This window comes from Oryzias latipes, chromosome 14 (assembly GCF_053564925.1).
Source record: "Oryzias latipes strain Hd-rR chromosome 14, Olatipes_Hd-rR_3.1".
Classification (NCBI taxonomy): Eukaryota; Metazoa; Chordata; class Actinopteri; order Beloniformes; family Adrianichthyidae; genus Oryzias; species Oryzias latipes.
In genome coordinates this window covers 6456289-6600467 of record NC_136250.1, presented here as the reverse complement: position 1 = coordinate 6600467, position 144179 = coordinate 6456289, and the positions used below count along the sequence as shown (strand labels likewise).

The 144179-nt window shown below is 39.6% G+C and overlaps 4 protein-coding genes and 1 long non-coding RNA gene across 23 annotated transcripts in view; 2 read left to right on the top strand and 3 right to left on the bottom strand.

Moving 5' to 3' along the window:
* Positions 1-26620: 26620 nt before the first annotated feature.
* sh3pxd2b (SH3 and PX domains 2B) lies at positions 26621-70017 on the top strand. Of its 17 annotated transcripts, none has more exons than XM_078930987.1 (16): positions 26636-26762; positions 26910-27059; positions 30900-30980; positions 38717-38792; positions 46273-46349; positions 51891-51982; positions 55342-55367; positions 55699-55734; positions 57463-57594; positions 58111-58212; positions 63184-63324; positions 64682-64799; positions 66365-66552; positions 66635-66681; positions 66781-66906; positions 66990-70017. In XM_078930987.1, the coding sequence occupies exons 2-16, from the start codon at positions 26988-26990 to the stop codon at positions 68475-68477; spliced, it is 2802 nt and encodes a 933-aa protein (XP_078787113.1). In that variant the 5' UTR covers positions 26636-26762; positions 26910-26987; the 3' UTR covers positions 68478-70017. The 17 variants fall into 17 exon arrangements, with proteins under 17 accessions (XP_023818612.1, XP_078787113.1, XP_078787118.1 ...); XM_078930985.1 differs by having other exon boundaries at positions 26642-26832; XM_078930989.1 differs by having other exon boundaries at positions 26655-26762; positions 26975-27059.
* A 1672-nt stretch (positions 70018-71689) lies between these two features.
* On the bottom strand, positions 71690-108126 carry stk10 (serine/threonine kinase 10). Of its 2 annotated transcripts, none has more exons than XM_004084210.5 (19): positions 107593-108126; positions 96747-96911; positions 90782-90830; positions 90118-90267; positions 88310-88382; positions 84859-85053; positions 84381-84462; positions 81540-81674; positions 79776-80507; positions 78029-78156; positions 77090-77213; positions 76223-76402; positions 76023-76115; positions 75787-75916; positions 75574-75698; positions 75288-75476; positions 75084-75209; positions 74878-74991; positions 71690-73268 (listed from the first exon to the last, which is right to left on the bottom strand). In XM_004084210.5, exons 1-19 carry the CDS (start codon positions 107740-107742, stop codon positions 73137-73139), a joined length of 3072 nt encoding a protein of 1023 aa, XP_004084258.1. In that variant the 5' UTR covers positions 107743-108126; the 3' UTR covers positions 71690-73136. The 2 variants fall into 2 exon arrangements, with proteins under 2 accessions (XP_004084258.1, XP_011490673.1); XM_011492371.4 differs by having other exon boundaries at positions 78029-78153.
* Positions 108127-120553: 12427 nt separating this feature from the next.
* LOC144983745 (uncharacterized) lies at positions 120554-121510 on the bottom strand. Its single transcript, XR_013647536.1, has 3 exons — positions 121321-121510; positions 120879-121022; positions 120554-120742 (listed from the first exon to the last, which is right to left on the bottom strand). It is a non-coding gene; the product is annotated as an uncharacterized LOC144983745 (long non-coding RNA).
* A 320-nt stretch (positions 121511-121830) lies between these two features.
* On the bottom strand, positions 121831-123750 carry cytl1 (cytokine like 1). Its single transcript, XM_011492372.4, has 4 exons — positions 123541-123750; positions 123409-123453; positions 123094-123240; positions 121831-122262 (listed from the first exon to the last, which is right to left on the bottom strand). Exons 1-4 carry the CDS (start codon positions 123685-123687, stop codon positions 122218-122220), a joined length of 384 nt encoding a protein of 127 aa, XP_011490674.1. The 5' UTR covers positions 123688-123750; the 3' UTR covers positions 121831-122217.
* Positions 123751-128047: 4297 nt separating this feature from the next.
* stk32a (serine/threonine kinase 32A) overlaps positions 128048-144179 on the top strand; it is a 70354-nt gene continuing 54222 nt past the window's right edge. The window contains exons 1-5 of one of the 2 annotated variants that reach the window (XM_078930984.1): positions 128048-128405; positions 129022-129396; positions 132096-132171; positions 132509-132564; positions 135185-135336. In XM_078930984.1, coding sequence (XP_078787110.1) covers positions 129382-129396; positions 132096-132171; positions 132509-132564; positions 135185-135336 — 299 coding nt within the window. In that variant the 5' untranslated portion in view covers positions 128048-128405; positions 129022-129381. The remainder of the gene's footprint in view (positions 128406-129021; positions 129397-132095; positions 132172-132508; positions 132565-135184; positions 135337-144179) is intronic. The other variant, XM_004084211.5, reaches the window with a different exon arrangement.

Genomic DNA, 144179 nt, shown 5'->3' with positions numbered 1-144179 from the left:
CGACAAACAGGTTATCCATGTGTTTCTTCAAAAGGAGTGGCGTACAACTTCATTTATAAGTAAAAGTAAGCCAATAATAACAATTTTGGTGATCTTTTCATTTTTTTTCTATGCTAAAGTTTGTAAATGGAAGAAAATGTGGAAATGAAATTTTAAACAACACACTTCACCCTCCACATCACTGGGTATAACCACTGACAACATTCAACATCACACCTTCAACTTCCAGCTTCAGACTCATCCCCTTTTTTGATACTTCACCTGACCTGTTTTTTGTAAACAACCAAGTTGGGATGAAAGTTCTGTTCTTGATTTGCATGATTGATCTGGCTCTGGTTTTCTGTTGGATGTCTCTTCTAACACTTCCCTATGCATTTTTCAGACTTGGGATCAACACACGTAATCACTTAAGTGTGCCTCCTTGTGGTTGCATTTCTGTTTTAACATATAAAAAGGATATTTGGGATATTTATCAGTAATTTATATGTAGACCAGGGACCAGAGGCTTGTCTGTGTCCATGTCAATGATTTGAAGAGCTTCAGTTTCCAAGCTCTGTGATATCATCCTGTGGTTGTCAAGGGTGACAACATCTTGTGTCATCTTGGTGGTCCAGATCATAGTAACCACAGGAACAAGAGACTGCTTCTGGACTAAACTTTGATATAAGCTGATCGACATGTCTGTCTTTTTCTCTGAGTTGACCTTTCAGCTACTGCAGCTCTGTCTGGAAAAAAACAGCTCTATTTTGAAAGACTTTACTGTCACGGTGGTGATCTCCTGATCCCAGTTTTGAGAAATATATCCCACTCTGCTTTGAGGCTGTTGATGATCTGTTGTTCATTTGTTAATTCCTGCAAGCAAACAGATCTTTCTCTGTCCAGCTCTCGACACAAGATTTCCGACTCTTGTGTAGCAGAAATGGGAGCTTTGAATTTGGTGGTGGAGTCTTTTTTGGAAGCCTTCACACACTACAGCTCTTCCCTCAGGAGATTCTCCGTGTTGGAAGAGTCCTGCAGAGATGACACAAAGTTTTGAGGTGAGGTCTTTGTTTGAGGACTTCACATGTTCCAGCTTTTGCCTGAGGAGAGCCTCGAGTTGAACGTGTCCTGCAGATGTGACATGAAGGCTTCATTCTCCGGTATTAGCTAAGTAAAATGTGTGCCTTGGATTTGCAAATGTGATCTTGGTTAGAAGCCTTCATTTGTTCTAGCTCTTCCTTCTGGTGAGTCTTAGCTTGGAACGCATCTGTTTAAGACTTTCCAATTCTCTTTCAAGGTCTCATTCTGCCTTGAGATCTTTTACATTTTTTGTGCTCATTTTCAACATACGCTGCTTTTAAAAGTGTCTTTAAAATCTTTTTGCAGGTCTTTCTTCTTTCAATATTTACCAATATATTTTTCGACGCGTCTTCAGTTCTTGTTTTGTTACTTTGCCTTGATTAATGAATGTTTCATTCAGTTGTTTTTGTTTAGCCAATTTCTTTTTGGCTATGGCCTGTTTTAGCCTAGAGTAGCTGATTTCAATGCTGTTGTTCAGTTCCATGAAATTGCTTGTGATGGTGGATCGACATGGTACCTTACAAGTAGAAAATGTTTCTAGTAAAGAAATAACGCTGTGCTTGACTTTGAATAGCCAATTTAGAAAAGTATTTATGAAATAGTCAAAAAAATATAAACTAAAAATACAGAGCAGAGTTTGGAGACTCGTTGGGCCACTCCAGAACCTTGAAATGCTTTTTGTGTAGCCACTTCATCAATGACTGGGCAGTGTGCTTGGAATGATTATCGTACTGGAAGATTCAAAAATGCTTCATCCTCACCATTCCCACTGATGGAAGAAGGTTTTTGCCCAAAATCTCACCATACATGGCCCTAATCCTCCCGTAATACTGATCAGCCATCCAGTCTCCTTTGGAATAAAGTGGGCCCAAGGCATGATGTTTCCATCGCCGTGCCTTCCAGTGATAATAGTGTTATTCGAATGCAACTCAGCATTCTTCCCCCTCCCAACTCAATGAGGCATATATCAAATGGTTCCATGTTGGTCTCATGACAATCTCTGGATCACCCAGATGCTCTCTGGCAAACTTTAAGTAGGCCTGCTGGCTTAAGCAGGGGGAACTTTGGGGCACTGTAGGATTGTGGGTAAGGCATTCATGTTTAAATAAAATTATGTTTGCAGTTTTAAAGTTATTATTATTGATTTATAAGAAGATTTTTAGTAAACTAGGTCTTTTAGTCCAGCAAGCAAATTAACAGTCTATCAATTTTATTAAGACTGAATTTCTTAAAAAAAACTAAAATATATAAAGTAATGGCATGGAGAGAATACTTTCCATACTTGAAGTGAGGGATTTTTAAATTCTTCATAAATATACCTGGAGAGATTCTTTGTTTTGTGCTTATGAAGTCCATATCTTGCAGTGAAATGCTTTTTCTGTAAAAGGTTATGAAATGAACATGGAGATAGGTTTTAGGGTAAAAGAGTTTTGAGACAGCAAAAGCCAAAAGGTTTAACTAAAAGCAAAAACAAACACTAGCTTTTGAATAAATTGGTTTCGTCAAGTTTGGTGGAATGAAAAATGAATATCCCTACTCGCCCCTATTTCTACTTTTTCATTTTGACTTACACTGAATTCAAAAAGCAGATGATGGTGTACCGCCTCCACTTGCTTTACTTGCAAAACGTGATTCCATTACAGAGAATATATGAGGTACAAAACACAATGTGGAAAAGCTTTAATATATATATATGGAAACATGTATACATTAAATCTATGCCATAATATACTAAACAAGTTCTAAATTTTTGAGCACAAAGTCCAGACTTTGGTCATTGTAACTTTGGCTTTCAAGTTAGTCTTTTTCTTAATTACTCCCAAGAAGAGATCCCTAAAAGCATCTCTCCTTTAGCTATAAACTCTAGTGAAGAGAATAATTACTGTGCCTTTATCCAGTCATTTAACTGCACGAGCAACCCCCACCACCATCCCTGCCCACCCACCCACCCAAAAAGAAAAGCTTCTAACAAGGAACTGAGATCACATTGATTCAGCCCTAAACCAGCTTCCCAAGAGAAAACTAGACTTGTCTAATTGCTTAGATTAAAGGGTAGAAGCACACTTTTTCAAGTGTATTTACTTTAATTGTTGATTTTGTCCACACCGGTGCTGATGAGATCCTCTCTTTATCCTATTTTGGAACAAATGCCAAGGGGCTTAACCAGAGTCTTCCATATTTTAAAGTATTTTCTCGCTTCAGAGTAAGAAAGTTATATATTTTGAAATCTTCTCTTCCAAAAAATAGTCAAGTGATGTCAAATTACTCCTAAACCAACTGAGCTCCACGAGAGGTAAAAAAAAAAGCTTTTGTAAGGCAGTGGAAAAGTAGCAGAAGTGCAGTCCAAAGAGAAGATGGATTTATTAGCTTCATTTCTTTAGTCTCACATCGATAATTTCTCAGGCAAGATACTGAACACTCTTTTCTTTCGACTTTTTCACCAACTATGTTAATTGTTAAACACAGAACGTTTTGAGTTTCACCTTTTGTGCTTTGAGTAGTTGAACTTCCCAGGTAAAGATGTAAAGCTTTCAATGATCTTCTTCAACTGTTCAGCCCAGAGCCTTTGTCTGCACACCTCCTAAAGGGATGAATGTAGTTGCCTTTTCCTTCTTTTTTGCAGTATTTCTTTTCTTTGAACATATAATCCTTAAGTCAACTTCAAAGACAAACAGAGACTTTATGAATTTAATAATATTCCACCATAAATTAACTAAAAATACTTCATGCTGACTTCTGACATTAGAAGAAAAGGGATTTCAAGCTGTTTGACATCTGCTCCAAGTCACACTTCCCACAACTCTGCACTGTGATGAGCAAAGAGTGCAGTCCTGATCTGTATAATGAAATATGTCAATGCATGAACCAGTGTGATTTGGGGTTAAAAAAAAAGAGGGCACAGTGAATATTTAATCTTAATTACCACCCCCTGTTCCTTCTTAAAAATAGATGAGTGGGCTCTTGTTTTATTGCCTAGATTTGCCAGGTCTTGTAAGCAATCACAAGGATGCAAAAGGAAGCAGTGGAGAGGAACCAGCATATTGAGTGGAGGAAATATTAGCAGACAAACATAATGACATAAATATACAGTTGTTTCCTTTATGTTGTCTCTTTCATTTACTGTGTATCTCTTCCTGTGCTTCCATCCATTTGAATGATCATGTTCTTTTAAGAGTGCTTTGTTATTAACCTATGAGCTTCTTGCTGTTGCAATGTGCCTTCTGTCTGGTCTGGCGGACTTTTGGAGTGAATTATTACTGCCATCTGCTGTCCAAACACAAAAACGTTTAGTCTCTTATGCAAGAGCAAAGATGTGACAGATACAGGAGATGACATTTTTCACACCCAGAGATGATGGATTGTACTCCTGTCAAGAGCCTTCAGATGGTGACCAGACAAGATTCAGCTTTTTTACTTTGTGATAAATCTCATCTAAAGCAACCACAACATTAAGAATCTCTGAGTTATGTGTTTGTTTGTTTTTTGTTTGATTTAAAACTCGATAACAACAATAAATAGATGTGGGTGTCTAATTTTAAAATTTGTGAATTTATTGTTCTGTTGGTGCAATCATGAAAATCTGCTAAATTTTGTTTCTCAGAACAACTGCTGTTCCTCTTTTGTGAAAAAAAAGCCGTTACTAAGATTACCGGTAATTCTCTATGTTTTTACAAATTAAAAACATCTGTTCCAGATTATTGCCCAATCGCTGCCATTTAAAAATATGCTGTCCTCTTTCTGCCTCCTGAAGCTTCCTGTTTTCGCTGGTTTCAAACAAGCTTTGGGATTTGGCTGGCAAGTTGGTCAAAATGAAATGGGGATCATGCAGACTTTGCAGGTAGACTGGTACTGCTATGGATTTAGGGCTATGTAAAGCATTTTTTCTGAGTGCTGTGCTGTAGAATTACATAGTTGTGCCTCTGAGAGAACCTTTAATTTATTAAGACTGAATGATTTCCTGTCTGGCTTACTCATAATGTCTTTGGCTATTTTTATCCCATGAAAAGGTCAACATTTGAGGGTCTGACCTATCCGTTTGCTGTGGTTCACCTCGTGCCATCAATAAAGCCCTGTACGAAAATATTGTTTTCTGGATCAACGGGAAGATTACAAATTGTTTGAATGCTATTATACTATGGTCCGGGTGATTACTTAATTCTGATTGGCTGCTAGGTGTGGAGTAAAAAGTGATAATCCGCAGTGATAATGTACACCTAAAATAGAAGTTCCGATCACATAGCTTAAATGTTCTATTTCACTGCGCTGGCTTCATTAAAACAAACTTCTGGACAAAAAAAAGCATTGGGAGGGGAACTTTCTCTCTGAACTGATGTAACACACCGTGACAATCAGCAAATGTATTGCCTTCATTTGCTGCTGCAGTCGATGTTGGTCAGCACAACATAACAAATAGTCCGCTTTTGTGAAAAAAGCTAAATAAACTGAAAAAATAAGAAGAATAAAGTACTAAGAATTGATTGAATATTTATATATTTTGTAATTGACCATGGACTAAGCAGGATAATGGACTGCGAAGTATGCATTATCAGAAATTAACTCTGTTCGCGTCAGATGGTTCAGGCTTCTACGACGTGCGTTACTGTCTGTTAGTCCACACTCCGTGGTAACAGAAGTGGTAAAGACTGCGAGGAAACTTGCTGTCTTTACCAAAGAAACAAAAGAAGTGAGTCTGCTTTTCCCTTGCTTGGTGTCACCCCCAGCATTTATTTTGATGTCTCATTCACGTCTTCTTATAGAAAAAAATTATGTTGGACCTGCTCATTGTCCTCCTTAATTTGATTTTTCATTTCCATGTTGAAGAAATTGTGATGTTTCCACAATAATAAACTCTGGAGAATATTTTAGAAGATTAACTGTCTGTCCATGTGTATGCATTTGTTTTATCATGGACACCATTTTATGCTGCAAGTCTATTTGTTAAAGACCCACTCTGATAATCTCTTGAGTTTTTGTAAGAGCAATACCAACCTTAATTCTGATTATGATTTTTTTAGCTAAAATAGAAAACTAGTTCATTAGAAATTCACCTCTGAGCTGTGGCCAGGATCGTTGGGGTAAAGCAACCCCGCCCCCCTTCCCCTTCTTGAGGAGCAGTTAGCGTGTGACCTGCCCAGGGTACACACACACACACACAAATACGCTCTTTTTCTCATGGATTTTTTTTTCAGCTGCTCCTGATTTACAACAATTTGAATAAAGAAATGCAATTTTAAGCTTAATTGTCTTTATGTCTTTTTTATTGTCCTCCATCATCAGAAAAATGCCACGAGAACATGTTAAAAAACAACAAAAACACGTTTTTTTCATTGGAGTGTATCTTTAGGGCAAAATTCTTGCAGAACAATTGTGTTTGCTCTAGAGCAACAGATGTTGCACTGCAGGTATCAACATTTTTGAAAAAATAGTTTTTCAACAAGACAATGACAAATGCCTTTATATTCATAATATTCCATGACAGTATGTCTGGGTTAGGATTACGATTAGGCATAATTTCTTTTATCAACAATTATTTTTCCAATTTCTTATCATATGTAAGTGTTACAAACAATAACAGGTTTTGAAATGGTTTACGCCATGGAGATACTGGTTACTTCTTTTTTCTGCCTGCTAGATAGGTGAATTAGTGGGGCCTTCTTTTTAATTGTGTGTAGGATCAACAAAGCTAAGTTAAAGGAGTTTTATCTTGGAATTGTGAAAAGGTAATTATAGATAATGTGGGTGTAATTAGGTACTTCTTCATGAACAGACTTTAAATGAGACGTTCCATAGATGAGAAGGAGATAGATTGGAGCTCACTTGTAATGCATTGGCCTCACTTACCAAAGTCGATTCCTTCAGTGTGTGACTGTGGCAACAATATTGGGAGGGAAAATTGGGGACATCTGTTTTGTTTGCCTGTCAATGCAGCCTCACGGTGCAGACTAATCAATTTGTGCTCACCACATTTAAACCCGACAATTCGTCTTGTGATGAACGGGATGTCTGCATTCCAAATTTTATTTGGAAGCATAATTATGAGGTTTTTTTGGACAGATGTCCCTGTTTTCTCCACGAAAGATCACATCGACAGTTAAGCTTTCACTTTAAAGAAAAGTGGTTGCTTCTTATTCTAGCTGCTTTCGTGCATCTCTGACACTGATTAGGTCAATCACATTTATCCTCCAGTGCTTTTTTTTTAGCAGTGACTTTAGTTTTCTTCCAAAGCCACGGGATGAACTTTAGCCACCCTCCTTGTTGAGTTTGATTTTCTTACTTTCCTCTGGGCTGATCTATCAGTCATGAAGCCTCGCCTTGATCCATACATGATTGGGTCTGACACGCAAGACATTCATCGTCCTGGTCCATCACATTTACCACTCTATGTTCATTCATGCATAGTTCAAAGGCTTCCATCTTTAAAGTTAAAGCTCTCCCCATCTCTCTATGTCTCTCCAGTGAACCAGTTTTACTTTGTCATCTATGACTTCCTGGTTTTCCCTCTTTCTTATATCTAAACTGTGTCATGGCAGCCTTGAAAAGTCACATGAAATAAACATGACAGTTTAAAGCTTCTAAGAAGTTACCTGTTGACAAAAAAACCTTTTATTCCTGCATGAAAAACAGCAAGATTTTAACACGTCTGCTACATGCAGCTGCATTGTAAATTTCTTTTTTTTTATATATATATATATATTTGCAATAACAGTGCAACCCATCTGATGCTGCTGGGATGAAAGATTTCAGTTATACTCAGTGATCTTTTGCTGCCTGCTGCTTGGCTTGGCTTTTAACTTGTTCTGCAACTTCCTGGGAATTCTCCAGCGAGTTGAGGAACACGAACTGACATTTGTATAAGTTAAAGGATATTCTTGGCCTAAATGTTGTTTTGCTCCCTGCAGATGTATGGAAGGACGGAGACTTCTGGCGACTCTTCAGTCAACCCTCTAATGCCCTTTGAAAGTCCTCCCTTTGGCTCAAATGAAAATCCTTTTAAAGAGGCAAGAATTCACATGTATTTGGTGCCCCCTATCTGCAGGTACTCACATTGCTAGCTTTATCTGAAAAAGTTTCTCTCCCCAAGCTCCACACAAATCTATATTAATCGACACAGCCACACTGGAACAGACAAAGGTTTTTATTTTTACCTGGTAAACAATAAAGTGCAAGTCTGTTCCTAAAATCATAATGATGCTGATTTCCTTTTAATATTTCATTTATTTCATTCTTTTGTTGGGGTGTGCTAACCTTCTGAGGAGAGGACATTCCAGCTATTTTATATATTATATATTCCAGTGTTTTTCCTGCAGATATGGGTGTCATTTGTTGCAGTTCTGATGGTTTGCTAAAGCTAGAAAAGAAGAGAACGAGGCAAGCGAATTAGAATGTATTTCAGGTCTGAAGCAAGTGGTGCAGTGCTGCGACTTGTATCTCAGGGAAGGAGGGAGTGGGGGGTGGAGGAGAAGGGAGCTTTTGCAACGAACTGTTGCTAGGAAACACTTGTGGCATGTGTCTCTCTCCATGAAATGCCAGAATTAACCGATGGAGAAATGGCTGACTGAAATGTCACCTCTATCTGCCTAAGAGTTTGAAGAGTGTGGTTCATGTTTCTGTCTAAGAAGCCGTGTTTATCAAAGGGTTCATCAGACCTTTTTTTTGTGATGGAGGAGGAAGTGTTTAAGATGTAGACAGGCTTGCATCCGTGCCTCCTTCCCTCACTTCCCTCCGTCTGCCTCCCTAATTTCTCTTTTTCTGTCTCAGGATGATCGAACCTTTTTTTTGGCTTTTTTTCTCTTTTTCTTTTCCAAGTCACACTTGGTTCTTAAGTTAGTCCAATGTTAGAGTCATCCTGTTCTTTTGCTTTTTATTAGTCTACTTTGCTTCCTAATTTCCTCTCTTTCAAATTCCTACAGACTAACAAGGTAATCTTCCGCACTGAGATTTTAATTATCAAAGCTGTCTGGAAAAAATCAAAGGCTCTTCTCTGGCTGCTGCTGAATCTGTTGTCTACAATACAAAATTGTAATTCAAAGTGAGTATGCTGCTTTGAATTCAAATAAAATTCTAATTTTCCACTTATATCCTCTACAACATAACCTTTTTCCTCTTTACTTCTAGAATACTTTTGTTGGATGTCATGGGCTTTTCTATGCAAAGGAATAAAATATGTCAAAGCATTTAATCTCAAGTGCAGCTTCTTCTCTTCAGCAATATGAGCAAATAATGAACTTTTTGTAAATGTGTTTACTTCCAGCATCTTTTCAGCTCAGATTTGTATGTCAAGTCAAAGCTTAAGCATTCCAGCAGCATAGCACATTAAAGACCCACTCCAATGAAAATAATGTTTTGGGTGTTTTTAACATGTTCTTGCGGCAGTTTTCGGATAATGGAGGATATGTATAGAAGAAAATTGCATTTTGGAGTATTTCTTAATTTAAATAATTGTGAACCAGGAGCAGACGAAAAAAATGCTGTTTGAAAAGGAGCCTACTTAACCCTTGTGCTATCTTAGATGACCCCACCCTTGACGTGTTATCCCTACCATGACAGAAAAGGTGAAGAGGATTTCATGTAATCCATGGACACCAGTGAAGATCACAAATCATTGAAGGAAAAAGGTTCAGCGGACTGTCTAGTGGGTCTAGATGACCCAACTCCCAATGTTAAAGTGCCTAGGATAGCACAAGGGTTACAAATACGATGGACGGACCAATTTGAAGATGACTAGATCCATGTTCGTCTCGTTTTCCTCGTCTGAGCTGTCATCTGGCTCAAAATTGTAAGGCTGGATAGCTCCAGTATTGCTCACCATTTATGTTGCATCTCTAATGTTAGGTTGGGGGTGTGAAGCTAGCGGAACAGCACATAAACAGAGAACTCTCAGCAACAGGAAGAGGAAGGGGGAGCATGGTTGCTCCGCTAAAAGGGCCACACCCACAACTCAGAGGTGAATTTCAAATGAACTACTTTAAAGTTTCAGTACAGCAACCGCAGTCAACAAAAAAGCTCCTAAATTAAACTCTTAATCCACTTGCTTTGTGCATTTTGCACTTGTAGGAAGAGAGAATAACTCCTATTGATTTACTTCCACTGCTTTGTGTGAAACCTTAAAGATAATTATCTCATAACAAACACAAGACTCGCGTTGAATGTGGTGACTCCTCTTTTTTCATTGTTGTCTCATTAAGCTTGACACAACGTTCCTATGCCTGCTGACTGCACTGCACATACTAATGAGTGTATGTGGCGGGGGGTGTAATTGGAGCCGTGGGCTCAGCTCTTACTGCATGTTCACTGCAGCTGTGCATACCATGATTTGAGCCGCCGTTTTCCAACCCCAATGTAAATGGTGGCAAATAAGTGTTGTCCTTAAATGTCAAACTTTAATGTATGTATATTTAGTGTAATGTCTATACCATGTATGTATAGACAAAGATCTATACTGTATGCCTATAGTTTAAATAATAACATGTTTTTACCATTAAAAAAAAATGCCTTTCATTTTTTTGATACATTTCTAATTTTCATTCTTTGCACCTTGATGTTTGATCCCTGGAGATGTTGTAACATTTGAATTTCCCAATAGTTGGATTAATAAAAATGATCTAATTTTATCTTCATTGTAAATTCTGTAAAGACATCTAAAAGGTCCTGTATAAAGTACATTAATGTTGCAGTGTCAAATATCAATGAAAATATATATTTTTGGTTCAAATATCATTTCTAAAACTAACAATAAAGGGATGCATTTTTGTAAATAACTTCCCTGTGTAACTTTCAAAAAAGCATTACAATGCCACGATGGTTTTCCTTTTCCAGCCAGTGAATGTGTGCTTTCAACAGGCCAGTATCAATATTGACTGTGCAGGACATCCTGTGGCTTGGGCCTCAAGCTTCCACAGCAGACTGGCTTTCAAACAGCTTTTGCTTTGTATTACTGCTTGCTGCGCCTCCAGTGGTGCATGCGCTTTTTCTCCACAGCTGTACATGTACGTGTCTATCTGAGTTGTATTCTACATGGAGAGGTTGTCGCTTATCCTTTACCAGAGTGCAAGCAAAATGTTAATTTCATTCCCTAAGTGAGGTATTGTATGTGTTATTCAAACCTAAATACCTGTTTGCTTGCTGCTAAACTGATTTTCACTTTAATAAATTACTTTTCGTGATGTTTTACGCCTTAAGCTCTGATCTGTCTTTCAAGTGATGAGAATTCTAATGAGCATCTGCCTCACTGAAATGCTTTTGAAATGCTGCCTAAATATAAATTGTATTCTGTAATGCACCAACTGCAGACGTTGCACGCATAAGGACATATGCTGAGTGCCTGGAGTATGCATAAAAGTTATTCCAACGGTGACAAAGACACATGCATGCACATGTTTACGCTCAGTCGCTTACTGCTGTCTCACAAATCATGAATGCAGATACATGCACACAGAAACACATTAAGGTTTTCTATTCAGATGTCAACTCAAATAAGATTCTAATTCTGGTAACAATAAATGGAGTATAAATGTCTGCCTGCCTGTGTAAATCACTATGAACTGAACCCTATTAAGAGACTGTGAGCTCCTGTAAACACAAACCTTGGGGGGGGTTCAAAACCCATTGCTGCAGAGACTGTGTGTTGGCTCAAGTGGATGACACATTTAAAGCATGAATGAGTGCCTAATGTGTTATTGTATTATTGAGTCTCACTAAAAAAAAAAAGCTCAAGGCAGAAGTTGTCTCTGGGGGATTATTGAGTAGCATATAGGAAAAAAGATATTTTTCTTCCACACAGTGGACATAAGTGGATTTAATAGACCTATACTGGCTAATCGTTTATGACCATTAGTGTCCTTAATAACCTGATTTACAACAGCAATAGCTCTGACTACATTTATCCACACAGTGATATTCCAATCTTATTCTTATTAAGAGACTGCTGCGCAAATATACTTGACTAATTGGCCAAGCCAAAATAGGACCATATATGTTTTTGGGGTTATAGTAAGTGATGTGTAAATTTTCTTCTTTTACAACACTCTAGGATGTATTAATATTTTTTGTAGTTATGTGCATTAGAAGAGATTACCCATCATTTTACAGAGTTAAGTGTAAAAAAAACCGTTATCGCTGGTCTAATTTGAAAGCACGCACCCTACTGTCCCAAGTGCTTTTGCTTTATTTATTTACACTTCTAAAAAGCAACAGTAAAAATGTTACATCATATTTTCTCCAAAATAACTGATGGAAACGTTTTTTTATGGTCCAAATAAAGCTATTTTTGATTTAAACAATGGGTCATGTGAGAATGTCATAAGCAGTTTGTAATGCATATTATGATTTTATAAACAGTGTTTCTGCAACAGGTAAAATCATTCATAATACAATATTTTTGACAAAAGCAGCATGCAAGTACAGTCTGTTTTTGAGCTCAGTGCCCATTCATAGGCCAGCTAAATAAATGTCACAGATAAATGCAGGTTGTATAAAAAAAAAGATTTATATTCTCTTTGGGCAACTGTTCTTCAAACAGTTTAAAAAAGGTGGATTTAAAATCTCATATCTTAAGAAGCTGAATTCAAAGTGAAAGGTAAGCCAATATCAGTCTCTAGAAAGTTGGATTCAGCCTTTAAGACTAGAAAGCCTTCTCTCCTTTATGATCACCCATCTTTCACACTCCTAATTCTCTCGGTGCCTTTCATCTCATGCTTAGATGAGCTGTTGGGTTCAGGGAAATGACATGAAGGAAAGTGAAGAATTTCTCAGCTCTGGCATGAACACAGACAGTAACATGACAATGAGGAGAAATTACATGACTCTTCATGACAGGAAACCCAAACCAGTGGACATAAGAAAGACTGCAAGTGAAGGAGTTTCCATTGGATCACCATGTGACAGGCAGTTTCACCCTAATGGAGGGCGTCTACCACCCTTGATCAATGTTTTTGGGTTCAGGATGTGTCAGTGTTGAACACAAGCCACCAAGACTATATTAGATGCACCATTAAGATCTCAACCACTTTTGTTATTTTTTTTAGGAAAAGCTATTATGCAGCCACCAAGGAAACTTCTTTAGACCAACAACCTGAAATGCACTGCTGGTTTTTGCCAGGTCCGGATGAAAAGGTTTTTTTTTATTTTTTTATTTTGCTGCATTTGCTTTTTCCTTCTTATGAAAATCTTATTGTGCATGTGCAACTGTATCAGAGTCTGACACACCACTAACAGGGAAGACATAAGAAAAACTGCATTTCAATAGGGCCTTTCTGCTGTAATCTATCTAATTTCCACATGAATAGAACATGAGGTGACTCACTCAATGGATGCTAAAACATGCTTTTAAAAATATCCTTTACACACAGCCTTTTCAGAACTCTATGACACATCTTTTTAATGTGCTGTATTTGTGGAGAAATAAATGATAACACATTATGTCTGTTCTCTTCTCTTCATTGAGAGTGTGGAGTATACTTTGTGCTGGCTGGCTACAGTGATACAGTGATTCCTCACAATTTTGTTGAAGCTTAAAGGCCTGTTCACACCGGGACGAATTTCGCCGGCGATTTTCGCCGACGTTTAACGCCTCGTGACTAAACCAAGGGCCCCAATGAGAGTGTGCACACCGACGCGAAAAAACGCCAGGCGTTAAAGCGTCAAAAAAAAAAAAACGCCTCGGGTTCGTTTTTTTTTTTCGACGCGTCGCGTCGAAATCTACTCGACCAATGAGAACGGCGCTTTTGCTCACGTGTCTGGAGCTTCTGAAGTTACAGTAAAACACAACTTGGGGGCGCTCAAACACAAAACTGCATTGCTGAGCACACATACCAGCGAAGAAGTTAGACGCCAAGTAGCGTCTACACAGCCGCGAAGCAATAATGACGGACATTCTAAAACATCCCCGAACCAAGCACCAGTTGGAGCTACTGGTGCTTGAAATATTCATGTTTTCTTTGTTTGATTCTGACAAGCGTGTAAAAACTTGCTCTCTTCTTCTGAGTGAAAAGCGACTTTAAGAAGCGTAAAGTTGCGCAGCGCCACCTTGTGTACAGGAGTATTTCTGTTTTACATTAAGCGCCATCTAATGTCAGGGAATTAAATTGCATGTTCACTCCACTCATCGTCAGCGAAAATCGCCTGGGTGTGAACACAAAAAACGTGGCGAATAACGCCTGGCGAATATTCGTCCCGGTGTGTACGGGCCTTAAGTCTCAGAAGATGTGTTGATTTGCAACAAGACAATGTCATAGTATGACTGCTATCTTGTTGCTACAGACTTAACCTAAAGTGACTTGACAATGCTGTGTTATAAATGTAAAACCAGCATTTTTATTCTAGCACACATCAGGAAAGTATCAATCCAGTTTTAACATCCAAAAAATATCAATGGTTGGCTGATTCAGAATCAAGCTTTGCTTAGGTAGGAGGTAGGTTTGTTTCCCAACATCCAAATTGTACATCAGAACATATTTGGTGTGGGTGACATTTCCCTTGTCAAACTAAAACAAACTGCTTCATATATTGCAAAATCTACCAACTCCACTTATTAATGGATGTCTTCCAAATCGAATTATTGGAATGTAATGATTTATCTGAAAAAACGCTCATTTTGATTATTTCTAATACAAAACAGTCCTGAATTTTGAAGTTTTGCATCATTCAGTTTATGACAAAAATACTACATTATTGGAATGAGCCCAGATCAATTTAATGCATTATAGTGAGACTGAATATAGCATCAAAAGTATGTTCATCTGCTCATAGCTATTTTACCATTAAATACAATCCCAAACTTTTACACAATCTAAAAAAAAACCTAAAGGTTTGTGCCTAAAGACTGTTAATTTAGCATCAGTTACTTTATAATATGCAAAATGGAACACTGAAGAATATTAAAGGTTGTAATTCTGATGAAGTTAGTTTCTGTCTTTTAATCCAAAGGGAATGAACTCAGTAAAGTAAAGGATGTGGTGTGTGTGAATACTACAGTGCCAACAATGCTCCATTTTGGGTTTTTTCTTGAAATACCAAAGAGGTATTCAGTAAGATGGAGTTTAACTGGGATAGAAGCAAGCAAGCAAGCCCTAAAAAAAGCCAGGTAATTCTGATGAACACTTTATATGGGGACAAAAAGTAGAGTTTTAGAAGAATGAGTGTGTCGAGACGGGCTGTGACTCCATTGAACTCTTGGTTACTCCAAACACTGAGACCTATTTTTATATGAAACCCTATCAAAGGCTGCTGATGAGAAATGACCATCACTTTTGGGCCATCAGTACAGAACAAAGAGCTACAAATGGCTGTGTGATATAAATTTGTGCTTGTGCCGGTACTCAACAGGGTGGATGTGTTTTGAGAGCATCCTGTGCTGATAAGGCGCTCAGATGATAAGTAAACATCATTAGTCTTCATTCTGCTTATAGCCCTAATTGAACTGTATTATCTAAAGAACTCATGTTCTGTCAGCTCCTTTCATCTGCAAGTAAGGCACAGACATGATTAGACATCACAGAGACACATTACCTCAGCATGACATCCACATTAATGCTGAGACACCAATCATTAGGTGTCTGTTGGATTTAATTATGTTTGTAGCCTACTTTCAGGTTGTTTGTTCTTAGCAGCTCAGTGGTTTAGTTTTTAAAGAAATGAAGAGAAAAGGAAAACATTATGAGTTTAGTATTCTATGGAGATCCATTTTAGATAATGGAAACCTCTTTAACGTTTTGTTTTTGTACACGTTCCTCATGTTTAGATAATCAAAAAATTCCAAAAATAAATACAAAATGGTATTTTCACATTTGAAAAATGCCTTAATAGTATGGAAGCGATTCTGTAACATAATTTAAAATAAAAGTCAAAACCAGAATTGCTCTTTCATTTTCAAAATGTAACTGCATTTTTTGACTCAAAATTTAAATGAAAAAGCAATCCACCAAAATGCTTTTTCTGTTTTTCTTCAATACCGCTTATTCTGTCACTTAATTAAAATGATAATGAAAATGGTATTTGACATTTCATTTTCAAAAAGTTCTCTGGTAAATATGTAGTAAAATTAATTTAGAAATGTCTAATTTGACAATTAAAATGGATTAACAGAAATGCTTTTTCAGTTTCAAAATGTAACCGCATCAAATGACTCAAAATTAAAATGAAAAATCAATCCTTGAAAATGTTTTTTCAATTCTACTTAAAAACCGCTTATTCTGTGTCATAATTAAAACGAAAATGCAAAGAGGGGATTGCATTTTCATTTTAACATCCACCCTGCGAACATTGTCGCAATATTAAATTCGAATAAGCATTTCCAGCGGGGAGGCGGGGCGATGACGTCAGTGCCTTCTCCGTGTGTCCGGCTGCTAAGAGACAGATGCTAGGAGCAGTGTAGCTTTGTGTTAGCGTCATAATCATAACAGTAATGAAGCACATTTAGAAGATAGACTCCTGCAGCTTTGCGCTGATTTTGCTGTTCGATGACAGCTGGAGCCCCATCAACAGCTATAGCAGATTTCGCCATGCTAAACGTTTGCTGGTTAGACCAACCATCTATTTAAATGTGCTTTTATTGTTGTGATTATTATACAGGGGCTGCTCGCTCATATTTTTTTAAATCCGTGCAGTCAGTGCTTTTTTCTTCGCTGCAAGGAGGACCCGAAAGATGGGTTAGCATTAGGCTAATAATATGTGCTTAAAACATTAGCCGTGGAGGTACTTAAAACTCCGAACGGGTAATGAGCATCTTGGATGTAAATATGTGGGAATGACATCACCCTTTATTTTATTCTGGACACCACTGGAAACACAAATTCAGATGATGGTTTCTCAGATCGTAGCGGCACATCCGCTTTCGGCAATCGGGAGCTTCGGGTCGCAGGGCTTAACACTACGCTATGCAAAGGCAGCTGCCGGTCCGAAGAAAAAAAGCTTGTCGGTGGGGGGGGGTTTCAACGAACCGCGGTGCAACTGAATGAGGACCGCAGAAGGCGGAAATGCTGCTACGTAGTCCTGAGAAGCTGTGTAAAATCATCAGAAGTTCACAACCAACACAAAGCCCTCTTCTCTGCCGCTAACACAAAGCTACACTGCTCATAGCATGTGTCTCTTAGCAGCCGGACAGACGGAGATGGCACAGATGTCATCGCCCCGCCTCCCCTCTGGAAATGCTTATTGGAATTGACAATGTTCGCAGGGTAGATGTTAAAATGAAAATGCGATCCCCTCTTTGCATTTTCATTTTAATTATGACACAGAATAAGCGTTTTTTAAGTAGAAATGAAAAACCATATTGAAATATTGCTTCATTTTAATTTTGAGTCATTTGATGCAGCTTCATTTTCAAAATGAAAAAGCATTTCTGTTAATCCATTTTAATTGTCAAATTAAACATTTCTAGATGAATTTTGCTACACATTTACCAGAGAAATTTTTGAAAATGGAATGTCAAATACCATTTTCTTAAATGAAAAAGCATTTTGGTGGATTGCTTTTTCATTTAAATATTGAGTCAAAAAATGCAGCTGTCATGGCCTGTCAGCTACTCCCTCCTCCCCCCTCCTTCCTGTGTTGGATGCGACCAGCTGGATCCACTTACCTCATCTACACCTGCCTTCATAAGCTCCTCCAGGATCATCAGCCGGTGCCAGTTCGTTGTTCCTCCTATGGTGCATAGTCTGGTCAGCTCATGTTTATGTCTCACGTCTCATTGCCTCACGCTCATAGTGTTTTCTCGCTCTGCCTCGGGACTTAAACCTATTGGATCCTCACCTGGTCGCTGTCCTCCTACGCTGCTGTTTATCCGCCTCAAGAAACCTCCAGCCAGCCGCCTCTCCTCGCCATGGTTCAAGCCTCGCCCACGCCGCAGAACTCCCTCAAGGAAATTCCTCCTCAAGATTTCTCCAGCCAGCCACAGCTCTTTGCCTACAGATAAACCTGTCAAGACCTAGTTCAGATTAAACCTCTTGAAAGTTACCGTTGAGTCCTAGCCTCCTTCCAGGTTCCAGCATCTGGGTCATTCTGAACTCACGTCCGAATCATGACAGAACGAACTGGCCAAACCTCTGACCCAGCTGACCCGGAAGGGCTCCGCCATGCAGTTACCCAACAAGGTATTCTTCTGGAACTTCAGTTTAACTTACTCACTCGTATTACGTCTGTACAAGAGGATCTGGTTTCTCGCATCAAAGATATCACTCGGACTCTTAAAGAATTTTCTGGTCAAACTTCAAGGCCCACAGTCTCTGCTCCGCCTCCTATTTCCGGCAACAATGCTACTTCCGCTTCCACCCTCATCCCGGAAAATGTTCGACTACAGCCGGAACCTTTTTTCGGGGATGTTTCTGCCTGCGGAGGGTTCCTTCTGCAATGTGAACTGATTTTCCAACAAGCCCCCAGGTATTATCAAGCCGATCACACTCGTATCTCACTAATCGTGAACTCTCTCCGTAGTAAGGCGCTGCAATGGGCTCAAGCTTTCCTGGCCTCCCATCCTATCTCGCATCTCCCTTTCGAACGCTTCCTGGGAGAGTTCCGCCTCGTCTTCGACCGGCCTCGAAAGCAGGAGGAGGCCACCCGACGGTTGCTAGGTCTCAGGCAGGGTAACCGTCCGGTGAGTGAACATCCCATTGACTTCCGGATTTTTGCTGTCGAGGCTGGATGGCCAGATCCCGCACTCAAGGGGATTTTTTACCAGTCACTGAATGAGCGCATTAAGGATCATCTTTGCACCCAGCCCGAAGCAGGCACTTTCGAAGAACTTGTCACGGCCGCCCTGAGGTCGGACATCCGCCTCCGGGAACGCCTCGCTGAGCAGAAATGTAAGCCACCTCCATCCCTTGACTATCCCGTTCGCGACTTACCCCTGGTGGCTCCAGCGAGCCAAGCTTCGCCCCCCGTTAAAACTGATGAACCCATGCAAATAGGCCACTCCAAGCTCTCTCTAGAGGAGAGAAAGAAGCGTCGTGATGGGGGGTTATGTTTTTACTGTGGGCAGGCGGGCCATCAGGTCTCTCAATGCACCGCTCGTTTGGACTCCAGAAGCCCCGCGTTTAGGGACGGGCCACGGGGGGGTGACCCTGAACCTTCCCACGTTTCCAAGTTTTTACTCGTTCCTGTCAAGATCTGCAATAAGAACCAAGTTTTTGAATTTAAAGCTCTTGTTGACTCTGGGGCCGAACATAATTTAATGGATCAAAGTCTCGTTCATGAACTCTCTCTCCCGGTTGAAGTCCTTGATAACGCTGTTAATGCTGTGGGTCTGGGGGGAAAACAACTTTCACGCATTACCAAACGCACCGGTCCGGTTCTCGTTATTACCTCCGGTAACCACAGGGAATACCATCATTTCTTTATCACTCAATGTCCGCAGACGCCGTTAATTCTCGGGTTTTCTTGGCTTCAGAAGCACAATCCCAGTATTGACTGGAGTTCGTCTCGCATTTCCAACTAGAGCACTTTCTGTATGGCAAACTGCCTGCAGTCTGCTGTTCCCCTCACCAAATTACCTGACTCAGGACCCGATAAAGAAATAGATCTGTCTAACATACCCTCCTGTTATCATGACCTACGTTCCGTATTCAGTAAATCTAGGGTTAGTGCTTTACCGCCACATCGACCATACGACTGCGCTATCGAATTGCTAAATGGAGCTCCTCTTCCGAAGAGTAAATTGTACAATCTTTCCGGTCCTGAAAAGAGCTCCATGGAGGCCTATATTCAGGAGGCTCTTTCCCTGGGTCACATACGTCCTTCCTCTTCCCCAGTCGCTGCCGGGTTTTTTTTTGTGGAGAAGAAGGATAAGACGTTGCGACCATGCATTGATTTTCGAGAGTTGAATCAGATCACGGTCAAGGATAAATACACCCTACCGTTATTAGAATCTGTTTTCGACTCTGTCCAACATGCTAAAATCTTCTCGAAACTTGATCTCAGGAACGCTTACCACCTTGTACGCATGCGCGAAGGTGACGAGTGGAAAACGGCTTTCAACACCCCGTTCGGCCATTTCGAGTACCTTGTGATGCCCTTTGGGCTTACCAACGCCCCCGCAGTGTTCCAGCGTTTGGTAAATGATGTCCTCAGGGACTTTCTTAATCGTTTTGTCTTCGTGTATCTTGACGATATTCTTGTTTTTTCCTCCAATGAAACACAACACGAACATCATGTCCGTCTCGTTCTAGAACGGCTTCTCGCCAATCAGTTGTATGTCAAGGCTGAGAAGTGTGCGTTTCATGTGTCCTCCGTCCCGTTCTTGGGTTATATTATCGAAGCTGGCAATATCCGTCCTGACCCCGCTAAGATCGAGGCTGTCGCTCAGTGGGAGACTCCACAAACCCGCAAGAAGCTCCAACAATTCCTGGGGTTTTCCAACTTCTATCGCCGTTTCATTCATGATTACAGCAGTATTGCAGCCCCTCTCACGCAACTCACCTCCATCAATCGCCCTTTCGTCTGGAACGCTGCCGCTGATGCCGCTTTCAAACGTTTAAAGTCCCTGTTTGTTTCCGCACCCATCCTCATCCAACCCGACGTGGCTAAGCAATTCATTGTGGAAGTCGACGCCTCTGACTCGGGGGTGGGCGCTGTTTTGTCCCAGCGCGAGGACGGCACGGGGAAACTTAAGCCCTGTGCGTTTTTTTCCCGCAAATTAAGTCCGGCTGAGCGGAACTACGATGTGGGCAATCGTGAGTTGCTAGCCATCAAGCTCGCGTTGGAAGAATGGCGTCACTGGCTGGAGGGGGCGGAACAACAATTTATAGTTTGAACAGACCACAAGAACTTGGCATATTTACGCAGTGCAAAACGGCTCAACTCCCGTCAAGCCAGGTGGTGCTTATTTTTTGATCGATTCAACTTCGCCATCACATATCGCCCAGGCAGCCGTAATGTCAAGCCAGACGCCCTCTCATGCAAATACTCCAGTTCTGACGACAACTCTGTCTCCACCATTCTACCAACGTCCTGTTTTATAGGCAATCTCACGTGGGAGATTGAGAGCAAGGTCCAGCAGGCCCAGAGCGAGATCCCCGCCAGTATCACAAACCCTCCTGGCACCCTCTATGTTCCAGACTCCCTCAGGTCCGAGGTCCTCACCTGGGGTCACACCTCACATCTCGCCTGCCACGGAGGGGTTTTTCGGACTATTCGACTCCTTAAGCGTCGCTTTTTCTGGCCCACCTTGGAACGTGACGTCAAGGAGTACATAGCTGCTTGTAGTACTTGCGCTCGCTCCAAGACGTCTAACCGGCCTCCATCTGGTCTCCTGCTGCCGCTGCCCATCCCTAGCCGTCCCTGGTCCCACATTGCTGTGGACTTTGTCACAGGACTCCCACCTTCACAGGGCCATACGGTCATACTAACCGTCATAGACCGATTCTCCAAAGCCGCCCAGTTTGTTCCACTCCCTCAACTTCCCACTGCCACTGAGACCGCCGACGCCCTCTTCAACCACGTCTTCCGACATCATGGGATCCCTTGTGACATCGTGTCTGATCGTGGCCCCCAGTTTACATCCCAAGTTTGGAAAGCATTCTGCTCCGCCCTGGGGGCCATGGTCAGTTTGACTTCGGGGTACCATCCTCAGGCTAACGGTCAAGCGGAGCGGGCGAACCAGGAGCTGGAGGCCGCCCTCAGATGCTTGGCAGCTCAGAACCATGCTGACTGGTCCAAGTACCTGATTTGGGCAGAATATGCCCTTAATTCCCACACCTCTACTGCCACGGGACTGTCACCTTTTGAAGCCTCGCTGGGTTACTCACCACCCTTGTTTCCTTCCCAGGAATTGGATCTGGCGGTTCCCTCTATCCAGCTCCATCTGCAGTGCTGTCAGGAGATCTGGCTGCAGACCAAGGCCGCTCTTGTCCGCACCGCTGAGAATAACCGCCAGATTGCCAACCGTCACAGGGGGGTGAGTCCCGAATACCAACCGGGTCAGAAGGTGTGGCTGTCCTCCCGTAATGTTCCTCTCCAGGCGTCCTCTCGCAAGCTGTCTCCCAGGTTTATTGGTCCATACACTATAGACCGGGTCATTAATCCGACCTGTGTCCGACTTAGTCTGCCGGCGGCTCTGCAAATACACCCCACGTTCCATGTGTCGCAGATCAAGCCTGTTTCTGAGAGCCCTTTGTGCCCGCCGGCCACTTCCCCGCCACCCGCCCGTACCATCGATGGGGCCCCTGCCTTCACTGTATCCAAGATCTTGGACGTTCGGCGTCAGGGTCGCGGGGTCCAGTTCTTGGTGGATTGGGAGGGGTATGGTCCAGAGGAACGCTCGTGGATCTCGCGTTCGCTCATCCTGGACCATACCCTCATTGACGACTTTTATGCTGCTCATCCTGATCGTCGCCTTGGACCGCCTGGTGGCGGTCGTTGAGGGGGGGTACTGTCAAGGCCTGTCAGCTACTCCCTCCTCCCCCCTCCTTCCTGTGTTGGATGCGACCAGCTGGATCCACTTACCTCATCTACACCTGCCTTCATAAGCTCCTCCAGGATCATCAGCCGGTGCCAGTTCGTTGTTCCTCCTATGGTGCATAGTCTGGTCAGCTCATGTTTATGTCTCACATCTCATTGCCTCACGCTCATAGTGTTTTCTCGCTCTGCCTCAGGACTTAAACCTATTGGATCCTCACCTGGTCGCTGTCCTCCTACGCTGCTGTTTATCCGCCTCAAGAAACCTCCAGCCAGCTGCCTCTCCTCGCCATGGTTCAAGCCTCGCCCACGCCGCAGAACTCCCTCAAGGAAATTCCTCCTCAAGATTTCTCCAGCCAGCCACAGCTCTTTGCCTAGAGATAAACCTGTCAAGACCTAGTTCAGATTAAACCTCTTGAAACTTACCGTTGAGTCCTAGCCTCCTTCCGGGTTCCAGCATCTGGGTCATTCTGAAATCACCTCCGAATCATGACAGCAGCTTCATTTTGAAAAAGAAAAAGCATTTCTGGTTTTGACTTTTATTTTTATTATGCTACAGAATTGCTTCCATATAAGAGACATACAAAATAAAACATTTCCTCTTAAAGCTAAAATCCTTTGTTGTGTTATTCTTAGCAGGGAATAATTTTGATCAGGAAATTTTCAACATTAATATGAAGGAAGTTTGGGCTTTACTAGTTCGAATTCTTTTAAAAGCTGGAACTGATCCCTAGTTTGAATCACTTCTTTAAGGTCCTGCTATAGCATCTCAATCTCTTTGTCTGGAATCTGATCTTATCACAATTGCTTGAGAAACTTTCAAGGTGAACTACATTAGCTTAATCTTGATATAACCAAAGGCCTGACATTCTTCTACTACATGATATTCTGCTTCTGGGTGCAGGCTCCACAGTTCCAACAATTATGACAAGTTATTTCGGTATTAAAATTTTAAAGCAGGCCATCATATAACTCCCAACCATGAATCTTGGTCTGATGTTTTTATACAATCCTGCTTTGGTTTACTTCCCCAAAAGGGATTCATTGGGTGCTGATAATGGATGGATGGTTTACATCAGATGTAAAGGTATGCACACATTCCCTAAAGCTTTTTTTCCCCCTCAGTTCAGAAAAATCATGTTGTTCTGACTTCTTTTTGACGTTCTGGATGAGTCGTTATTTCTCCTTGGAGCCATTTTGGTCAGTGAGTCGTTTCTGTAAATATTCACCGCTGCTGATAATTCCTCTCAGTATAATGCTCAAAAATCTTGAGGGCTTAGACATGACCTTTAATTCCAGCCTGATCATTTGAATTATTTTGTTTATCTTCTGATTATGAATTTTCATAGAATTATGTTGCTTTCTGAGATCTGTTATTGTGCTTTCTTTAGACATACTCTACTAATGAGAAAAGTCATGCTTGATCAGATCTAGAAAATGTGAGGCTATACAGAGGCACTAAAATAAGGTTTCCTAAAATGTGATAGATTGTGTGAAAAATGTGTTAAGGGGGTGATTACTTTTTGTGAATATTATACTTAGACCATGTTCTAAACGTCATTTTACATTTATTTGTGTTGTCCTGGTGTTTGATGTAGAAACAGTGATATATCGTTACAAACATTTGAAGTTTTCTATTTCTTGGTTTTGAACCGACTTTCTACCAAGGTTCGTTCTGCAGTGAACAAAGATCTAAGCAAAAAGCATTTTAAAATGATCAGTTCCTTAGAGTAACTGAAGTATAGGGAGTTAGTTTCTTTGCAAAATTTAGATATAGTATGTCATTGGCTGTCCTAGCCATGCACTGTTGTAAGAAAAATTATAATCTCTAAATGTGTTTAGGCTACAAAATACAAAGACAGACGACAGGAAAAACATACTAGAATATCTGTTGACCTTTTACTGAGACATTTAAAGGAAAATAACAATATCAATGTTATTTGGAGCATCTAAGAAACAGAATTTTTATTCATGATTTGATTTGTCTCCTTCAGAACACGATTAAGATTTTGGACATTCACTGTACTGTTAATCAGGTCTGGTGGTTGAGGGCGAAGCCTTCGGTTATCTGCTTCCACTGTAGCACTTCTCTGGTATAACATGACACATGGAGCTGCATGTGTTAACTCATTGTCTAAACTCTTATTATTACACTTTTATATACATTTGTCTTTTCTTGTTGAACATTTCTTTATCCAAATAAGAAGCTGCAGTGAACTTAATCAGCTGGTTAGGTAGCTATCTTTTATATGCACTCTTTGCTTAAAATTTCTGTTTTATATAATAATTCCTACTTTAGATTTTTATTCCTTGTGTTTTTTTCTGTTCTTTTTTAAATAGGGTCTGATTTTTTTCTCCCCTTTAGTATTCAGTCACAATAACCTTTTTTTAAAAATAATTTCAAATATTATAGTTCAAACTTAAATTCAAACTGGACAGGAAAACATTTGCTAAGTCAAAAATCCACGTTTAATACTGTTTCATAACCTTTTAACATTGAAATTAGGGAGTAAGTTCATTTTTCTTTCTGCCTAATTTTTGGTCTTGCAACACAAAATATGAATGTAACGTCTTTTATACTATTTGCAAAAGCATGAATTGTTCAACGTATTGAGAGTAAGAGTTATTTTAATGAGCCTTGGGGAAGAACAGCCACATATGCAGTAATATTGTAATACAGGCAGCACACCAATAGATGGTGCTATGTTACAACAAAGGTATGATGCAAGGTGACAAATGTCCAAAATCTGTCAACATCTAATCTTTCCTTTTAAAGTAAAAAAAACTGAACAAACAGAAGACATGTGAGGAGGTTAAAAAAAACTATTTTTTTCAACATTTTTACATAGAAGGAAAAATACAAAAAAGAGGTGAAGAAGACAGCAAAAAGGGGAAGTCGTTCTTGTAACAATCTCCCACTTTTTAAAACCACTGAAGGCAATATCACATTATAAAAGTCTTGAGAGAAAAAATGCAACTTTTAACAGGAAGTTTGATGCAAATTTATAAATATTAAGAGGGAAAAGTAGCCTTGAGTACTTTTTTTTGGAAACTTTCTTTTTTGGAGGTTGGAATCAGTGGATAAAAGTGCCAGGCGTTATGACAAAATAGTGTCAGCAAGAATGAAAGAAAGGATGAACGGTGGAATGACCACGGATGTTGTGGCACTGATGAAAAGACTGGAAGCAGCAAAACTGAAGATAAGTTTCTCTTCAGGAGGAAAGAGCAGGGATAGAAATGTCCACATCAGAGGAACAGCTCATGTTTGATGTTTTTAAGACAAAGTCAGGGAAACAAGGTTGTGACGGTTAAGACGTGTTTGGAAGAAGGTCTCGTATTTTGTTGAATACATTTCTCCCAAAAGAGCGACTTATACTCCAGTGCAACTAAAATATGATTTTTTTCTTCTTTATTACGTATTTTTTGGCATCTGCAACCTATGCTTTGAAGCGACTGACAGACCAAAAACATGTTAATTGTAATTATAAATAAACAAGTGTTTCTGTTCATATGTATCGCATACAGTTCAGGAGAAAAATGTATCACTCCAATCATCTTTTTATCTATTGTAAATTTGTTGTGGTCTTAAATTAGTGCAGTTCTAAGGCAAAAGTAAAACAAACAAAAAAAATGTGTTGTTTTCTAGGAAACAGTTTCTGCAGAGCGGCAGGAATCCATCCGAATTTCCCTTGTGAGTTGTGGCTAGGACCATTGGTGTAGAGTAAGCCTACTGTCCCTTCATCCCTGTGTTTACACTAGCTCCTACTGTCTCACAGCCCCACACAACCCCATCCTAACATCAGCAGTGCAACAAAAATGACGAGAAATATCAGAGCTATCCAGCCCAACATTTCTGAACCAAATGCTAGCTCCGACGAACACAAACAAAGACGTCCATAGATCTATCCGTCTGCAAGTGGATGCATCGGAATGAAGCAGCCTGCTGATTGCAGAATTTGCCAAAGCTACAAGCTTATTCAAATGGGATTTTTCATCTGCTCCTGATTCACAATGATTTGAATCATGAGAAAAATGCTTGAAGAACATGTTAAAAACACGACACACACAATTTCATTGGAGCGAGTCAACAGTCGTCCTGTGTTGACGGATTTCTTTTTTGTATTTAGTCACTTTCAGTTCTCCATACCCCTCAGCTCCCAGCAGCCTGTGGGTCTCTGACGCGGGGGGGTTGGTCCGTGGTGCTTTCCAGCTGCTCGAATGGGAGTGGGCGAGCTAGGATAGGCTGGGAGTTTGGTCGAAGCCGTCAGCGGGTCTGACTCCGCGCAAGGCTAAAGAAAGTGGAAAAGAGGGGCCGACTGGTTGGTAACTTCTAATCCTCTCGGAGGTTGGGCGGAAAAGAAACGTAACAGATTTGCAGATATTTGGAAAGTGAGAGCTTTCGGGTTTGAACGCCGCGTAGAAGAAGAACGTCGTTGGTTGGAAAACTTTTTATTCTATTTTTCCAGGCGGGTTTGCTCGTTCTTCAAACCCCTCTGTCTGAGGAATCTGCCTTTTCGCTGTAACCCCGCAGAGAGGACATCATCATGCCGCGGCGTACCGTCCAGGAGGTGACCGTGCAGGATGTGCAGAAACGACGGACTCCCAACAAACACTACGTAAGCCCTTAACGATCGATCTTTGGTCGAAACGGAACGAGCTCATTCTGTAGTTCTGCCCGGTTTTTTCTCTCCTATTCTTGGGAAAGTAAAAACAAAGAGAGTGTCAAGTTACAGTTTACTCAGCCAGCCTTAATGGACCGAAAGGCTTTTACAGGACAGGGATTTCCAAAACCATGGCACACGTTTTGTAGCTTTTAGAACTTCGATTTAATAGTGAAGCTACTGCTGGAGGCCAAACCGATTCCGGCGATTACATTTGTAAACCCAAGAAGGACAATAGACGTTGATCAGGGGGCACTGTTGTGTTCATGATGTTCAGGTTTGACTTCAACAATAAGTTAGTGTCGAGATTTTGACCATCCTTCTCTTGTTTTGGTACATTTTGAAGCTTTAACACAGTACAGACTCATGTGACCTACATCCCTCCCTGTATAATCAGATGCATACATTTTGTCAATACAACTTTTGGTGCTTCCTTAGTACTGATGGAGGTCATGTTAAGTCTTAATTCCACGCCTTTCTATTTATGTTCTTGCTTGTGTTTCTTCTAACTATCCAAACTGATCCCAGATAACTAGTATCAATCTTGGACCAGTTAGGCTTCTGTGTCGTCAAATATTTCAGCACACTTAAAGTGGAATTGACATGTTCTCATGATGGAACACATATGAAGAAAATGGAGCTTAAAATTTCGCTTCTGAGTATTTAATTATTAAAATCGTTGTGAATCAGGTGCAGATGAAGAAATACAGTTGGAAAAAGACTGTCAGACATAGGTGCTAAAGTCGGCAGGCCACAAGCTTCCTGCTCCGCTCCTTTCTGAGGAGTCCACTTGCACACAAATAGATCCATGTACTTCTTGTTTTCGTTTCGCCTTTTTTGTTGCACCGGTAGTGTTCTGTTGGGGTTGTAAGAGCCTGAGAGTATAAACGAAGGGATGATGGGAAGGGAGGCTTACTACGCGCCAACAGTTCCGCCCACAACTCAGAGGCGAATTGGTAATGAACTCCTGCTGCTCAACAGAAACTATGTCCTAGAAAACAACACAGGTGTTTTTTATTAAAGCCAAAAAACTTCTTAGCATAGTTAAAAAACAAGAACAAACACTGAATGCTTTCACAAGTAGTCACAGATGACTGGAGTGGCACTTCAAGATAACTATTTTAAACTTTCAAGTGGACAGAATAAGTAAACTGATCCACACAAAAAACAGTTGTGTTGTTTTTTATTTCCTTTCAAGTGAACCTTTCTGTCTGAATGCAGATGGACTACTTAGCAAAAAAACCAAAACAAAAAAACAGAGAGAATTCTAGGTGTCTGAAATAAAAGGAGAGGTCTTATAGACAAAATCTGGGACTCTATCTTCACATAGCAAGTTAGCTGTCTGTATATTGCTATTGCTTGTGGCTTTGTGCACAGGCTAGCGATTTTTGTTTTTGATTCTGATCAATCAAATAAGCTGTTTTTTCGTACGTTTGTCTTTCTGGTCCAAGCTTGTTTTTGGCAGTACCATTCTCAAACAAGCAGCAGATGAACCAGTTTATGGTTGTTCAGTCAGTTTAATCCACTCTCAAAACTTTAATGCCATTGTAGACCAAACTAAATGGACATTTGAACATTTTCAGCATTTCTCCTTCCTTTTAACCAAGTATGTTGGAGTGGGAACTACACAGGAAACTCATTGTACAATATATTCTTACAGAAAGAAGTCTGTGATCACCAATATATATCTGGTTGAACTTTTCTTTTGGCAAGAAAAACTTGGCTGGAATATCTTTGAGTTTTGTACGGTAAATTCAATTTATGCAATTTATTTTTAAGTTTTAAGCCTGAGTCCAACTGTTCTTGTAATATTTTTGTATTGTATATATATATATATATATATATTGTAATATATTTTTTTCTTTCACTCGTTGAGTTCTCTCAAATTAAATTTGTTGATTTCTTAAGCACTTCTGTCAAGAAAGGCTTTAACAGAGAAAAAAATATGTTTCTTTTGTTTTTTTAAAATGTAGATATTTGGTTCAAGGGTTTTCATATTTTATCACACAAAGAGCGACTTATTTAAAGAAAAAAAAATATTTGTACAGATTTCTTGGTACTGTAGCCAAGTGGTTTGCAAAATGCTGCTGTTTATGTGTAGGCCTTCTTAATAAACTGCATAAAGAATGCATTGACATGTTTTTTTCACTCAGCAAAGACCACAGTTTGTGTGGGAGACAAGAATGTCAGAAATAACAAAGTACCATTTCAAGCTTATCAGCAACTGATAAACAGGGTGGTTTTTGTCATAAGGTAAGCAGCTTGAATATGTAAATATTGTTGGCTTTGCCTGCAAACACATAGAGGTCGAGGATAATAGTAAACATGGGACATGAAATCATTGGAACAAGAAGTGCATTTTCAAAAGAGTGGCAGCCAAAGACCCAGCAGGTGTTTGTTAGTGTGGGCATGCATGAAGTGTGACTGTAAATATAAGTTGGTTTGAATTCATATACTGTACGTGTGAAAACTGAAGCTGAGACCACCAGACCTTATACTACTGTGTTCCTGGCCAAGGACACAGGGTTCTTGCAGCCCTGTGTCTTCTCCATCTGTCCACTTACTTTCTTGTGCAACCAACTTTATTTGGTGCTTTTTGTGTGTTTTCTATGCATACAGCCATGATAGCTTCCAGTTGCTAGAGATTTAATTGGCTTAATATAAGGCATATTTAAGCTCATACACATTATTTCAATCAAATATATCTATATACCCAACACAGAGATGTTCATGCGCTAATTGCAGCAAATTTCAAGCTTATTGTAGAGTGTTGACATGTTGCTGCATTCTTTGTTCAAATTTTCTATCAGTCATGCAATTCTATTTGATTAAGACAACTGAAAACATTTTTTATGGCTTGATTACAGCCATATCAGAATCCGGTGCTCTGGATCAGAGCCTGAGACCAGTTGGCCTGAGAGTGGGCCAGCAGCAGTCAGGCACACACACCAAGACACAAGAGAATTTCAAATGACTGGCCTTTTCTCCACTCTTCTTATTACTGACTCAAAAACCACGTCTGTTACCTCAGTAATTATATTAGATGTTTTGTGTTACTTCATGATAGCTTTGGGTGGAGCTTATTCACTCCCAGCTTCGCCGGGATGGTGTCTATTTAGGACAACACAGCCATATAATATGTAATACCTACCATTGCAGTACATCATCATTAATCATTATGTTTAAAGGGATATGGACATACATTTTTAAGCATAATTCCTTTAGCAGGACGTAATTTAAATATCTTGGTTAATAAAATGTTGGAATAAACTTTTTACTGGAAATGGATGATAAAACTGGCTAATGGTGACCAGGGGAAATGAGGGTAGTTTGTCTCTCCTGTTCTGATTCCAATATTTTCTGACATTCATTAAAGCACAATCAATATTCATTAAACATAAACTGATTTAACAAATTAAAATAAATTTAATTTACAGTATTAAATCTTACAGGTAATTGCATTTTAGAATTCTCAGCATAGATTGAGTATTTTTATTGATATTTTTCTACAGCCCAAAAAACAAACAAGAGTGAGTGTAATCATGTAAGGTTGCACGTTTTGTACTGAATGTGACCCTGTGAACGACTGGAGGGTCTGTCCATGTTAAACCCCACCTAAAAAAGCTAGAATCAAACACAGTAATCCCAGCATGGACATAGCATGGACAAAAACGGGAGGGATTGGTAAAATAAGGCTACTGCAACTTTTTAGTGTATACTTAAAATACAAATTCAGGTTAAAAATTGAAACACAATGAAGGGCTTTTCTAAATTATATGTGTATTTTTTTTGCAGGTTTATATAATCAAGGTCTGTTGGAGTGATGGCAGCACTGAAACAATTTACAGACGCTACAGCAAGTTCTTTGACCTTCAGGTGAGCAAGAGTGTTTGTGTTTTTTCATTTCTCTTCATGCAGTAAGTGCACACAGCTGCTGTGATTGAGGAGCTGTGACAGGTACAAAATATCTCCCCAGCAGGAAAAGAGCGCAATGACTGTTATCAGTCTTAGTATACCTAGCACTTTTTGGCCTCATCCATATGATGTGGGTAATTGCATTATTCCAGAAGAAGATAGTAAATGTTCATGTGGACCTAAACAAGACCAGTGACAAATGTGATGACTGCTCTATTGACTACAGAAATGCCTGAGTCATTTTTGAACACAATGTTGCTGGTTTATGTTGAACAAGACAGGAATTTCATTAGTGGCCTGGTTTCCTCTTCTGTTTTTTTAAAATAGATTTAGGGGACGAGCTGTATCTTGAGAGCTTAGACTCCAGAAAACCTAGTGCAGCGGCGCTTTTAATGAGCTTGTAATCAAATAAGGCAAAGCATACAGTCAACTCTAATTGAATTTACTTGTAAAAAAAAATTGATTGGAATGGTCGAGGCATAATCCAGGAAGTAAAGAACTGAAATGGCTCACCAGTGCTGCCAATGAAACCCCTGACAATAGACTGCAAAGTGTTTTAACGTTTAAATGATTTGGTTTGAGCCTTTCAGGGTTGCCAGTAGATCATCAGTCATTACTTTATTCTAGACTTGTCTGATAGGTTTCTTAAAATAGTATCTATTTTAATATAGCCACAATATTATGTGGTTATGTTGTCACAGGTTTACTGAGCTGTTCTATGCTTTTTTTTCCCTGATTTGCTTTGTGTACATTTTACAATTTTTGTGGATATGCTAATATTCCTAGGTTCTACATATCTGAATTGTGAAAAAAAAGAAAAATAATCAATAAATATAATATGTATAACCTTAGAAAACAAACAAAGCATGCTAAAGGTTTTACATTCTTTGTTGCTGGGTGAAAATTATAACATAGGAACTAAGGAGACAACTCAGGAAAACAACTAATTTTTAATATGAAATGTGTTCTTTTGTGTGCCAAAGGTAATATATCGTCATATACATGGATATTGTGTATTATAAAAGGCTTAATAGCATGATATACGGTAGTCCCTTTAAGGTTTGACTTCCATGACACAGTGCAACATAAAAAGTAATGTTTGCCTTTTTTTAACTGTCTGTTATTGGTAGATTATTGCCTGATACACTAATTAAGAGAAAGAAAGAAAAAGAGAATGAAGTGAAAGAGCATTGATAAATGCTCTGGTAATTAAATGTTGACTTAATAAAAATAAAAATAGAAACCGATTAAGTAACTTTACCTACAGTATTATAATTCCTAAAATAAGCTTCTGAGTTTTAACATTCTTTGTTCTGATTACATTTTCTTTTCACCCTGCCAAATATACACCTAATACCATAACTGGCATTAAGTCTGGAAATGGTTGCTGTATTTTTATTCAGGGCATTTCCCAGGGTGCCCTTCAAGGAAATATCGTCAGTCTGCTTCCTGGTGCTAAGAGCTTGTTGGACGGTTTTCTTTAGTGATGAAGTGCACAAACGATAAGTTTTACTGGGAGATTCCAACTGCTTTCTTAGCTCCTGTTAGGTTTGGCACTGTTACTAAGTACTGTGAGCCAACCTAAGCAGCTAAAGTTGAAATAGACAAAACTTTATCAAAATGAAGTTCATACCAAATTCTTTTGCTGTATTTGTGTCAATGTTATTAGTACCCTTTTCCATATGTTCTTTAACATTTTGAATACTCCTAAGTTTTTTGAGACTGACTGTTTTTTCATCACGATGAAATAAAGAACAGTCACATTTTCCTGTGTCCAGCCTTGATTGTGACACAGGGCTGAAAAAGTTTGATTCTTTTCTTTAACCACAACTTCTTTACTTGTCATCTACCTTTGCTTCCTATTTCCTCATCCCGTCGTTGTCTTTTTATTGTCCAATGCAACCTAAAACAGATGAAAATGCAAATATATATATATATATATATATATTTTATATCTAAAAATAAATATGGTTTATATAAATAGAACGTAAGATCCTTTGGTGTTTCCATGGTCTCATAGCCAAACACCATGTGTCATTAACTACATCCTGTCAGCAGACGGGACAAGGCAGCTAATACTTAAGCAGAAACCACAGAAACATGTTTTCTGTGTGACCACTGACGTTGACTTTGATGGTTTGATGCTTAACGTTTCAGATGGAAAAAGGGAACATGTATACTATTCAAAAATAATGCTATCCTTTTGAATATATAAAACATTTCCCTAAAAATCATTGGAATTTAGGCAAGAGTAGTGAAACTCCGATGCTATTGGAACTCTTTATGCTTAAATGCATAAAAAAGACTGGTGGTTTTTTTGTACATATTTTTTAAGTTTGCTTTATAGAACTGTACTGTCAAACAGACATGTTTCTTATTTATTTTTAACTGTGATCAATAAGATTAAGTTTTCCTTCCTTTTTCTTTACTTTTGAAGTTGCAATATCTCTGGAAGCAATACATGTTTTTCAGGTATGCTGAATTATTTTCCCTTTACACATTTTTGGTGTTATTCACTGTTTGGGCAGTGTCAACAGACAGTTTGCACTTGTTTTTCATTTACAAGTTAGGGGAATCTTAGACTCCTTTCCTTAAAAATGCCAAGCTTTGCTTCTTATTTTTTGACGAAACTGTAGATTTTTATAGAATTGTATTATTTAGCAGCTCTTTCCTTAAGTAATACTAGTGATAAGTTCCTCCCACTTTTAATTCTCTGTCATTTGAGCCAATTTTCCATTCTAAACATGTGTTATACCCATTTTTAGATTTGGGCTGAAACCATTGCTTCTTTTTTGATGGAGGACACAGTTGTACTGAACAGCTGTAGGAAAGAGGAGAGTTTTTTTTCCTATTCAGAGTTGCATATCTGTCACATATTTTCCGTCTGCAGTAAAGGACAGACACTGCACTAGACATTTCACTATGACCTCAAAAAGTTTCACATTACAATATATCTTAGTGATTGTACATCCATTTAAAGTTTTTTTTGAGTGTTTTTTTTTTTGTTTTCTTCCATAGCTAAACATTAAAACATTCATTTTATATACTGTATTACTGGAAATCATGAAAGTTAGAAAGTCATGTTTATCTAACAAAATCAAAGACCATAGGCTTTGAAACTATCCTCTTGGTTCTTTTTTTGTAACAGTAGAATATTTTTGAGAAAAACAAACTTTAAAAAGAGCAGACTTACAACACACTCTTAATTTGATAGGCTACACATTTGTATTAAAGTTGATGGTGTCAAAGTGAATTTAGACCTAAGACATTAGAATGAGACAAGTTGTGTTCATTTCCATATCAGCTGGAAAAAATGTTAAAAGCTTCCAAAAAAAATGTTTTTTTGCAATCTGAATTGATGTTTTGTTTTTACTTTACCTTGTGCAAGGTTTGGCAGTGCAAATTTAGTAGTAAGCAGTTATGATGCCTTGCTGTTACTAAGCATGTTGCTAAATTGTACACAATAGTTCCTTCATAAATACAGCAACTTACTGTGTGAAAGACAGTAGTTGGATGCCAAAAGATCACCAGTTAGAATATTCCACCAGTAGTGGAATATATGTTCATTTGTCAGTTTTGTAGTTATTTCGTCTGCTTTCTGTCTATCTCTCCCTGATACAGCATCAACTAATTAATGTCGAGTGCATTTAAAAGCTAGTGTTAAGATAACTTCACTCTTCCCTGTTTTGCTATCGCTGTTTACAGAGTCATTGTACGGTTTAAGAGGAGACTCAGTGACTAGGGTGTGTCTACACTCACTGTCAGACATATGGGAACAATTACACTGTGTGGGGTATTGTGTCATCATTGTTTGTCTCAGTCTGGTGTTCTGTCTTTGTGTTTATGCCTTTTTTAAGGTGGTAGTGTGTCATTGTCCAAGTATCTGTCTGCTCAGCAGCTAGGTGCCTGTTGAGCTAAGTACCCCTCAACCCCCTATTTGAAATTCCTTTTTTCTTTTTTGGTCTCTGTTGTGTCGTAAAAAGTAGGCTCTAAAAGTGTATGAACCTTACTCTTTTGCTCGTCTAAACCATGGTTGTTCCAACAAGGATATGCATAATTTCAGCTCATCTGGATAGACAACTAAACAAAACAGAACATTTAAAGATCACTAAGCAAAATCTGGCTCTGACATACCTTTCAAATGTTTACCCAATTATTCATTTCCAAGATGAGGCACCATCTAAGTTCCTAGCAGGGAGTTGGTTCAAGACAACTAAGCTTTGTCACAACTATACCTCCTGGTCAGCATAGCACAGTTTACTAAACCCTCTCCTAATGTACTGGTAACTGATTGATAAAAATAGCACATCTGCGGCAGCAGCAACCCAATGGCTATGTTTTCATTATCTTTGTCTAGGGATGTCATTAACAATTATTTCAGTAGACAATTAGTCAACGATTATTTTTTGATTAGTCGATTAGTCAACGATTATTGCTAACATAAGGTGATCTGCAATTTTTCTAAATAAAACGTGATAGTGCTGGTAATCAGTCCGTGAAGGTTTGCGTCATGTATGGGACATGCTAATGCTTGGCGTATGATGCATTCACAAAAATTCCAATTTTCCATGTATAGTTCTTGAATTTCAATTTCAACTTATAAAGATAAAAAGGTCCCAGGTGAGCTATATGCTTGCACAAAAAAAGACATAATTGACTCACAAGCTCTACGGTTCCTGATCCCTGCACTAAATCATTGTCCAAACGTACCATGGAAATAGTAAGCCAAACATATCTTATCAAAATAAATTTTACTTTTGCAATTAGTGAACAGTAAGATATTCTACAATAATTTTTCCTCCATTAGTTTGCAAAAGTTCCTTAGTTGGTAGTCAGGGTGCAACACCCCAATCATGTCAAGTCCATCCTCTTCAACCACTGACAGAGGTCTCATTCCTTTTAGAAACATGTTAAGGATGCTCCGTGTAAGTATTGCAGCCATTTCTGGTGTGCACTGGCTCCTCCCCAGTCCACAGTGGCCCAGACCAGAATTTCGGGCACCGCTTTGACCCTGCGCATTAAACCCTCTTCGTATTGTAGGTGGCGGATGGGCGCTAGTAATCTGTACATACACAAAAGAAGAAGAATCTTTTCCCTGTTGCTACCTGCTTATCTGGCATCGATTTGGTGTGTCCAACACTGGCTTGATGTGCGTTCATAAAACCGCAAAGAGGGCGGTGTGAATGCATCACATGCTGCCGGTGTGAATGAAGCATGAAACATAAGTTTGCGTCTGTTTTTTTTATGGTTGAGGAAGGGCTGTACCCCCAGCAAAAGTCGCTGTTTTGTTTTGCGATCCCAATGACTTTATGGCTGGTGGTTATTATAATCTTTTAAAATGACACTTTTAAAAAAAGCAACTTGTCGACAATACCAAAATAGTGTTGGCAATTTTTTTATAGTCAGAATAATTGTTTACAGCGCTATCTTAGTCACTACCATCAGCTTGGGCTCTTTTTTCCTTTTTAATGATCTGTTTGTAATTGGGCCTTCCTTGATATTTTTCATTCATTTAAATGTTCATATCTATCAATTTCTGCATATTCCAACCAAATTATAGATGGGCAGTACTTTTATTCATAGCAAATGTTATTGTAAACTTTTTTTAAATTGTCGTGTACTTCTGCCTTGTGCCATGAAGGGATTTAATGCCATAAAAATGTGTTTTTCCAGCATTCATGATTCTCAAAAGACAATACCCAGTATTTTGGTTTCTTCTGCTAAAGTTTATTCATATATATTTTTAAATGTCTTGAAAGCAACTCAGACGCAACAAAATGGCTTTTTTTTCTAAAGAATTACCAAACTCTCAAAGCTACGAAGTAAACAGACTGCAGTCTGATCTAGAATAAAATACTGTGATATAGATTAGTTGAAAAATAGATGGATATTTACAGTCATCATTCCAGTTACAACGGAAATTAAAAGGTCCCGTTTGGTCAGAGGTTCACTAACTAATTAAAAACAAAGTATACATTTATCAAAACAACAATAGATAAGAATGAATATACCTAAAAACATCTTATGACCACGCACACATTATGAATCAATACACAGTCAAATCTTAGATGCCATGATTTTTTTATATACTTCCTTGAATTTTAAGTTTTCAAACTTTGTTGTTTTATTTAAATGTCTGATTCACAGCTTAGCATATGAAGTTTTTAGCAGCTACTTGTGTACATAAATAAACAGTGCTGACGTAATTGCTTTTTTGATTTACATTTTGTGAGAGTTAGGATGTTTGCACCAATTTTGGAAGAAGCTCTTTTTTTTTGTTGATGTTCTGAAATCCGTACGGAGTAGTTTCACATTTCACAGTTGCCATCAGTATCAAACAATTATACATTTGAAACAATGATTCCAAATAAGCTTGGTCAAACTCTCCATAATATTGCCGTAGTTACCCTGCTGAACTGACAACAGCAAACATTTCTGTTGTAGCTCCCGGTCCTAGATTTGAGCTCATATTCAGTTTTCTAGGAATTTATTTAAGGATTAGGCTCTTCGTTTTGAATATGTCTGATACCCAGTTTTTCTCTTTAAACAGCTTTTTTTAAGAACTTGTTTTACAAAAATCCAGCCAGCAAATCTGCATAATAATGTGAAGTGTCACAGCGTATAATTTTTACTCCCTTCATTCAATGCTGACTGCACAGGTGAAAACATATGTCACATAGATCATAAATGGACTAAAATGTTCATCGCAACCTGTAACAGTTGGGCAACAACAGCATGAATGGTTAGATTTTAGCTGTTTGTTTTTTTTTGTCTCAACCCTTAGCCTAAATGTTAAGGACAAAGTAGTACAGCACATATCTTGGTTGGGATATTTCTGTTGGGATTTTTTGGATTGTTTTTGAATTTTACTTCATCAAGTACTATTTATGTCAAATTTTCCTTGTAGTTTTTTGTAAAGAATGTATAGCCGTCCAAGTGTTGTTTTGTTAGTCTCAGAACACACAGAGCACTATGGGATGCCACAAACCATATGTTACAGCATTAAACTGAATCATGAGCAAGGGGAATTTTTTGCATCCCTACTGCATACCAGTATGTTTACATTAAAAATATCAAACAGTTGTTGTGCTAAATTAAAGAAGGATTTAGTATTTATTGTTATATTACATACATTAGACTTAGCATTAGCTAACTGAACAGTTTTTCCTCATTGTTACTTGCTTATTAGCAAATTCAAAAAAGGATTTTTCCAAATTTTTTTGTTGTTGTTTTGTAATGAAAGTTGAGCATTGAACTGAATCATAGGGGAATTAAGTCCATAAAATGATAGAAAAACTATTTGTCAGACAGGAAAAAGAAAGAAAATACGCAAAAGAAAACCTGGATAAATTCGGAGAAATGAGGAATTACTTTTCAGCCTTTAAATAATGGAAAACAAAATGTTCCACTGTCTCAGTGCTGCCCTGCTGCTAACAGTCCTTTAGTTTCCTCAACATGAGGTTGAGAGGAATGCCATGCCATCTGGTCAGAAGGTTTTTAATCACTGGCAGACCCAAACATTGTTGGTCAAATTCCATCTAGGAAATGCTGATTTGTTAGAATCAGCAGTAACTTCCTAACCACCCGCAGCTGTCCAGTTTTATTTTTATTTTTTCCAAAATGTGTTAGTGTGCACAACATGTGTAAATGTACATGCTTTTTCTGCTGGTAACATTTAGTTAAATGTGGACTTACAGATGGAATTGCTGGATAAATTCCCAGTGGAAGGAGGGCAGAAAGACCCAAAACGCCGCATCATTCCATTCCTTCCAGGTGAGTAAACACAGTGTCACTCAAGTGCTTTTAAACACAAACGTATAACATTGTTCTTAACATCAATAGAAATCCAAAAAGTATTGATCATTTGCACACATTTTATAAAACCTTCTATGGTATTTTTTTAATGTTTGGAATTTTTGGTAACTTAATGACAGATTAAGTCCAAATAACACCACTGAATATTTTCTTATTCAAAGTACACAGAAGACATGACAAGGACCACGTGTGCTACTGTTAGTGTTTCTTCCTGGTTTTGCTTTGTTAGTTATTAACTGACAGTGGGCAGCAAGAGCTCACATGCATAACCTTTAAATGATCTGGAGGAAAGCAGATTCATTTGTTTCACTTAATGCAATCACAGAGGATCCAGACATCCTGATTGTAGAATTAACTTTTAGAGAGAAGAAAAACTGTAACATAGTATATTCTTTTAAACAGTTTGAGGTTTGTTTTTGCTTTCTGTTTTGTTGTTTAGTAAAAAAATGAAAATAAAAGAAATTATTATCAATTCTGAATATTAGAGATGCACTACAGCTACATTAGGAGTGATTTCCAATCTCTTTGACCTCATTTAGAACCTCTTTTCTGGTGGAGACATTAGGAAAGATGAGGAAATGGCCAGATGGAAAAGCTTTTAGGACTTGAATTTTTGAAGAGCTTTCATTTTAGGGAATAGTGTAATTTGTTTGGAGTGAGGGATTTTGGTGTATTTGGCTAACTCCTTCACTGTGTTCCTTTTCTTGATAGAAAGAAGTAAAGTCTTACACATAGACTACACCCAGTTTTCCCCCCACCAGGCCTGCGAAGGGTTGGGTGTTGAATTCTTTTTCTATACCCATGCAGGTCTGGAACTCATTCAGAGCTGCAGTAAAAAAAAAAGAAAGACAGAGTAGCACACACTCAGATTTCTTTGATGAACGCTGAGTAGGAGGAAGGGAAGGACATAGAAAAATATTGCCTTCAACACTGTCCCTTTTTACAGCTGTACAGACCTTTACTGATATGCCTAATCTGTATTTAATTCTCATATACTGTATTGTTGCTCCTTTTATTTTATTTATTAAAAAAACATTAAGTACATGCTTTACTATAGGTTTTTGTCATTTTTTATGCCATTTTTATTTTCAGTAGATATTCTACTGAGTTTCAGTTTTAGTAAGATCTCCATTGCATGTAGGAGTCTGACTTTTACTTTTGATATTTGATTCAATTCTTATATTTGGACTATCCTGGTGGACTAACAGCCATCCTTAAAAAGATGCATCGCTAAGACCTGTTTTTGTGCTTCAAAATAAAAATAATAAAGTTACAGATTCCTCTGATGATTTCATGAACCCTCCTGAAGGTTTGTAATTCAAACCTCATCAAATTATTATTTTACAGCCTAAATATAGATTGACACTAATCTTACTTAACACCAACGTCGTTCTTTCCTTTTTCATATTTTTTTCAAGGCTGTAGCATGTTAGCTTTTCCTTGGAAAGTCCACTACCTTATAATAATAATAATGAATTGGATTCATCTGCGCTTTTCAAGACACCCAAAGCGCTTACATTGTGTCCATTATTCATTCACTCCTCATTCATACTTGGTGACGGTAAGCTACTGTTGTAGCTGTGGCTACTGTTGTAGCCACAGCTGCCCTGTGGCCAGGGCAGCTGTGGCTACACACTGGCCACACCTGACAGAGGTGTGGCCAGTTCACGCCTACGGCCCCTCTGACCATCACCGGGTCATTCATGCACATTCACACACCAGTGGAGCCACACTGGAGGCAAGGAGGGTGAAGTGTCTTGCCCAAGGACACAACGACAATTGGCTGGGGGGAGCGGGGATCGAACCGCCAACCCTTCGGTCATTGGACGACCCGCTCAACCGCCTGAGCCACTGCCGCCCACCTTAGATAGTATTAACCCTTTAATATTCTTTTGACTACTGTAACTCTTCAAACATTTATGCAATAAACCTAGCTGGTCTTGTCAGAATCAGCTGATTCCCGTTGATTGTGTAAACGGTCAAAGAGTTAAGGTATGTCAAAGAGGGCGTTATTAAGGTGTCGCTGGCAATATCTCTGTGTTTAAGGTTTTTTTTCCAAACACCTTGCGTCCTGTTTCCTGCTTTAAAACTAATTAGTTGTATTCAGTCATCATTTCATGAGAAATTACACATCTCAGCATTCCAAGACAGTCTGGTAATGTGCCCTCAACATGACTGCACTGATGATTGGACAATTCTCCTCTAATGCCACATTTCCCATTTTTCATGAGTATAAGACATAGTGTGACATTTTCTCATCCCAATGTGAAACACACCACATCGCCACCATTTATGTGGTCAAATAAATCCACTTCAAGTTAAATCATGTGTTTCATGAACAAAAACACCCGACAAGGATGCAAAAAATCTTTGGGAAACATGAGTGTTCAAACCACATGGGTTGGGTCAAGAACTCGGGAGAGGAAAGAATCACCAAGTCAATGTTTAGAAAAGACTGTAATGGCATTACAGTTCAATACTTTGCTGACAAATACAATAATTGTGACATAAATCCTGTCTTAGACTTACATTGCATGTTACCATCATTCATCTGCTTTATTTCCTTTTGACAATGCCGCATACAGAAAAAGTGCTTTCTTTAACCGAAAGGTCACCAATCAGATTTGATGGCTGCTGGTTTTCAAATGTTCATGTACTAGTGCTACATTTTTTTAAGTTTGTTTACCATCATTATGATTTAGTCTAAACATCATAGGACTGCAAATTCTTCTAGAGGCATTGCCTGCAGATTAGCCTTTTGAGATAAACCATGCTCAAGGTGGAATGTGGGTCAGGCTGTCAACAGGCCCCTTGGTGATAGCAGATCATTGTCTCCCAGAAGTAGACAAAGACTGTCATTTTCTCAGAGATTTTTTGTTGCTGGAACTTGAAACTGTAAAAGAAGTTTTTTTTTTTCTTTGCTTAAACTTCTTAATTTGGCAGGAGACTTTTCTGCCTAGGAAAGCAGGAGTCACAGCATGATGAAAAGGTCAAGTATAATTCTGTGGAGCTGAATAGCGAGCTTTCTCCTGACGGGATCTCAGTTAAGGGCAACAGAACCAGAATTATTTAAAAAATCAGAAAGACCTCGTTTCTAAAGCTTCATTTAGATCATAGACATCTTCACTCTGCAGGAGGGAGAGAGAGATAACTGTCTATTTATTTTAATGAGACGTACCAGTCTCAAACCTATAATACACAGGAAATCAAGCTGCGTCTGCTCTTTTGCAAACCTGCCCAATAACCCAGTCATTACATCCACCAAAATTACTATTCAATACTCCTAACCTGCCGATTTATAATGTAGTGAAACCAGTTAAGGTGCATTATTTTATACAAAATGTCAAGTCCAAGAGTTATTCTTCATTCATGTAGTCAGTTTAAGACTTGGTGATTTGACACAGGCTTAGTCTTGAGTTTATTTGAAATTTAAAAAAAATTTTTCAGGGATGTGGATTATACCAAATGATACATTCCAGACCAAATACAAAGCAGAGATTTGAAACATGTTTGTGTTCTTGATTGTGTTCTTCAAGGCAACTTGACTTGAAAGGTCGATCTGGAAGAGGTTTTGCTGCTAGTTCGTATTAGTTTCTTCAGTTCAGAACTTAAGGATCTCAAAACTCTTTACCTGCCAAATTAAAAAGTTAAAAAGAATAGTAATATGAGCTACTCAATTTTTAGGATGAAAAGCACTCAAGTAACTTCTTACGTTCTGAACTGAAGAAGCTACATAGATAAGCAACAACAAATTACTTAGGTTAATCTTTAAAGCCCATTTAAAAGATAAAGATTTAAAGAACAAAATGAAAACACGTCCTGGGAGGCTGAGGTTTACCCCACTGTAAATGTTGTGCCTTATTTTGAAATAAGTGAATATTCTCTTTTAGAACGGATTAAACAAGAGTTCCTCGTCTGTCCTTGCAGGTTATGAATACTTGAGAAAAATGACCCAAACCTTAAATATAAATTTCGTTTTTGATCTTACAAAACTATATTAAAACGTCATTCTAATCTGCTTTTAACCTTTTTTCTTCTTTTTTGTCTTGCTTTCCTCTTCTGGGATAAACCCTCTCTGTTTGGCTTTTCCCTTCATTTTCTGCTAGCTGAGATTTGCCTTAAAGTCTAGCCTGCTTTAGCCATGGCTCCAGGGCAGAGACAGTCCCTCCCTCCTCCCTGCCCAAACAAGCTCTTTTCATCGGCTGCATCCGTAAGCTGCCATGCATACAAAGTGGGTACTGTTGAGTAAATGCTTTTCTCTTGACCTTAGACTGCTTCGGGAAACCTTCAAGAGCGCTCTCAGTTTGAGAAGTGATGAAGGGAAGAGGGGCAGACAAGAAAGGAAGAGAGAAGTTGGCATTTGAGGCGCTGACCTTCAAATCTCTTTTGCTTTCTAGAGCTGTCCAGACAGTTTATCCTTTTGGCTGGTCTGTCAAGCTTTAGCCAACACTTCAGAGATGTCTTCTCTCTTTTTTATACAGTGGACCTCCCTTTTCTAGTCACACATCTCTTCATCTTTTCAAAATTCTTTGAGGGGAAAAAAGTCTAGTATCAGAATGTGCATCTGAACTTAGACCCTTTTTAAGGAAAGCAAACAGGTTCACCACCAAAACACGTCAGTCAGGCTGTTTGCTCTTTTCCGAGTTATTAATATTGATTTTAATCATCAGTAAAACAACATAAACATGACCTTTTTGTCTTTTTTGCTTTATCTTGTTTTTCCCTGTTTTACATTGACAATTTTATGACAAACGTTTCATTTATCACTTGTGCTATCCTATGGGGTCAAGATGACCATTGAGTGTTCTCCCTACCATGACAAAGATAGTTAAAGTTGGAGAGGATTTCATGTAATCCATTGAAACCTGAAGATCACAAATCATTGAAGAAAAAAGTTCAGCGCACTGTCTAGTGGGTCTAGATCAGTGTTTTTCAACCTTTTCTGAGCCACGGCACACTTTAACCTTAAAAAGAAAATCCCGCGGCACACCAGCATCCAAAAATTTAAAAAAAGAAGGAGAAACTCATAGTCTGTATTGATCTACAGCCCCTCCACAATCTCACATGCATTTTTGAGATTATTGTTGCAGAAAAAGCTGGAAACTGCAGCTGTTTTTTTCTCTAAAAGATTCAATAAAAGTTAAGTTAGAAGATTTAAAAATAGTTTGATGTGTGTTCGTTGGTTTCAAGACGTTTAACGACAGATCTCCTTGTGCCCTGTCACTCTCACAACCCAATGCATCATGGGAGATGTAGTGCATAAAACGGCCGGAGATCGGTTTTCGGAACTTCATTGTTTTGTTCACTTGTTCCACGGTCTGATACCGGATTCTGTGGAAAGCTACAGCGCAAAAGACGAGCTTTAGCTGGTATTTTTGTTAGAACTGAGCGACTTTACGAGCTAAATCGGGACAAGGAAGTGAAGACTTTAAGCACTTCTGATTGGTCAGACTGATGACATGTGATTAAGCCCCTCAAGAATGATTGGTGGAGACAGTCAAAGGGACGGGACTTTTCCCAAATACAGCCGGAGCTGCAGCTGAATCGCGGTACGGTCATTCTTATCAAAATGTCTTTAATAAAATAAAATAAACGCAAAGAAAAAGTATTTTACGATCTTTTATATTCCTAACTCCTCAGTGTTTTATCAGGGCCTGTTTGGATGAACACAGAGCTGAAATCCTGGAGATGGGAAATGTTTTTAGATCAGATAATGAGGGCAATTTCCCACGGCACACTTGACCATCTCCCACGGCACACTAGTGTGCCGCGGCACACTGGTTGAAAAACACTGGTCTAGATGACCCAACTCCCAATGTCAAAATCCCTAGGATAGCACAAGGGTTAAACTATTATTAGGGAATACTACCTATCCCCTAAAAGAAAAACATTATGGCATTCCTGCCTGTCATCAACAGATTTATCTTTATCTGTGGCAAAGCCGTGTTTATGAAGCTGAAATTAGTGTATTTGAAGAAATGGCAAAAAACCAACTAACATTGATAATCAGACAGAAAATCATAGCGCTGAAAAATGAAGGGCTTGCTTGCAGAGAATTTGCAAAGAAAGTCAAGATGTCAGTGAGTAGTTTCAATTACCAACAGACGCTCAGAAACTTGAGGAAACTCTAACAGGAAGAGGTCTGGCAGACCCAAAATAACACATGGTTCAGGAGAACTGTTTGCATCACCTAACAGTTTGTTTTCTGCCCACATAGATAAAACTGTTTAAAACCTCAATTATATCAAAATTTTAGATTGCTGGTAGAAAGGTACTATCTACATGCCCTCATTATGTTTTTTGGTTGCCATTTGACATGAATTCACTTGTTTGTTTTTTAATAACATAGTCTGAAAGCATGACCTAACCACTTGAAGAAACTTAGAAGTGATGGCAATGAGTTAAAAGCGTAACACTGCTGCTGTTGTCTTACCCTCTTAGTGACATGATTTCCTGTGGTTGGGGCTCTTTTTTGTCAACTGTACTGACTCAACTAGATAAGTTAAATCAGATTAGGTTTGTTTTGATTAAATTTAAAGGTAAGGTCTTTGTGTGCTGGTGGTCTGGTTTGTGGTCTGTTTTTATTGAAAATATATTCAGTCAGCAGTCCAAACTTCTTCTTGCATTCCCATTAATCTCCAAAGCTGACTATAAATAAGTAACAGCCAATAAATAGTTGATATTTTAATCAGGGTTTTAATGTTTATCAATGGTTACTCCATATCTCTGTGGCTAACACCAACATATTTGTAGTTTTGAGTTGTAGATGAAAAGTAACACAGACAATGACTTCTTTTCAGAGTTGTTTTCACGGTTTGATGGTTCAGCATTATCTGCTCTGAGACATTTTCAAGTTTCAGCTAGTCTGCAGTTTTCTCCTTAAGAAAACACCATTGCTTCTTGATGGTGAGATTCAGTAACTTCTAAAAAACAATCCTATTCTACTTTAAAGATCTTATTGCAGACTGTTTTTTTATATATTTGTGTGTGTTCAGTTTGGGTGAGTTTTATGAATTTGGGGAAACTTCTGTAGTCTTACTCAGGCACAACATAGGAGTTGCCAACTGAAGTCACATTTTTTTTAAGGTCTGACTATGGCTATTCGTGTTGTTATGACAAGCCATCTTGTCTAAGCATTTAATTATGTATGTATAGTTTGCAATTCCAAAATAATGTATTAATCGCTTACATTTTTTAAATAGCTTTTTGGTTACTTCATTGTGCTCTCATTGTTATTTATGACATAACTGTATTGTGTTTGCATGCTAATTAAAGAACTGTGTTTTGTAAAATCCATTGTGTTCTTACACATCTCATTGTTTTCTTACACCTCCTCAGCATCAGTGTGTACAGGCAAATTATACTGATATCTTAAATGGGTTGAGTTTGGCTTGTCTTTTGTTTTTTTTCAAAGTCAACATTTCCTGTTTTGTTTCAGGGAAGATTCTGTTCAGACGGAGCCATATAAGAGATGTGGCAATGAAGAGGCTGAGGCCCATCAACGAATATTGCCGGGTAAGTCTGCTGACTGATTTAAGCATCATATTCGTATTCATTTTAAGTGTTTCTTGAAATAAATGTCAAGGAAAATATTTCTTTATAGTTGATGTGTGACAAGTAGAACAACAGGCATTTCAATAAGTTTGATGAGGGTCGACTCACATTGGATAGACCACTGGGTCAGGGCAGCTTCAAAACTACAGCTCTTCTGGAGTGTTTCCAATCTGCCATGCTCACGTCTAATAAAATGTGATCTCTGGAAGGAACAAAAATTGACATGTTATTGTAATTCCTGTGGAAAACCAGCAACAAATCATTGGTGGCCAAAGGACAAAGGTTGGCTTAGCTAGTGCAGCTCACAGTGCAGAAAGGTTTGTGTTGGATTTAATAAAAATCTCATAGTTTGTGGAGGGTACGTGAATTTGGGGCACTGACTGCTTTTGGACCAATGAAAGAGTTAAAAAATGGAAAGTTAGCTTCAAAGCTGGAACATGGGGCAAAAGAAGAGAGTGGCCCAGTCCAATGCCTGTTTCTTTGTGGGGTTTTTGTTCCCAATAGTTATCTGGATTACCTGGTAGACACATGGGGCGATTACTGACCATGAGGAGAAGACGAGCCTGTCGTGACTGTTTGAATAAATTGTTTACTGGGAAACCTTGGGTTCAGCCATCGCCATGGAGAATACTTTGATATTTACCCCATATCAAGCATTCTTGTACACTAAATAGTAGTGATGGGTATGAAGCCTTGTGAAGCGTTTCGGCACATTGCCCAAACTGTATTGATACTGTGTCACAGTGCAGGCAACAAGTTAAGAAACTCCACTAATATACTGATTAAATAAACTAGTGTGAACACAATATTTGTCATTGTAGATGTGGCTTCCTCATTCCCATGTCTCGCTCTATAACGATGCAAAACCTGCCCAAAGCAAATTTTCTCCACAATATCAAAATCAAAACCCCCCCAATTGGGCGGAAAACCGCAGAATCTGGCAACACTGCTGGTAGATGCGCTTCCTTGTTTGGCTCCTCTGTGACACATCGACACATAGGCTGTATTGGTCACATGAATTTTCCTGATGCGATATGCGCACCGACACAGGGTTTCACTTCATGAGCTTAACACTTGAGCCGACGCATCAGTGTTACCGGACCCATCACTACTAAATAGCAATTTATTTGGAACAGATTTTAAAATATGTTAAAGGCTTGCAGTACCACACATTCTCATTAGTTGCTAAAACACAATCATAAAATATCTTTTCAATGAAAGATGATGCACAATGGTGTTTGCCAACAGTCCCTGAGGGCTCAAAAAACAGGTTGCTGATCTTGAGAAGGTTAAATAATGACTGCATGAAAATGTCCTCCACCCTCAGACTTTTTATCTGCAGGTACTTTTATGATCATAATATGAAACTGACAGCAAATCTTTATTGTAGCCTGCAATCACCAAAGTCAACAGTTGGGTGGTACCAAGTAGACTTATTTAGGATACCTTTTCCAAGCCTTTTAAAACAGTAATACTATTAAGATGATCCTGGACAGTGAAATATTATTCTGGACAACAAAACTGAGCACAAAACACGGATGCATCTTAATGTTTATGAATGAGTACGGAAACATGAATAGTTTAGGAAGCACAGCAACACGGTTAAATCTGGCCTCCTGATTTTATAGCTTCTTAACTGGAATGAGTTTTTGATGTGCTGGACATGGACGTTTGATTAATGGAGACCCATTAAACTGTTAACGGGGCTAAAAAAAAAATTGATATGTAGTCTAGTGGGGTCAGTACCTGATTAAGGCTGTTTTGTCAGGAAAAGGTGGAATATTACCACTGATTATAGGGTTATATCTGCTCTGTATATCATTCATATTACATGGTAGTGAAAGCTTGGATGAAAAAAATGTGGAATCAATTAGCAAGACTCCTAGGTAAACTGGTTTTTGGTTTTAGACAAAAAAAACTTGTTAGAAAGATGTACAGTTATAAATATACTGTAGCTTTTTCTTTATTTTGGACAGCTGACAAACCCTTGACTTTTGTATTCCACCCAAATGAGTTTGAATACAATTTTTGGTATTATTGTTGGGATTTTTTTGTTCTAACCTTATATTTGGAAACCAGCAAGAGAAAGGGGATTTAAAGCTTGAATTAAAGGGTGTTAAATTTAATTGATGGGTGTGTTTAAGTGTAAGCATAACTTTTAATTACCAGTCTGTGATTTGTGACTCAGAAAATTCTTTGAAAATTCTGAAAAAAGTCAAACTTCTGCATTTTAAGACTCATTGCCTTTAACTAGAGAGAATAATCACATAATCAGGTAAAGGTGTTGGATGTAACTTAAAATGTTATTGCATCACTGAAGCAGTAGTACATCCATTAAAGAACTAACTACAATCAATTATCAGCTAAATTAACACATAACAATTCCCCACAAACCCAATGAATTTTGATAAAACAAAATGTCTCTCAAAAATTTCAAATATGTATAGTTCATAAGCTCACCTTTATGGTAATCAAGTATCTATGACAGTTTCGTCTAGCCTGAAACTGTTTCCCCTCAGAACTGCTATGGAGGGTTCTGCTCTATGTTTTGCTGTGGTGGTTACAATCAGCACAGTTGAGGTAAAGACATAAAAACATACCAGTGCTTAGCTTGCTCCAGTCAGCATCCACACAACACAAATGCTGGCTTTTAGTACATTTTTTAGACTTGCCCAAAAAAACATTTGTATCTTGCACTTTTCTAATGAAAAATAAGATGAATTGGTTTGTAAGCGGTAACATTAATTCTTTTTTTTTTTTTTACTTTGACTAAAATGAACTCAATAATATTTAAACTACTTGTTTATAAGATGGTCATCTTGAGATGAAATGAGTTGTTTAGGTTTTTGTTAGTGTAAAGTCTGTTTTGCTCGTAAGGATACTGTTTTAGAAATCTATAATAAACTGTTATGTTATATTTCTTTTTTATTCCTCTTAGTTTAGCTTTTGGAATAATACAAATAAAAAGAGAGAGAAAAGAAAAGGCGTTCTCACATATTACCACATGTATTCAGGTAAAACCCAATGTTTTTCTTCTGGAACAGCTGAGTCAGCCCTTGTGCTTTACAGCTGAGGCTGTGTCCTGACTCATATGGAATTTCCTTGGTTGAGCAGTCCTTCAACATTTTTATTCATGTTGGGAAACTCTTGTATAAAAGAAATAAGGGGGGAAAAGCAGGGATTGTTTGCTTTACCCAAACGTGTAAATGCTGAGATGGTACCACTAGGTTAGTAACACAATGCAATAAAATGTAAGACAGTAATTATGTCAAGAGTGTGATACTGTAGCTGTTGCATTGTGCATTAAAAAATAATAGCTGCTAAAGAAAAAAAGGCATAAAGTCATTAGACAATAAAAATTGAAATTATATTTCTTTGTGGAGCCTTTTTTTCACTTTAATTTTTCTTTGTAAACGATCAAACACGTAGGAACACATGGAACTAGATTTTCAGTACAGATGCTGTTACTGGATCCAGCTATGATGCCGTCCCTGATTAGGAGCAAATCAGCCTTATTTTGTGCACCCCCCCCCCCCCCACCCACACACACACACACACACACACACAAAACATGCAGACATAATTACCTTAATGCCCCCTTTGAACTGCCTTAGCAGAGAACATCTATAAAGTCCATTTGATGTAATTCACCCTGAGCCTCCCTCTTGTCTCTTCCCTGTGGAGAATTGTAATGAGGGTAGAGACTACAGGCTGTCACAAGGAGTGAAATAAATCTAAAGAGTGGACACCAGGATGACCCGCCTCTCTTTAGGCACAACCTTCTGGTTGGCAGCACTTAAGGATGGTGATACCCTTTGGTGACACACACACAAACTCACACTCTCACACTCACACTCACTCACCTTCCCATTCATTTGAATGAGAAGGTGTGTCCAAACATTTGGTCTGTACTGTATGTGTGTGTAAGTGCGTGTGCGTGCATGTCTGTGTGTGCGTGCGTGTAGTGCTTTACACATCTCAGTTCTGTTGCTTTTTTGCTGAAGCACAGCCAAGCCCCCGACGTCATCATAGCTATGACGACATCAATTCGGGACATACAACAAGGACATCTGGGGACATCATCTTTGGAATGTCTGTCAAAGTGTGACAGACTTTGAGAGAGAATGACTGTGCTCAGTGAAAGGACAAAACACAAAACTGGAACACTTAGGAGTATTAAAATTCGAGGTAGAGTCCAAGAGAAGATGCTTGATGGATGGCAGAAAGCTTTGCTTGCCAAGCAAATGGAGGAGTGGCCTAGCTTCATTGAGAGTAAGAAATAGACTTCACTGGGTCACTTTTGGCAGGTATTTTGACTTTTTCCCCAACATATGTTTTGGATATAAAAAACAAGGAAAAAAATAAAAAAGGAAAAAAAGTGCACTAACTGTATTTGTGTACCTGTAGATGTAAATGTAAATTATGTAAATTATCTTGTAAATAACAAACTGAAAGTGTCTGTTTCAATTTTATATTAAGGTTTTGTTTTAAACATTTGTTTTTAAATTCTGCTCTAAGAATTAAAAAAAGGAAGACAAGTAAACAAGACTTAAACTTGACCTGGAACACAAATTAATATGATTAAGAAACTGTGAAAAATACATTTTATGAATACACTGAGGGGTTTTTAAAAAATGGCTACTTTTGAGAAAATATGTTTTGATAGGTAGAATATTTGCTAGTTCCTTTATACAATTAAAGAAAAAAATCAACTAAAAGCCTTTGTACCTGTCATGGTTTTGATATCTTTTAGACCAAAACAATCTAATTATAACTATTAAGTTTGTTTAAAAACAGTCCAATAAATTAAGTTTCTCTTCACATCGTGAAGATTTTCTTCCTTGTAACAGTTCTGAATAACATTTTTAACATAGAAACACATCCTGTAAATGCATTTCACATTAGTTACATTTACTTAACCTGATCAGATTAGCACCAACTCAAAACTAAAGTATTGACTTAGGAGCGATAACTTTTAGAGCACTTAAGTGTTCAGTTAAGCACAACACAAAATGCTTCAAGTAATGCTATCCAAAGGTAACATCTCTTCACTCAAAGTCTCCAGTAAATGGCGTATACATGTATATGGCTTTCTACCTTCCTCAAAGAATGCTTTACAGTCACAAACCCATTCACACACACATTACCAATATCAGCTTACCAAACAGAGTCAGGGGACTGGTTTCAAAAATGATAATTGTAAGCTTCTCCTCATAGTTCACTTTAAAAAAAATCCTCGAACAACATGTAATCTTGTTGTTCAAGAATGAGGAATAACAAGGGATTCATAAATCTTTCAGGCTTCTATTAGTTGTCAACTAGTAAATGCATGATCTCTACACCATTTTGAGACAGGATATGCCTGATTTTATCGTATGTGAAAAAAAGCAGTTTGTAAAAATTAGATGTATGTGAGTCAACAAATTTGGTTTACTCCATGTGCTTAATTGACTGCCCGTTTGTGTGACTAATGAAGTTTCTTGCCCTATTTTGTGTCTGTAGGCTCTAATTCAGCTGCCAGTCTACATTTCTCAGTGTGAGGAGGTCAGAATATTCTTCGAGACCAGACCCGAGGACCTCAACCCCCCGAAAGAGTAAGCACAATGCTACGCAAGACCATGCATGCACACAATTCTCCAGACTACAAACGAAATGGTTCATAAAAGTGACTTTGTATCCTGACTCGTCTTTTTTTTTTCTTTCCTGATTCTTGTCATGTCAAATCTTGCCAGGATTTACGATCAAATTTTGGTTCTAATGAGCATTCATTATTTGTGCTTTTATAATTTTACACAGTTTCCTTTTGCTTTGGGAAGCAGAATTATTGTTAATGGTTCCTTTTTTTAAACTGCTGAGGTAGCATTTTTGCGTGTAGCTGCAAACAGCGAAGTTGCTCTGAACAGTTACAGGCTTGCTCTTGGGTCTTGTGTTTAAAATGTATTCAACACATTAATGTCATGCTCAGGATTTACAAGAAAGATTTCTCAAAACTAAACTGTTAGTGGGGATGAAGTACCAGCCTCCAATACAATTAGATAAATGCTGACATGATTTCATACACAAGCATGATCTTCAAACAAGTTGTTAAGGTTAAGGGTCTTTTTTTACTAGCGGCTGTCAGCTGTGTCATTACCCCCTGTTAGTTACCACATATCAAGATGTTGAGTTGCTAATCAGTAAGCATTAAAATGACTGGAGAATTTACAGGACCTCGTTGGAACACCAATTCAAATTTGCTATGAGGAGTTGGTCTGCTAGTCTATACTTTGGTTCTAAGATGAGGATTTAGAAACTACTACTGTACTTTTCACATTGTCAATCAGTGTTGTAATGATTAATCAAGTAATCAATATATACATTTCTATTCCAAATCGATCTGTATCAAATTAATCTGAAGCAAGTTGTTAATCAAATCAAATTGAATTGACTCATATTGTTAAAAAATAGTTTCACAGCTAAATAAATCCATAATAGATGTTGGAAAATACCATCTGGATTGAGACTAGGTAGGTTTATTTCACTATAACATAAACATGACCAAGTGCCATCACAGTGGACAACACACATGATGGCAGCAAAACAAACCATTATTATTTTCCAGTGTGTCTAAATAATTTTGAATTTTGCAAAGACGTGTGACAGTGTGGAAGAATGTTCTAATTATCTTTCGTTTGTATTATTTTAATGTAGAAAAACAACAGTGGGATAAACTTTATGAAACTAAAATGTTAATGGATTTGCCATTAATTCTTGTTTAGTTGTTTGTTTGTTTGTAAACATATCTAATTTACAATTGATTATCTTGAAAGAAATACCAGGAATCTGGAAAACTTCACCTTCACTGTTCAGATGATCAAATCGGATCACTCAAAAAGAACCAATATCCACTATGATTCGATCAGCAACCACAAATTATGATATGAATCAAATTAATAAAAAGGAAAATGAATCTTTACACCCCTATTGTCAATATATTTGCATCAAATGTCTTTTTTTTAACATCCCAAAGATTTGAAGACGTCATATTTGATTGATTACTATGTTATCAGAAGCATTGACTTTGGGGATCTGCTCTGCAGACCCTGACTGCACACATGCACAAACACCCCTCCATCAGCTTGACTGATGGAGATCCAGGTTTCTCTGCCATCGTGCCCACTCTATCCTGAACCAAAGACTTGTGGTCATAAAATGTAGCTAGCCTGACTTTAGTGAGTACATATTTGGCTGGCAGCCAGAACTATATGCAATCCCTGTGGTACTGATAGTGAATTGGAGGAGGTGTCTCTCTTAGAGTTGACCAATCACAGAAGACTGGGCTTCTAAATTATGATATATTGCCATACATTAAATAAAAAGAAGTAACCAACAAAAAGATTTAAGGGCACTAGGAACTATTATTTTTCCTATCTATTGCACAGACGTCTTACATTTTGGGTTTTTGCATTTGTTCATCTGTATCAGTTTATTTTAATGACTACAACTAGACATACAACTGTAAAACACCAAAATTGTGTGTACCATTCCAGTTAGGCAATACAAAAGAAAGAGGCACAACCCCAACCACAAACTTTCTAGTACTCAAATGTCATTCAGTGTTTTTTGTTGTTGCTCACTCACCTTTCTGTGCCCAACTTGCCCAAGTTGAAAAAACTTTGTCACTTAAGAGGGATAAATATAGAAAAGACCTTGGTTTGTCTTTATTGAAATTGAATTACTGCTTTCTATTAGCAGAGTCTGTTGTTTGGCTAACTGACAACAAGCCTTGTGTTCAGACACAGCAGCCAAGATTTATCATGGTCTATAAATCTGCCACACGGAGAGGATATTTTCCAGCCTTTTCTTTCAGAGAACTTAGGTGGGAAGCAGAAAAAGATCAAAAGGATTAAAAAAAAGAGTGAGAAAAAGAATGGGTCCTGGAATGAGACATGTAAAGGAAAAGTCAACAGTTTTATGGATTATAAAAGGAAAATGGATGTAGATAGTAGCCCAAAACTGAATATGATTGATGAGAAGACAGATCAGGCTGAACTACTTCACACAGCTTGCATTAAAAAGGGGATGAGAGTTTATGAGATTTTATTTTTTTATTTGACAAAGCAGCTGCTAACCACAAATGTTCTTACTACACCCAGTGAGAGGATGGCTATACTTTTACCTTAACCAGTAACCATATTGATATTAGCAAAGATCCTTGTTATTTCTACTGGCATAATCATTAGAAAAAATAAGGTTAGGTTGGCTTGCCTTCATGTTTCTTTTTATATTATACTTAGTGGGAACTCTTGTGTGTACAAGTGCATGTAGACCTTAGTCTAGACTCTAGACAGTCGCAATTTCTTCCGATCAAACTCTACTTCATGAGACTGAGAGCATTAGCATGGATGCAGGGAAACAGACAAGGAGCAGCTGCCAAGAAAAAAAACACCAGGGCAGATAAGGCAAAAGCTTAGCCATGGAAGATAGGAGAAGTAAAAAAAAATAAAAAAGGTGCCGATGCAAGGCTGTTAAGTTGAGGAACTGTAAGGGAATGCAAATGAAGAAGTACAAAGAGTGTGAGAGAAATCCTTGAATTGTCTCTTCTCAGGATTTTTTTTTTTTACCATCTGGATGTTGAATACGCTCCTGACTGCTGCTTTAGAGGGTTGGTTTAAATATCTGTCTTATACATCTACCAGAACGACACAGCAGATGTTGCACTGAATTTAGCATTTGTGTTCAAAATTTACTGTTAAAATATTTAAAGTTATCTTGTACATAAAAACTGGATTAATGGACCAAGTCAAATCCTGATTTTAGGTTTATTAGGTTAAGATATTTCAACTTTTTTTCTTTATTCTTGGTAGAACTACAGCTTACAGTGTGTCTGATTGATTTTATGTCTTTGATATTAATTTAAAAAATTGAGTGTTTAATGTTCTGGGCATTAAGAGGATGTTTCTTTTCCCAACAGGGAACTGATGGTGAAGAAGAAACCAGGTAGGGAAGATCTTGTAATATTGTTGCCATGTATTCTTCCTTTAAGAATGAAAAAAATAAAGTTACAATTAGAAACCTGCTGAAAATACCTACGCATTATTGCCATCTACTGGTAGAGTTCCATACATGTTATTAAAATTATTTAATCCACTTTCGTTTTTCCCGATCAACATTTCACACAACTACATATTCTAGATACGCAGCACATTTAAAGGATGTTTTATACATATCTTTTACTGTTGCTATTCCTCTCTGTTCATTGACTATCCTTAAGTTGCATCCATGTTTATTTTTTTCAGTTTTCTTCTTCATTCATTTTCCTTTTCATCAGGGTTTGTGGAGAGAGCGACTACTTTCCTAAAGCGAGGTAGTAAACGCACTGTCATGCATCGTCATGCTGTGTGTGCAATCCAGTGATTGGCTAGCGGCGGACAGGTGGCAGGTGTCTCTGTTAAAGGCTTGGGGGCTTGCATTTAAATTGTTAGAACATCTAAATGTAGGGTGGTGATTTTTGCCTTAAGTTTAGTTTTGGGAATCCATTAATCTCAGCTTATCTGTTTATTTGGTATTGATGTAAAAGAGTGAAAAAGTGCAGAAAAAATTACAATGTACTAACACTCCAAAAATCTTATTTGCACTGCTAATGCATTAAAATAATGTGAAGTAAACCTACTACCCTGTACGCATTAAATTAAATGAAGTTTTTGTCTCATGGAAGTCTTGATTTATCAGCTCTAAAACATAAATGTTACTATGTGTCACTAAAAACATTTAACTTAAAACATTTTTAAGTGATATTAATATGTTTCAAGATGACATTTTTTAATTAAAATATATATTATTGTCTCATTTATGCAATATTTTTAATGTAAACTTGAAGGGCAATCAAAAATAATATTGGATTTCAACAAGAAAAATGATATAATTTCTACAAATACAGCATGAATACACCCACAACTTAAGTCAGTATTGGAATGAGAAATGTAAAAAAAAATAAACAACAATAAAAAAAAACATCCCATTATGTTTTAATATTTTGCAATATAGCTCTGATCAGACTGACGACTCTAGATCAGATTGGGGTGAAAAAAATCACGCATACCCATTTATATTTTAGGATACACCAAAACTAGAAATGACAGTTAAAATATAAGGGTTGAACTAACTGCCGTATGTGTTTTACTGGCGTTATATGAGCTTGTTTTTTTTTTTACTACCGAAAAGCTCATATATGTGCACGTCTGAAGGTTACATCTTCAAATATGTAGAAACCGGGTGAAGAGCCTGGAAAATTGTGCCAAAAAGTGTACATAATAATATGAAACATTATTGAACAGTAATAGTCTTGAACTGCTTCTGTGTTGAAACTTTAAATTGTTGGAATTTTTGGAAGATAGTTTTTTAAACTATGCTTTACTTTTGGTTAAAAGGTCAGAGGCTTCATCCAGAGAGCATATTTCTTTTTATTAATAGTTCATAGTTAACTAATTAATACAGTAGTTTCATTTGTCAGTTAAACATCAGAATGCCATTTTTAGCCCTCGACCTATAGAAGCTTTCTCACGCTACTTCGTTGCTAACGGTGTTGTTGGGGCTTTCTGATTTGTTTTAATCGATTTTCTGAAACAAAATCTTATTAACATCAATTATTCATTTAATCATGTTCACTTCTTCACTGCTTTTTTTTATCTATTTATCTTTTATCTCACTGTCCTTTTTTGATTTGGCTACATTTACATTTGCAAAGGTTCACTGCTGCCTCAAATGTTTGGGAGTCTCCATAATGCAGATCAATGCATTCAGCTTTTGAACTCAACGTTTCCTCAAAATGATCCAAATCATTTACTTTGGGGGAAAAAAAACACAAAAAAATCTCTACAGTTTAACCAAAAATTTCATGTTGTTTTTCACTGCTTTTTTTAAAATTACTAGAACAGCTAATGGAACCAAAAATCATCAATCATGCAAAGTGGAGGCTCCACCTACATTATTGAGACTTCAGTGTCAAGTCCCTCCAAAATATTTCAGAAAGAGTAGAAATAAAAGATAATTAAATATGACTTCTGTTATTTTCCTTTTCTTTTTCTTATGACAGGAGACTCCACCTCTGGTGACGCTCTTCTACTTGACCAGTATGTGGCAGTAACAGACTATGAGAAGCAGGAGAGCTCTGAGATCAGCCTCCGTGTGGGTCAAGTGGTGGAGGTCATTGAGAAAAATGAATCTGGCAAGTGCAGTACATTTTTAAAATTTTTATTTAGCTTACTAACATTATTTTGTCATATTTACTGAATTACCAGTATCATTGCTCAGCGTGGTCTTTACATTGGAAAAAAACCGAAGTAAATATTAGTATGGATAAGTATAGATTAGCAGACTTTTATCCTTTGCTGGATTCCCCCTGAGCCTATTCTGACACAACGGTCTGTTTATTGAACTGCTACCAGAGCACAACTGTTTTCTTTGTTCTCAAAGCCTTTTACATTAATATCATTGATTGTAAATTCATTCATTAATATACGTGATATGATCAGAACAACTGCTTGAGTCTTCTGGGACTTAAGTTGTTATTACTACTATAAAATTCAGATTTTTTTTTTAACTTATTACTTTTAACACCAAATGTAAATAAATGTTCTTAAATGCTTTACAGCTTGTGTTAATCTTAAACAAGTTTTCTATTTTGACAGGAGAGAATTTATCCCCTTTGATGAATCTTTGCGTTTGATTTTTTCTCTTGTAGGATGGTGGTTTGTGAGTTCTGAAGATGCACAGGGCTGGGTCCCTGCCACCTGCCTTGAGGTGCAGGATGACCCTGATGACTTCACACTACCAGGGGAAGAAGGTATGTAAAACTTAACATAGATGTGCTAGGATTTAGCCTAGTGATGCACGATGTTGACTTTTTACAACCGATACCAGATATTTTCCTGCCTCATGTAACCGATACCGATAGTCAACCAATATTTTTTTTAAATAAGAAAAAAATATTAGTAAGTTCATGGTTGCTCATAGAAATAAAACTTTTTAAAAACATAGGCATTCCAGCATTTTACAAACCAAAATGAAAAGACATAAACCACCACTGTAACATTTCGTTTTTTGTTTTTTACTGTGGTTGGATTAATGGGAGATTTGTCATAACAACAAGTAGCATCTCTGCTCTCTGACAGGTTAGCTGTTAGTTTTTTTATCCAGCACATTTGCAGCAGAAGAAAAAAATGCTCACTATCAATCCTATTGCAGGGCGCTGACAGCTATTTCCATGCAAGCTCGCAGTTTTTTTTTTCCAGAATAAGTGCTAACGCTAGCAATGACTAGAGCTTCATATTGCTCCAACATTTCGTGGTGGAGAATTTTTAAATAGCTTGTGAGATTTGTGGTGTTAACCCTTGTGCTATCTTAGATGACCCCACCCTTCCATTGACGTGTTCTCCCTACCATGACAAAGGTGGATAAAGGTGGAAAGATTTCATGTAATCCATGGACACCAGGGAGATTGACAAGGGTTACAGCTGACCTATTTCCCTCTTTGTGACACTTCTGTCGAACAAATTTTGCAAACAGCGAATGAGTCGTTGGTCTCAGGCACAGCACAATAAGCCCACATGGGTGAGAGCTGCGCCATGTTGCAGACAGAGCTCTGTAGTGCTGGCGCTGAGAGATGACGTCACTTACATGAGACAGAAGCCTGCAGGATGGGAGGGATGAGCAGCCCAATGAGTTAATGACTTATATCGCTAGAGGAGACACGCCCGCTTGGGAAGCCTGGCCATTAGGGGCAGAGCTGGACGCCATCTTGGTGAGGTCGTCGGTGCCCTGATGACAATGCTTTCTATAGCCTTTGGTGGCATCCAAGTAGTTTTTATGTAATTTATATATATACAAATATATATATACGTATATATACATACATACATAAATATATATATAGATATATATTTCTATATATACACACACACCCCCACACACACACACACACACACACACACACACATCATTTGTTGCTGTTAGATAAGAGAAACAGTCAGCCTTAAAAGCTCAAACTTTAATGAAAAACGCATAGTTGCAGGACTTCTTACAAATAAAACCTTTTTTACAAATAATTTCTAAACATTTAGAGGTTTTAGATCTCTTTGGCATGTAATTTAAATTATTTAGAAAAGCCCAACAATAAGTAAATAACAAGTTAATAATAAATAATAACAATAATAATAAATCAATAAGTCAATAAATAATAAATCAATAATAAGTCAATAAATAATAATAATAATAGTAAATAACAAATCAATAATAAGTCCAAAAGTCAACAATAGATTTACCCTAAAAAATACAAAAACAAAGAAAAACAATAGATCTACTGATTGGTATGGTGCCAGGTTTAAAGCGAAGAGTCTGGCCAGTCTTATCAAAATCTGTTTCCACAAATGTTTTGAACATAGCCAGACTGTATTGCTAGTTGTTAACCACAGTGATCCATCTGGGTCAGCTCTTTTTATTGCTAAGGCCCACTTTTTCCTTAAGTTGAATCCATTGGAAACCTGCAAGAAAACTTCAGTCACTGAGTCAGAAACGTATAAATCTACATTACTATAATAGCCTAGTCCTAGTATACTGGATATGGGTTTAACACAATAAAGTTTACATTTATGTCAACAGCAAGTTTTACGTACATCATCCCTAAATGTTGATAATAGCCCCACAGCATCATGTATGTCAATATGTGTACTATTAATGAAGCCCCTGCAGCATTAAAAGGAAAAAATGATAGTACTTACCTGTGAAATGTTATGCCTTCCTCCTTCGTGGACACATTTCTCAGATTTTGGCAGTTGAAACCCACACAATGAACTGGCATTTTGCAAAAAATGTGTTCACATGCATGCAATGCAACAGTGACTTGACCTCACCAAGATGGCTGTGCTCTCCTCCCATGAGGAATCACGTGACGTCTCCTCTAGCGATATAACTCATTGGAGAAGACACCTTGGTGGCCCAACTAAATACAGAGTGGTGAGTGAGGAAGCGACGACAGTTTAAGATTTTAGTTATCGGTCCATTTTATCGGAATTATCAGCATGACGTCATAATGTCCAATATCAGCCGAAAGTTATCAGTATCGTGCAACCCTAATTTAGGCATACCGTCTCACAGAGGCGGCGGTGTGGGTACCGGATCGACTCGGGCTGCCAGATCGTCTCGGGGTCCTTCGGGGTCCTTCGAATAATGATGACGTCACACTACTTGATTGGCTATAAGTTGGCACGATGACGTATATGATAGTGATTGGTCAATTTATTCCTTTTGATTATAGTATAATGTCAATATGACAATGTTTTTTTTCTGAGATAAAATAAAAGAAACTGACATTTGGGAGAATTAAACCAGACCAGACACCATAAATAAATATTGTTTTTATACAGTCATACATTTGCTGAAATTGGAACAATAAGTTTATATTCCCAATGGTTCTCCCTTTACAACATAAACAAAACATATTTGTTCTGTTTTTGTATAAAACTACAGTTTGCATTTGGTGTAACAAATAATAATGTCAGACATAACAAACAATTATGTCAGACACCTTAAAATTAAAAATGGCATTTTTAGTTATGAGTGAGAAAAACTTTACAAATGAAACATAAAATCGCTAAGTAGTTTGTCCAATTGGTGTTACCGTAGGGTAACGTCGCTAAGTAGTAAAATCGCTAAGTAGTTTGAGTAGTTTGTCCAACTGGTGTTACCGTAGGGCAGGGGTCGGGAACCTATGGCTCGCGAGCCATATATGGCTCTTTTGATGGTCACATGTGGCTCGCAGACAAATCTTTAATTATGCTTTTTTTATCATTAGTCCAGTCCTTCTCGGGCGCGATGCGATGCCAGAGGCGCGCAGTAGTAGCGGTGCTTAGAGAGAGAAATCTGCGCCAGCGCTATCAGTTACTATTATCTATTATTTCACAGAGTTTGTACCAGCTGGAAACCTGTGAATTGCCGTGCCTAAAACTACGCGCTCCCGTCTCTGAGAAAGAGCGCGCAGTTGCGGGGACGTGTGAGGGAGAAAGCAGAGGGTGGGGGTGGGGGGGACCGGCAGCAGGTGAATCGCGCAGGGATTGTAAATACGTAAAACCCGCTGCCCGTCACTCACTGCAGTGTGTGAGTGTGTGTTTGTCTCCCCGTCTGCATGTGAGCGTCTGCCTCACATCTAAAGAACATTCAGACCTACGATCACGTTTAAAGTCTCAATGCCTGCATGAAGCAGAAACTCACCACGTATCAACCAGACTAGACCATCAGCAAAACTACCACGAGAAATACTCATCATTTATTAGAAACAGAATAACAATGTTATTAAAAAGAATCCACAGACTTATTGTACTTTAAAAATGTTGAAATTACATCAAATGCACACATTCACTTGTATTTTTAGTTTCAAACATATCGTTGCGGTCTGAGTTGGACTGGGTGGCTGTTGGGCCGCGTTATAAGTTCTGGAGTTCATGAAACGCATCAAGCAGAGATCTGATTGGCTCTCAGTTCTGTCGCTCAGCCTGTTGTTAGGTAGTTTGGACCAATGGGGTTCAGCTATGGGCCGAATAAGGGAAATGGGAGGGCTGGAGCGGGAGCAGGTGAATATAAAGTTGGGAGACGCGCTCTCGTCTCGTGTCGACAGGAGAGATTCAGGAGTTGCTGAATTAATTTTACGGCGTTTGTTGTGGTCTACAGTAACCAGAATAAAGAACCTTAAAAGAGGTTAAGTCTCCGTGCCTCAGTGTGGGAAAGGGACGCTACATTATTGTATGGCTCTTTTTAAATTACATTTAAAAATATGTGGCGTTTTATGGCTCTCTTGGCCAAAAAGGTTCCCGACCCCTGCCGTAGGGTGACGTCAACCTTGGTCGAAGGACCCGGAGAAGATCTGGCAGCCCGAGTCGATCCGGTACCCACACCGGCTAATCCCTTCTCTAATGCAAAAGCAGGTGTATGAGATGGGGAAGGAAAGAATGTTTGCTTTATTGTTTATTTGATTTGAAATGGTTTATTGAAAGCAATCAAAGCAAGAATAATCCACAAAACAATCTAATCAGAATTTATACATTCATACAAAGACGTATCAAATTTAGGATTTAGACATTAAATCAAAGATTGCTTGAAAGGGAGAGGAACAAAGCGAAATGATATAATCCCACCCCTGTTCTTATTTTTTTATATTAGACATATAAAAATAAATAAGATATAACTGTTTCAGAAATCTTCATGGCATATATTGATCAAGTATAAAAAAATGTGCAGATTATTTTTTCATTAGAACGATCATGAACATAATTAGACATAACACTATTTTTGAAATCATCATAGCATATGCAGATCAAGTATCAAAAGAACAAGAAGTATCTTAGCAGCGAGTGGTTTTGTTTGCCTTGATACCAAAAGAATGTGTGTTCAAATCCACTGTTTGATCATGAAAATGGGGCTCATTGACTGTTTGACACTTATTTTAGTGTTAAATCCCAAATGCTCCCAAAGCATTGCTCTTAGGCATTAAATAAACTTGGGGAAAAATACATTTTCCACACATATGTTTGTTACAACAAATGGGATTTTAGCCTTAATTTGCTTACTATAATATTTAAAACATCTTTATCATAAAAAGAAGAACAAAGTCCAGATAAACTTCTTTGAAAAAGATCTAACATACATACATACATGCATACATACATAATTTCTTTTTCTCAAGCCATTTTTGGCAAACTTTGTATAAATCTTGAAAAGAGAACATCTATCCATCCTTTAATATACAATAAAAATCATCTTCCAGTTGGCAAACATAAAACTCACTTCCCATTTTGCCCCACCTGCGGTGCCGGGATGTCAGTTCCACGGAGATTCTGGTCATTTCCCAGACATGTGGGTCGACGCAGAACTTTAGGGGATCTATTCAGCACAGGCTTTGGGCAAGGTGGAGCGCACGCCTTTCTTTCTCCCTCTTTATCAAATGTGTGTTTGCTCGCATACATAAACAACTATGTGCATGTTTGCTTGTGTTTACACGTGCATGTAGCAGCATGTTTCTTGCTAATAAATGTAACGTCCTCTCTTCTAATCATGTCGTTTTTTTGTGAGTGTAAAAAAAACAAACATTGATTGCATCTTGTATTAGTGCTTGTTAAATCCCTTTTAAGTCCAATCCTGTAATTTTTTTTCCTGCATTACATAATTTATTTCTGAGGAATGAAGCCTAAAATTGAAGGATATGTAAATACTGATTTGCCTTCATGATTCTGTAGCTTGTGGATTCATCTCTAGCCTGCACCAATAGTTGGGCAACTCCAGAACCTTGATAGTTGTTTTTTAAGCCAATCTGACCCAACATGTACTCATCTCTGACAGATTAGTGTATGAACGTTGACAGATTCTAAAATAGCTTTACTTGGGACCTTAGCATTTAAAATACCATGGAAAACAAAGACATTTGTGGTTAACTGAATTGCTGGAAGGTGTCACAAACGTCATTTAACATTCTCAATGTACCATGTATAATCTTAGAAACTGATGCAACATTTGCACTTTTCCCCCTTCATTTTACTTGTTGGGATGTTTTTTTTTTTTGTTTTGTTTTAGGTTGTAGCATGTACAAAAAATATATAATCATAAGACCAAAAGAAAGCACTCAAAACTGAGATCATCAGATTTTTTTGGTTGACTTTACATTAACAGATTGTAGTAAAAGAAGAAGTGAACAGTCTTGCATAAATGGCATAGTTATGTATTTGTATGTGTCTACATGAAATATTTAATGGGTAAACAAAGCATTTAAATTTACAACTAATAACGTACATTATTTTTTGAAAAAACAACACCTATTTTTTAATGTATACACCACAGAGGTATTACAAATAAACTTATAATCTATCTTTTCTGTATTTGTCTGCCTTTCGTTTATATTGTGTCATCTCATTCTATTTCACCTTGCCTCTATTAGTATCTATCATATATCAAAAACCTTTGTTTGTGGCACTTTTAATAATACATCCTTCGAGTCATTAGTCAAGTATTTTTGCTCTTTAATTCAAACAGTTATGTCAGTGGTAAAGGACTTTGCACCGTGTTCAACTTTGTTTGAATGTAAGGAGGATTTCAGGTAGCAGCTGTAGACAATTTGCAAACATGACATTCATCATTATCCAAGTTTGTGTCCTTCCCTTTCCCCAGCTTTCTCCCTGTATGTGCAATTATTTAAACATTTGGAATCTGCCCACATTTCACTGAAAAAATATAATTGCATGTGACAATGTGTGCCTTTTTTGATCGTCTAGAAGAGAAGTATTCCGTGATTTACCCATACTCAGCCCGGGATCAGGATGAAATTGACCTGGAGAGAGGCATGATTGTGGAGGTTATTCAGAAGAATTTGGAAGGGTGGTGGAAGATAAGGTAATTCATACTATCAATACCTTGCAAGGTATTATTTCTATTAAAAGAATCCATGCAAGCTGTCGTGAAGTGGCTCCAAATGTTAACATTTTAGCGCAAATGTTGTGTCTTTAAAGGTGTATAGATGCAATAATTTTATTTAATTATTTATTTTGCTTCAATGGACATAAGATGACCAACTAAAACACTTATTGTACACTTATGTACCTTTTTAGTGCCCCTAACTGTCGGATGTCATGAAAAGAGTAAATGTTCTCCTGGCAAAAAATCATGAAGCATATTCTTTGATTACCTTAAAGTCCCACGACAACCATATTTTGATCTATTTTAAAAATATTCCCAGTGGTCTTTTCAGTTATGATTATGCCATTTCTATGCTAAATTTAAAAAAAAGTGTTGTTTTCTTGGACAAAGTTTGTGCTACGCAACAGTTTCTCAAAATCAGCCAAATATGTTAAACTTTAATACCATATCAAACTCTTAAAATATCCCTGCTGCTAGAGACTAGAAAACAATTAAAGGACCATTCTCTTTGTAAGAACAATAACATTGAACCTATGTGCAAAAAGGAAACAAAAGGTTGTGTTAATGGCTGCACTGTGCCAGCTTTGTGTTACACATCTTTTCAAAACGAGGTTGCAGGTTTGTTACTGCAACTCTCAAGTCATGCTCAAAACGGAGCTTAGCTCTGTTGTTTGTTTACAAAGTGGATCTCACAGAGATACGACGTAGAATGGAAGAAGAATGCCCACACCCTTCTGCCCCATGAGTGGATGCTCCCTCTCCACACTCAGCCAGAATTCAGGGAGTGTCTGTGCTGTAAACTTCCTCCTCAGGTGGTGGAGTCTGACAGGATTTTAATGAACTGATCCTCCTCAGCAGAACTTAAATCAGCAGGTGCTGCTGCGTTAAATGGATCTCTCAGCCAGTCCTATTGAGAAATATTTGAGAAAGAATCCTTGCAGGGAAGACGTGTACAAAGTGAATGATCCTTTATACAAAGTTTAAAAAATGAAATTAAGGATCATTGACCATGTATCTTCTCAACCTGTAAGGCATTCCCCCCTGGGGGAGCGTGGTTGCACTACATCCTCTTTTTACATCCATTCAGTTTTTTCACGGAGGGGGGGGAATATTTTTCCTTTTTCAAAGGGGGGAAACAAGAGAAAAAGTTTGAGAACCACTGCATTTATATATCCATTTGTGTGCAGGTTGTCTGCAACTGCAATTTTTTAAACACGATTTAGTATCTGCTCCTGATCCATCACAATTTGAATAAAGAAATACTCAGGAATGCAGTTTTAATCTTAAATTCTTTTATACCAGTCCTCCATCATGAGAACATGCAACAGAAATATATTAAAATCATCAAAAGCACTATTTTCATTGGAGTGGGTCTTTAGGTATTTTCAACACCAAAGATTTATATTTTGTCAATTTATTTTTAGTTTACAGAATCTTCAGAGTCATATATTTATATATATATATATATATATGTTTGTCATTTATATGTGCATTTTATATATGTTGTGTCAAATACATACAACAGTATTTTTTTTTTTTAGGTACCAGGGTCGTGAGGGCTGGGCCCCTGCCTCCTACCTGAAGAAATCAGACATTCAAAGCCAGAGACAGTCAGCAGGTGCTGCTGCTCATGCCAGTGCAAATGACTTGGAAGGAATTTCTAAACAAAGCCCACAAAACAATGCAAAGGAAAACAGACTTTCACTTTTCTCAGATAACAACAAAAGTAGTAAGTAAATTTACCGTCTTGTGAGTTTGATCTATTTGGCACTTTTTATTTGTTTCTACCATCCACTTTTGTCCTCACCCAGAAGTGGGATCACGGCACAGACCACCTCCTCGCAGGGATCTTACCATTGTAAGAGACAGCCCAGTTGGGATTCTTTCTCAGACACTGAGTCATGCTATTTGTTCTTTTTTTATGTACCATTTATCTTCCTAAACTTCCTTTCCACAGCCAAGAGGAACAAACTTGCCAAAGCCACCTGTTCCTCCTCTAGTGGAAGAAGAATTCTACACTATAGCAGACTTTCAGACCACCATTCCTGATGGAATTAGCTTCCAAGCTGGAGTGAAAGTTGAGGTTAGTTGGGCCCAGCCTGAAGTTGGTCTACAGCAAAATATCCAAAAATATGAACTAATAGTGTGCTTTTGTTCATTTAAAAGGTGATAGAGAAGAATGGAAGTGGTTGGTGGTACATTCAGATAGAGGAAAAAGAGGGCTGGGCACCTGCCAACTTTATTGACAAGTACAAGAAGACCAGCAACGCGCTGAGACCCAATTTCCTGGCCCCACTGCCCAACGAGATGGAGAAGCTGTGCCTTGAGGATGGTGGTTCTTCAAATGTCACAGACACAGATGACACCTGGTCCAAGCCATTACCAGATGAACCAACCACAGCCCAGGACACACACACCCGGCCTAAACTGAGAGATTGGAAGTCTGGTTTCTCCGGGCCTTTGCCCCCAGCTCCGGCAGCACCTCCTATTGAGGAGAAGCCAGCTTTGCCGCCACGAAGGGAATCTATCAATAAAAGCTTTGAGTTTGAGGGGGTTGAGAAGCCAAGATCAGATCATCCCAAGCCTTTGCCCCCAAAACCACCAGCACCTGGGGTTATAGTGCCCCTTGTGACACCCAAGACAGCACCCTTTAAACCAGACAAACCACCGGAGGCCAAAAAAGAAGATAAGAGCAAAGCACTCTACCTGAAGAATGAAATGGGTTTGGAATGTGGTCATAAGGTCTCTGCCAAAGAGGTTAAGAAGTTTAACCTTAAACCTGTACCCAAACAGCCTCCCAAACCCAAGTCAGATGTGCAGGAAGAAAAACCAGAGGTGGCTGGACCTGCAGTGTTAATGAAAGCCAAGCCAGTAATCAGACCTAAACCTGCCCCAGCTGCTAAGCCAGAAGCCCTGGCTGAGAAAAAAGTAGACATTACCAACCTGAGAAGTAAGTTAAGACCATCAAAACCTTTGGATCAGGGCTCTGCAGAAGGGAACCATCAGAATGAAACAGTAGAACCAGGAAATGGATCCTCCCCAATTCAGATCCCAACTCTTAATTCTGATAAGTCCTCTGATGAGTCCAAAATCACCTCAAAACACAGAAATGCCCTTAGGAAGGACAGCTCATCACCTCCTTCAAAACCAGGAGTCCCCCCCCACAAGGAACCCCCTCAGAGACCCACCATGGGCCCACGCAGACCACCTCCTCCAAAGAAAGCTGAACAATTGGGCCACACTGAAACCAAACCACAGGTTATGAAAGAACCCCAGGAAATCCCCAAGAATGGACTGCCGCAACTCAGCAGACCCCCGCCACCAAAACCCAAGGGATTTCCTCAGCCACCTGCAAGCAAAGAGAAGGATGAGTGCAAGGGGAATAAACTCCCAATTCCACCTAAGCCCCAGTTAAAGAGTGAGAAGCCTGGACCTCCCAAAGACAAGCTTCCACCTTTGCTCAAGGACAGCAGTAAGGAAGAGCTGTATCTAGCTGTGGCGGACTTTGAAGGGGATGAGCAAACGTCCAGCTTCAAGGTTGGCACAGTATTTGAGGTTCTGGAAAAGAACAGCAGTGGTTGGTGGTTCTGCAAAAATGTTGGAGAAGATAGTGAGGGCTGGATCCCTTCAAATTACCTGAGCAAGAAACCCTAAGTAGGAAACATGCTCTTAAAAACACAAAACACAATATTTTCCTGCCATGTAGTAGTTCTTATTTATAGGTACCTTTTTCTAAACTTGATTCAACATAATAATACATTCTACTAACTGAACCAGCAATACCACATGACCTCTTTTGGTTGTTGTGAGCTTTACTTCTCTTTATTTCATTGATTTTCTTGGCTTGTCAGTCATACTCTCTCTTGTATGTCTTTGCTCAGGCCAGACACTAAAGGAGCAGTAACACACTTGCCTTTTCTGACGCAGTGCCTCAATGCTATGCTCAAAGTGCTTCAGTGTTCGGTATGCAGCCGTAGCTTTAGTGATTCTTAGAATTAGTTGACTGCAAAGTTGGAAAAAAAAAGGGGAAAAAGATTCAGCCAAAGATTCAAAACTAATACCAAATCCCTAAAGGTTGAACTCAAAAAGTTCTCCTTGATTTTCTAGTATTAGTAGAAATGTCATCAAATACTCTTTAGCCAAGTAGATGTGTGCCGTCTGATGAACAAGCAAGACACATATTCATTATAAATAATTTACAATTGCTTTCTTTTCCCTGTACTGACTTAATATTCAATATTGCAATGATTTGTAACAGATGTGCACTTTTCTTGAGGTCAGTTCAGGTGAGTTAAGAGGGCACTTTGCAGAGCGTACAGGTGTACTAAGAAAGTACAGACTGCATTTAAGTCTCTTGCAAGCCATTTCCTTTGGCAAGGTTTTAATATTTTTTTATAAATTTTACTTTCTTGTAATTAATTATCCATATTAGTCCTTTGTTACAAGAGGAGGGAAATAGGTGAGAAATAGTTAACAGGTTAAGGAGAAGGAGTTTGTCAAAGTATTTTCAAATGTTCCACATCTTGAAATGAAATCTGTAAAATGTGAATTGCAGAGCACATCTAGCCATAAAAACAGGATTTTCACTTATGTGTGCAATCATTTACAGTATTGTAAGTGTACAGGCTGTTAACTCAAGTTTGGTGCTGGGATTACGGTATACAAAGTTGTGACCATTGTCAAAAGATGTTTTACATGAATGCTTGACTGGTTTCAAGCATGGTCAGTATGACAAATGTTTTTTTTATTGTACAGTTCAAGTCATATCTTAACTGATTTTTTTAAATATTATCCATGTAGTATTTTCTTTTTAGGACTAAATAAACAAAAGCTGAAATGTGGTCATTATTGAGCTAAACAAAACATCTCATCACTTAAGAATTTGGTCAAACAGGCTTTTATCTCAAGTAGTTCAATATGTATTGGTTCAAATTACAGACAAGGCTAGAAGCTGTAGCGGATACAGTTGTGCAACTAGTTGCTATAATTTTCTACATTTTATACAGATGACTAGAAATGGGAAACAAGGAATCTATAATACCATCTGAACAAAATCTTTGGAATGGATTAGAACATTAAAATACAATAAATGTGTATGCATTGTCATTTCAGTATTGTAACTGATTGTTCTTTTTTATATAATTTTCATTTCCAGTCTCCGTTTTGAGTCAATAAATAAATGAGATTTTCCACATGCCATGTTTCTATTTCTTCTTATTTGATGCCATATATTAAAAATGTTGAAAAATGAGAGATTTAAAGGTTTCCGCAGTGCAAATAAAGAACATCAAACATTTTCAGATTTACTTTTTAAGTGTTTCTTTGACAAAAAGAAAACAAATGAAACAAAATGACCCCACTGCTATTTATTAGTGAAGCCCTTTGCTGCTGCCTGTGATTTAGAGGAAACATTCTTGCTATGATGGCTTTAAATTTACAAAAAACATTACATTTTTATTAAAAAAAAAATCCTTGAGATTAGAGATTAAGTTGCTACAATTATGGCAAAAATCACATCATATATAATGTAGCAACACAGTTCAAAATGTTTTAGCTCAGGCTGCTCTAACATTTTTAAAAAATAATTTAATTAGCTTAAACAAAGTGAGTTTTTGCTTTGAAATCATTTTATGGAAGCAGATTTTCTTAACATGATCAATCGAGAAAAGAAATCATCCTAAAAATTGACAAATAGCTACATGTTCCATGCTAGCACTATAGCTGGCCTAAAAAAATATTTTTTTTTATATATAGCAAACATTAAGTATTTTCTCTTAAAAATAGCAATTCTACTCCGCAAATTATGTTTACCTTTTCAGTTTTTCCGTTCCTCGTGATTTTTTAATAAATGGTGTGCTTGTATCTTGTTTGAAATTTTGGCGGGACTCCGTGACTAGCTTAGTCGTTTTTACCATTTTTACAAAATGACCCCACTGCTATTTCTTAGTGAAGCCCTTTGTTGCTGCCTGTGATTTAGAGGAAACATTCTTGCTATGATGGCTTTAAATTTACAAAAAACATTACATTTTTATTAAAAAAAAGAATCCTTGAGATTAGAGATTAAGTTGCTACAATTATGGCAAAAATCACATCATATATAATGTAGCAACACAGTTCAAAATGTTTTAGCTCACGCTGCTCTTCTAACATTTTTAAAAAATAATTTAATTAGCTTTAAAAAAGTGAGCTTTTGCTTTGAAATCATTTTATGGAAGCAGATTTTCTTAACATGATCAATCGAGAAAAGAAATCATCCTAAAAATTGACAAATAGCTACATGTTCCATGCTAGCACTATGGCTGGCCTAAAAAATATTTTTTTATATATATAGCAACCATTAAGTATTTTCTCTTAAAAATAGCAATTCTACTCCGCAAATTTTGATTACCTTTTCAGTTTTTCCGTTCCTCTTGATTTTTTAATAAATGGTGTGCTTGTATCTTGTTTGAAATTTTGGCGGGACTCCGTGACTAGCTTAGTCGTTTTTACCTGCATTGTGGGATATGTAGTCACAATAAATTTCACAATAGACATGCGCGCGCAACTTATATACGGAAGTAAAGGACAATCGTGCAACCAACATGGTTTTAAAACATTTTTCCGTTCCCGAAATGTCAGTTGGTTGCGTGTGCAGTTGTCATAGATGTTTGAAAAGAAGCCTCAAGTTTGAAAGAATTCCGAAAGGATTACAACTTTTTCAGCGCAGCTGGCAGTGTCTGTGGCTGCAAGCAATTAAAGGAGGATTAGACGAAGAAAATGACCTGATACTAAATTACACATACGGCCGCGTGACCTCACAAAACATATTTATTAAAAACGAAAAAAAACGTCATTTTTACTTCAACGGACTAGCTCATCAAAACAAGTATTAGAAAATTTGAATTTTATTATGTCTTATTTACATCAGTGGTTCCTTCCAATACAGTTTCATTTATACAATTCATCCACTCAGAAGATATGTAAACTGAGGTAAAGAAGAGAGATGAAGCCATTAAAATGGCCCAAAACTATATGTTCATCATAAACTTAAATAATCCTTAGAAAGGGAAAAGCAGTTAAACTTCACCCAGTTCAGTGTAAATCTGTATCTTTTTCCTTACTCGAAAATGCAAGAGGTTTGTTAAAGATTCAACCACCAGAGGCACATTACAGCAGACTAAATTAATAAATCTCAAAAAGAATTATTTTCCATTATCCATTTCCATGGTTTTTAGGTTCTAAAATTAAAAAAAAAAAAGATTCCTCCAATAAATCCCTGTAATCTAACACTTCAATATATTCCCCTCTATCAGTGCAAAGAAAAAGTAAAGTTTAGGGAAAAGAACCTCCAAGCTTAGCAGAATATATGTAATATTGCACATTAGTTAGCCAGCAGTTCATTTACTGCGCTTCCTATACTTGTTGTACGTGTGATACGTAATAAACCTCCATACAACATACTTTAAACAACAACAAAAAAGCTGATTTTTTTGTTTGGCTTTGTCAGTTCCCATCCAGTGTGACAAATTTTACAGTAAAACACCACAGGTGGATTCAACTACACAAAAAAAAACACTTTGGAAAAGAGTCATCCTTTGGTTGATAAAAATGTAATTTGTAAATAATTTAAAAAAAATCTTAAATTCTAACATTTGTTTAGTCTCATCCTAAAAACTAAAAGCAAAACAGCACTTGTACCATCAACAAAGCAAGGAATTGTCTAGGTTAGATATGGATGATGTTGGCAGCACTGTGGCAATAAGAATGATTTAACTTTAAAAAAAAAAACTGAAAGAACAGCCAAACTAAACCTTAAAAATTGAGCCAGCTTCAATTTTTGTTTTTGGAAAAGTATATGTTAATTACTTGGATTTTATTATAGGAAAACAAAAAAGTGCTTGACGGGTCAACAATACTTATTATATTATCTGAAAAAAAATAAAATAAATCCCTGTCTAGATATTTTGGACAACATTGCACCACCCATAAGGCACATATTTACCCTCAATATTACCCATTTAAATTCTACACCCTAACTTATCTATAAAAAAATCGCTGTGTTCTAATGTTTTTCATCAATCACTGGTGGGGAATAAGATGCAAACATGAGCAGAAAAAAACAAGGCAATAATTAGGAGATGTTCAAACAGGCACATCTAACCAAAAAGGCCAATCATGTTAAAACATGAGTTAAAACATAAATACTTTCTTAAAATAATAAAGAAACTTAATGAAGGGAGAGCAATTACAGATAAACCAAACAACAACTGAGGCAGCAAAAAAGTGTAACACACATGTTTCACTACAGATATTGGGCATCATTTCGGCACATGTTCATGTGGTTGAAGAGTCTTGGTAAGGCACAAACTTGGAAAGTCTGTGGGGAGAGCTAAAATCCATACTATCACTTATCCCAAAGAAAGCCTCCTGTTCCTTTTTCTTGGCGTCGAGTTCATCTTCAAGGGCCTAGGAGTGAGAAGAAGAGGAGAAACATTCAAATTTAGAATTTGAAGACACACTTTTGAAACTATGCATGCGTGTGTAATTGTAGGCGCAATATGACCTGGAAACCCTAAGGGTCCAAGTAGGAAACACTTCTAAAAGTGGTAGAGAATGAAAGAGCAAGAATCTTGCTTGTGTCCGAATTCCCTCACCTGATTCCCACTCCAATCATCTTTTGATCTAGTTTCAGAGTGTTCCCAGTGGTCTCTTAACCCTTGTGCTATCCTAGACACTTTAACATTGGGAGTTGGGTCATCTAGACCCACTAGACAGTGCTCTGAACCTTTGTTCTTCAATGATTTGTGATCTTCACTGGTGTCCATGGATTACATGAAATCTTTCCACCTTTATCCACCTTTGTCATGGTAGGGAGAACACATCAATGTAAAGGCCCGTACACACCTGGACGAATATTCGCCAGGCGTTATTCGCCAGCGTTTTTCGCCACGTCTTTTGTGTTCACACCCAGGCGATTTTCGCTGACGATGAGCCGAGCGAACATGCAATTTCCTTCCCTGACATTAGATGGGGCTTAATGTAAACAGAAATACTCCTGTACACAAGGTGGCGCTGCGCAACTTTACGCTTCTTAAAGTCGCTTTTCACTCAGAAGAAGAGAGTAAGAATTTTCGCGATTGTCAGAATCAGACAAAGAAAACCTGAATATTTCAAGCACCAGTAGCTCCAACTGGTGCTTGGTTCGGGGATATTTAAGAATGTCCGTCATTATTTCTTCGCGGCAGTGTAGACGCTACTTGGCGCCTGTCTTCTTCGCTGGTATGTGTGCTCAGCAAGGCAGTTTTGTGTTTGAGCACCCCCAAGTTGTGTTTTACTGTAACTTCAGAAGCTCCAGACACGTGTGCAATAGCGCCATTCTCATTGGTCGAATAGATTTCGACGCAACGCGTCGAAAAAAAAAAACGAACCCGAGGCGTTTTTTTTTTTTTGACGCTTTGACGCGTGGCGTTTTTTCGCGTCGGTGTGCACACTCACATTGGTGCCCTTTGTTTAGTCAGGAGGCGTTAAACGTCGGCGAAAATCGCCGACGAAATTCGTCCCGGTGTGAACGGGCCTTAAGGGTGGGGTCATCTAAGATAGCACAAGGGTTAATCATGATTAGGTTCTTTTCAGCCGATAAAACAAAACCTGGGTTGTTTTCTAGGACATGGCAGGAGATCATTCCAAATTTGTATCTGAGTTGTGTGGGGGACTGTAGGCATGGAGCAAGCCCGTCCCCCTTTCCCATCGCTCAGCTCTTTACAAGCTGTTGCAGTTGCTTGCAGCCACTCACACCCCCAACCTAACATTTTCGGTACGACTAGAATATTGGGCAACATCAGAGCTAGCCAGATGCCGGCTCGGACAAGGAAAACAAAAATGGACACGGATCTATTTGTCTGCAAGTGGTTTTTGTTTTTGGAGAGACTTCTCGGAAATTTCCAGGGCACTGGAAATTTTTATTTTAATTTCAGCATTGTAGCTTCAGATTCTTTGTGGGAGTCTTACGGGAGAAAGTGTTTGAATGATCATTTTTCTTTTTTAATTTGTAGAAGTTGTCCTAAGAAAAACACACCTTCTTTCTGGGCCTAAGCTTATCCTTCCACTCCTTCAACAGCTGGTTTTGCTGCTCATCCAGATGCTTGAGCCTCTGAGTCTCATTCTCTACCAGCAGGTGGCACTTCTCATTCTGGACAAAAAGGAAAAATAAAACCAGTCAGTGTTTTTTGTAGAACCCGTCTTCGTTTCAACAACAGTTTTCAAAATAGGTAAAATCCTCACCTGCAACTGCTGCAGCTCTCTCATGTTTCCGTCACACTGAGCAATCATCTCCCTCATCTGGTTCTCGTGTTTCTGCTGCTGATATTGCCTTTCAGCCTTCTGCCGTTTGTCCTCCTGCTGAGCAAACTTCAGAGCCAAACGGGAAACAAGTTAGAGAAGGCTCAAGCGGGAGGTGAGGGACGCAGCTGAAGCTGGCCGCTCTACCTGTTTGACTTTCTCTCTGTCTTCTGCAGGACTGCCTGTTGAGTTAATGCGAAGGCTCTTCTTAAACATGGCCATGCGAGTTTTTGCCTCCCCGCGCTGAATCTTCGGCAGGCGGCTCTTCTCCTGTTGTTGACGCGCTTTGAGGATCTCAATCATTCGCTGGTTGTAGCACTGCATGTGGTTCTGCTCCTGCAAAGGGCCACAACAGACAATGGAACTGGGACAAAAAAAAGCTGCACACTAAAACATTTTGCTGAACCAAAGAGGCCGATTTTTATTTCGTTACCATCTCGTGCTTTTTCAAAAGTTGATGCCTCTGGAGGAAGTACTGGTCTTTCAACTGTTGCTTAAGCAACTGGTGTCTTTCATGATGAAATTTCTCCTCCATGCCCCAAATCGTACCTTCGCCCTCTAAATCATTTAAAATAACACAAAGCAAGTTTATCCCACGAAGCAAAACCAGTGCAACAAAGCGACTAGCTGTAGGGATCCATTCTACCTCTGATTAGTTCTTGCTTCTTGTTGAGGCATTCCCTCTCCATCTCTGCAATCTCTCGCTTGTTGTTGTTAATGATCTCCTTCACCGTTTTGTCCAGAAATTCTTTCTGCTTTGCCAAAAATTCTTCTTCCTGAACCACAACAAAGAAGACACAAATACATCACAAAACATTGTCCAATTGAAATGCGGGGCAGCGCATGTTGTTCTCCTCCTAAGCTAGTTTGTGAATTACATACCTCCGTCTTCTTCTTTACTTGGAATTCAGACATGCTCTGCCTCAAGGATTCTTTTCGGGTGTTTCTCGGCAAAGTAAGTACAGATTGTTTAACCTGAAAAAGCCACGCTCAAGGTCAGAAGTCAAAAAAACCTTCACTGGTAAAGCTAGACAAAAACTACAAAAACTAAAATCCCTATTCTAGGAGTGACTCAACGGTACCTCCTTTTTTTTATGCTTCATCTGCTCCTGGAACTTGCGGTACTCTCGTTCTTGCTCAGATTTGATGCGTTTGGTCTCTTCCTTGAGTTTAACATTGTGGTCCGATTCCATTTTCTCAATAGTTTGTTTGTGATGCTTCTCCATGTTCTCCAGCTCAGTATCAAAGAACCTCTTCTTGGTCTGTGAAGATAGAAATGACAAAGATTCTGGTTTATAAGACCAAAGTTCCCAAAGTAACAAGCCTAACAGAGCTATGCCTTAGTTACAACCGTGGGTGTGGGCTGTCTGCAGCCGAAAAATGGGTAAACCTGTAAGGGGCAGTGCTTGAAATGTCAAGACCATAGACCACTCTGAGGGATAACGTTCATGGACATTTGTTGTTTTTCCCCAGCGGACATGCTGCAGGGTCAAAGGTTGTAGCAAACACTTTTTTAACCCCTTTAAATCTGGGCACTGTGCAGCGAGCTCGTCAATGCTGTTCAAGTGACAGAAGCACGCTGGTTGCACGCTCCATGATTGCAGCCCGACTGTTAGAAATAAGCAAATTAGACAACCAGTGGAGTTTGTGTGAGGATCCTATGGGGGGTAACACCAGCACAAACCGTGCAGCATTTGAGCGCAGTCAGTAAAAGGGTGTGGCGTAAAGGCACCGTACGACAGCATCACCCATACACCCATACATGTGACCATGCATTTTCCGTGACGTCCCTTTAAAAAAGGTGGCCGCACTAGCCACAAGGGAACTGCAAGACACACCTGTGCTCCCTCTAAGGCCCTCCATGGGCCCAGACACCCCAGAACAGATCAACGCCCACACAGGTGCATGGGTCTAAGGCATGAATAGTAAAAAGAACTGTCCAAACTCACATTCATCTCCTGGTCATAGCGCTTTTGCACGTGTTCTTTCTGGGCTTCCAGCTTGACGTTCAGTTCAGCTAGAGCGCGCTGCTCTTCCTTCTGCAGCAAACGGAGCTCGCGCAGCTCCTGTCGTCTAAACACAACAACAGGGCATCCAGATGTAAGCGCCAAAAACTCAAAATAACAAAAAAATAATGCTCCCACATTCCCTCTTGATTATTGAGATAGTCACTAATTGTTTAATGAAAAACAAGGTGTTTCTTCTAGAGATTTTGTTTTCTAATGTAAACATCCAGGATTTAGATGGTTTTAGCCAGGTCCTGTTGAGTGTGACTGCAATTTCTGACACACTTGTTTAACCTAAGCCTACCTATTTAGACTTAGTTTTTTATTGTTGTACTCCAAAATGTAAAAGTCTTATTTACTCATCTAAAAATGTGCTCAATAATCAGATGAAGCATGTTTTATATTTGAGTTTTTCTGCAGTAAGTCAAGCTAGACAAAAAACATATACGGCAATAGATGCAGTGTCAGATCCATACCACTGGGTGGCAGTAGTGGAACAGCTCATTTCAAACAGCTATAACAGAAAGAGCAGCTTTTACTAGCAATGTGGGATCTCTTCATCAGACCAAGGACCTCACCGTCTCATCTTCACCCTGACCTTTGATACACTAAAACGTCAAATATTTCTTCAAACTCATCGGCCAAATTAGTCCTGTTCCCACAAGAGTTTATGCTCCAAGTCTCCTGGGACTAAAAGCATCATGGAACAGGCTTTATAAATAGTAGGCATAACAGAAAGCAACAACAAAATACCAGCTTTCACAGTGCAGTCAGCAGTGTATCCCCATGACTACACAGATGGAACAGTCCTAATGTACAGATAAATGCCATAATCTTCAGGAAACAGAGAGGAGTTGTAAATGTATTCATCCATCCACATACCTCAAGAACCTCATCTCCTCTTCTTTCTTCTCATCCTCTCGGATGACCTTGGAGGTGGTCACACTGACCTCCACACCGTCAACCACAAACTTCCTGGTTCGTTTCAGAGTCTTATTGGAAAAGTTCTGCTGGCAAAGAAGAGATGAAACAAGTTTGAAGGTCTTCTAACAAAAAGTCAAAAGAAAAACAAGAATTCTTGTAAAGTTCTGGAAATTCTATTGACCGACAGAATGAGGCTTAAGTATTTTTTAAATACTTGCTTGTCCATGACGTTTACATTTTTAGGAAAGAACTGACGTCTCCACAATCTCTTCTAAAAGCGCATATCTTTGACAAATGTATATCTAAATAAGCGTCTTTTTTATTTAAGTGCAGTTAAAGGCAGATATGAGTGTGCATCTTCCCGTTTCAGGTTCTTCCATAAGAAAATATACACCAAAATAGATTTTCCATTTTTTAACAGAATTTAGATAAAAGATGACCTCCATCTGAAGAGTCATTTCAGAATCAGACTGTTTCCTCATTTCTGATCAAAGATACTCATATAAAATATACCAAATGATTTTATTTATGTGAAATGGGAAAAAAAAAACATTTTTTAACTTCAGAATTGAGAAAAAGCAGAAGACAATTTTAAGAAATAAGTGACCTTGTGATTCTTGAGTCATTAAAGCTCAAATTTAAAAAGAGAAGCTGGAATAAAGCTGCCCTCATGTAATACCTGCTCACATACAGGCCTACATTTTCACATTAGTCATTTATTTTTGCCATGAATCGACAACTATTACCCCCCCCCCACCACACACACACACACACAAAAAAGGCAAGATCAGAGTAGTCACATCTGTTGAGTAATTCTTTCTAGAAAAGTCTAGCGGGAAGAAGTTGTGTGCAGAGTCAATAGGATTTGAATGACTGCTGGTCAATCAGCCTCCAGAAGCAACGCAGTGACAAAGAGCAGCATTGAAGCTGACCTTCACACAACACTGAATGTTGGACTGTACTCTCACAAAGAGCGGCGGGGTGAATGGAACGTGCTGCATGTGTTGCTTCTCATCCAGCTGCTGCTTTCTATATTTCATGATGATATTCCATCAGCTCAGATAAAGATTCAAACTTTATACTCCATCTTTATCTGTCCACCTCATTTTAAATAAAATAATAAAAACAACTCACAATTCAAGCACAAAGATCTTCAATGGGTGCAGGAATCGGTTTTATGTTTTTGTTATTAAATAGAGGATTCTACCCATTTTTGGATTATAGTGAATCTTGATGACTTAAAGACCCACTCTGATGGAAATTGTGTTTTTGGTGTTGTTAACAGGTTCTTCTGGCATTTTTCGGATCTTGAAGGACATGTATAAAAGAAAATGGAGCTCAAAATGACATTATTCAAATCGCTGTGAATCAGGAGCAGATGAAAAAATGTTGTTTTTGTGACTAAGAAAAAACGCTAGCCGGGCCACAAGCTCCCTGCTCTGAGCTCTTGGGGTCAGAAGGAGGGAAGGGGTGTTTTAACAAAAAAACTACTACCACCTTGCAGAAACTACCATGTCCAAATAAAATGAAACAGGTTTTTGATTTTGCCTAAAAATGACATAATGATGATTAAAAGACCACTGAGAAAGCTTTGAAAATCGATCAAAAGATGATCAGAATGGGAGTTTAACTTCCGCATCAGGTGCTTTTTATCAAACGCAGAGACATTCATTCAGTGGAGCTTTCATTGTTGTAGAAGACTCACCCTTGAGGACAGTGGCTTGAGCTCCCTTTGTGCTGACATGTCCATGTTTTCCGATGCTATGCTGTCTGAAAATGAGTGCTGCTTACTGACTACTCCTCTGGCCAGGTCAGAACTTCCTTCCAACATCAGCGGGTCTTTGGTACCTCTGCTTATGCTGCCGTTTGGATGGGACATGGGTTCTGGGCTAACAGGACGGGAGGACGTGTCCCGGGGCTCAGACGGGGGGCTTGTTTTTGGGGTTTGCTTTGGCGATCCCCCCTTTTCCAAGGTGGAGTTCTGTTCCCTGATCATCTCGATGCTGGAGCTGATGTTCTCCTGGCCTGAGAGCGAAGGCCGCTTTTCCGTCTCCGGTGTCCCCAGAGCAACCTTGTCTTCATCTGGTGTGGGCGTACTCTTCCCATCTTCAATACCCGAGTCAGAGCTGGAGGTCTTGGAAGAGGATTCACTCTCGGATTTGTGTGAACTTAGTTTGAGCTCCTCAGCAAGTTTACTGGCCAACTCCTGCGGATCTTTTGGAGGATTCTGTCGCGGCAGAGGAACAGGGGTCACCGTGACTGTGCCCGCCAGCATCCCTGTTGGTGAATTTGACCGGAGCCCTGTCCTTGGTAGAGGGGACGGGTGCGGCTGGTACGCTGGGGGCGATGGAGACGGTGTGGTGGGACTCGGGGTGTCTGGAGAGGGCTCTACCTCCAAACTGGTCTGACTCGTCTGGCACGGCTCCTTACCTGGGGACTGTGGGAACAGAGAGGCGTTGTTATGCACTTGTGTGAAAGCATTTGATGATTTCAGGCTTTAGGTTGCTGGAGAACTACCAAATGTTAATGCGTTCAACCTTTACTTTCATCCAAATGCTAATGGATGAAGCCGTCCAGTGGAGTAACTTTAACCTTTAGCTGAAGGGAAGCCAGTCATTCTTGTCCAGCTGCTTTTAGCAGCAGCTGAGATGGCCACCTGAACTGTGACGGATCAAACTAACAGCAACACAGCTGAAGAAAAACCAAAAAACTCTACCTTTACTCCAACTCTTTGAAAATAAAACTGAGGTGACATGTTACATGTCGGGCCAACACGTAAACACATATAAATATTTGTTTTATTAATGTATTTAGCTAAATGCAAACAAGTTCTTTAACATTCAAGCTCTAAAATTACATAAATGATCTTTATAGTCTATATAAATGTATGGAAAGCCCCTTTTTCTGATCCTTTGGATCTCAGGCGAAATTAAGAACAATAAACCACTTCAAATATTTCCCTCTTTAGACGTTTTCAGACAAAAGTTTTTGTTTTTTTCCTCTTCATAAAGCAGCAAGGCTAAAAGCAGCACCTTGATGCAAGCGTGCGGTGGATGAATGCCAGTATTCCGGCTTCTGTTCCTGCGTTTGTGTTGACTGCACCAGTAGTGCGACTTTCTAATCTTATACCCTCTCTGAGTGTTGCAGAATGATGATGAAACATTAGCAGGAAGGCAACAAGAAAAAAACTACAAATGCTTCTGGCTGAGATCAACAATCCGCCAAGGACATTGATTGTAAAGTAGGGAGGAGGTGGTCGAACTTTTTTGTGACTTTTTGCATTTACCTTAATGTAATAAAAATTTTTTAACTGCAATAAGCTTGAATGAAGGTTGTCTTCATAACTAAGTGTTTAACTACAAATTTGGCTGCTAAAAGTTTTGAAGACTTGGATAAAGCTGGATTTCTCGGTCGTCTGTCAGTGGAAAAACAACAAATGAAAAAAGTCAGACAGATCCACGTTTGGTACCTCAATGAGCTCCATTGTGTCTTCGTCCTCTCCTTCCTCCCTATTGTCTTCGATTTCATCCATGACCTCCGCCTTGGCCTCCGCCACCAGCTCCTTCAGTGGTCGGTTGGAGGTCACGGATTTCACAAAAGGGTGCTGTGGACACAAAAGGAGGGAGCAGTTTATGAGTTCAACTTTTCAACAAACTGGAAAACATTTCACACAAAGAGAATTAATTCACTGTTTGCTTGTTGTTGTTTCTGAGAGACTCAAGGGTTTTATGCTGATAGACAAAAACTATCCCAATCAATAATCATAACTGTTTTGCAGGAACAGACATTAAACATGGAGAGGAAACGCATCAGATTTAGAATTTAATGGGTGGTAATGCTCTTACTATTCATTTTAACCACTTCCTACAGTAGTTGGGACAATCTCTCCAAAATTCTGTTAAAGGAAAATTCAAAAGCAAAATAAGAGCAACTCTAGAAAACCAGAACATTTTGAGTGCTGGAAAATAATGTGACAGAAATGTGGAAAGGAGAAGTGAATTCTGAGCAAAACCGTAGAAAGAGAAGCAACCGTCGCATTTTCATACATTCGAGCTTGAAAAACGAAAGATTTTATCATCTTCAGTTTTTTACAATATCTAACAAAGCAATGCAAATGTGAACACAATGAAAAACACACTTAAATGAATTGCTGATGTGATGTCATAAAAGGCTGATCATTTATTATGGGAGTGCTTTGGACTACACAGCATTTTCGTTGGAACAGCTGACCAAGGGGAAAACGGCTGCAGGTGGCACTGAAGCGTGAAGAGCTTCCAGGTCCGACTGCGTGTTTGTGTGCAGCAGAACATCCTTAAGGACTGCATTAGGCTTCAGCTTTTAACTTCTCAAATGACAAACAAGAGTCAGCTACTGCGTGATCAGACATGTTCAAGCTGAGCCCTTCAATTCCAGATGACCTGCTGTATTACAGGTTAATGACGATTATTTGAAATAGTTGGATTTAAAGATGCAGAATTAGCATTTCTGCTAAGTAAATATAGGTCTGTTTATGTAGCACCAATCATGTTTTGTTAGAATCAAAATAAAAATGTTTGTAGAAGTAAAACTGACATCTGCAAACTAAAGTTACTATAAATAAAAGTATTAAAAATAAGGCTTTAGAAAAGAATAAGCTTAATGTGGGATATAAAATGGTTTTGACCATTTTCTTAACCTTGCTGCTGCCTTTCTAAAATGAAAGAATGTGTTTTACATTCAAATGTGACAAATTATCTAAAGCTTACAAGCTCATCTTTATACGTTTTGGGGCTTAAGGAGGTTTTATTGTTGTATCCTGTAAATGACAAACGAATGCAAACATTATTGTAGGAACACCGAAAGCAGTTCTGAACTTGTTTGAATAAATCAGTTTAGGACCTAGAGAAGAAAAGGGTTCAAAGAGTAACAGGATGGATCTGACTTTAAGGTTTGTTTTAAGATGTGAGGTTCTTGATAACTTTAGCTAGTGGAGAGGAAAGAGACGAGAACGTTTGGATTTGAATGGTCACACATCTACCATTGCAGGATCCCTTTAAAATGTAAAATGGAGATTAAAATGAAAGACTATTAGAAGTGATGTGGGGCTTGAAACTGAATTTACACGATCAATTCAGGCTTGTTCTGTTGGCAGCTGCCTGCTGAACGACTTCAGACTAGAAATTCCTCACAGATGAAGATGAGGGAAAGAGGGCGAGAGGTGAAACTGAATGTTTGAAAACTCAAAGACCTGGTTTTTAGGCACAATGACAATCTCAAAGTTTACACAACCTTGAACACTCACGGATTCTCTCTCATCCATCGCATCACCGTCTGCTTTCCACAAAGAGTCTGAGAAACGAAAGGCTGCAGACGTTTGTAATTTGAGATCGTCTAATCAAGAGTGCACGGCAGAGTATAATGCTTTTATTACACACAATCTCCAGGCCCCATCAGTGGGAATGGTAACCATCTAAAACTCTCAGCACAGAATTAAATGGGCCACACCCATGCCCCCCCACCGATGGAGCACAAGAACAGAATTCCCAATAGCCCAGTATCCGATTTTTTTTTTTTTTACCACCCTTCCAAATTGGACAGAAGTAACAAACTAAGTACGGAAAACAGCAGGAATGTAAAACGCTACTGTTCCTCTCAGGCGTCAGAAACTGTGGGTCAGGATTTTATATTAGATGCTTAACTCCTTCTTTAATCTACTCTCTTGTGTTTTTTTTCTTTGATATTACAAACCAGATTCTCAGGCACCGGCTTCAGGTTTAACAAACACATCCGGACGGGGGGGGCTACCCGTTTTCAGGTTTTCCGGGTCCATGGAAGGTCATCGACAGGTGCGACCACATCTTGCTGTTCACTTGAGGCTCGTGTGTCAAGAAAATGGAAGGTACCACTGTCGTGTGTGTGTGGTATAAACTACGCTCCAATTGTCCAATTTTCCTCATTTTTATCAGTCAGGCTGCACGCAAGCAGAGGGCAAAGGGCACACAAGGAGCACGCCCTTATCGCTCTCCGTACCACGTTGTATTTTCAATTATTCCATTTGGAATTGGAACTGAAATACCAGCCGGGTTTTTGAGTAAAACGATTTTATTTTTCAACACAATTTCTTCTGCTGACTCCTTTATTGTCCTCCTTTGCCTTCACACCCACACACCTGTGCCCTCCACCCGGGCTCTGATCACTACACACCTCTGCAATCACATCTTAAAATAAGATATTAATGGGTTATCTTTAAGTCCGCTAAAGATAAGACAGCATTTCATCATGTGTCAGAAGGACATGTTGCATAACATGTAGATATTATGTCAGGACCCACCTCCAGAAGTTGGGCTGCAGTTGGACGAGTCTCTTGATTTTTATCCAGCGCGGTCCTCAAGAAATTGTTAAAATCGTTTGACCTTTGATAACGTGAAAAAACAGCTTTAATGAGGATGAATGAAAACGGTGACGAGCAGGGATGAAGAAACACTAATAAATATGCTGCTTTGACACATTACATCATGCAATCCCTACCAATCTGCCAAAAAAGTTGCCTTTTCTTTCGGGAATCGTGAGAAAGGGAGGACATTTTAAAAAAAATAAAATGACTTGGCAAAAAAAGAGACAGGAAAACATAAGAGACTTTTGACGTTGCCTGCCGTACAGTATCCTCTAACCATGAGTCATGGGATCGTGCAAGGCAGCAGCGAGTACTCAACGTCTCCCTGGGGAATAATTCCATCTGTGGTTTCATCTGTTTTCTGCTATCTTGACAGAATCTTGTCATCCTACGTGCAAACATATGGGCTCCTCACCATTTGTATGGCTCGTCGAGAGTTGGGGGTTCCGATTTGGCGATCTTCAGCATCACCCTCATGGGATTGAGCTCATGGTGTGGGGGCTCAATCTGAGCCAGTTCAATCAGAGTGATTCCAAGAGACCAGATGTCAGCTTTGTAGTCATATGGCGTGTCCTTCATCGTCTCGCACATCACCACCTCGGGAGCCATCCTGGAAAAGGCCCAAAAAAAAAAAAGTTCTAACCTTAACAACAAGACCTCAAAAATATGTCTGTTCTGCATGTAAACAACCTACATTTCCCACGTATGCATTTCAAGTCTACAGTCATTTTTATTCATAAGAATACACAAATTAATTATGTGTGTTGTGTTAAGTTTCTACACCAACTTTGCCCATTTTTGTGTTAAGATCTGATCATATCAAATTTGGTTTCATGTGTACTTTTTATAGAAACTGGCAGAGACCCACTTTGTGTTAAAGACTCCATCCAATGACAATTGTGCTTTTAAACATGTCCTTGTGGCTTTTCTTTTTCCCATGATGGAGGGTAAATATAAAGAAAATAAGCATAAAATTGCATTTCTGAATATTTTATTGAAATTGCTGTGAATCAGGAGCAGATGATAAAATAGAGTCAGAAAAAGCGTGTAGGTGTGAGGTAGAGTCTACAACAGCAAGCCTCAAGCTCCCTGCTCTGCTCTATTCTGATGCATCCAGATCCATGAAAGTCTTGGTTTTCCTCATCCAAATCAAATTTAAAGATCAAGGGGAACACTTTTCTAATTAATTATAAGATGTTCGGAGTGGCACTTCAACAAATAAAATAAAGAAAAATGTTTTTCAAAGAAAAAACAAACAGCACAAACATCACATCTCTTCCTTATTTCACCAATTCTCAATGCCATAATGAGAATTGGTGAAATAAGGAATTTATTAGAGTTAAGTGACATGTTTCACCCTAATTCCTACATTTGATTAAATGTTGGCAATTTTGATAGATAAGCAACTGTTTAAATCAACGGTTAACTATTTTAATCCATATTTTCACAGGAGCTTACAATGTGGTAAATTTTTATTTATTTTACAGGTTTTTACATGCAACTTTTTTTTTTCATGTTACTGTTACGTACTTAAGTTAGTTTCCAAGTGCTTTGAAAAGGTGAGAAAAGACATTTCTTTTGATGTCTTTAGTGATATAGTGATTATGAGTGATTTATATAGCTAATGTGCTTATTGTTTTGGCTTTTGAGTGCATGAAAGCTGAGAAGACATCATTTAGAAGAGTGTCGAGTGACAAAGGGCTGAAGGACCAGAATGTCTTCCTCTACCAAGATTAATGTAAAACACATGTTTTAATGCTACAAGCGAATCTGAGACAATATGAGATCCTTAAGAATTAGCAGATTTTTGCTTTATTTTTTTTAACTTCCAAAAAAAAAGTATGTGGTGTTACGCTATTAAATTGAACTTTTTCAAGTACCATGAATCTTTCAATATCTGACTTTTTTTTTTGTCGTGGTCATTGCATGGATTATATTTTGCTCTACCACAACAAAAGCTGACTTGAATGTTTACGTTACTTTTGCGACATTTCCCTTCTTTTAGGCATGCTGCTTTTGATAGTGCTTGACAACATTTTCTTGCTCATTATGGAGTTATGCGTTCTTACATTTTGCATCTTGTTCAATGGAATCTTAACAATAAAACCTTTGGGTTATTTAAATCTTCTAATTGGAGCAAAAGAGAGTGAGATTTCTATTTTTGTAACAAAAACTGGTTTGTATGTGTTTTTGGAAAAAAATAAGGAATTTTTCGAATCTTTTCAACAAAATGACTTTCCTACCAAAAGTGCATACAGAAGTAGCAGTTTTATTTTTCTGCTACTGTTTTAAGGAAGTGTTTTTTCAACCTTTTTTGAGCCAAGACACACTTTATCCTTTACAAAAATCCCGCGGCACACCAGCATCCAAAAACTGAAAAAAGGAGAAACTCTCCTGTATTTATAGCCCCTCTGCAATCTCACATGCATTTTTGTGATAATTGTGGCAGAAAAAGCTGGAAGCTGCAGCTGTTTTTTCTAAAAGATGTAATAAAAGTTAAGTTAGTTTTCTGTAATAATTTTCAACTAAATTGTTTGAAATTTTACCCTGGTAGTTTTCCCTTCAGTTTATTAACATGCAATTGTATGTTACCTCACAAAAAAACAAACGTTTCCTTTCTAAGTAGTGATTAATTTTTTAAATATTTTTTGTAATGTTGGTGCAAAGGCATTTGTAATTTTTGAACAATTGTTTGATAAAATCTACACAAATAGACCAACATTATTTTTATGTTTTCTGTAGCTATACAAAAAGTGAACATGTTGAAGTTTTATTAGTTTTATTAGTTTTTCTCTTGTCGTAATCAAAGATAAAGTCTTTAAAAACTTGATCAAAAATGTTTTATTTCTTCTTAGATTATTAAATTGTTTCAATTTAGTTTAATTGTGCCTGTTGGCCACTTCACCTTAATCCTGTTTCTTAAATGTTGTTATTACTTCTTCTTAAATTTAACATATAAAATAATCCAGACGTTATTAGAAAAGTGTTTCAGTTAGAAAGATGATTTGGACCAAACTCTGGGATGTTTGGATGTAAATAAACACAAACCTTGAAGGAGAACTAAACTGTTGACCTCTGATTTCAGCAAGCAAATTTAAAAACTGTGTGTGTGTTTGTTGTGGTGGTATCATGGGAGATGTAGTGTGAAAACTGCGGCCGATGGCAGAAGACTGGCTTCTCTGAGCTTCATTGTTTTGTTCCCTTGTTCCACGGTCTGACACCAGATTCTGTGGAAAGCTACACCGCTGAAGACGAGCTTTAGCTGGTATTTTTATTGGAACTGAGAGACTTTACGAGCAGAATCAGAACAAGGAAGTGAAGACTTTAAGCACTTCTGATTGGTCAGACTGATGACATGTGATTAAGCCTTCAAGAATGATTGGTGGAGACAGTTAAAGGGGCGGGACTTTTCCTAACAGAGCTGAAGCTGCGCCTAATCGCGGTACCGTCATTCTTATCAAAATGTCTTTAATAGAATCAAATAAACACAAAGAAAAAAGTATTTTACGATCTTTCATATTCCTAACTACTCAGTGTTTTATTTGGCCTGTTTGGATGAACACAGAGCTGATTTCCTGGAGATGGGAATGTCTTTAGATCAGTGAATGAGGGTAAATTCTCACGGCACACCTGACCATCTCCAACCAGTGTGCCGCGGGATGCTCACATTTTTTGTGGATGTTCCTTTCCTGATGTTTCCAGATTCTCATATGAATAAGATGTGTGGTCGAATAATGTAAAAAAGAAAACTAAGTCAAACTTGGACTCAAAAACAATTTAAAATATCAACCCAATAAAAGCCGTGCTGTTATAGATGCACTCGCATCACCATTTAAAAGCTACATGTATCATTACGTTTCACTCACCAGTATGGAGTTCCAATGAAAGAATCTCTTCTCTGCAAGGTTTTGGTGTTTTTTGCAGACACGCCAAAGTCAGCTGCAAGATGATGCACAGAAAGGAAGGAAAAGGCATAAATGAAATACATTTCCCACAGATGTTTAGCAGCAGCGTGTAAATCTGAATCTGGATTTGGGTTGGGTGGAGATCTTGAATTTACAGCCATGTTTTTGTTCCCAGGTTTGAAACTGTCAGAACCATCCAGTCATTTGTGTTTCATTCACACGTTGTCTATTATTCCATTTTATTTATTTTTTAATCAAATGTTCAAGGTGATCAGAAAGTGCACACAGCTTTAAGCGGGATGACATCACAGATTTTATTATTTTCTTCACACATCATGATCGGGCCTTAAAAACCCAAATCAATAGAAAACATGGTTTAATTTGAATAATTAATCCTCTTAAAATTGATCTCAAAAGCATTCTACCAGGAAAAAACAAAATAAAACATTATTTAATTTATTAGATAAATATTTGCTCTGATATTAGAAGAAAAAAACGCCTTCCTTTTTATCCTTTATGATTTAAAGTTTTGATAAAGATAAATCAGGAAATGCAACACTAACATTGTTTAAGATCCTGCATTCAGTGGAGACCAATAGTCTCTAAAGACCTTCATAAACATGTTCCAAGAACCTGAAAAAAGACTTTGCATCCAAACAAGCATTCATATTTGTGCCTCACTGGCAGATTTGAGGCTTTGGGCTGACCTCAAAGTCGCCTAATTGCAGCTTTGTTTGAATTAACATGCAGTTAGATCAGTTTGGGGACTGCAAATGAGTTTCTGTCGTGACATAATGAGTCTAAGGAGGCAACTCCCAGTGATTATATCTGACTGTGGTGTGTTTGGGAAGAATGTAGGGCAGAAAAGATCCTTGCCTAGTGCGAGTCCAGCCTAGACTGAAGCATCTGAAAAGATTGGATTTACAACAACCGTCAGTGAAGCCCGACTGCAGCTCTGATTCCTCAAAGTGAAAACCAAAACATTCATTGTGCAAAGAAGAGAAACTGCCAAGAGAAATCTGAACTTTCTGATCTGACACTTGGAGCAAGCACATTAAAGGCGATGTTTCTCTCTTTTCGGGAAGCTCTTTAATGAAAAACACACTGGCCTTTGGGTTGGGTCCACAGCTTCAGCTGTGTAATGTGAAGAATGTGGAGAACCCTTGAAAAAGCCAATAAAAGAAAATATGCAACATTCCCAGAATGCAGTTTCCCCACACAATGATTGTCTATGATCCTCTGACAGCACCATGGGCCCTCTATCTGTGTGTGTGTGTGTCTGTGCGTGTGTGCGTGTGGCATGCATAAACACCAAAGAAACAATTAAGCAGAGGTCTGGAGATAACCTCCAGAGCACACAGAGAGGTCAGCCTTCTCTAGGAGTGGTTTCAATTGTTTTTTGCGATTAAAAATGCTAAAACACATCATTTTATGTTCCCATTGGTGGGAGATTTGTTGTTTAAGGTCAACAATCTGTGCACAAACTACCCAAACAACACACTTTCTATTACATCTAGCATGTCTCTATAAATCAGGCATCGTGGTTCTAAAAATAAAAAACAAGTTTAATCCTTTTGGAAGCCAAGAATAAAACTCACTTAACATCTTAGAGTTCATCCATATTGCCTACGTTGGACATATTGTTGTTGTCCATGCAGCACTACTTTAGCTATCAATTTCCTTGGTTTTGTCTTTTTGAAATCATCTGAGGCCTTTGTACTCTGAGAGGATTAAAAAAAAAAAAACGTCCCAACGCCATCCGCCCTTACCGAGTTTGATCGTTCCGTCCAGTGTGAGGAGGATGTTCCCGGCCTTCAGGTCTCTGTGGATGATCTTCATGCTGTGAAGGTAGACCAAGGCCTCCAACATCTGGCGACACACCACCCTAATCTGCGGCTCCGTCAGCCCCCGATCCAGCTCTGATAAGAGTGAGGAACACGATATAAAGGCTTGGTATAATTTTAAGCTAAATAAAAAGCCTCATTATAAAGGCATAAACAACATATCTGCTGCATCTTTTACAGCCTCGTAACAAAATAGTGGTGGAAGTGACACTGCTGTGAAAAAATGTGTGTGATCAGTTTAGATTGCGTCTCCAGATAAATCCTCCCAGATTAGGAAAACTTTCACACATCTAATCTTGTCAAGGCTCATAGACTTTACACGACTTTGTCTGTGTTTAGTTTGCTGCAGAAGGGGTGCGAGCAGATATGAAGCAGTGGGATTATGCAATGAAAACAGGCCAGGGGTGTTTCCCACACCCGCAGCTTCCACCATGTCTGAGAGTGTTTCAATGTTCAAGGCCGTGTTGGAAAAGATGTAGAACAATACCATGTTCTCCTGAACCAGCACGGTTCTTCTGCAGCAGGATGGTTAAGACAGCTGAAATAGAAAGCTGCAGAAACGGAAAACGGTAAACGGAAAAGTACCAACCTAGCATGTTGGCATCCATTGCACCTCCGGGACAGAACTCGATCATGATCTGGGGTAAATGAGATAAGAGGAAAGGTCAACACTCAGCAAGAAATAAACACAAAAAACAGGCAAAAGAAAAAAAAAAGAAAAAAAGAATTTGAACAAAACATTACAAATCTGAATCAAGCTCAGATGCTGGATCACCAAGTTTCAAACATCAGTACTTTCAGAGCCTTACAGACGGCCCACCTTCTGGTATTTCACAATTTTCCCTGGTTAAAGCTGTGGCAGACAGGTTTCCATTCGGGGACACACACACACACACACACACACACACGCTTGTCCTGCTATGAGCAGTAGCACATTCAAAAAACGGAAGGCGAATCATTTGAGGTTGTTTTATTTTTTTGTAATTGTACCAAACTCAGTTTAAAATGCAACAGTTAGACTCCCATCAGATTAAAGATAATGGTTTTTATTGAGATGAAAAATCCTAGACTGTGATCATGTAGACCTAAGTCTACCTGCTGCTGAAAACATGAGCATGAATTCATGACTGGAGGAGGCATTAAAATATCTGCATGATGTTTGTCTTGATTCAAAAGCAACTTCTAGCAGTTGTCTTTACTTTAAAGGGCCGATTTCAGGCTTTTCTTAAGAGTAAACTATATCCATATATTAGATATGAGATATTACTTTTGGAACACTAAAGAGCGATTTTGTGGTATTTTTTCAGGCATTTTCTTATCCGGAAGCAAAACAACTGGATCTCTGAGGCTCCGGCTTTCGCTCCTTGTGGGTGCCGCCCATTTCATGACGTCATCCTAGCGTGTCTGCGTTTCGCCCATCAAAACAAACAACATCCAAACTTTAGCAAAAGGTGGATGTGCATATAGTGGAGCCTTCCAAAAATGTTTTGCCAATCACCGCCAGCTTCACAGAGAAAGTGTGTGTGTTTGCCTGGGGGCGTCACAATGTGGGAACCCTCTCTTTTTGTGGGTTGGAAGGGGCTGGTGATCAGAGCCCAGGTTTTTAAAAGAATGCTCAGAAATGCTTGAATGGATCAAAATACCGCTTTAAGTTGTTTTTCGTGAGGAATTAACATAATAATAAACTTCAAAACTCAAAAAAGTTGATTTTGCATGATTCTAGGCCTTTTAGCCTGTGATGCTGTCAAATGTTTTACTTTCTGAGCGCATCAAACAAAGTGCCGTGGATAATAATCTACAGAAGTTTAACTATGATCATCACACAGCCCGAGATATGATGGAAACTTTTTGTTTGTTTTTTTGAAGGGCCAGAGTTCACTCCTAGTTGGTGTGCAGCATGATCTCACTCACAAACAATCCCAGTTTCCTCCTGCTGTCAAAACACTGTCAAAGTCTCAGACTGACACCTGACAGGGAGTGGCGTTTCAGTCAATGCAAAAGGCTGAAAAACAAAAAAAAAAGCTCCTACCTTAAATTCATACAGATAAACATAAGGTCTGTGTACAGACACTCAAAAACACAGACTTGCCTTAGAAAACAAAACAAAATGGATCTGACAGTAATTCAGAAATGTCCAGCTATCTGGATTGTGACATTTGTGATGTGGCGTTCTTATAATAGGAGGAATTCAAAAGAACAGGAGGTGAGTCACAGTTTCCGATCAGATTCAGGGCTGCTGGAGGTGAATGTGAATATCATCAGCTGATGCTGCCACATCAAGGAACCCATGTAAAAATGAACACGATGACTTGAGTTTTTAGCAGACAACCACATCAGCCAGGAGATGCCAGCGGCAAGATGACAAGAAGAGGAGGACTTAAGGTAACAAATGTGGCAAGGAGCCATTCCAGTTCAAAAGATACCAATTTGTTTAATTCATCATTTAGAACTGATCCCATAAGGATGCATTTCCCCGCCCGCTTTCCTTTACGCGCTTTATTCTGCAACAAAAGCTGAATTAAAAACACTAACTTGTCAGAGGGTGTTTAAAAAAAGGAATGAAAGCACACTCTTCATGTTTCATTAATGCCACAGTGTGTGGGTAATCACCAAAAAACCACTTCCTTAGCTTAGGGCCAACAATCTCTCATAAATAACATCTCCTGCCTTTAGAAAACCAACCAGCTAAACACAACTGCAAAACTGCCCAACCTAAAACAGCCGTGCATTTCACGACTGTCAGGGGCAACTGGTCTGTGTCGTCATCTGTGTGGCTCCACAAGACGGTTCTGTCTCCCCTCCCTGGAGGAATTCTGCATGATGCGTGGTTCTGTGGCCAAGAATGCTCTCCAACTGGTCAGGCTGCCTGTGGAGCATACCTGCTGTGGGTGGAACAGGAACACGGGCTCAAGCCCTACACTTCAGACACACAACTGGGCTGAAGCCCTACACTTCAGACACACAACTGGGCTGAAGCCCTACACTTCAGACACACAACTGGGCTGAAGCCCTACACTTCAGACACACAACTGGGCTGAAGCCCTACACTTCAGACACACAACTGGGCTGAAGCCCTACACTTCAGACACACAACTGGGCTGAACAGTCGACAGAGACCAAGTGTGGCATGTGCAGCGCATTAAAACAGGCCAGGATTTTGGCCAAATGCTCCCCGTCTCCTGCCTGCACTAATGCGCTGCAAAAAGATATTTTTGGTTGTTTAAAGTAATCTTTGCTCTACACCTTTAGCACAGTGGAGAACGTTTTGACTCATCAGTATGTAGAAATAAGGACATTATTTACCATTTTTCTCTATGCTTCATACTCTTGACAATAAAAAAAAAAACTTGATTTAAAACAAAACAAAGAAGCTTGATTCTCTTGTTTAACATATTCAGTATTTGGGACGCTAACACAGGACCCCAAATCTTTTTCTAAATTGGTTCTTCAATGTGAAACTGATTCTAACAGTATTTAAGAAACTGTTTGTGGTTTACAAATGATTTACAAACATTTTTTTTATTATTTTGAAATTAGATGCATGTTCTAATAATAATAATAATAGTAATAAGTGCCATTTTTCAATTTTAGGCAAATTTATTATCAAGATGGGCCGTCTTGTACGAAGATCGTCTCCTCATTTTGTTCTATAATAAGTCATCTGCACTTATGAGACTATTTTTTTTCCACTGTAATCCCATTAAACTACAATTAGGTACATAAATACTCTAAAAATTAAAACATTTGATTAGAACTAGCAAAAGGGCAATATAACATTTAATTTGAAGTAATTCTAACACTTCAAAAAAAACATTATGTAATGCTTGTGTGGAACTCTGTGTTTCTTGACTTTGAAATCGTATTATAGGATGTTTCTCTAAACGTCTTAATTTTACTACCTCAGTGTTTTTCTTCTTAAAATTAGTGTTCTTTTCATATTTAGGCTTCCTCTTTTTGCAGTGTAAGTTAAAGTTTATAAAAGTTCTGTCCAACGTTTATATCTAGTGTTTTCTGAAAACTATTTTACAGCCAAAATCTTTTATACTTATTTATTTTTAAAAGACAAAGTCTAATAGCCTTAGAAAACATTCGAGAGAATGTTTTTAAATGAGAGAAGCCTTTGCTGGGTTTTATTTGAATTCCTTTGTACTTTCACTGTGATTTCTGACGTCGTTTTCAAAGGAGCAAAAGTGAGACAACTCCTTTGAAATATCAATCAAGCGTAAAAAAAAATATGGCCACAAAGTTCAGCCGTGATCCCTCAAGCGCTTCAGTGATCTGCGCCTCCAAGTGTGAACTTGACTGTGCTTTAGAGCCAACGACAGCCGCATGCTGGAGGTAAATGAGGCTTTGCCGTGTCATCACAAGCTCATCCAGATGAAGCGTGGCGGTAAATTGAAACAAATCCCAACAGTAGAGAGGATTCCAATCTTTGCGTTTCTATGAAAAATAGCCTGAAGCGCCAGCTTACGGTGAGAAAAAGATTGAAGTCTTCCTCATTCGTCAGGTCCGTGCATTATATTCCTACTTTGCGTGCACAAACAAGGCAATGCTGTCATTTAACAATTTCACTGGTTAAACAAGACTAGATAACAATTAAATCATACTTTTTTTATGAAGGTAGCTCTATTGAAGGCCTCAATTATAAAATCAATAAAGTGTGTTTGTAGCATCAGTGTGGTCTTTGCAGCAAAGCAGTGTTATGTCTTTGATTCTTGCCCAAGGGCAGTTAAACAACCTCCAATACCTTAAGCCATATTTTTTGGTTGTTTTTTTTTACTTTTTTGTCCCCAAGTCTTGTGTTTAGGCTGCAGAAAGTGCTCGTTGTAACCGTCTACTTTGATAATCTATGCACTGCACAAAGCCTTTTCTGCTTAGAAAGCTGCCGTTGTGATCCAGTTCATCTGCTTGACTAGTGTCCTGTAGACCCGTCTGGCTCTGTTCATTCTTCTCAGCTTGCTCATCATGTTAAATGTCGTCTTCTTCCTCATGTTGTGGGGCCCGGCTGCCCCACCACCAGATTGTTTCCCCGCCGTGGAACAAACAGCTCTTCTATCCTCCCTCTTCCTTCACGCCCCCTATTGCTCAGTAGTAAGCAGAATGGGTGGGTTGGCACTGGAATGCAACAATTTACTCGGCCCAGTCCGCCCAGCCGGAGGTTACTGAGGCATCGCCGTCAGCCACTGGACTATCTGCTCTGAAATCTGGTGGCAACAGGTTGGCAATGACTGCTGACTTTAGGCAAGAATGCGATGCAAAAGACGAGATACACGAGTAACTGAAAACACTTCAAGGGGAGTAGATAATAAAGAATAAATGGGCAAAAAAACTAAGCGCTACAGCACATGTCTAAATGTTTCGCTGATCACCAAAACTACCATTCCTTTGTCAAAAATAACTGATAATCTTGTGAATTCAAGGTGTTATATTGTGAGTCACTGGATTTGTTCATTGACAGCAGGAGGAAAGTGAAGTTAGTCAGATGGCCTTTAAAGGGATTCCCTGCAAATTTGCTTTCAAGGACTCACACAAAGTGCAATTTTTCTGCGAGTGCAGCAATGAATGACTGACTGTGAATGTTTTTCCACAGGAACTTTTTACATTTTCATCAAGTGGGATCTGGAAAAATGTTTTTAGGAAGCTTCTGCAGGACTAGAGTGGGGTCGGTAGAAGCAGGAAAAACTGTGAAAATAGAATTCCGCTTATTAGAATATGAAAAAATGAGTCTAAATAGACCAAAATGCGAGATTTATTCCTAAATTGATTACAAATGAATAATTTCAGAAAGAAAATTTTGTTCTAGAAGCTAAAAAATAAAAATAAATCACACTTATTTCATGGGTAGAGATGAAAAACACAAACTTCCCATTCGATTCCAGCTGAAATCAATACTCTGGATAAAAATGTCACATCATTTTCTATCTGTGAAATGGTGCATTTTCAAAGTCACACATTAAAATAAACATTTTCTCTGTCTCTCAGCAGGAGACTTAAGGAAATCATATTTTTAGACTTTGCTGCCTTGTAATTCCAAACATATTTAAGGTTGTGCCCCAACATGAGGTCACCATTATTTGTCTTGGCCGGAGAGGATGAATGCAGAAGAATTTACTTCTGAAGAGAAGACAGGAAAAAAAAAAGAACTCAAAGACTGAAATGAAACGGATCTTTTTCTCTTGCTGTAACATCAGGGTCATTTCTGCCTCCAGAGGTCTGCTGTCGTTCCTCCTTAGGCTCTCTAATCTTATTTTCTTTAAACAAAATGTGCTCATGATGAGATTAAGTAGTCTAATGGAGTGGGAGAACATAAGACATTCACATTTATGCGGTTAAGAGACTGTTTTTTGCTGTTTCGGAAACTATAACTGATTAAACTTACCAAAAAAATCTGACAAATGACAATGTAGGAAACACGGACTGCAATCTCTGAACATTTTCCACGGCAACTTCATTTAAATTTGTGCAAACAGCTTTGTTCATCCATATGTTTTGACTGTTTACAGTATCAGTATACAAAAAAAAACTGTCAAAAGGCACAGGGGCCTTTTACCTACCCAGAGTTTGTTCTCATAGTAAAATGCATCCAGCAGTTTCACAATATATTCATGGTCACATTTGGCCAGGATGTCGATTTCAACCATGTAGTCCTCCAGCTCCTCCTCACTTTTCGTCTCGATCACTTTGGCGGCAGCCAGAACTCCGGTCTCCTTGTTTTTGGCCTGAGAAACGGAAACAAAGCGTCTGTTAAACAAACAGAAGTCACATGGAACCTTTTCTGATTCACTCTGTTCTATCCTTAACATTCATCCCACAGAGTTTAACGCCCATATAATAATAATAATAATAATGGATTGGATTTATCTGCGCTTTTCAAGACACCCAAAGCGCTTACATTGTGTCCATTATTCATTCACTCCTCATTCATACTTGGTGATGGTAAGCTACGGTTGTAGCCACAGCTGCCCTGGGGCAGACTGACAGAGGCGTGGCTGCCATTTCGCGCCTACGGCCCCTCTGACCATCACCAGGATCATTCATGCACATCCACACACCAGTGGAGCCACACTGGAGGCAAGGAGGGTGAAGTGTCTTGCCCAAGGACACAATGACATTTTGGCTGGTGGGAGTGGGGATCGAACCGCCAACCCTTCGATCATTGGACGACCCGCTCAACCACCTGAGCCACTGTCGCCGATGGATATGGATGCTTCAACTGTTTAATGAATACAAGGACCCATTTGGATTTCAGAGATCCATTACATGTGAAGGGAAGGTGACTGACTGAAAGACAGTAAAAGTATGGAAAATGTGGAATAAAGTGGGAAAAAGTACAGCCTTTGGACCAAAAATTGAATTTATGAAATCACTTTCCTTTTTTCACCAACACCCAAAAACAAGAAGAAAAAACACCAAGACCCACCGCACGGCAATTAAAATGCTGACTAACACAGAAAACAGGAAAGGAGGCCCCACGCCCTCTTTGAGGAACCATGTAGAGGAACAGAAAAGCCCGTTTGTTTGGTACAGAGACCGCTGATTACAAACACTTCAATAGAAAAAGGTTGACATAAGAAAAGCTTGATGTCCCTCTAAACGTAGAGCCGACACTTTAAGAATAATGCTGACAATGTCCCCGAGGGGCCACACCTCCCGGTTGAAGGAGGTGTCTGTCCCTGGATGTCGGGGTGCAGATGTCCATCCAATGACCTGCAGCGAGTCAGACTAAACAGCCTGGTGGGGCTGATGCCTCTCAGTGCTTCACAGGGGCTGTGGGAAAACATCTGAACAAACATCCCAGACTCACAGCAACACGCTTATTGTAGTGTGCCACGTCTGAGTGTGTGCGGCTTAGGTAAACACGGCTCCAGAGGAGCCAGGCGAAGCTACCCCCTTTCAGAGAAACCTACAGAGCCAGGAAACCATAACTCAGCTACCTCCTCAGTCCCAACGGTCACAGAGAAACTCTCACCGAACTGCAAATTCTCAGCTCTCTGCTACCACTCAGTGACAGTCAGGTCATTGTTTTATAATCCATCATCCATGAAATACCACTTAGTTGAAGAAAGAAACTAAATGAAGTAAACGCAGATTCTGAAAAGTACAAGAAGCTAAATTTCTACCAAACTCTTCATATTCATCAAGCAGAGCCTCCTTTTTTGTTGTAAATGCTGCTGGTCATTGAGCCGGAGTGGTTAGAGGACCTCACCGATCACCTGATGTTACTGCTCCAAGGTTAAAACAATAGGCAGCATGCCACCATCAAGACGGTGAAGCGAGCAGCCAAAAAAAAAAAAAGGAAAAACTGCAAATAGTGTTTTTAGTGTTTCTAACATGTTCTTTGGTCGTTTTTCTGATGACAGAAAACATCAGAAAAGTAAATTAAGTGTAAAATTGCATTTCTGAGTATTTCTTTATTCAAATAGTTGGGAATCAAGAGCAGACGATACTCTCCGTTTGAAAAAAACTTGCATTTGTCATGGAGAAAATACGCTGGGCCCCAAACTTTCATTCTGATTCATCCACTTGCAGGAAAATAGATCCGCGAACGTCTTTGTCTTCCGCATCCAAGCTGGCATCTGGCTCCAAACTGTACGGCTGGATAGATCCAATATTGCTCACCATTTTTGTTGCTCTACTAGTGTTAGGTTGGGGGTGTGAGGGGCTGTGGGAGAGTGTGTAAACAGAGAGCTCTCAGTTATGGTTGACGGGAAGAGGGAGCCAGATTGCTCTGCATCAACGGTCTGACCCACAACTCAGAAACGAATCTCTAATGAACTACTGCCGCTCTGCAGACACTATGTCCTAGAACACGACTAAAAATGGCATCAACATAATTGAAAGACCACTGGGAACGCTTTTAAAAAGAGCTCAAAGATGACTGTAAAGCGTTTTTCTCAGTATGGCTGCATCAACCACACTGATCATGAACTACACTGTGGTTTCCGTCTGTGCGTTCAGCCTGAGACTCATTTTGTGGAAATGTATGTATGCCCTACTATCTCTAGTTGGTGCTACTATTGCAAATTCAACAGTCCCCCCCCCCCAAAAGAAGGAGTCTCCTGTCTCAGTGGCAACAAGCCCTGGCCTGCTGACCTTTGGGAACAAATGGGGAAAATGTGTGAAGTCAGAGAAAGATAAATCTATATTTTAATGTGAAATCTTGCAGAGTGTGCATACGCCCCCACAGAGAGGAGAGAGCGGTCAAATAACTCAGCGCATCTCACATGAGACCTCCTGACTTCCTCCAAATCATTATGACGTCAATGCACAAGAAGTGACTGGATGTTTGCACATGTTGGGGTTTGTACAAACATTCCAGCAGGAGACAGCAGTGATACTTCAAATCTTAATGCAGCTGCTGCACTTGATGTACAAGGTGGAAGCACTTTCTGTATAACCAACACCCTGACAGGCATATAGCCACACGTGCATTTAAAACATTCGTTTTTCATTTTATTGAAGTTTTATACAAGTCTTACCTCCTGTACATGTTAAATGGAATTAAAGGTTAATATGATCTAAATCATTAGGAGTTTAGAGTTGAAGCTACAAAACTAGTGAGCTAAAATTGTGACACAATCCTTAAAAATGTCTTTAGATTAGAGTTTAATAGAATAGAGGGATCAAGAATGCAGTCATCTCCATGCTGGAGCTGCTGCAGGCATGAAAAGAGAAAGAAAAGATGTTTAAAGATTCAGATCTCTTCTTTAGGTCTACGGCAGATGAGAGAAAACTTGGGGTTTGTTTGGGTCGGCTTTATGCTTTCCATTGGAAAAGGACTTTTGTTCCAGGAAATTCTCTTACTTTCTCTCTTTTGTCTCTTTTTTTCTTTTTTTTTTTTTACCAGTTATGTGATTACAATCTATAGTGAAGCATTAAAGACATATTCAAGCAGACTCCCTTTTTGTACGACGCCTCTGCTACATGAAATGACATGTATATATGGGGGGGGTACAAGATTTCACTCAAAAACATGTTATTCCAGAAAACGGTATCTTAATTCCTGCACTGCATGGTCTATTTACCATCTATAAAAGACAATGAAGATTAACAACTGCAGTTTTAGATAAACAAAAATACTGACTGATGTGAGATTTTAGCTGCTTGACAGATCAAGGACACTTAATATTATTATTTCATGAGAAAAAAAGTTCTTCTTATTTAATTTTGCAGAGGCCGACATGTCTGGACTGCAGCCAGACGTGTTTAAAGCCCTGATAGTTTCCCAACTGTGCTTTGCTGTAGTGTTATGTGGGAAATGCAGTTCATCTGCACTAAACTAACTAGATGTTGTGGAGTAACTTGTCATTGACGGCTCAGGTTACTCTAAAACCTGGACCTATGAAGCAGCAATAATGCTTTACCATGCAGTGATATTAACTCAAAAAGACATGTAAGACAGATGTTAAAGGAGTCATTTAAAAATAAATACATGAAAATAATTTTAGAGAAAGTGCCATCTGCAAATATATTTTTAAAAAATTGAAGAAGAAAAACATGAGGTCGGTGTCTTTTGTTTTTGCTTGTGTTAAATGCTACAATGCCAAATAAATCAACATGTTTCATCATGCAGGTTTTCTTTTTCTTTTGGAATGCTGTGCAAAGATCTCAAACCTTTGTGATTGTTTTTTTCCACCTTTCCCCAACATACAGAGACTTCCCTTCATTCCTCTTTTCAAGAAACCACCCCATCGTGACATCATTTCAATCTCCAACGTCAGTCAAATCAAACAAAGTAAAGCATATTAGAGGTGGGATTATACAAGTCATCTTCATTCCACTCCCTGTCAAGCAATCAAACAAACTCACATTTGAATGGTTTTATTTTGTTTGCATAAAAACTAATTGGACTATATATGATTAAAAGCAGTTTGTGTAAAAGTGTTTGTGGATGTATGAGTATGTATTTCCAATCAATTCATGACTAAACATCCTACGTTTGACATATTTCAGTCTAGATGTATATTTCCATTCTTGGTCTTCTTTAATGTTATTTTTGTTTTGATTGCTTGAAATAAGCCTCATCAAATCTACAATCAAAGGCAGATGTTTTCATTTAAAGTTGTGTATGGCAGCAATACCTTAAGGATATTGTTTTTAATTGTAGTAACGTAAATGTGCTCTCTGACTTTCACATCATTGTACAAAAATGTTGATTTTGAAAGAAACATTCAGATCTTATAATTTAATCAAAACTGTCATTTTTGAATAAACTGATACTTTTGGCTGATTTTTCCAAAAATGTCCCCCTTTTTTTTTTTAACTGTCGTTTCTCTTAAACTTCATCCACCAACAGATTTATTTCTGCATCATACCAAAGCTCCCGTTAAACATCTTTAAAGGACTTTTCCATTTTCGCTGCAGAGCTCGCCAATCTCCTAGAGCAAATTTGCCCGTGGCCTTTTGTCATTATTCTGTCATTGTGACTCCTTTCATAGTCTGTCAGTGCTCTTCCATGAGTTTGAATAAGCTGCAAAGGCAGATGCTGCTGGTGTGTGTGCAACCAGCCGGATAAACTGTGGTTACTGACAGAGGAAGTAAACACAGACGAGCGCACACGCTCCACGTCTGCGGCACAGTCTTTTCAGAAATCTGTCAAGCTGACTAGCAATAACTTTCACCACCTTACCTTTATTTACCAACTTATTATTGGTTACCGAGGCTTATTAGTGGTACAGAGAATGCAAGTTCAGAAGCCTCCAAAATGATCCATTTAGTATGGATTTACAGAAAAATAAGTTAACCATCATTTTTTTATGTGAATAATTGATGCATCTTTAGTAGCTACAAACCAACCATGGTACCAGTAAACCAGACGGCTCGCTGTGACCGATAACAAAACTCCCCCAGAGGTCAGTCACCTTGATTGACCACACAAAAGGCTCAGGTGTATTTCCAGCCATCGCATGTACTTGATCAATAAAACCTTTGCCTCACCATAAACCTGTAAAGCACCACTCCTTTAGAGGCTCTCCTGCGTCTAAGGACAGGAGTGCGGCTCTTCGCTCCCACATAACCAGCAACCCGTAAAAGTGACGACCTTTCTCCTCATTCAGGGCACTCGTCTAAACGCACAAATGTCTGACAGGAAGCAGGTTTTACTGTGAAACAGTGATGGTTGTCTTGTTTTTTTAAGTGTGTGTGGGATTGAACTTTCTGTATCAACATCCTTCATCTGGAGTCGTCTCATCGCACAGACTGGCTCTTTTTGAGCCATTTTGTTTCAGTTGTAGGAGCTTTGAAAGAGTACGCTTCCTGCTTTAGACGGCAGAGGAGTCGAGTCCGTTTGCTTGCAGCAATAAAGTTTTATAAGAGGCGTTTTTATTATCATCTGGGTTTTGACTCCCCCCAGCAACAAAATATATACAAAATACAACTTTTTATGCCACCATTTCACAAAAAAAGCCCTTTGCAGAGAAAGCAAACAAGCAAAAATCCATTGAAATATTGTCTGCTATGATTCAGATTGTGCTCCAACTCAATCCAATCTGCTTCACTGAGGCTGTAGTCAAATTGGCCCATGCTCCTGATCAGCTGTCCTGAGCATAAACAGGTTCATACAAGCCCAACACATCTGTCTGCTTGATTGCTTTTCAATCTCTGATAAGCATTTAATAAAAAACAAGAGCATAAGTTGAAACAGTGGTGAAGTTGTGCTAAGATTAGGTTTGAAGGTAACAAAAGCTTGAGAAAAGGTGCTGACCGCCAAAGACAAAAGTGAAAGACTGATTTAAACTTTTAGATAACTCTAAACTTGCTGAGCAGGAACTTGGCGAAACGTCTGCCTAAAGGCTTGAAACCCAATCAATAAAAATGCAACTCAACACCTGATGAAGCAATGCAAACACGGGGTGCTTCTCTGAAAAAAACATCACTTTTGTTCATTTTTCTAACTAGCATGACCGACCAAGCAAGAGGTTCCTTCAGTCGTAACCATGTCGCTGACCACAACAAAAAAAAAAAAAGAAACCCCACCCACGGTCACAGACTAACTGGGTGCAAACTGTTAGCAGGTCAAAAGCTTAAAGTAACACCAACAAAAACGCTCCCAAAGTGAAGCAACCAGGCACGTTAAAGGATGTGAAAGTTATGCTTCAGATTGCAAAACGTTTCTCGGTAAGTCTTGAGGTGACGGGCAAAGCAGGTCAAAAAGGCAGGAAACGTGACACTTCACACTCATCCTAGCAGGTAGATCATTCGAATTCAGGCTTTCAAAACCATGAACCTCATGACAGATGAGCAAACACTTCCTGAATGGAGCCCACACATCAGCAGTGAGTTTACACTTGCAGATACGCAGCGTGAAACTAAAACTAAACTCAAACAGGTATTTCAAGATGCCAAAGCACTTCTGAAAATTAGCTGATGGAAAGAAACATAAATAAGCCAGAGAAGATCAGCAAAAGCCAAAACCTGTTTGTCTGCGTTAAACCGACTGCACTTTAAAAACCCACATTCAAAAAGAGAGCTCTCTATAAGTGGCAAAGGGGACTCCATCAGGGGCTCACCCCACCCACCCACCCACCCAGCAGGACCCTTATCAGTCCACATGGGCCGGGCTGCTCCCTGAGATTAGACCAAGGAAAGCCCAGACTGAAAGTCTCCTCTGTCACGAGGCCAGAAGGCCTTCCGTTTCTGCAGAAGATGCTGAAGTTCAAACATGCCCAGTCTGTTTCTCTTTCACTTCCACAGGTACAATTGTTTTGAAGACGTTATTTACCAATTTCACTATCAGTAGTTCTATACTTAGTGCTCAAATTCCCTCTAATGAGACCTAAAACCAGGAGGAGGGGGGAAAAAATGACATCTTTCATGAACAATTTATCCTTTTTTTAAACAAAGTCAACAGAAGCCAGCGGTTGTTCTCTTTCTAACTTACGAGTACAAGCCAAACCCATCTTAAATAACACAAAAAAAGTAAAAATCCATAAATGAGACAACACAACGTCTTGGCAACGCATGTTGTTTACACCTCAAACTCAAAGGGACAATAGGAATTCAATAGCGTCTCTGGAATTATTTTTCCTGCAGCAGCAGGGCAGCGGGCTCACCGGCACGTGGCTCATTAATTAATAACAATGACACAAGTTCTCTGTTTTATGCCTCAGCTGCTGCCAGACACACACACACACACACACACAGGCGGCTTCCAGCAAGTGCAAACTTGTAGAGATGAGATATGAAACGGTGGAAGAAACAAAACATTCTGCTGTGACAAACTGGAAGCAGAGCATTCCTCTGCCATGATTGTTAATATGAGCAAGAGTTAGGTGGAAAACAGCGGTGGTTGAAACCCACACAGTCTGTCTGGTTCTAGTCTTTGGAGGGTGAAGTGAAAAAGAACCAAAACTGCTTGAAACATTGGTTTTTACGTGTTTGTGTTCAACCCAAACACATCCAAAAAAAACCATGACCTCATAAACTTGTGATAAAAATGTCATGTCTATAGAGTTCAGGTATGTGGTCTTGAAATCTACTGTAATTTTAAAGTGTTTTCTGGCCAAACCAAACGGAAAAGGAGCCTGCAAATCCATGAAAGGGGACTTTGGGCTTTTCTCCTCCGCCCGAACCAAAAGCTGCTCCGTGAGAATGAAGGTTGATGCCTTTTTAGCAATCCGGCTGTTGACATTGCCAATCCTGCACAAGTGCGACCAATTGAACCGGCTGAACTGGAGAGCGGCGAGCGACAACGTCCATGGAAAAAAGGTCTAGAGCCACCGCTCTGGTCTTAAAATCAACAACTTACCAATTACAAATGTATCCCCCCCCCCCCCCTCCCCCCCATCCTTACAGTACACTTTTAGCTATGAGTGACTGAAAGTTTGACGTGAACAGGTTTGAGACCTGTAAATGCCCAAAGTTGGTTGCAATCAAAGATCCTTATAGATGCTGACGGCACTTCCGTTTTGTTGGACTGAAAACAAAAGAGTCTGTGGAATTAAAGTGCCCTAAGAGAGAAAGAGAAAAGTCTTTCAGAAATGTGGTTTCAAGTTGACAGTTGTGGTTTCTTTTACCAAAGTGAGCAGAAGTTAGCCCAAGGCTTACGGAAATACTTCCAGTGAGCTACCTACACTCAAGATATCGTCGAGTGACTCACTTGAAGGTCCCACTCTGATGAAAATTGTGTTTTTGGTGTTCGCACGGGCGTAAAATTCCAGTCGTGGATGATGTCATCAGCCCGCGACACATGACCAGTGTGAGCTGAGGGACTACAAATCGCCATGAGGTATAAGTCTGGCATAACAGTGGGTCAAAGAGTGCGTTAGAAGGTTATTTTGTCGTTCGTTTGGTTTTTCACTATATGCTTGTTGGAGAGGGGCTGAAAAAGTTGTCCTACAGGTGAATCAGAGAAAAAACAGGCGTTCTTCTGATGAAGTTAACAGTTAGACGTTACACCTCAAGGGCAAGAGATCAGTTTAACCTCACTGAAACAGACTGTCGCTCTGCTGAAGGTAAAAACTTTTTTAAAAAAAACCACACACTGTTCCTACTGCCCCTCACATACAAACCAAAACTACTGGTGGCAACTTTTTTCCATTCTTGCCACCACCACCCCCAACCATCTCACTTTGAGCGAGAAAACTCCCCTAAAACTCGCGTCTGTTCAGCCCCAGACCTCAACAAAAGAACAACATGTGCGATTTGACATCTGATCTCCTTCCCTCCCACACGAGAGACCATTATTCAGAGATTTTGGGCGCTGCGAGAGGAAGTGTGCAGTATCTGTCCCACCGTTTCCTGTCTCGGCCATCATCTGCTCCCCACTCCCACCCCCTTAAGACAGATGCAGGTGTGCAGCCGTCTCCCCTCCCCGACTCACTCGAGGAGAGGAAACCGAAGCCAAAGCAGAGCCCTGATGTTTGGATAGGAAAAGGCAAACAGAGCAGAGACATCTCCAGAACTTCAGAGCACCAGCTTCTTAAATGGTACCTAATCTCTCCAACTATCAGTCACACGTGTGCCCTGACTGATTTCCCTGTTTGAAGTTAGAACTTAAACATGGCAGGTTTTGTCCAAATTTATTTAACGACCTTCTTGGATGAAAGTGGCATTTTATTTTACATTTAAAACTTCAAGACCTACACCAATGAAAGTTGTGTTTTTGCTGTTCTTGTAACATTTTTTCTCATGATCGACTTATTAAAGAAATGAGCTTAAAATTGTAATTCTGACTCATTCTTCATACAAATTAGTGTAAATCAAGGGCAGACGACCAAAATGTGGTTTGATACAACATGTAGTTGTGATGTCATAAATAGGATCAGCGGGACACGAGCTCCATTCTGATCCATCCACTTGTAGACTACTAGATCCGCCTCAGTTTTCCTCATCTGAACTGGCATCTGGCTCAAAACTGTAAAGCCGGATAGTTTCATACATTGCTCGCCATTTTTGTTGCATCAGTGATGTTAGGTTAAGGGAGGGTAGTGAGTGAGCTTGTAAACAGAGAGCTCTCAGTTGTGGTTAAAGGGCGTGTGGGGTTGCTCTGCATCAACAGTCCCGCCCACAACTCAACAGGTGAATTTCTACTAAACAGAAACTCTCATAGCAAACGACAGGATTACTTTGGCTAAAAATGGCGTAATCATAAATAGAAGACCATCTTTTTACTTAAAAACCTTTTCATATGGGGACTTGGTGGGCAACAGGAAGACTTTATAAGCAATATTTTTTCAGTAAACCTTTCCCGCTGAGCATACTTTCCAGGGAAAACAAAAAAGTGCAAACAAAGTGGTTCCCTAGTTTGCACAGAGTTCCACTGAGCATCACTTGTTCCCCAAACGTGTCAAAGACGTCCACTGTGCTCCACTGGGCCCTGCAGACACAGACGGCTTTTGGTCTGACGGACCAGCCAATGCGGATCGGACCCCTTCTTTGGGCAAAAAGTCCTCCTGCTGCTGAGGTTTGGGAGGGGGGGGGGCTCTCTCTGTTCTCCAGCACTGGGAGCATCTACAGGCTGAGATCTGGACTCTCCTCTGCAGCCGGATTCATTCAGCAGCTCAGTGAAACCCATGAATCAACAACTGCAAAGGTCCATAAACATTCCATAAACATGAGCAAAAAGCCAGTTGTTGCTCCACACCAAAGCTGAGAACTGCGTGAAAGTCAGGACCAACAACATACTTCTGTCATCTGTCATTAAGCACGCCACCAGCAGCACCCACTAAAACCGGCATGAGTCCACCACACCCCACGCAGGAAACCTTTAAAACACACAAGGGAAACGAACATGCCGAGTGCAGCCCAAAATGAACATGTTGATGACAATACAGGATGAGTCATGTAGAGATTTTTCACAGAAAGGGTGAAGTTTGGAGGTTAGTTGAGTTAAGGAGCTCGTGATGGAGTCGGCAGGTGTCTTTCTATGTCGTCTGCCAATGAATCCCACTCCTTACTCACCTTGTAGACTTTCCCGAACGCGCCGTCGCCCAGCTCCCCGACGATTTCCCAGAGGTCGTTGGGGTTCACGTCCCGGTGGACGTGCTCGTACTGCTTGCCCTTCTTTTTCGTGTCTATCCGGAACATTTTGCTGAACCTCGACAGAGCCATGTTTTTTTTTTGTCCGGCGAAACCGTTCAGCTTCAATTAAAAAGAAAATTCAAGAAAATAACCGCGAGAAGCTCGCAAAGACGTGAAAAAAGCCGTATATATTCACTTGTTATTTAGAAGTAAAAAAAACGTGAAAACCTATTTGTCTTCTGTTTTTCTTTTAAGGAAACTAAACTATCTTATTTTAGACGAATTCTTCTCCTCCGTCCATCTCCACATTGGGCTCCGTGAGGTTTAAATGCCACATTCCCATTGAAGAGCTTCGGTTCAGGTTCTGGAGACGCGGTGACACCCTGCGGCTGTGGAGTCTGTGGAGTTTGTACTGCGTTTCTGTTTGCGGGCAACTTGTTGATTCAAACACTACAAGAAAAAAAAAAAAAAAAAGCTATGTTAAAAGGCCCCGCCTCCTAGCGGAACACCCTCGCGGTGCAGTCTGGGAAATGAAGTTATGTAGGAGTTGTGGCAAAAGACAAGGAAGAAGAAAGAAACTGCATATCCTGGTTGGTGCTGGGCGTGGACCGAGGAGAGGACGGCCTGTGCGGGGAACAAGACTGACAGGACTCCCGCAACACGCTGCCGTTCGCTCAAACATTTACTTATTAATGGGAAACTTTTTGTTTTTTACCTATCACTGTACCCTTTATTTGTTCTGTCATTATCTTAAATAAAGTTAAACTTCATAGCATATTGAGCCCAATTTTATGCATTAAAAACTCAACTTCGCTCAATTATGTAATGGAATGTAAACTACTTTCTTAACCTTTAATCTTTGTCCTTCAATCAAGCAGAAGCGCACCAGGCTCCTGGAGAGTTACAGTGCCCTCTTGTGGCAAATCAAACTCACTACTATGATATATATATTTTTTCTAACTTGTCCTGTCCAACAGCTAAGCAAACAGATGAGAGCTGAAAGCCTTTTGTGTTGGACATATTTTACTTTTACAACAGAAGTTATGAATAAACCCCTTTTGCAATTTCAGCTAAACTTTATTCATGTTAATTATCTATCTATCTACATACCCAGACTGTGTCCCACCAAAGTGGGGTAGCCTAGACAGGGCACACATTCTTAACTCCCTCTTTCTCTTCCCCAAACCCCTGTGTGAGTGTGTGTGTGTGTGTGCGCAAGTGTGTGTGTGTGTGACTGGTATAAGGCTTGGTCTAAGGGATGGTGCGAGAGGACTGGGAATCCTCTCCCCTGTAACTATATTCCTAAATACGGACAGGGCAGAGTTGGGAAGGGGAGGTTACCTCGCCAAACCCTTAAGATGTTAATTATATTTGTAAATATTTTTTGTTGGACCGGACGGAAAAGAAAAGGAGGAAAGAAGAGAGAGGGATGACAGATAAGGGGGGGGCGGGGGGGGGGGGGGGGGGGGAAAGGTGATTATAGATTATATAGGTTAAGATCATAAAGCGTCAGAAAGCAACAATTTTCTGGAGCTTTATTATTACAACTGACAGGTTAAGATGCATGAAAAATCTAAAATGGGTGGGGCCTGTCCACACACACACACTCAAACGTTACAAACACACCTGTTGGCTCCAAAAGTGTTCACACACAAACAAGTCTACATGGACATACTACCACTAACATTCACACACGCCTATTATGCAGCCCAGCTCCAGGCAGCCCCCCCAGGCCACGGTTAGTCCAGGAGAGAGCAAGGCAGGGGCCGGCCCCCCGCCTAGGAGGAGGACGCCCAAGAGGAGCGAGGGTCCCCCAGGGGTGTTATAAATATGTCCCGACCAGGCTCACCCGCAGTCGGAAAATATGAAGAAGGCCGGCACCCAGGGGCCAGGACCAGAACCCACACCAGGGGGACACAAAACCCGCTGGCTCAGATGTGATATGATTCCCGGCCCCCTGTCTTGCCAGAGAGCTCAGGGATCCCTCTCCCTGCGTGGACGGAGGGCCGTCGGGCCCAGGAAGCCAGCACCCCAGGGACAGGGCTACTGTGACAGAGGGCCCCAGTTCCCTCCGCCAGGGATGGGGCGGGGGACCGAAGATCAGAAGTCCCTCTTTCTTGTGTGATGTATGTGTGTTAGTGAGCATATGTGTGTGCGTGAATGGGTGTGTGTGTCGGAGTGTGTATTTTGTAATGTAAAGGGGGTCTGTGTATCAAAGGGTGTTGTTGAAATTGGCGGGGGGGCACCGAGAGGATATCTTCTGCTTGCAAACAGAAACAAACAGCACCCTCCCCACCAAAAGGCCCTAAAATGTCAAAGGTGCAGTTAAAATTGGCGGGTAGGGCGCTAAGGACATCTACTGCTTGCTGGCAATGATGTCCAAGACCCCCCCCCCCCCCCTACCAAGGATCCTAGATGTGTAAAGTGCAATAAAAACCGAGAGGGGGGGCACGTTCCATACGGCAACCAAGGTAGGGGGGCCACTGCAGAGTAGCTCCTCCCCCCAAGGTGCATCGCGGGCTGACCCCCCACCACCCTCACCCTAATAAATGGTTAAATGAGGAAGAGGGTCGGGGACAGCTGGAGGACTGACCCCGGTGGTGAATCAACCATCCCTGAGCCCCCCCCCCCCCCAGCATTGGGCCGAGGCCTCCCCAGCCCAGTGGCCCAATCGCCTGAAGCGCCGACCCCACACCCCCCACCCCACACATGGAGAGAGAGGAGAAAACAAAGCACCACCCCCAGGAGCAAGCCCAGGGGGTCCAGAGAGCCTGGACAGGTGTGCAGAACCACAGTGCATGCATGTAGCTGACGGGTACATTACTCTCGCAGTGCTCGCAAATGTCTGAGTTTCTGAGACCCATCTTGAACATCCTCTGTCCAGTGTAGTAAATTCTGTGAAGAGTTTTGAAATGGATCCGCTGCAAATTTGGATTTTTTGTTAGTTTAGATGTGTTTTGACAAAGTTCTGACCAGAAGCTTTGATCTGTGCTGCTGTTCAAGTCTGCATCCCATTTTGTTATTGGAACTGAACTGGTATTATCTAGGTTGCATAAGAGTTTGTATATTTTGGTAAGAGTTTTATTCATTGAAAAATGAATCAAAGAGGTAACTAGTTCTGCTAGCTTTAAGTCGTCTTTGTATTTAAACTTTTTGGTAATTATAGATTTAAGTTGTTGGTATTCCAAGAAGTTATTTATTCCATGTTTTTCTTGTAGTTCCTGGGGAGTTATGAATCTTTTATCAATAATTAAATTCTCTAGTAGTGTTACGCCCCCTGGTTTCCAAGCTGGGAAGTGTGACATTTTTTTTGTTGATAAGGATGTCTGGGTTGTTCCAGATGGGTGTCATTTTGCTTGGTTAAAGTGAGGAGTTTGACACTTTAAGAAATTCCCACGAGGCTGTTAAAGTAGCGTTTATATTAATACTTTGGAAACAGTCCTGTTTTTTAACTGTTTGGCTAACAAACGGTAGATCTGACAGGTTGATCTTTCCACATAACTCCTGTTCCAAGTCTAAACATGAGTTGGTTTCTGGATTGTTTTTTAACCATTTTAAGATGTATTGTAATCTATTTGCTAAATAATAGTTGTGGAAGTTTGGTAGTTCTAATCCTCCACAGCTTTTTGCAGATTTTAAAGTTTTTAGACTAATTCTTGCAGGTTTATTGTTCCATAAGAAGCTTGATATTGATGAGTCTAATGCTTTAAACCACTTTAGTGGGGGCTGTGTGGGATTCATCGAGAAGAGATAATTAACTTTAGGCAAAATTGTCATTTTAACTGTGGCTACGTTGCCCAAGAAGGACAGAGGGGTTAGATCATCCTGTATGCTTTTCAGTAATGGGGTGTGGTTTAGCTGCACCAGTTCTGATAATTTGAGGGAGAAATAAATTCCTAGATATTTGATATTGCCTGATTTGACTGGAATTGTGAGTTTTTGTTCTGCATTACTGTTCAGTGATAATAAAACAGATTTATTCCAAATAATTGAGTAGTCTGAGATGGAAGAGAATTCATAATAATTGTTGCTGTTTCAATTACAGAACGTGAATTATTTAAAAACAGTAATATGTCATCTGCATGGAGACTAATTTTATGATGGCTGTGTTTGGTTTTAATTCCTTTAATGCTCTCATGCTGTCTTATTGCTGCAGCTAGAGGCTCAATAAATACAGCAAAAAGAGAAGGGGAGAGTGGGCAACCCTGTCTGATTCCTCTGCCAAGAAAGAACCTGTCAGAAGTCTGTTTGTTAGTTCTGACTGATGCATTTGGGTTATGATATAACATTTTAATCCAATTGATGAATGATTCCCCAAACCCAAACTTGTGGAGGGCAGCAATGAGGAACTTCCAGTTTACTCTGTCAAATGCTTTTTCAGCATCCAATGAGAGTATAGTCATTTTGATAGTGGCAAAGTCTATTATGTTAACAAGTCTGCGGACGTTGTCACTCGAATCCTGTTTAATCAAGGTGAATTATGTGAGGAGTGATTTTTTCCATTCTCTGCTAGTGATTTGCAAATTATTTTTACGTCTGCATTGATTAAAGAGATGGGGCGATAGCTTGAAGGGCTCGTGGGATCTTTGTCTCGTTTTAGAAGGAGAATTATGTTGGCGGAGTTCTTGTTAGGTGGCATTGATTGGCTGTCCTTGATAAATGTCACCATTTCATAAAATGTTGGTGCCAGCTGTTCCCAAAATTCTTTATAAAACTCAGCAGGAAAGCCATCGGGTCCTGGGGTCTTTTCATTAGGCATAAGTAACAGAGCTTCATGAAGTTCAGACAACGAGAGAGGTGAGTCTGAACTGTCATCTGATCTTCATTTAATCTGGGTAGGTTTATTTTATCAAGAAATGAGTTGATGCTTTGCTCTGATGGGTTAATCAGTGATGTGTATAAGTTTTTATAAAAGTCTTTAAATGCAATATCACTACTAGAATCTTTTGCAAAAACTGGATGTGTCTTGTATTGAGTAACTAACAAATGTTTTTTGATAATATGGATTTACTATTAAATATTTAATTTTACTGGATTAAACTTTATTGTAATTTTAGATATTTTGACCAGCAATTTTGAAATATGCCATTGTCTGAAATGCAAAGCTTTTTTCTGTTGGTATTTCCTAGACCATGTATCATTAAGAAACAAACATTTTGTCAGGTTGGGAGGGCTGGTCAGCGTGAAGGACCCAAAATGCAAAGACGGAGGCACACGGTTCCAGGGCAAGGGGTTTATTTAGCAAAAGGCCCTGCAGAGCAAGGTAACAAAACAAAACTGACTGTGGGCAAAACTTGAAAACATGGCAGAAGACAGACATGAACATGACAGCCTGGGAAGAGACATTAATGGACCAGCACAAGAGGATAGCAAATACCAATACAAAGAAACCCAAACCATGACACGTTTGTTTGATTGATTGATTGGTTTTAGGCTATTTTAACCATAACAACAAATATGCAAGACAAAAAGATATGAATCTGTGAATATTTAAGATATGAATTCATGACTTAATTGACCAAAAAAAGAAAAGAAAAAAAAGATGCAATCTTCCTAAAATAAATGCTCCAAACAATAAACAGATTTTTTTGCACATACACACATGACATATTGTGTTTATTAGATATAATTATTTCAAATAAAGATGTATTAATTCCTTGAAAGGGAGGGATAAGAAACAAATTGCAGAATACTTCCTTGTAATGTTTTCCTATCAAAAATTGCTCATATTTCTTCACGGCTTTGTCTCCCTGGACAAAATTTCCGAAGCTAAACAATATAGCTGTGGTTAGTTTTTAGGCAGGAGGTCACCTGGGACTACCAGGTGCTGTATGTTAATCCAACCACATAAGACTCTTTCTGTTATTTCCATGTGCCAGTCCGAAGCCCGGATAAGTGCAGATGGTTGGGTTTTTGGAAGGCTTTGGCAACCCCTGAAGGGGTGTAGCCAAAGGGAAAAAGAGTAAAATGACTGTTTTTCAGTAGCAATGCATTAAATGTGCACATTTACAGTTCTGTGGAATTTTTAAAATTCCTAATAAATGAAAGATTGATGCCTTACTCCTACTAAATCCACAGTTTAGTAGTCCGGAACTCTCTCATCAGATCCCTAGTATTTTCCTAAACAACAATGACCCAGAGAACATGGGCAAGTTCATGCAAGTCTGTTAAAGCCCATGGGGGTTCACACTCATTTACTCCAGCATGAGTTGCAATTATTTTGCACATCTTTTGTTCACGTTTTTTTATAGAAGCTGGACCTTAATGATTTTATGATAATTTGGATAAGAAGGACATGTTGCTGTTTTGGGAGAAAATGCCTTATGTCTTCCCAGTTGGTCATGTTTGACTCATGGTAATAAATGAGTACTTCCCAGTTTGGCTAAACTGTTTAGACTGTAGTTACATGCATTTGCATACCTGTGGGGACCAATGGATGACAAACAGAAAGATTATGTTGCTTGGTCCACATAATACAAATGTTGCAGCCACACTCTGATCCCCAAATATTTACATTCAGTGTCACTCTCATGTAGAACAAGTCTTTTATGCTCCATCACTGCACCAGCACTGCACACAGGTCTGAGCCTTTTTAGAAGGATCTCTGACATCACTTATTTATCTGAATGTGCCATGCAGAGCACCTGTTGCATCTAAAAATCAAGGCGATTTTCTCTGTATTTGTCCCTTTTTCTTGCCCACATAGACTTCCATTTTTCTATTTTCTGAAGCAGCTGAATCCCTTTTAGAGCCATAGGGCAGTTGGAGCCTATCCTAGCTATTGTTGTGCGAAGATGGACCCTGGACAGTTCATCTGACCGTCGCAGGGTACTTCATTTTTTTTAACTCCAGATTTTTCCGGCAAACCCTAAACAACTTGCTAAGAAAGCTAACTTCTGCTTCCCTCCATGAGGTGGGCCATCTGACAAGGAAATAATATGTATTCATTTGCAAATTGTGAGCTTTGTTTTCTGACTTAATACTCTCTGCACCATGACAGATCAAAACAAGGTCTGACATGATTTCTGCAGATGCCATGCCCATTTGTGGGTTGATCATGTGCTCCATTTTCCCTTCCTTTTAAGCAGAGAACGTAGAGAATTTTCTTCACCTGGATCGGAGACTTCATGCCTGGAAATGTTTTTTTGGGGTGTCCTTTTTCATCCATTGCCTCAGACTGGATGGTGGTGAGTAAAATCCTGACTGGTTCACAATTAGCTGCTAAATGTCAAGGGTGTGAATTCGGACACAAAAGCAGGACGGCAGAAGTTCGAATCAAAAAGGATATTTTAATCCAAGGAAGGCTCTTAAGCTCGTAAAGACAGAGGTCAAACAAGTAGAACGATCCGGTGACAAGTGAAGCCAAAACAGGAGCTTATATACACACAATAAATGAAAAACAGGTGGGTACACAGGTGCCGGTGAAGACCGGGGTAAGTTACCTAAAGAAACAACAGAAGACAGAACATGAGTTAACAAAATAAAAGCCCGAAACCCGGAAGTGAGAAAAAGATGAACCGCCCTGGCCCCGGCTCCTGACAGTACCCCATCCTCAAGGGGTGCCTCTGGGCGCACCACCGGGCTTGTCAGGGTGACGCCTGTGGTACTCCCTGAGCATGCCTTTGTCCAACATCCTCGATGTGGGTTCCCAGGACCTCTCCTCAGGACCGTAACCTTTCCAGTCAACCAAGTACTGCAGACCCCGGCCCCGACGTCTGACGTCCATGATACGTTTGATCGTCCATGCAGGCAGACCGTCGATGATGCGAGGTGGCGGAGGTTGAGATGGAGGGGGCTGGAGAGGACTAGTAACATGGGGTTTGAGTTGGGAAACATGAAAAACTGGATGTATGCGCATGGACCGAGGAAGGCGTAGTCGGATCGCCACAGGGTTGACGACCTTCTCCACCTCGAACGGTCCGATGAATCGTGGAGACAGCTTTCTAGACTCTGTCCGCAGCTTGATGTTGGCAGTGGACAGGAGTACTAACTGACCTGGCACGTAGGTAGGCGCCGGTAACCGATGCCGATCAGCCAGTCTTTTGTTAGCTGCGGACGAGCGAAGAAGAGCAGCGCGAGCCTCCCTCCAGATCCGTCTGCAGCGGCGGTAGAGATGTTGTACCGACGGCACCGCCACCTCCTTCTCCTGCTCTGGAAACAATGGGGGTTGGTAGCCTAGAGAACCCTCAAATGGGGACATACCCGAGGCAGATGACGTCATTGAGTTGTGGGCATACTCAACCCAGGGCAGAAGGGTGCTCCAAGAGGTCTGGTGCCGGGAACAGATGCATCGGAGGGCCACCTCCAGGTCTTGATTGGTCCTCTCGGCCAGCCCATTTGACTGTGGGTGAAAACCCGAAGAGAGACTGACCGTGGGACCAAAAGCTGCACAGAAAGTCTTCCACACTTGTGAGACGAACTGTGGTCCACGGTCAGAAACTATATCAACCGGGATCCCATGCAGTCTGAACACGTGTTCCACAATGAGTCTGGCGGTCTCTGAGGCCGAAGGCAGCTTCTTCAGGGGCACGAAGTGAGCTGCCTTAGAAAATCGGTCCACAACAGTCAGGATCACAGTTCTGCCAGCAGATGAGGGCAGGCCGGTCACAAAGTCTAGAGCTATGTGGGACCAAGGGCGGCTCGGAACAGGTAAGGGATGCAGCAGGCCCGCTGGGGGTCGATTGTTGACCTTGTTTTGGGCGCAGATCGTGCAGGCAGAAACGAACTCCCGGGCATCCCTCGCCAAACTGGGCCACCAGAAACAGCGACGCAGGAAGGCGATCGTCCTGTGTACCCCGGGATGACAGGTAAGCCGAGTAGCGTGCGCCCACTGGAGGACCTGGCTCCTTACGGCCCTGGGAACATAGAGTCTGTTAGGGGGGCCCCCACCAGGGTCTGGCTCCCGGGCCTGTGCAGTCTTGATCTCCCTCTCCAGCTGCCAGGAGAGGGTACCCAGAACACAGGAGGCAGGAATTACAGTCTGAGGAAGGGAATCCTCCATAGCCGGTTCCAGTTGTCGGGAGAGAGCATCTGGTTTAATGTTCTTGGAGCCAGGGCGGTACGACACCACAAAATCAAACCGAGTGAAAAAAAGTGACCACCGTGCCTGCCTCGGGTTAAGCCGTTTTGCGGTCCGGATATAAGACAGATTTTTGTGGTCCGTCCAGACCACAAAAGGCTGTCCCGCCCCCTCTAACCAGTGTCGCCACTCGTCCAACGCCAGCTTAATAGCTAAAAGCTCCTTATCCCCCACGTCGTATTTCATCTCCGCCGGAGTAAGCCGGCGGGAAAAAAAAGCGCAAGGATGAAGCTTGTTGTCAGCACCCTGCCGCTGGGACAGCACAGCTCCAACCCCGACGTCCGAGGCATCAACCTCCACAATAAACTGGGCGGAGGGGTCCGGTTGGATGAGAACTGGGGCGGTGGTAAAAAGGTGTTTGAGCCGCCGGAAAGCTGCCTCAGCAGTCTCTGTCCAAACAAAAGGAGAGGAGGTGGAGGTCAAACCCGTAAGGGGGGCCGCGACCGAACTATAACCCCTAATAAAACGGCGTAGGTAATTGGCAAACCCCAGGAATCGTTGAAGCTGCTTCCGATTGCCCGGAGCAGGCCAATCAACCACCGCGCTGACCTTAGCTGGGTCCGGTCGCACCTCCCCCTCCGCAATCACAAAACCCAAAAAAGACACACTGGAGGAGTGAAAATCACATTTTTCTGCCTTGACGAAAAGCTTGTTCTCCAATAGGCGCTGAAGAACCAGACGAACATGCCGCCTATGTTCGCCGGAACTCCTGGAGAAAACAAGAATATCATCAAGGTACACAAAAACAAAATGGTGAATGTAGTCCCTGAGTACATCGTTTATCATGCCCTGAAATACAGCTGGAGCATTAGATAGTCCAAAAGGCATCACCAGATACTCGTAATGTCCCAAATGCGTGTTGAAGGCGGTCTTCCATTCGTCACCCTCCCTGATGCGAACCAAATGGTACGCATTCCGTAGGTCCAATTTGGTGAAACACCGGGCCTCCTGCAGCGTCTCGAAAGCGGAGTTCATAAGTGGAAGAGGATAATGGTTCTTTACCGTAATGGCATTCAAACCTCGGTAGTCAATGCATGGGCGTAATGTTCCATCCTTCTTCCCCACGAAGAAAAACCCCGCCCCCACAGGAGACGAAGAAGGTCTGATAAGGCCCGCCTGAAGAGAGTCAGTTACGTACTGCTCCATTGCCTCCCTCTCAGGTTTGGACAGGCTATAGAGATGGTTCTTGGGCAGTGTGGCACCCGGCTGCAGTTCAATAGAGCAGTCATACGGCCTGTGCGGGGGCAAGGAGAGAGCCCGGAATTTGGAAAATACCTCCCCCAGGTCATGATATTCAGGAGGCACCTTGGAGAGGTCAGGTGAGGACGGCTCCCCTACCGGGTCAGCGGAGTCAGACTCTGGATGCCGAGCTGAGCGTAAACAGGCCTTGTGACAATGAGTACTCCAACTGACTACGCGATTGGTTGGCCAATCAATGACTGGGTTGTGATTCAGAAGCCAGGGAAATCCTAGAACCACCGGATTATGAGGGGACTAAAAAAGAAAAAAAACTGGTATGCTCGTGGTGGTTCCCAGAAAGGATGAGGTGAACAGGCTCAGTGATCTGGTTAACTGTGGCGACCACCTCACCGTTGAGGGAGATCACCCGCCAAGGACGGGGAAGCGACTTGGTCCTAAGACCGGCCTGTCTGGCTAGCTCAGCATCCATAAGGTTCTGTTCAGCCCCAGAATCTAACAAGGCCCGAACAGGAAACCCCCCACCCTTAGACACAATGTGACCCTCCAAAAGACAGGAGGTGGATTTAGAATCGACGGGCACCTGGCCTCCGCTCGTCAGTGTGCCCACCTTTAATGACGAGCGGAAGCTTTTGGGCAGTTCTTACAGTAATGACCCCGCTGACCACAGTAAAGGCACTCACCTGCTGCCATCCTTCGTCTACGCTCAGTGGGGGACAAACGGCCACGACCCAGCTGCATAGGTTCCTCCAACGGGGCTGCAGGAGGCACTGTGGGGGTAACAGAAGACATATGAGGGGAGGGCTGGACGTAAACGTCAGGGTGTCCCCTGAACTGGGAAACGTCCACCCGGCGCCCCCGCCGACGATCCTGCAGTCGATTGTCGATACGAATCACCAGGGCGATAAGAGGCTCCAGGGATGAGGGCAGCTCCAAGGGAGCTAAGTGGTCCTTCAGCTCCTCTGATAATCCCTCTAGAAAAGCGTCCGTAAGCGCTGCGGGGTTCCACCCGCTCTCTGAAGCGAGAGTCCGGAACTCAATAGCATAATCCGTCACCCGACGGTTACCTTGTGTCAGCCGCATCAGCGCCCGAGCCGCCTCTCTGCCGGGTTTCGTGTGTTGAAAAACCTGGGTGAAGGCGTCGAGAAAGGCAGAGAGAGAGGCGCAGGTCGCTCCTCCACGTTGCCACTCCGCAGTGGCCCATGCTCCGGCTCTGTCAGAGAGGTGTGATATTATAAATGCCACCTTGGCCCGATCAGTAGGGAAACTGGCTGCCTGCAGCTCGAAATGGAGCTCGCATTGAGTGATAAACGCCCGACAATCCCCTGAGTCGCCGGAAAACCTCTCTGGTCGGGCCAGCTGAACCCCCGGGGCGAGTGACGTCGTCTGGACTGGAATCACCGGTGTCGGCGCAGAGGTAGAGTGATGTGGCGGATGAAATGACGGCGGCTGCTGGAGCTGCTTTGCTAATGTCTCAATGCGATCACCGATCATGGTCAGCTGTTGCTCCTGGCGCCCAGCCATCTCCAGCATACCTCGTCTGAGGTAATTTAGCTGTTCCTCCTGCTGGAGAATGACCCTCTCCTGTGCGTCGCTGCTCGTTCGTGGAACTCCTGCGTCCGCTGCGTCCATGATGACCGGATCGTAATGTCAAGGGTGTGAATTCGGACACAAAAGCAGGACGGCAGAAGTTCGAATCAAAAAGGATATTTTAATCCAAGGAAGGCTCTTAAGCTCGTAAAGACAGAGGTCAAACAAGTAGAACGATCCGGTGACAAGTGAAGCCAAAACAGGAGCTTATATACACACAATAAATGAAAAACAGGTGGGTACACAGGTGCCGGTGAAGACCGGGGTAAGTTACCTAAAGAACCAACAGAAGACAGAACATGAGTTAACAAAATAAAAGCCCGAAACCCGGAAGTGAGAAAAAGATGAACCGCCCTGGCCCCGGCTCCTGACACTAAATGCTCCAGAGAGAGCTTAAATAAAGTGAGCAAGTTAAGAGGACAGCATCGCCTGCAAAGAGCAGAGGCTGAATTCTAAGGACACCAAACTCCACCTTTTCTCTGTAATAAACAAAATCTAAGTCTCACTGGAAATGGGTTTAAACTTTTGATTGTATAAGGACCCATTTATCCTATGTTCACCGAACAAACCCCTTCAGATCTGCAGAAACGCAGTTACTCTAAATTTAACACAGCTTCACTGAATTTCTGACTCATTTTTCATTGCATTGCATTCATGGTGCTTTATTTGTTTTACATTGAATCCAAAATACTCTATAATTGTGAAAAAAAGTTTTGTTTTTCCATTTGTCATCAGTGTTTTATGTCTGCTAAGTATAAAACATTGGACTGAGTGCAGATTGAAGTGGACCACAACGATTTGCAGTGGGAACGTTGTTGGCGACGTCCTAAAATAGTGCATGAATGACTACCGCAGGCAACTTTATGCAAGTTGTTTTTATTGTAGGTAAAACATGTAGATACAAAAAAACCTGGCATAAATTATAGAAATTCAGTTCAGTTTTGTTATTGGTGGAAACGAGCAAAAATGCATTTGAAGTCATTAGTCAAGCCATATCACTGTGTTTTTAGCTATTGGTTATAAATTGAAACTCCGGCATTGAAAGTCAAACGATGTTACAAAAGCATGGCTCGCCTAATGCTTTCTTTAAGGATAAGGTGATTTACAAAGCCTGAGATGACTCCTTCTTAACTTTTCTCTTGAGACAGCCATGATCTTGCATTTTCAGCATCCAGAGTGTTAGTGATCCAAAGGGGCGCAGTCATAGCCTGTGTAGGCCAAGTCCTGTGCACAAAGACAAACAGCAGAAAGTACTTTTGAGCAAACTGTCTCACAATCAATGTGGCTGTTGAAACATCGTTTGGGTTTTTTCTTTTTTTTTCTTTTTAACAGTTCTCACTCTATGGACAGTTGGTCTTACCCCGTGACATCTACCTCGCATGATAAGGTGCAGCTGCTTCAGATTGGATCCAAGCCTTAACGCTTCTGTGTTGCGGCGGGAGCAGTGGTCGAGGTCTTCCAACAAGTACATGTAGCTCCTCATTTTGTTCACCACACAACCATTCTGTCGTGACAAGAAAAGGAAAAGGTGAAACCCTAAAAAATAGTGGAGCAGTTTAAAACAGACGGTGAGTTATGACTGATCCTAAAAGGAAAATCCATCACATTTTCACATTTTTTAGATTCAAGACTTTTATGAATGCAAATGTTCACAAGTTGAAGTTATACTTAAGTGGACATCAACATGAAAACCTGGGCGCTTACCCATGCAAAGAATCTGAAAAATGATAAGTTTAGCCATGAAATTGAGAAATAATAAACTGTATAAAACACCACTCCTCATGTAAAAAAAATCTACTTACAGTTGCAGGGGCGCTGTTTACATTTGCAGCCAAGCGGTTGACCTCCCGCGCATAGAAACGGACATTGTCCATGCATGTCGACTGTTAGCACAGGGCCAGAGGCACCAGGCAAGCAACCAGGAACAGGAACTTGAGCATCTTGATTCTCTGTCGTCCACTGAGCTGACTGCGCTTTTGTTCGTTTGTCTGGACACCTCACTGCTGCAGCCACGTCCACAGGAGGACAATTTAAACACACCCCTTCTTGTTCATGCCAGAAAACAATCATGCAACTATGCAAATGTGGCATGCAAAGGTCTTATGTGGAAGACAGAGATTAGTTTATTTGGCTGAGAGATCTGATAGATAATTGTGAATAACAGTTTTGTTTTTCATTTGTCACCAGTGTTTTATGTCCGCTAAGGATAAAACATTGGACTGAGTGCAGATTGAAGTGAACCACAACGATTTGCAGTGGGAACGTTGTTGGCAACGTCCTAAAATAGTGCATGAATGAGTACCGAAGGCAACTTTATGCAGGTTGTTTTTATTGTAGGTAAAAGATACAGAAAGTAACAGATAAATGATCAAACGACCATCAAAGGATCAATGAAAGATAAAGTACGATAACAGAATATATTATAGAAAACTGGCATAAATTATAGAAATTCAGTTCAGTTTTGTTATTGGTGGAAACGAGCAAAAATGCTTTTAAACTTATTAGTCAAGCCATGTTACTGTGTTTTTAGCTGTTGGTTATAAATTGAAACTCCGGCATTGAAAGTCAAACGATGTTACAAAAGCATGGCTCGCCTAATGCTTTCTTTAAGGATAAGGTGATTTACAAAGCCTGAGATGACTCCTTCTTAACTTTTCACTTGAGACAGCCATGATCTTGCATTTTCAGCATCCAGAGTGTTAGTGATCCAAAGCGGCGCAGTCATAACCTGTGTAGGCCAAGTCCTGTGCACAAAGACAAACAGCAGAAAGTACTTTTGAACAAACTGTCTCACAATCAATGTGGCTGTTAAAATATCGTTTTTCTGTGTCGGGCGATGAACATTGTATAAGAGATAGTCAGCTGTCTGCCACGTGTGACCTCGCTTTCTCACTTGCATGCATAATCCACCAGAAAAGCCCAGTTTTCCAGCCAGTCAGGACAGACAGGCTACGGGACAGCGCTCAGAAAATGCTCAGTTACGTCCAGCCTCACAGATCAGGTGATCGGGATTAAACATCCACCGAGGTTGGCGCGGATTTTCAGGTCTGCATTATAAACACTGCTAAATCCTGTCAGATCATGCACCGAGTGACCCATTAACCTGCTGTGTCTTTTTTTTTTGGTTCACGTCGGGATTCTGGATCAGAAGATATAAACAGATGTTCAGCCATGCAGGACCGTTTTTCTTTCTTCCTTTTTTGTAAAAGTCATTCCTTGAACCCAGATTTTGTTTTTAATCTTGATTGTTTGCTGATGTGGTGCTCTACTCCCATTTCCAGTGTGTGAACTTCAGCTGCCATATTTTTAGCTCTGTACTGTTAGACTGGAATGTAAGCCAGGTTTTAATGAACCTTGCAGAGAGGAAAAACATTTGGCCGAGCCTACTGAGGTTCAATGTGGGGAGGAGTTTGAGTTCATCTCCAAAACTTCAGGACAGGATTTTCATTGGAGACAGAGCAAAATAACAATCTTACCATAATCACACTCAAAAAAACTCCATGAAATCCAGCACCTTTGGGTTTTTTTCTTTCTATTTTTTAACAGGTGTCACTCAGTTGGACAGTTGGTCTTACCCCGTGACATCTGTCTCGCATGATGAGGTGGAGCTGCTTCAGATTGGATCCAAGCCTTCTCAGTTCTGCGCTGTAGGCGCAGCGGTTGAGTCTGAGGCCGTCCACCAAGGAGATGTAGCGCCTCATTTTGTACACCACACAACCATTCTGTCATGACAAGAAAAGGAAAAGGTGAAACCCTAAAAAATAGTGGAGCAGTTTAAAACAGACGGTGAGTTATGACTGATCCTAAAAGGAAAATCCATCACATTTTTACATTTTTTAGATTCAAGACTTTCATGAATGCAAATGTTCACAAGTTGAAGTTATACTTACGTGGACATCAACATGAAAAGCTGGTAGGTGAGCCGTGCAAACACTCTGAAAAAGGACAAATTTAGCCATGAAAATGAGAGATAATAAACTGTGTGAAACACAAGTCCGCATATTAAAATGAAATCTACTTACAGTTGCAGGGGCGCTCTTCACATATGCAGCCAAGTGGTTGACCTCCTGCGCCTTGACAAGGACCTTGCTATAGCATGTCGATGGGTAGTAGGGGTAGCACAGGGCCAGAGGCACCAGGCAAGCAACCAGGAACAGGAACTTGAGCATCTTGATTCTCTGTCCTCCACTGAGCCGACTGCGCTTTTGTTCGTTTGTCTGGACACCTCACTGCTGCAGCCACGTCCACAGGGGACAATTTAAACACACCCCTTCTTGTTTATGCCAGAAAACAATCATGCAACTATGCAAATGTGGCATGCAAAGGTCTTATGTGGAAGACAGAGATGAGTTTTTTTGGCTGAGAGATCTGGAAAGTGGACAATCGAGTATAAAAAAATAAAACAATACCAGAAAAATGTAGATAAAATCAGATTATTTGTATATTTGTAAAAGTTGTGTAATATATATGTCTACAAATATTGCTTTTTTAATTATTTTCTGGCTGTAAAAAATACTTCTTTAACTTGAAAAACCTACTTTTTAAACCTGATTAAGTGATGATTTGTCTGTAAATTTATCTCTAAAGCTCAGATGAGAGTCTATTGTTTGATGAATCATGTCTCTGTCCAACCAAAAAGTCTTAAATAAATCGAGAGGAATTTCAAGTTGAAAATTTTATTTGAATCAATAAAAGTAATTTATTGGATGAGCAGAGGTTAGACCTTGACAGCAGCAGAGCTGTTGCATCAGCTTCATGCTTTAGCAGAAAAAGCTACCAAATGGTCTTTCTTACTTTTAGTTGTCTTCATTTTTTTGTTTAAACCCACATACTAACAAATGTATTTGTTTTTTTTTTTTTCAAAAATGGAAAGGCATCATGTTGTTTGGCTGACACTAAGTATATTTATATTGTATGATGTGATAAAATAATAGAAAGATAAACTTACTATGTCCCCATACAGTTTACTATGTAAAAATCTTTAATGCCATAAACTATGCTCTAAAATCCTTTGTCCCATAAAAGTTTAGTGTAAAAACTGACTGCCTTTTCTTTTTTGTCCACTAGATGAGGCTAGTTTCCAAAACTTTGAAAGGGCTTCAGTCTTTTTGCTGTACAATCAAAGTTGCCACTTGTAAATCAGAACTGAATCAAACACAAGCAGAACTTAAAACTCACAGACTTGCTGTGGAAGCTAACAAATGCCTTCACTTTGAAAATCAGGTCAGAGCAGGCATGTGGCAAAGAATCCGCCATGCTGAGCAGCTTCTCTTCATCTCCCTCCAGGTGTGATGTGACTCAGTTCATCACTCACGGCATCTAAAGGACTTTCACACACCTGCAGATGCTGCCAAACACCAAATCAGAGCTTGGCCTGGTTTTCAGCGCTGACTGACTGGAGTGTACGCGGCATGAGGATGGATGCCCACACAGGCTGCAGCGTGGCATGATGGAGCGCCGCGGCACAAAGGAGAAATAATGTGCTTTGTGCACTGTAAGCAGATCTTTCATTCCCCATTCCCTCCTCTCAGCTATTCTCCCCTCGACCTTGTCCTACTCAATTAACAGAGGAGGCAGGTGACTGGGCACTTCACAAAATCAATGGATGTGATTTACTCTTCATAGTAAACACTCATGAAACCATGAACAACTTCATCGAGTAAATTTGAAATACAGTGGATGGCAATTCCTGAATTAACAGTGAACGGTTTATTTCCTATTTTAAAAAAAGTAAGTAAACTGAGAAAGAGATAAATTCCTTCTGAAAGCTTTCCAGAAAAATGGAAAGCTTTCAGACATCAATTGTTCTCCTGACTTTTTACCTGTACTGTACTGTGCTTGAATGTGTTTGAAAACTGAACAATGGAGGGGCAATTTGGGGAAAAATATATTTAAATAAAATCTGTGAACCCAGTAAAAAAGGGCGCTTCAGATTTTAAAATGTGTCTGAGCTCCACCATTCTTCATTGACATCCCCATTTAGATCTTGCTCACCAAAAGCTCCTTTAAGCTGTGCCTTTTAGTTCATAGTTATGGACTTATTTTTATTTTTTTATTTCTTCATCTAACTTCAGCCAAGACCAAGACTCCTATCTTTGGATCCGCACGCCATACTGTCTTGCCGTATAATTACTCTAGAGGACTTGACCTCTGGTGCACTGGACATCTGTCATTTCTGAGCAGGATACACGTTTGTGCGAGTGTCTTCTTCAGCGTCCTTAAACAGAAACTGGAAGCATCTTGTCTTGAAAAAGTGTGTTTGACATTTAAGACTAGAAAACTGCAACTCCCTTTTAATTACTTGTCCAAAAAACACTCTGATCTTATTAAAATTGTTCGGTGTGGGTAATTTTGAAAACAGAATTAAAATTTAAAACAGATAATTATCCTGTTTTCATCTATGGCAAATAAAGATCAAACTCCATAAAAACTGGCCTTCTCTTCAATATCATGATCTGCATATTTGACCATTTATAACTCCAAATAAAGACTAAGTCAGGGTCTGAAAAGAAAGAATAAGACCATTTTTTTGCATAATATTTACTTTTTTTTAGCTTCAATTGATTAATTTTGTAAAATCTTTACTATTAACTTCATCTGTTTTGATAAGATATGGTATTTTACCCACACATTTTGGGCAGTATGGGCTTCACGGTGGCACAGTGGTTCGCACTCTTGCCTCACAGCTAAGAGGCTCTGGTTCAAATCCCAGTTGGACCTCTCTGTATGGAGTTTGCATGTTCTCCTTCAGGATTCATGGGTACTCCAGCTTCCTCCCACAGTCTAAAAACATGTTAATTCATGTCTCTAATTTTCTCTTAGGTGTGTGTATTGTGTCTTTGCACAACAGTAACTGGGATAGGCTCCAGCAACATGACTTTAAAAGGGTTCAGTGGGTTCTGAAAACGAATGGGTTACGTGCAGCTTAGAATTTATTTTGGACTCAAAGTCCAATCAATCATAAAACCCACACACAAATACAATACAATAAAAGATGCAGTGCTATGAGTACACAAGGTAAAATCATAGAAAACGTTATTTGAAAAAAGGCGGAAATAAAACTATACATAAAATGAAAATTACCAGTACAATAGAAAGTCATGAAAACTATGGAGCCCATAAAGGGACATTAAAGAAGAGAAAAAAATAATAATAAAACTAATTATCGGAGGCTATTAGTTAGTACTTTGTGCTCACCAATAACTGGTGAGCCCATGACAACTCATAAAACATGACTTGACAACTAAAAGCCTCTGATTATTTTTGAGTCACTGCTGGTCAAAAAAAACCTTCATCCATATTATTTTCCGTGAATATCCGTCAATGCAGGCATCAATACGAATACCAAATGGCTTCAGCTTGTCATAAAAATCCAAATGCTAAATATAATTTGGACCCTTTTCAAAGTAACTGCAGCGATGTAGACGTCCGGCTCTTCGGAGTTCAACACCCCGTGGGTCAAGATCTTGTAGAATGAGACGGACATGTTCTTTCCATTTGTGCATGCATCTACCGATATCCATGGAGGTTACCGGATGATCTTAATTTTTCCTGAATAAAAGTGGTAACCTGATCCAAGCTGGTGTAAGCCCTGCGCCGAAACAAACCACATGACTTAAACTCATTTAAGATGACGTTCAGTGATAATATAATTGTGAAGTTGATGGTAATGTCATGTCCAGGTAACTTGTGAAAATGCCTTTGTGCGCAAATGACCACAAATGGTCAGTTACTAACTGGTGAGCACCTGTTAGTAATGGGTGCGCACCAACTTCAATTTTTTTATCTTTTCATGTGCCTTTGGGGGCTCCGTAGAACTACATAAAATAAGGAATTATTAAAACCCTTGTGCTATCTTAGATGACCCCTTCCCTTACATTGACGTGTTCTCCCTACCATAACAAAGGATACAGGTGGAAAGATTTCATGTAATCCATGGACACCAGTGAAGATCACAAATCATTGAAGAAAGAAGGTTCAGAGCACTGTCTAGTGGGTCTAGATGACCCAACTCCAAATGTTTAACCCTTGTGCTATCTTAGATGACCCCACCCTTACATTGACGTGTTCTCCCTACCATGACAAAGGTGGATAAAGGTGGAAAGATTTCATGTAATCCATGGACACCAGTGAAGATCACAAATCATTGAAGAAAAAGGTTCAGCGCACTGTCTAGTGGGTCTAGATGACCCAACTCTCAATGGTAAAGTGCCTAGGATAGCACAAGGAATAAAAATGTTTTGTGTTGTTCTGTAGTTGACCACATGGTGGCGGCTTTGAGCAATATCAGCTCCATTCGGACTGACATATAAGGTGGTTGGAAGTTTTATGTGGTTTATATTACATTAGATTCGATTTAAATTAATAAAGAGCTTTTGTGTATTTTAAAAACAAAAATCTTAAATGTAAAATCAATCTAAAATATTAAAAAAACATTATTCTATGAGACTGAGGAATTTATTTTGGAACATACTTAGGACCTATTGCTTGGTGAAGCATGTAACCCACTGACCATGCTATCTGAGCCGCACAGCTGCAGCAGCAAGCGGGCAGCCAGTGAAGCGTGCCCCCCCAGACGCACGCTGGTGGCGGGCATCTCAGCAACAACAGACGGCGATGTGGAGGTCAGGCGCGCACCAGCGCGGACTTCCTGCTAAATATCTGCTCTCGCTCCCCTTTCCTGCATGGGATTACGCGCCGCTGAGCATCCCGCACTGCGCGTCCGCGCCGCGCGGTTCCCATCGTTTGGGTTTGTAGCAGGTGTCCCGGCGCGTCCCCGAGGTCCGGAGTGCGGACCAGGCACGCTTTGCTCCGCACTGTTGCTGCGCCGTCGCTTTGAGCCTCTGCAGCAAACTGGGCAAGAAATGGTGGGATGCTCGACCAAGAGGTAGGTGCCCACAGTTGCCCCTGCGGGAGGGTACTTTTCCATTCTGCGCGCGTCCTCCAGCTCGATCAGATAAAGGCTCTGAGCGCAGTGTCCTCTGCGGGGAGTCCGCCACTGCAGCTTGACGCACTAGTTTCCCAATGTTTTATTTCACAGTCAGGGACTCAGACAAGCTTTGCTGGTGTCCCACTGACAGAGTCTGACTGCTGGTTTTACAGGACGCTATTTGAACAACAGCCACATCATGTTAAAAAACCCCAAAAACGATTGAAATTCATGCATCCTATAGGGTGGAAAGTACATTTCTGGCATGTTTCTGATCTAAATAGAAAACATTTCAGATGAAAAGCTTCATTCTAAAACTATTCATTCTATTCCTATTCATCCTCCTGAAACAGTCTCCCTGCATCCTTTGATCAAAATATGGAGCTGAATAATTCAATAACGAGGAAGATGGAGGAGTGAAAATCCTAACTTCTTTTTGGGCTTTATAAATGTTTATGGACTTAATATGTGGTTTGAGAAGTTTTACCTTTTTACTGACCCCTCCTTTTTGTGTCCCGCCTCCCCTCATGCTACTGCTGCTGCTGGTGTCATGTTTTCCTTCCTCTCCTCACAGATTGGACGCACAGCCAACAAAGGGTCGCAGCTGTGAGCACGTCAACTCTCCTCATCCTCATCATCCCAGTAGTGGAGGGTCCCTTCACCTGCCTGCTTTCATCCCAGCAGCAGTGAAGACACAGTGGTAGCTCCGCCCGGGCTTTCTTATTCCGATGGTTGTGTAAAATCTGAGAGGCCCGTCGCTCTGTCAGCAAACCACTCAGCACCTGAGATTGTGTGCAAATGTGTGAGTTCAGCTGTTGACCAACCGGGCTATGAAGGAGAGCCGTTCAGTTCTGGGTTGACTTGAGACGAACAGGACGACCTGAGTGAGGAGCAGCCATGGGGCTCGGACAGTCCACTAAGACGCTGGTCAGCAATGACACAGACGAAGGTGAGTACGCACACAAACATTTTTGTGTTTGAATTCTTTATTGACTTGAAGACCAGTCACCTGTGCTGCCAGTGAGCCTCAGTTAGTGCAGAAGAGGAAGAAAAAACTATTGTTTTTACAAGCTATCCTTCAATATGACCTCAGAATGTCACAAAAAACGGTTCAAGTAAAATTTTTGAAGCACTTTTTCAGCATTTTAACCCTTTCAGTGATATTTTTTATATAAAGGTTTGGCATCAAAGTCACTTTGATTTCCAAAGCCCTCAGTTTGAATGAATATTCCTTTTACATTGGTAGATAATACATTTGGACTTTATTGATTTGAGCTGGTCCCTGAAATGACTTCCTCACTGGCTGCGGACCAAAGACTTCAAACAAGTCAGCGTTACATGAGTCAGTGGTTGACTCAGACTTTGTTGTTGTTGCCTGGCTGCATCGCGTTGTAACCTCACTGATGTGCAGATATCAGGAGAAAACAGGAGGCGGTAGAATAAAAAAAGTCACCTGGAAAAACCAATTTGTTGACGAAAAAGCCAAAAAGAGAAGAGGTTGGGATAAAGAAAATTATGTGCTTTTACAAATTTAGAGTGCTTATGGTTACAATTTCTTAATGTTTGTGTCAACTTTAATTTTTTCGTCATCGTTCTGTTCTCCATGCACAGCTATAAAACTCATGCACCCTTTCTTTTAGTAGCAATAAAGATGCAAATGGATTTTTCCCTGGTACTGGAAGGTGTTACCTGCAGCGGGGATCTTTGTTTGTTAATTCTACCATGAAGTTATGGGGCCGTGAGCTGCAGCAAGGTGAACACATGCTGACAAGTCAAAGACAGGTGACAGACGTACAACAGCAGCTTGATACGGCATAATCACAGCCACAAGCGGAACAACTTTTGCTACAATTCTTTAATAAGATAATTACATAAAAAAGGGGGAAATGTAAAATACAGTTGAACAAATGAACATGTCACAAGCAATATAAAGGATACAACAACTTTCTCTTCACAGCTTATTATCACAGATGTGCTCTGATGAAGTTTGCTAGGACAGGTTTGGATCCCCAGAGAAGCGTGTTTGTGCGTCATGTGTCTGAACATGTGTCTCATGCACAATCAGGAGACTTGGGTTGCCTCTCAACTTGTTTACCACTCACCACCTCGCAGCAGCAGCTGCCCTGCACAAGGAACCCTCAGGTTCTGTTCTCGTTGCCAGGGAAACCAGATAAATGCTTATCTCCTGACACTGTTATGTTTTTTACAGGGATTACAGGCTTTAATGAAGAATAATTAAACCAGGTACAGTTGAAAAAAAATCGACTGCTGGCTGACCTGGCTTTAAAAATAACAAAGACCTTTTTCTTAAATGAAGAATAAAACACACGTTTTAGTCATTTTTAAACATTTCTTGCAAAAAATGAATACAAATCAATCAGGATAACAGTATGGTGTCATGGTTGGTCGTTTGAATGCATTTAAATAAACCTAACAAAGTACAAAAAAAAACCTGATTATATAACTGTACTTGAAATTTAGCTGTAATTCGTGATTTTCTTACATGCCATAAACATAAGAAGAGCTCATTGCTTTGCACAATCAAGCAGAAAGTCACAAAGATAAGCAGAGACTCTGAATGTTCCTGGGGAAATACTTTGTTCACAATTTCCAAATTAAAGAATTTACCAGGTGCCACATTACTCAGATGGGGCAGAAAGTGCAAGCTATCAGTGGCAGTTAGACCAAATCCCCCAGGAAGTAGGTGGTCAAAAAGCCTTCAGTGACAGCAAAAGAGCTGAAGGCAAGACTTGATGTCAGCAGGCACTAAGGTATCAATTTGCGCAGTAAGGGAAATACTAAATGCTGAAGGGCTGGATGCCCAAACTAAGAGATTACCAGCACTGGGCCAAAAGCGCAACGAAAAATCGGCTCTGATATACTGAGATCCACTCACTGAAATTAGATGCTTTTTAAAAGAGTATTAATCAATTAATCAGTGATAAAACAAATCAGGTATATAATGCAGGTCTTACATCTTCTGAAATTGTCACACAACTTAATAAATATCCTAAATAAATCCAGAAACTAGCATTTGCTGGGTAACTTCAGTCCTTCTAATTTAAGTCATAGACACATAGGCAGCTGTCAGTCAAAATCAACCAACAGATGCGTTTGTGGGTCCTGATTTGCTCAGGTCGTTTAGACCATGGAAAGGTCGTCAGTTCCACTCATCTGCAGCTGTTGGTCATTAAACGGTCAATGACTTGTCCATCATTTAAAGATATGCTTTAAATGCATTAAAAGTATAACCACTTTTTTTTATTTTTTTTTTCAAAAATCGCATCATCTTGTCAGAGAAGTCAGCTTTCTTACTGCAAATCTTATCAGAACAGAATCTTTGAGCATCCCAGCAGCGCATTTGTCAACTCTGAGCTAATTCATGACCTGTATGTGATGTACGTGATGTATGTGTGGGTTCTAAAGGTGACCTCATGAAGCACCCATAGAAGGTTGGGTAAACACCTAGAGTGACTGAGTGAGGCCAGGAATCCACAGTGATCCATGTCTAACACAGTACAATAATTTTGGTTTCCACATATAGTGACTGCAGGTAAAGTTTTCAGTCCACAAAAGTGTGTTTTTGCTAATGGCTGACTGCATCTGTATGGATGTGTGTACATGTGATTGTGTTCACCTGAGTGTCAGAGTGGGCAGCAGCTGTTCCGTCCTTGGGGAAACAGCAGAGAGGGAACACCGTTCGTCCTGGTTGTCATGACAGCAGGTAACAAACAGCCTCATCCGCTTCCAATTGGAGATAATTGCCGCTGATAGACGGAGCAGAGCAACAGAGAGGGGTGGAAGTGTGTGTATTTGTGTGCGATCTGTGTGTGAGTCGAGCTCCGGCACGATACGGCAGCAAAACCAACATTGGGAGGCTGCTAAAGCAAAGCTTAAGCAATGTTCACATTGTTGAAATTCCTATTAATGAACAAATGCTTCTTGCTGAAGGTCTTCTTCTGTCTTGAATTTGTGTTTTAAAATATCTGTCTGTATCAACATTTATATGCCTCAAAAATGCGAAAAATAAATCGTTTTTTCTTCTTCTTTTCCCTTCACAGTGAATTTTGACCATTTCCAGATCCTGAGGGCAATAGGCAAAGGCAGTTTTGGAAAGGTAAGTTTCTTTTTATACCAAGCTGGAATTTAAATTAAAAACCCAAAAATGGAAATATAATCTAAATACAAACACATATGATGGTTAGAAAGTAAAATTGTTTGAAATAGTACCTAGCTTCTTATGCTAAGACAGATGATATAATGGTTATTAAAAGTCATGTGGTGGCTTTAGAACTTCACTACTCAAAAGCACGCATTCATGCACGCTCACGCATCCGCACGCTGTCCAACAACAGATAAGCAGTTTAATCACAGTTGGTGGAAAGCTGTTCAGTGCAGGGAGGGGCTCTGCTGATTAATTGTGCCAGTTGGTGTCCGGATCACTCTCATAGATAGCAGTAATCAATGGCTTATTGATGCTTGCAGCCTAGACAACCACAACTACAAATGAACTGTGCACGTTTGAGATCTATACATTGAAATGATGTTTGTCTGAATGTGAAACTTGTGTACCCATCCGCAGGATAATCAGACAGAAACAGCAGGGTTGTTTTCTGCATTTGGCTCACATCAGACCGACTCCTCTCTGTCATGAAGAAACTATAATAACGATTCCAGGCAGCAACTCAGACAACTTGGGGGAAATCTGAAGCTTGATCCTCGACATTAAAGACAAATCCTTTCTTTTTCAATTTTCCTTCTAAGTTTTGTCGTTGGTCAAACGTCTTTCTGGTTATTGCAAGGATGTTACAAATCCCTCACACATTTGAGCGCCACGTAGACGGATGCTTGAGGCTAGCATGAATAAATGATGCAAAGCACACAACTATGTTGAAATATTGAAAAGCAAAAATGTCTTTTTAAAGTTGGCAGTAATTAAAATAACTTTTTTTTTTTTATCTGTAGAATGCAGCCGTCTCGAATGTCCAGAGCAAATTATTTATCAATAATTGTTTGACTGGTCTTGAAACGTTCAAGTTTCTCCCAAAGACACTCGCAGAAACTTTAAAATGGTCTTTCTTTTGCTATAAAATCACTTATTGGTGTATTTTTGTGATTAACCCATAAGAATCCAAAAAAAAACCCCAGAAATGTCTTGTTCTGTGGTTTACTCGCATAATTTTCAAAAATGAGTCTGGATTTTTATGGGTTAAAAAAAACCTTTAACAAATAATTAATATGTTAGAGAGAAATCCATTCTGGTGAAGTCTATTGATCAGTCATAATCATAAAATAGTCTCAACAGATTGCAAAAATTCAACCCCTTGACACCTGAATGTACTTCCAGCTATGAAAAGGTAAATAAATCATGAGCTTCATCCAGTGCGGGTCCTTGGGTAAGACCCTTTGTGCTAGGGCCTAACTATGTAGCCACGAGGGGGCCCTAGTCCCTGTGCTGGTCCCCAGCCCAGATGAAATACAGGAAGGGCATGCGGCGTAAACATCTCTTCCATAACCACCTGTGCAAACCAGTGAAAGGTGATTGGCTGTGGTGACCCCTGAAGGAATTTGCCGAAAGATGAACAACAATTACAAATGCAAATTTGCTCACACTTGAAGAACAGCTTTGTGAAAAAAAACAATAACGTATAAACAATAAAACAATAAACAAACAAAAAACAAACAATAAAAAAAAAAATTCAATGTGTCGACTGCAGAAAAAAGATAAGCTTGCTCACGTTGTGTGAGTTTATTCTTTGATGAAAGTGTGATGAGGAAGATTAGTGAACGTAATGGTACTGTTCTTCTTTATACCAATAAAAACAAGGAACTAGAGATGTGTAAAAAGATTGCAGGTGGAGTAGTGCATCAAAACAGCTGAAATCCCCTATTAGTCTGTTTAGTGCTATTTTTTTTTTCCTTTGCCCCCACCAGTTGTCTTACTTTTCACAAAACACTATAGTTCATCCCAAGGAATATGCAGGCGGGTGACATGAAGGATGGATTCACTTTTGGTACCAATCAGAAGATTCTGTTCCTTAGGGCACCTTAGATTTAAAGGTTCAGGTCCAGTTGCCTGGAAGAACAGGATCCTGTGAGAACATGACCTGAATGACTAAGAATCTCCAGACCTAACCGCGTTATGGGCGAGACATGGGCGAGACTGAAACTATTCCTTTTAAAAAAGACAATAGAAACAAAAAGTAATTTACAATATAAATAATCTTTAGGACAAATACTAATGCTTTGAAATAGTAGGACATGGATTCTTTAAGTAATGGTAGCTTCATGGCATACTTTTCTTTGGTTACTGTTGTTTTATAATGCATTTTTTTAAGTTTTTTCTTTTGCACATAACCATCTAATAACACTAATCAGCATTGTCTACGAAATTATCATTTGATTGTTCGGCAGTAGTAGACTAAAATGTGTAGTCACACCTTGTTTCCTGGGGTAAGTAAGAAAACAATAAATAAATAAACAAATAAAAGTTTGATTTTATGTCTTAAATTTTCGTGACAGTTTTCAGTTTTCCATCAACATTTGGACTACAGAGGGTTGCAGTTTTCTTTTGAGTGGTGTTCGCCCTGCAGTAAATTGATTTTAATGTTGCGGCATTCTGTCATGACTTTAAGGTTTTATGTTCTTTATCATAAAACAAAATGTTTGTTTAATCTTGTAAAAAGAATGAAGCATTACGCAGCAGTAAGGCCTAACCTAAAACCCGCTTTTAACAGGTCTGCATAGTCCAGAAGAAAGACACCAAGAAGATGTACGCCATGAAGTACATGAACAAGCTGAAATGTGTGGAACGCAACGAAGTGAGAAACGTCCTGAAAGAGTTGCAGATCATGCAGAACCTTGAACATCCTTTCCTGGTTAATTTCTGGTAAGCCTGCATGTTTCTTTAAGTCTTATTTCCATCACATTTATGAGTAAGGATTGCATTTTTTCTGTCTGAATGTTGAGACCAGTTCATCAACATTTTGATTTTTGTTTGTGATTGATAGCAATTAGTCTATTTAGCTATTTAGTAAACAGTTTCAAATCCTTCTTCATTATTTCATTGTAGATGTTGAAATTATGTAGTGCATAAAAAAAGATTTTTTCCTGCAGAGAAGTGGGCCATGTCAAGAGAAGTTTGTGGTTTTCCTCTTTTTGTCACTGAGCAGGAAGCAGCAGTTTCATCCATGTTAGTTCACCACCCAAAGCTTATAGTTCAATCAGAAAGGTGTGGAACACTGGGGCACACTTACATGCTTCCATCCATCCATCCATCCACTTTAACTTGCTAAAAGGAAAATGTAGTGAGCTCAGTGATCCAAGCTTATCGTCTAAAGCACAGCCTGTTTTTCTCTGTGTGCATTTTGACGGTGACAGGTCTCTAAATTCTGCAAGGGTTAATCCTAAATGACTCAGGTCATGATGAAAACCAGAGTCGTTTTAGTTCAAAGCTTCTATACCTTTGAGGACCCACTCCGATCGTCTCTGGAGGTATTTTCAGTCCTATTTTCATTGAAATTATGACCTTTTTAGCCAAAACCCAAAAAAACGGGGTCATTTTCTTTGGCATGGTTTCTGACAAGCGACAGTAGTTCGTTAGAAATATGCCTCTGAGTTGTGGGCGGTAGCTATGGTGTGGTGAAACCCCGCCCCCCTTCAAGGGACGTAGCTTGTGGCACGTGGCTACGTTATAAATAAGCTTTTTTTTCAAACTGCATTTTTCCAACCGCTCCTGATTCTGAATGATTTGAATAAAGAAATACTCAGACATGCAACTTTTGAGCTTAATTTCCTTAATGAATCTCCTCCATCATCAGAAAAATGCCACGAAAACATGTTAAAAAAACACCAAAAAACACCGTTGTCGTTGGAGAGGGTCTTTAAGTCGGTTTGTTAAGTCTCCCAAGAAAGACATCATTAATTCTTTAGAAGAACTTCTGTTGAATAAGAAGAAATCACTCTTGTTTTTTGTGGCGCTTAATGACTCATAACAAAAATAAAACCTGTCAGGATCATAGATTCTATAATTCTAGTATTTTCTTTGTAGAGGTTTGTCCTTTTGATGTGTGAAGATAAACTTCTGGTAAAAGGGAAAGAAGAAAAAAGAAAGGTTGGCAAGAAGGAATAGATTAGTGTACAGACTCAGACAAACAATCCAAACACTCGATTTTTGTGTGATTGCATGCTGTGCTGCTCAAAAAAAAAAAAAAGTTGGTGCTGTTGGCAGCATGATGCCCCCCATGGGTGGGGTTGATTTCCACTGGACGTTGGGCGCTGTGCCCTCTTTCCCGTCCTCCCCACTTCTGTCTGTCCCTCTCACTCTGTTGAGTTGGCAGACATGATTTGAGGGGCGGGGGGGGGGCTTTCAAGGTCAGATTTGGGGTGAGACCACCTGCAAGTGTTTGAACTTTGCTGAACTAATTGCAGGGGAAAAAACGCCCCCAGCTTGGACTGTCCTCTTTTCCTCCTTCTGTGTGCTCTTTTCATTCTTCTTTCACCTTCTCCTTTAACCCCCCCTCTCCTGCTGGATTTCCCTCCTTCGCCAGCTGCTCCACTTCCTTTTCCTCCCACTCGCTGCCATTGTACTTCCCTCTGGGAGTGACCGCAGAGGTCTTTCTGTGCGCTGCGTGTGGCCAAACAACAGTGCATCAGAAAAATAGAAGTAAAAAAAGAATAATTCAGAGATATTTTTGTTCAATCAAGGCATCACTGAAGCCTTACAACAATAAATAACAGATATCACTAAAGCCATTTCACATTACGTACTCATACTTCACCCCCAATTCCATGTTTTCCCATCATGCTGAAGTTTAGATTGTAAATGTGTTGCCATGACACTAGTTTTTTGTTCTTTTTTGTGGCTCATTTGGTATCATTTCTTTAATACATGTCAGTTTACGTCCAAATGAACATGCAGATTGGACAGTTGTCCTGTGACTGAAGGGGGCTTGAGAAGATCATGGTTGAGTCACATGGCTGAAGCACAAGCCCAAATAATAACTTCTCCACCCCCCGTGCAATACAACTATGTAGTTAGGTAAATATTGTTTGCATTGATATGTTGTGTTTGGTTTAAAGTCTGACTAAACATAAAGTCATTAAACTAATTTAAATTCTAAGATTTGAAATGTGAAAATATGATTTTAAGATACTCTCTTTTGTAGAGAAAAAAAAAACGTTCTTTTCTCATCTCTTACAAAAAACATACTAAATGTGCTGCAACCGAGGCTACCTTATTGTTCTAAACTTTAACATCTAGCTGGGTTGATTCCACAATTCACCGTTTTTGTAACTTCCCTGAGGATAGGATGACCTGAACCTGAAAGGAACTTGAGAGATCAACACCCATCTTGAAAGCTTTTATTTGTGCGCTGGCTTTCCCATTACAGAGCAAAAGACTCCTATTATTTTTGGAAAGACCTTATAACCTTCCCGTACTGACAACATTTTCCTCTCTAAAATTGCTGCTTGAGTCTCTGCTCTTTGACAAAAAAACAGAACAACAGACAAATCAGATCCTCAATGGAGGTGGTTACAGGTGCTGAGCATCTTTAGAGGAAACTGTAGCAATATTATACTATATCTCACCTTTTTTATGGGAGGAGAAACATTTTATTTAAAGATTAGAATCTCTGTAGGTAATAATGAGGTTATAACCCGGTACATAATGTGTTATTGTTCACCTGAGAAGCTATTTGTTTTACCTTCATTTTAAAACATTTTAGACTTATATCTTTATTTTTATTTTGCACACATTGCAGATTCTTCACATTGGAGGCTTTTATGTCTGTCAAAACTGAACTTAAATTTTAGGATGCTTCACAATTTATGGGGAAAAAACCTTTTTGATTCAACCTGACCTTTGTTTGACTTGACTGATGTGCTCAGCACATCCTCAGAGTCTCGCTTTGGTTTAGCTTTAAATAAACCAAAGAGCTCTGCTGTTGAAACCGCCCCCTTCTTTAAACATTAGAGCCGTGTCTGATAAATGTCTAGCATAGCTTAAAGTCTAATCCTTCTATAACGTTTAAATAACACTTTTTAAGACTAATCTTTTTTCCATAAAAACTTTAAATCCATCGTTTTCCACTTGCATTCAGTGCCAGCCCATCCAGCACATCAGCCACCACTAACAAGAAGTTAGTGGTAAATTTACAGATCAGCTTTGGGTTTGAGTATTTAAAGCTTCTGAAGAAGCTTTTTATTACACTTACAGTAAAAAGACTAGCTTCTTTTCTTTGTTTGGAGCTTTCTTTCTTTATCTCTCCTCTTGACTCTTGACTCTTTGCCCCATGACTGCGCTCATTGTGTCTTTTGTGTAGGGATACGGCCACAGATTCACGGGGAAAAAGGCTTTTGAAGTCATTGAATGCATGTACCAAGCAACACAAACCACTGGAGCAGCAGCAGGGAGATAAAAAAAAACAGCTAACTAACTGTTTTTCCATTAGCTCTTTAAAAATGTTGATATAAATACTGACAAATGAAAAATATATATATATATATATATTTTTTTTTGTTTTTGTTTTTTTGCTTATGTTCAGTGTTATATTACACATATTCTAATAGAGAAAGGTCTTAATAAAAATGCAAAATTGCCATCAGATTTATTTTAATATAGTTATCTGCATTGAATCTTTTAAATTTGATTTTCAAATCAAATCCTATCAAACTTTATTTAAAAAGGGCTTTTCATACCGCAGTAATGTAAAGTGTCTTTTTTGATGCTATTGAGGTATCTGTCTCACTGACAACAGGGAAATAGAAAAAGTAGACTAAAGTAAAATCTTTAAGCAAAATATCAGGGTAAGCCACCGTCTGTATATGAAATCTGGACAGAGTGACTGGAATGTCACTCTTGATAAAGGCTGACTTCCGACTCCAACAAATTGATTTGGTGTGTTTTTATTTTATCCTTTGGATGTGTCCCTGTGTCTATTAAAATGTTTTATGTCATTTTAACAATGACTGTTTTTTGTTTTATACTATTCTCATTTTGACGTATCTTTGTAATTGCATTACAAAAAAAGCCCAGCTAAGGACAAGTGCTGCTAACAGGTACGGCTAAAAGCCTTAGGATATTTTCTGTCCTTATTTTAATAAACAAATTCAATTCATTTCAAAATGAAGTTAAATTTAATCGCCAATTTTTCATAATATGGATGCCGCCATGTTGGAGTTAAACATCGTTAATAAGCAGCGATTGGTCTGAAATCTGTCAAACGTCCTGATCATTCGATGTCAGACAGCAGGCACCACATACTTTTATTGAGGCCTCTCATTGGTCATTTTTTATAAGTGAGTAAATATGAAAACACTGGATAATTAAGAACATGATTTAAAAAAAAGGCAGCATAGCAAGAATTGTTATTCTGACAAATATAATGACTGAGTGAAAGCGGTTTATGACTCTATAGAAGTCTATGGGATTTTGGCTTCTTGGAGCCATCAGGTACTTCCTGTTTGGAACGTGTAGGGGTGGGGAGCCTGTTCTTGTATACAGTCAATGAACCAAACTTATTGATATCCAGAAAATCGTTGTTAATTTGTCTAGACATAACCTAGCTAATAGCCACACTGAAACTAAAGTTTCCTAGAAGATGAGATAGAGGAGACCCACACAGACGAATGACAAATACTCTCAGATAATTTAGGCATCATGAGAGAATTGCTGGGGGGCTGATAAAAGTGGGTTGGAGAAGCTTTTTTTAGGGCAATCTGGACACGGACATTCAGGCCCCTTGATATCAAAAGGTTGTTGGAAAAGAGAGCCACCAGAACATCATGGAGGCTTCTGAAAATGCCTCAAGGTGGCTATAAATTTAGAAGGGAGGGGCCTAAAGTAGCAGATTGCATGGAGACAAACCAGAAATACCTTCCGACCCGGGTTCTTCACTGAGGATGAGTCCAAGCTACACTTTAAAAATGTTACAGCATTCGAGAAAATGGAACACAGTTTCATGCTGTGATGTACTTTGATGCTGTGATAGAATCATTTGCCTTCTAGAGTAGAAGACTAAAAAGTCTGGAAGACTGGAAAGTTAAAACTCATTTGCATTAGGGGCTCTTTGTATGAAAACATGAGATAATCTCACTAATGCAACTCATATCTACCTGAAGAAGACAGGCATTGTTCTCTGTTTACTCCCATTAGTCTTCAATCAAAGAGCAACAATATCCAGAAAGTCAGAAAAAAAAGTCTTCTTTGTGTTTTTGGGTAAAAGTTTTGTGAAGAGCACATGAACACATGTATTAAAGCTGGTGCACTTTTCAAATGAATAGAGGGAGGAGAAATAAACAGAACCCCCAATCTCACAACTTCTGCAAGGAATTGACAAAACCTCATTTTACCTTTTAACTGCAGATTTTGCCAAATGCTTGGAAAGCAGCCTGTCAAGCATTTGGCGTGATGTCAAGGTGACCTGAAGGGGAAACAAGCAGAACGCAGGGTGTCAAGATGTAGAACATAATGTTATGTGGCCCTGTTGAAGGCAGAATGTGACCTTGGTAGAAGTCAAAACACGGAGCTTTGCGAGTGAAAATGAGAAGATTGCTGGTTTTGAGTATCCCTTTGACTGAATTGATTTCTTTAATGCTGTTGGAGTGAATTTTGTGAAGAATATTTGATTTTCTGCATGAGTTTTGTGTTTGCTCAGGCTGCAGTGGACAGAGAATGATGGGAAATGTCAGTCAAGTAGAGGTGTTGGCAGATGGGGGTGGGGTGGGGGTTAGGTGAAGGGCTGGCTGCATCGATCCTGCACGTCACAGTCTTCAGCTGACCTGCTGAGTTCCTTTAAGCAGGTTGCTCTGACCAGACTTTCTGTTTTTGTGCAGTTAGTATCATCCAATTACTAATACTTCAATACATTGATATACCATCCTAATAATAATATTCCTTAAATTATACTCAATTTGTGAGATTAGGAATAAGATGATAGCAAAAAGATGACAAAAAAATTAGTAGTTTTTTATTTCTTGTTGCAGCAAAAACCTTTCCCTTTAGATTTATAATCCGCTAAAGTAAACAAGAAACATCTAATCCAGATTACAAATAATTTAGCAGTATTATTTTATGATCCTTTTATATAACCTTTTATGTCATAACTGTTACCCCAGGCAGAGGACAATGATGTCTTTTGTAAGGACATGCTACAACTAGCTGGATGTCCCCTGCGGTTTCTTGAGACATCCATTACTGACGAGGCCTGGGGTGCCTCTGCCTCTAAAAGCTGCATACGGGATGCCGTCCCGAGAGGCTGACAACCTCCGGGGCACCAAACCATCACATTGAAATGCACGTGAGGCGACGACAAAGAGAAAGAATGAGATGAGCACTAGGATCGGCCCGTGACTAACGGGAGAGGCAGGGAGAAACCCAGCACTGGACGGGCATAATGCCAGGGCAGCTATTGAAAAGTCTGCACCATTACAACATAATGAACAGGCACTAATCTGAAGCTCAACTGCTGTTTACTACTATCTGCCTAAATACTGTTAGAGGCATCAAAGAGCAGCTGCTGATGTTTGCTTGATGCATTTTTAGTGCTTTTATTTACTCAGTGCTGCTGCAAAAAGAAAGTTTTACGATCTGACTATCTTGCTGTTGTAGTTTTATAGAATATGGGTATTAATGGAAAAGCCTTATTTTGTGTAATGAAGATTTTATATTTTACTTCAAGTGTAGAATTACAATAAAATTGTGGTCGTTTTTTTCAATAATTGGATGAGCTCACTTTTGTACATGTTACATGAAACTTGTGGCAATAGCGCCAAAATCAAAATCGCTTTTTTTGTCTTAAATCTATTTAGAATTTTGTTGCGGAAGTGAGATATACATGAAATTTTCTGAAGCTTTCTTCAAAACCTCAATGAGAATAGTTTAAATATTGTTCAGGATATCTTCAATGACGTTTATTAGGAAAACAAAAGTGACACTTCGCCACTCTTCACTAGTTCGACAAAATTTTAGCATGATTACAAAATTGTCTCTAATTTTTTGAGTTATTCACAATGTGTCACAGCTCAATGACATTCAGCACAGACAAAAAGGTTAATGACCCACTCCAATAAGAATTGTGTTTTTGGTGTTTTTAACATGTTCTTGTGGCATTTCTCTCATGATGGAGGACATTTTTAAAGGAAATTAGGATTAAAATTGTATTTCTTTATTCAATTTGAGTCAGGAGCTGATGAAAAAAATGCAGTTTGTGATGTAGAAAAAACAAGGGTTGGGCCACACAAGCTCCCTGCTCCTCTCTTCTACCAGTTATAGAATAAATTCCTGATCTTCACAACACATCAGACCTTAACAATTTTAAATGTCAACTAAAAACTTACCTCTATAAAATGGCTTTTAATACTCAGTAGTTTGTGGCATTTTAGTTTCTTTTACGTATTTTATTTATTAACTTTGTTAACAGTTTATTAAATGTTTTGCAGCACCTCATCTAAAGTGAGGAAGGTTTTTACCACAAACAACCACAAAGCATGAAGCTTTTAAGAACTTTATAACATTAAAACAGACTAAACACACAAAAAATTTTCCGTAAAAGAAATTTAATCGTTAACAAAGTTAATTAATACATTTGTAAAGCTTATAAGCAGTTTAGTAATATAGATTTTGAAGACAATGATTTGACTTTAGATATTAATAAATCTTATTAACACTTTTAGGTATTTTCAAGACAACTATAATGCTAATAAATATCTTACTAGCATCTTATACATTAATAAAGCCTATTAATTTGTGAAGTTAGTTAATAAAACTTATAAGCTTATGAACATTTAGGCTTGTGTGAGACAACAATAATGCTAATAAATGTCTTACTAGAACTCCAAACAATAATAATACTTCTTAATTTGTTAACAAAGGTTGTTTATAAAACTTATTAAACTTATTAACACTGACAAGTTTGTTAGGCATCTATAATGCCAATAAATGCATCATTAGCATCTTAAAAACATCCTATTAATAATGCTTGTAAATGTGTTAACTAAATAATTTAATTAACCATGTTAGACTTATTGTACTAATAACATTACTAACACCATTAATACTAACAATATTAATTACTAACACCCTTAAAATTCTATTATAAAGCTTGTTAAGGAATCTTAATATATATTGTTACCAAAGAAACTAAGCTGAAGTTTGGCAGACAAGTGGGGGTTTCTCTTCTGTACAAGGCCGACTGAGACTCTCAAAAACATGGAAATACCACAGAGTTTGAAATAAAACAACATTCTGTAGGAACATTGCTGATTGTCTGCATCAAAGCTGTATAAATAGAACGTAAGGCGTATGCACATGCATCAGTGACTCAGTGTGTACATGCTTTTTTATGTGAGCGGGCCTTTGCCTGTCATTACGTAGATTATAAATGGGACTTTGATTGCAAACAGTCAGTTGCCGTTTTCATATGAAGCGGTTAGGTTCATTATTTGTACTTCATAGCAGTCCCATAAATGCTTCTTTGTTCTTTTTGTGCATCTGTGTGTTTGTAATGGCTTGTTTGCAGAGTACAACCACGTCCCCATGACCATGATGGAAAAGCCATTTCAGAGTTTACCACTTTGACTTTTGCTGGAAAAGCCAGTGGGACAGAAAACATGGGAAAGGAAGCCAAGCACAAGAATTGGTTTTTACTTGATTAAACCGGATTTGCTGATGACTCAAGTGTGATATTGATTGGTTTGATGGTCCAGCTGACCCTCCTTGATGGCAAACAG

Coding starts and splice junctions, on each gene's coding strand:
- sh3pxd2b (XM_078930987.1), top strand. CDS start 26,988: ATGCCGCGGCGTACCGTCCAGGAGGTGACCGTGCAGGATGTGCAGAAA. Junction 27,060..30,899: donor GGACTCCCAACAAACACTAC/GTAAGCCCTTAA, acceptor TTTTTTTTGCAG/GTTTATATAATCAAGGTCTG. Junction 66,907..66,989: donor AAGCTGGAGTGAAAGTTGAG/GTTAGTTGGGCC, acceptor TTCATTTAAAAG/GTGATAGAGAAGAATGGAAG.
- stk10 (XM_004084210.5), bottom strand. CDS start 107,742: ATGGCTCTGTCGAGGTTCAGCAAAATGTTCCGGATAGACACGAAAAAG. Junction 84,463..84,858: donor CTCGACGAGCCATACAAATG/GTGAGGAGCCCA, acceptor ACGTTATCAAAG/GTCAAACGATTTTAACAATT. Junction 74,992..75,083: donor GAGAGCTGCAGCAGTTGCAG/GTGAGGATTTTA, acceptor CTTTTTGTCCAG/AATGAGAAGTGCCACCTGCT.
- cytl1 (XM_011492372.4), bottom strand. CDS start 123,687: ATGCTCAAGTTCCTGTTCCTGGTTGCTTGCCTGGTGCCTCTGGCCCTG. Junction 123,454..123,540: donor TGAAGAGCGCCCCTGCAACT/GTAAGTAGATTT, acceptor GTCCTTTTTCAG/AGTGTTTGCACGGCTCACCT. Junction 123,241..123,408: donor CTTTTCATGTTGATGTCCAC/GTAAGTATAACT, acceptor TTGTCATGACAG/AATGGTTGTGTGGTGTACAA.